At 40.0% G+C, this 144,179-nt stretch overlaps 2 protein-coding genes, 1 long non-coding RNA gene and 1 pseudogene across 6 annotated transcripts; 2 read left to right on the plus strand and 2 right to left on the minus strand.

Annotated features, from left to right (window-relative positions):
- Positions 1-13,051: 13,051 nt before the first annotated feature.
- On the minus strand, positions 13,052-18,794 carry LOC121028608 (uncharacterized). 3 transcript variants are annotated; one of them, XR_005789349.1, is made up of 3 exons: positions 18,254-18,794; positions 14,664-14,970; positions 13,052-13,201 (listed from the first exon to the last, which is right to left on the minus strand). It is a non-coding gene; the product is annotated as an uncharacterized LOC121028608 (long non-coding RNA). The 3 variants fall into 3 exon arrangements; XR_005789348.1 differs by having other exon boundaries at positions 17,866-18,794; XR_005789347.1 differs by lacking the exon at positions 18,254-18,794 and having other exon boundaries at positions 14,664-15,666.
- Positions 18,795-18,834: 40 nt separating this feature from the next.
- SPMIP4 (sperm microtubule inner protein 4) lies at positions 18,835-61,559 on the plus strand. The gene is made up of 10 exons (XM_040472409.1): positions 18,835-18,945; positions 19,610-19,762; positions 29,998-30,174; positions 40,767-40,838; positions 42,886-42,915; positions 45,960-46,141; positions 49,119-49,207; positions 56,727-56,901; positions 57,194-57,285; positions 60,674-61,559. The coding sequence occupies exons 2-10, from the start codon at positions 19,629-19,631 to the stop codon at positions 61,493-61,495; spliced, it is 1,773 nt and encodes a 590-aa protein (XP_040328343.1). The 5' UTR covers positions 18,835-18,945; positions 19,610-19,628; the 3' UTR covers positions 61,496-61,559.
- A 7,524-nt stretch (positions 61,560-69,083) lies between these two features.
- On the plus strand, positions 69,084-71,470 carry CYCS (cytochrome c, somatic). Of its 2 annotated transcripts, none has more exons than XM_040472411.1 (3): positions 69,084-69,197; positions 70,283-70,459; positions 70,571-71,470. In XM_040472411.1, exons 2-3 carry the CDS (start codon positions 70,291-70,293, stop codon positions 70,717-70,719), a joined length of 318 nt encoding a protein of 105 aa, XP_040328345.1. In that variant the 5' UTR covers positions 69,084-69,197; positions 70,283-70,290; the 3' UTR covers positions 70,720-71,470. The 2 variants fall into 2 exon arrangements, with proteins under 2 accessions (XP_040328345.1, XP_040328344.1); XM_040472410.1 differs by having other exon boundaries at positions 69,131-69,263.
- Positions 71,471-88,815: 17,345 nt separating this feature from the next.
- LOC121028016 (homeobox protein NANOG-like) lies at positions 88,816-89,855 on the minus strand (annotated as a pseudogene).
- Between the last annotated feature and the right edge of the window lie 54,324 nt (positions 89,856-144,179).

The following is a 144,179-nucleotide window of genomic DNA, read 5'->3' on the forward strand; positions in this document are numbered from 1 at the left end:
CATTTCAGTAACTAAAGTGTTACTTTGTTTGATTAGAAACCATAACCTCTTCACTTTTTCACTCTCATTAATTAAAATGCATCATGCTGAATTAAGTCATTTGGATTTCAGTCTGAGTGGGTGACATTTTAACAACTGCCCCTTCAACCTTCTCTCTCTGTCAATCTTGGCCATGTCCTACATCGTAGGACAGCGGGAGGGCAATGGTGGCAGCCTGATAGAGGATTGGGGCAGGCACGGAGCCAGGGATTATACATCACTCAAGTCAGTGATTTCTCTGATGCATGAGCCTTTCACTTGCCAATCAAACCGGATAAGGCTTTTACCTTGTAGGATTATGCATGACCTTACTCAAGACACTAAATCATTTCTCAAGTCTTGTTTCTTACCCTAAGCAAACCTGCTCTCCCCACCTTTCGGGTCTATGGGCACTGATCACTCTAACACTAATAAGCAGAGCACAGTGGTACAGAAAAGCTGAGGGGTAAGTCAGGGTATAGGTGTTACTTCTTTTAAACTAATGAAAGCAACACACTTCTAAAATCGAGGCTAGTCAGAGAAGAGAAAGGCTTCTGTATTGTTGCCTATTAGTGGAAGTTACAAACTGGTAAGTATGAAAGAAGCTTCTAACAAGTATAGCTGACAGTAATTGATCTGACTGATATGGGCCATGGAAAAGTGTGTAAGCAAAGACTGGATGATTAAACACCAGGAATATCACAGGCATCATTTCTGCATGGACTGTCAAGTTATACTAATTGGCTTCTAAATTTGATGAGTCTTCTTTTAAGATTAATTATATGTTTAGAAAGAAATAGGTGTACGAAGTTTAAGAAGTCAAAAGAATTCTACAGGATTTGTAATTAGGGTGACTGCATCCCCGTTTTCCAGGGATAATTCTAATTTAGGTTTATTATCCTTGTGTAATTTTAATAGTGCCCCCCCTTTCACTCATAAAAGGGCTCCACCTGGATGAAGAATAACTGTCCCAAGCCCAACCTCATCCACTTCCAATTTCTATTCCTCAAAAGCAACTACTTTCAATTTCTTTAGGACTTTTTCTATATGTTGTCAAATTTCCAAACAAACAAGCATGATTATAGTATTTGCATCAATTAAGAAGTACCTGTGGGGGCACCTGGGTGGCCCAGTCAGTTAAGCATCTGACTTCAACTCAGGTCATGATCTCCTGGTTCATGGGTTCGAGCCCCACATTGGGCTCTGTGCTGATAGCTCAGAGCCTGAAGCCTGCTTCGGATCCTGTGTCTCCCTCTCTCTGCCCCTCGCCTGCTCATGCTCTGTCTCTCTCTGTCTCCTAAAAATGAATAAGAATGAATGAATGAATGAATGAATGAATGAATGAATCATTTTTTTAAAAGTGCCTTTGACTTCAAAGATGGGTGAGGTGGGTGGTATCACTGACTTAAACAAATTGAAAGAGATTCTGGGGAGGTTTGAAGACTTATTAATCAAAGAATAACTTCTCTTCCTTCACACCGTTGGGATTTTATATCCATCCAAACCCTCAACAAAGTGCAGGGATAAGAAAAGTAATGACAGGCCATGTGCTCCATAGCTCCCCAGAGGGTTAGCCAAGGTTTTGTCAGGCTTGAGACATAGGCAGACTTCTCCCTCTGCCCAGTCCTGCTTCCTTTCCTCCCTTCCACAGGTTTTGATTTTTAACAGAAACCTTGTACCCCAAACTCCCTCTCAGCATCTGCTTCCAGAAAACCTAACCTACAGCAAATAGGTAATATGTTCAAAATTCAAAGGGTACAAAAAAGGAATATGGTAAAATACCTCCCTCCCTCCCTCCACTGAGTTTCAGTTACTAGTTCTCCTTCCCAAAGTCAACCAATGTAATGTTGCCCGGGTTCTTGTGCATATTTCTAGAAATACTTTGCATATGTAAGAAATGTTATGTGTATTTGCAACTACGTGGATGGAACTGGAGGGTATTATGCTAAGTGAAATTAGTCAGAGAGAGACAAAAATCCTATGACTTCACTCATATGAGGACTTTAAGAGACAAAACAGATGAACATAAGGGAAGGAAAACAAAAATAATATAAAAACAGGGAGGGGGACAAAACAGAAGAGACTCATAAATATGGAGAACAAACTGAGGGTTGCTGGAGGGGTTGTGGGAGGGGGGATGGGCTAAATGGGTAAGGGGCATTAAGGAATATACTCCTGAAATCATTGTTTCACTATATGCTAACTAATTTAGATGTAAATTATAAAAAATAAAAAATAAAATTAAAAAATAAACATTAAAAAAAGAAATGTTATGTGTATACATATATGTATATATACATGATTTATAAGAAAATACATAATTTTCTTTCATTGACTAACAAATAGCATATCCTGCAACTGTTCTACACTTAGATTTTTCCTCCCTTCAGATAGATCTCAGAGATTGCTTCAAGACAATAAATAAAAAGTATCATCACTCTAAGGGCGCCTGGGTGGCTTAGTCAGTTAAGTGTCTGACTTCAGCTCAGGTCATGATCTCACAGTTTGTGAGTTTGAGCCCCGTGTTGGGCTCTGTGCTGACAGCTCAGAACCTGGAGCCTGTTTTGGATTCTGTGTCTCCTTCTATCTCTGCCCTTCCCCCACTTGTGCTCTGTCTCTCTCCTCTCTCTCTCTCTCAAAAATAAATAAATGTAAAAACATTTTTTAAAAAGTATCATCACTGTTTTTAATGGCCGCATGGTATTACATTGTATGAATGTAATATAACTTGGTTGATGGACATTTAGGTCATAGCAAATCTTTTCCTGTTACATACAAGGCTGCACGGAATGCTCTGTGTGTGTGCTTGAGCCCTGTGTGTGTGTGCATGTATGCAGGAAAAATTCCTAGAAGAGGAATTCCTAGTCAAAATGCTATCAAATCACAATTTTGATAGATGTTGGTAAACTGCTTTCCATTTATGTTGTACCAATTTAACATCCTGCTAAAATAAATGAGAGGCTATTTCCCCCATACACTTCCTTTATGCACACCAATGAATTAATAAAGTCCTGTATAAAATATAAGCAAAAGTAGAAATTTTAAATGTTGGGATAAAAAATATAGAGGTTCTAATATTTTTTCCATGCCCTATTGGATCATCTGGTTCCATCTTGAAGATGCTTCACCCTTCTTTGGAATCTAAGTTACTAAACTGCAGATTTTCCGAGATCAAGGATCAGACATTTTCAGCTTTGCATCCCCTACAGTAAAAACACAGTAGTTGTTCAATTGACATTTACAGAATAACAGAAATAATAGAAAAAAGTGAAGTCTGGTAAGCAATAATCATATAAAACCTCTCATTTTAATGTGTATATTTTACCACCAATATGTGTTAAGAGTTGTGTACATACATATACAGTTCATTCTTGAACAACACAGGGGTTGGGGTACCAACCCCCGCGTGGTTAAAAATCCAAGTATAACTTTTGACCCCCCCAAAACTTAACTACTATTAGCCTACTGTTGACCAGAGCCTTACAAGTAATATAATCAATTAACAGGTACTTTGTTTGTCATATGTGTTATATACTGTATTCTTAAATAAAGTAAGCTAGAAAGAAGAAAATGTTATTAAGAAAATTGTAAGAAAGTACTGTGCTGTGAAACATTCTCATATAAGTGAACCAACAGTTCAAATCTGTGTTGTTCAAGGGTCAACAGATAGTAGATTGATATTGGTAGATGTAGTAGATATTGGGAAAGTGTATGTGTATGTGTGTGACATATGTGTATGACTAAAACACACGAGTTAATTCTCAAATTCTTTTTACTAATTCCATTTTACACACACCACATTTTCTTTATCCATTAGTCAATGAGCACTTACATTGTTTTCATGTCTTGGCTATTGTAAATACTACTGCATGAACATGGGGGTCTAGTATCTTTTTGAAATCATCATTTTATTTCCTTTGTATATATAATCAAAAGTGGAAATGCTGAGTCATATGGTGGTTCTATTTGTAATTTTTTGAGGAACCTCCATACCATTTTTTAGTGGCTGCACCAGTTTGCATTCCCACCAAAGTGCAGAAGTTTTCCCTTTTCTCTACATTCTCACCAGCATGTGTTATATCTCAAATCTTTGAAAATAGCCATTCTAACAGGTGTGAGGCCATTTCTCACTGTGGCTTTGATTTGCGTTTCTCTGATGATTAGTGATTTTAACCATTTTTTCATGTACCTGTTGTCCATTTGAAGGTCTCCCTTGGACATAAAGTCTATTCAGGCTCCTTGCCCATTTAATAAGATTATTTAGGGGGTTTGCTTTATTGTTGTTGGTTTTTGTTTTTGCTATTGAGTTTTATGAGTGCCTTATATATAGGAATATTAACCCCTTATCAGATATGAGGTTTGCAAATATTCTCTACCATTACGTAGGCTGCCATTTTGTTTTCTTTATCATTCCTTTTGCTGTGCAGAGCTTTTTAGTGTAATGTAGTGCCCTTATTTATTTTTACTTTTGTTGCTTGTGCTTTTGTGTCATATCCACAAAATTGTTGCCAAGACCAATGTCAGGGAGCGCTTTCCAGGTTTTCTTTTAGGAGTTTTATGGTTTCAGGTCTTAAGTCATTAATTCATTTCAAGTTAATTTTTGTGAATAGTATTTAAGGGTCCAGTTTCATTCTTTGTGAATATCCAGTTTTCCCAGCACCTTTTATTGAAGAGACTATCATTTCCCAATTGATTATTCTTGGCTCCTTTGTCAAACAGTAACTGATGTATATGCATGGGTTTAATTCTGAGCTTTCAATTCGATTCTGTTGGTCAATGTGTCCGTTTTTAGGCCTATACCACACTGTTTTGATTATATAGCTTTATAATATAGTTAGAAATCAAGACTTGTGATGCCTCTGGCTTTCTTCTTCTCAGACTTGCTATGGCTACTCAGGTTCTTTGGTCCTTCCATACAAATTTTAGCATTGTTTTTGCTATTTTTGTAAAAAATGCCATTGGAATATTGATAGAGATTGCATTGAATCTAGAGAATCTAGATCTACTTTGGGTAGTATGAATATTTTAACAATATTAGTTCTTCCAATCCATAAATATAGGATATCTTTCCATTTACTTGTGTCTTCTTCAATTTTTCATCATTGTCTAATAGTTTTCAGTATACAGATCTTTCCACCTGCTTGGTTAAATTTGTTCCTATGTATTTTATTTCTGATGCTATTGTAAATTGGATTGCTTTCTTTATTTCTTTTTAGATAATTTATTTCTAATGCATAGAAATACAAACAATTGGGTATGTTGATTTTGCTTCCTGTAATTTTACTAAAGTCATTTATTAGTTCTAACAATTCTTTAGTGGAGTCTTTAACATTTTCCACACATAACATCATGTCATCTACAAACAGACAATTTTATTTCTTCCTTTCTGATCTGGATTCCTTTTACTTCTTTTCTGTGCCTAATTGCTCTGGCTACGACTTCCATTACTACATTAAATGGAAGTGGTGAGAGTGGGAATCTTGTCTTTTTCCAGATTTCAGAGGAAAAGTTTTCAGTCTTCCACCATTGACTGTAATGTTAGCGTTGGGCTTGTCTTCTATGGCCTTTATTATGTTGAGGTAAATTTCTTCTATATCTAATTTGTTGCATTTTTAATCACGGATAAAAGTTGAATTTTATCAAATGCTTTTTCTGCATGTACTAAAATTATGATATGATTTTAATCTTTTATTCTATTAATGCAATATACCACATTTATTGATTGGTATCTGTTGAACCATTCTTGCATCCCAAAGATGAATCTCACTTGATCATGGTATATGATATTTTACTAAGTTCCACAGCTTAGCTTTGTAGTATTTTGTTGAGAATTTTTGCAATTATATCTATGAGGGATATTGGCCTATAGTTTTCTTGTCGTGTCCTTATCAAGATTTGGTACTGAGGTAATGCTGGCCTGGTAAAATAAGTTTGAGAGTGTTACCTCTCTTCTATTTTTTGGAAGTTCAAAAAGGATTCGTGTTAGTTCTTATGTAAATGTTTGGTAGAATTCACCAGTGAAACCATCTGGTCCTGGGTTTTTCTGTGTTACAAGGTTTTTGATTACTGATTCAATCTTCTTACTTATTATTGATCTTTTCAGATATTTTACTTATTTCTGATTCAGTCTTGGTAGTTTGCATGTTTCTAGGAATTTATCCATTTCTTCTAGGTTTTCCAATTTGTGGTTGTACAATTATTCATTCTTCATTGTAGTTTCTTATGACCCTTTGTATTTCCGTTGCATCAGTTATAATACCTCCTTTTTCATTTATAATTTTATTAACTTGGGTGTTCTTTTTTCCTGGTTAGTCTAGCTGAAGGTTTGTCAATTTGGTTTATATTTTCAATGAACCAACTCTTAGTTTTGTTCATGTTTTCTATTGTTTTTCTATTCTCAATTTAGCCCATTTCTGCTCTAATGTTTATTATTTCCATTCTTCTGATTACTTTGGGCTTAGTTTGTTCTTCTATTAATAGTTCCTTGAGGAACTAGTTGGGTTGTTTATTGAGGTGTTTCTTTTTTCTTGATGTAGTCATTTATTGCCATAAACTCTTAGAACTGTTTTTGCTGCGTATCATACATTTTGCTAATGTTGTGTTTACATTTTCATTTGTCTCAAGATATTTTTTATTTCTTTTTTATTTCTTCTTTGACCCATTCATTGCTCAGAAGTGTACTTTTAATTTCCACACTTAGGAATTTTCAAATTTTCCTTCTACTATTGATTTCTAATTTCATACTATTGTCATCAGAAAAGATACTCAATATGATTCAACTCTTCTTAAAGACTTCTTTTGTGGCCTAACATATGATCCATTCTAGAGAATATTCCATGTGCACTTGGATGCAATGTTCTTTATATGTCTGTTAGATCCATTTGATCTACAGTATTGTTCAAATTGCTATTTCCTTATTGATTCTCTATCCATTGTTGAGAGAGGGATATTAAAATTCCCAGCTATTATTACATTGTTGTTCATTTCTCCTTTTAGTTCTGTTTGTATTTGCTATATGTATTCAGGGGCTCTGATGTTAGTTGCAAAAATATTTACACTTGTCTTATCTTCTTTTTTTTCCAGTCTTTTTTTTTAAATCTATACCAATCTATCAAAGCTCCCTCTTCCCAGATTATTTTGAAGCAAATCCCAGATGTTATATATTTCATCCAGAGATCTTTTAACATCTTTTCTCTGAAAAATAAAAACTCTTTTTAAAAATTAAACATAACCACCATATCATCATATTCAAAATTTAGAAATAATCCCTTAATATCAACTATTTACTAAATGTTCAACATTCTCCATGTTATATAAAATTTTTTATATACTTTCTTTATTCACCTGAGCATCCAAAAGGAGCTATATATTGCAATGAGTTGCTATTTCTTCTAAGTCACTTTTAATGTATGTTTCTCTCCCCTCTGTGCCTTCTTTTTCAAATTTTTTTCCTTATAATTTTCTGTAAAGAAAGTGGGTCTTTGCCCTACAGCATTTCCTAAGGCCTGGTTATTGCTGATTGTATCCCCATGGTGTTATGTAACATTTTCTTCTGTGTCATGCATTTTCTGTAAATTGGAAGTTGGATCTAGAGCAGTCATTCTCAAAAGTAGCCCATGGGAATCATCTGGAGGAGATCTTAAAAATCCTGAAGCCCAAGCAAGTTCCAGACCAACTACATCAAAGACTCTGGAAGTGAAACTGGGACTCTGGGATTCTTTAAAACTTCTCAGATGATCCCAATATGCATATACTTGTTATATCTTCTTGATGAATTGACACCTTTCTCATTTTTATAATGACCTTGTTTCTTTTGACCATTTTTGGCTTAAAGTCCATTTTGTCTAAGTAAAGCTATGCCTACTGTCTTTTGATTATCACTTGGTTAAAATATCTCCTTCTAGCCCTTCCCTCTCAGTCTATGTGTGTCCTTAAAGCGAAGTGAGTCTCTTGTGAGCAGCATATCACTGTATCTTTTTTTTTTATCCTTTCAGTCATTCTATACATTTAGATTGAAGAATTTAACCCATTTATTAAAAAAAATTTTTTTTAATGTTTATTTTTGAGGAGGGGGCACAGACAGAGAGGGAGACACAGAATCCAAAGCCTCCAGGCAGGCTCTGAGCTGTCAGCACAGAGCTTGACGTGGGGCTCAAACCCATGGAACCACGAGAACATGACCTGAGCCGAAGTCACATGCTTAACCCACTGAGCCACGTAGGTGCCCCTAATCCATTTATCTTAAAAGTAATTATTGGTAGGTAAGGACTTACTATTGAAATTTTGTTAATTTTTTTCTCTGACTGCTTTGTAGATTCTTTGTTTCTGCTTCCCCTCTTACTGTCTTCCTTTGTGACTTGATGATTTTTTTGTGGTAGTATGCTTTGACTCTTTTACCATAATCTTTTATGTATCTATTATAGGTTTCTCTTTGTGGTTACCATAATGCTTGCACAAAATATCTTTAAAGCATCCTATTTTAAGCTAATAACAACATAACTTTGATAGCATACAGAAACTATACTTTTACTTCCCCCACCAGCCTCACATTTTAGGTTACTGATGTTATAATGTACATCTTTTTATGTTGTGTACCCAGTAATATATTATTGTAGTTATGGTTATTTTTAATATATTTGTTTTTTTTAACCTTTAAAGTAGACTTATAAGTAAATTATGCACCACCATTACAATATTAGAAAATCTGACTTTGACTATGTATTTACCATTACCAGTGACTTTTACACATTCACTTGTTTTTATGATGTTATTAGCAACCTTTTAGTTCAGCTTGAAGAACACCCTTTGGCATTTCTTGTAAGTCAGTCTGATGTGATGAACTCCCTCAGCTTTCATTTATTAGGGGAAGTCTTTCTTTCTCTTCCCTTTATAAAGTATAGCTTTGCCAGGTATCGTATTCCTGGCTGGCAGTTTTTTCTTTGAATATTTTAAATATATCATACCACTCTCTCCTAGACTGCAAAGTTTCTGTTCAGAAATCTGCTTATAGTTGTATGGAGCCTCCCAGGTACATGGCAAGTCATTTTTCTCTTGTTGCTGTCAACATACTCCATCTTAAATTTTGACAATTTAATTATAAGGTCTTAGTGTAGCCCTTTTTGGGTTCAACCTATTTGGGGTTGTTTGGACCTCACGAATCTGGATGTCCATTTCTCTCCTCAAGTTTGGTAAGTTTTCAGCCATTATTGCTTTAGAGAGACTTTCTGTCCCTATCACTTTCCTTTCTCCTTCTGAGATTTCCATTTTACTGTTTGTTTTGATGTCATCCTGTAAGTCACATAGGCTTTCTTCACTTTTTTTCATTTTCTTTTTCTCCTCTGACTGGATAATCTCAAATGCCCTACCTTTAGTTCACCAACTCTTTCTTCTGCTTAGTCAATTCTGCATTGAAGCTCTCTATTGAATTCTTCAGTGCAGTCATTATATTCTGGTTCTAGGATTTCTGTTTGGATTTTTTATGGTTTCTATTTCTTTGTTAAACTTTTCATTTTGTTCATGCATTGTTTTCCTAATTTTGTTTAACTGTTTGTTCTTATATTTCACTGAATTTCTTTAGAGGGTTATTCTGAATTCCTTGTCAGATAGTTCATTGATACCCATTCCTTTAGGGTCAGTTATTGTTTCCTTTAGTTATGTTGCCCTGATTCTTTGTGATCCTTGATTTCTTGCATTAGTATCTATACATTTGAATAAGTAGCCTCTTCTCTATACTTTACAGGTTCAATTCAGCAGAGAAAGACCTTCAACAGTCAGCTCAGCTTGGACTGAATGGATCAGCTGGTACAGACTGTGAGCAGATGGGCTTGCTATCAGGGTCTCTAGTTAAGCGAGGCCACTTCTCATGCTCTGAGGTTGGCTGGCAGGAGGGTGCCACTGGTTGAGTTCTAGGCTCGGGTAGGCTTCCTTGCTGGGCTACATATTAAGCAAGGTAGTTGGGTGGGCTCTCTTATTGGGTGGGGCTGTTGGCTGTGCTTCAGTCAGATGTGGTCACTAGCTGGGCTCTACAATCATCTCTGGTAAGGTGAGGTCACAGGTTATATTCCATGGCAGGGTGATGCCACTGGTTGAACTCCACAGTCAGGCAGGGCTATGGGCTGAGCTCTACAATTGCATGTAGATTGTAGATTAGATCTCAGACTGTTCTCTCCAACTGGATGATGCTACTGACTAGACTCTGTGCTCAGGTGGGAATGCAGGCAGAGCTAAATAGTTGGTCAGGTTTCAGGCTGGTTCCTGTGATCAGGCAAGGCCATAGGCTGTGCCCTTAAGTTGGGCAGGACAACAGGTTATGCTTCATGATTAGGTAGACTGCTGGCTATGCTCTCTGATCAGGAGAGGCCTTGGCTGTATCCTGCAGTAGGGTGGGTCCAGATAGTGAACTCTGAGGTCTGGCAGGTTCACTGGCTCAGTTCCCTGCTGGGCAAGGCCATGGACTTGGTTCAGCAATTGGGTTGGGCTGTAGGCTGGGCTCTGCAGCTGGATAGTAATGTAGGGTTGGCTCCAAGCCTTGCCAGGGTCACTGTTCATGCTCCCTGGTTATGGGAGCAGATCTATACTTACTTACTCCCTGCCTGGGAGCCTCCATCTCTGCATGGCTGTAGGATAGACTCTGTGGCTGCCTGGATTTCCTGATCAGGCAGGAGGCTATACTCAGCAATTGGGACTGCAATGCTGCTTCCCTGCCTGGGGATTAAGGGGCATAGAACAGGCTCAACAGCCAGTAAAGCCCGTTAGCTCAGGACCCAAACCAAGTAGAACTGCCAACAAAGTTCCCTGTCTAGACTGGTTTGGCTCTGCAGATGGACAGAGCCACTGACTGGGATCTTCGCAAGCAGGAATAGGGTTTGCCAAGTTCTGAGCTTTGGCTGCTGTAAGCCCCACCATCTTCTCCATCTCTAGCTTATCCTCAGTGGTTAAGCCCCACAGATTCCCCCACTGATCTCTGTGAGGTAAGACCCAAGTGGGCTTTCTGGGAAGCATCCCACAATGCTCAGAAGCTGGATGTCCACCTTGGGTTCTATATTTTTCCCCACTGGAGAAACTATAGGCCCTGGGGGGACATCAGTGCAGCACTATGCCAGTGAGAGAAGGACAATACAGTCAAAGTGCAGTCACTCCTACTCTCCTAATGTGGTTTTTCTCAATCTTTATGGACATGGGAGGTACTTCAGCCTTACCCCTGGGTTCTGCAATTTTTACAATGGTGTCTTGTCTATGGATAGTTGCTAGTTGGTCTTCTTATATGGGGACTGAGGTTTAAAATGGCCTATTGATTATGTCACTCTGTCTGTATTTAAATAAATGGTATGGTGCTTTGGATCTCACTGTGTTTCTTACTTTTTTATTCAACAGTTTTTTCTTTTCTATGTGTGACACAATATGAATAGTTAGGAAAACAGAAACCAAACTAGGCATTTCAGCAGAGGGAATTTAATATAGAAAAGTGATTACACAGATGATAGAGGCCTGAAGGAGCAAAAAAGAATAGAAAAATAAAAAGAAATAATAATGACAATAAGCTAGGGAAGCAGAGGAAAAATCAAGGGTTATCAAATCCTGGAAGCTCATGAATCTTAGACTCAGATCTATGAGGGATCTCAAACACACAGCAAAACTCCAGGAGCACTAGCAGAGAACAGCTGCTGAGGACACAAGAACTGAACAAGGATTCTGGACACTGAACAGTGCCAGGAGCACACCGGAATTCAGGCTAAGCAAGAGTGGAGACTTTGGTGAACACTCTGGCCATTCAGCTAAGGCCATTTCATAAAGGGGGGGGGGGGGGATTGAAATAGACCCACCCTAAAAAAGCACTCTACAAAAGCATAAAACCAAGCCTCATATGTGCTGGTAATTTAACTCCTGCTAGAACAAAACTCAAAACTCTTTAAATACCAATAACATAATCCACAGGATGATCCCAAAGTTTCTTACTTGAAAGACTAACAGAAGTAGGAGCACCTAAGTGGCTGAATCGGTTAAGCATCCAACTCTTGGTTCCAGCTCAGGTCACGATCTCACAGTTTTGTGGGTTCAAGCCTTGCATCAGGTTCTGCACTGGCAGCACAGAGCGTGCTTGAGATTCTCTCTCACCCTCTCTCTCTGCTCCTCCCCCACTCAACATTGTCTCTGTTTCTCTCAAAATAAATAAGTAAACTTAAAAAAAAGAAAGAAAAACTGACAGAGGTAGAATCTGAACCTAAAGGAGATTTAACGGAATGGCCAACAGCAGAACCTATCCATGACTGTGAACTAAAATTGTACCATTTTATGATGGGCTAAATGTTTTTTAGGAATCAAACCTTTCCTATGCACAAACATATAAAAGAGATTTTAAATTGACAGTTTCCTATCACATTATGGTGTTAATAAATAAACCAAATTATAAAATAAAATAAAAACAAAAAAGGCTTTCCCTATTCCCAATATTCAACAAGACCTTACTAGCTTATCCAATAGTAAATACTCAACCCAACTCAAGAGATTTACTTAGCACCTACCTATATGTTTCCAGAGTTATCTAGCTCACTGACATTGGTTTCAAGGAGGGGACATCCAAATAATTATTCTTTTCATGAGTATTTAAGTACTAAGTACTAAAGGTAGGCACTGGGAACCCAAAATGAAACAAAAAATACGATTCCTGCTTTTCAAGGTCTCCTACATTACCGAGAGAGGTAGATACACAAACCAAAAGGTACTGCGACATAAGTGCTGTAATACAGAGGCAAGTAGTAAGGGGGAAGATAAGAGGGCACATTTAACTTTCCTCATAGAAGAAAAGAGTATCAGGATGGCAGAGAAGAGCATAGCTTTAATGTCCAGACAAAAGTGAATCATTTTTTGTATATGTCAAATGAGGATATCTACTTCACAGGGCTGCTGTGGGTTTTAAAATTATGTACACCTACAAATACACACACACACACACACACACACACACACACACACACTCTTCTATCACAGCATCTGGTACACAGTGTATGTTAAATAAATTACCATTACTAGGGTGTGCAAGTTATCAATTTATTGGCTCTCCATTCCAAATCCACTCTTCTTTGCCCTGCACTTTGTGATACTGGACTTGGATCCTGCAAAAAGTTCTCCGTCATCAGGTGGCAGAATTTTAAGTTTCATCAATAGAAAGCACTGGAATGACCCCCTGCAAGGCAATGATAACAGTAAGACACTTCTGTTTCAGTTACTGATCCCTTATTATTACTATTCATCACTAGAGCCTGGCATCCACCTAGAAGCGTTCCAACTGGCCATTAGACCACTCTCTCTCTCTCTACCAGCAGCCATATCCAGCACATACCCTCCAGCAATGGCAGGCCACTTCCAGAGGCCAGTCCTGGCCAACTCACATCCTCTAACACGAGACCACTTCTAGAGAACAGTGCTAACCTACACCTCTAACAGGTTTCTTCTCCATCCGAAAGCTGTGTGTACCTATGACAGACACTCTGTCTTCTAAGAAGTTTAAATCTCCCTCTTTTCATAGTTAACCAGCCTCTACTAGCTAATAATCCTTTATATTAAGTTTACCCTGCTCAAATAATAAGCATGGTTTCTGCTCCTTACTGCAAGTAAGGTCAATATAATTGAAGGATGGGCTGCTGTGGGACAGGATTGAGAAAGATTAGATTAGGAAAATTTTTTTTCAAAACCAGAAGTCAGCCTTCATGCTGTGAATAACAGGGGTCCATGGTGGATTTCAAGCAAGACACATGTCAGATTTGCATTTTACAAAAATCTCCCAGGTGGTAGTATAGAGAATGATAGGGTGAAGGTAAAACTGGAGGGAGGCAAAGTACTAGAAGAACACTGTGAGTGACGTTACTAGAATTCATTAACATTTCCCATTCCCTAGACACACAGGAACATGACATATCGCAGGCCATGCCCTGCAATTTCCTTGGCCATAGGAATGTTTATCAACTGCTGTGAATCACTTGTGAGTAGAAACAGCTAAGAGCTGGTGCTTAATTACCTACACTGCCTTCTGCTGCTGCAAACCCTGAGGCCCCACATTGAAATGGCAGAGTTAGGAGACAGCAGCCCTTGAATGACAAGGTGCAGGGTCCCCTGCAGTAATGGTTTATGGAACACAAGGAGAAACAAGCCACTGAGATTTTAGGCCACTTAGATTTGGTGGTTATGTGTTACTGTGGCATCAACTAGCCTACGTTCTACTCCTTTGACCCTAAGGTATCCACAGACACATTTCTACCCATATTTAAATGTCGATGCAACAATTATATGGCATGCTTCCACCTAGATGATGAAATTATTCTTCATACAAATGAATATCCCATCACTCACTCCCCCACTCCCCAGATGACCCTAACAGTCACTATTTCTATTTTTGGATGATGTTATTTTGTCTCCTAGTTTAGTTACAATGCCATCAAAATATTCTGCATCCTAAATACTACATTGTAAAGTCAACCACCAACATTCTAGCTAACATTAAAATATTAAAACATTCTAATATTTAGAAAGGTAAGAAAGAAAACAAATTATGTAGTATGGTACAAACATTATACAATAAGTGGTTATCTATCACTGCACAGGAAACCATACCAGGACTTGGTGGTTTTAAAGAACAACTATTTTATTACCTCTTGTGATTCTGTAGGTTGTCTGAGATCATGTAGGCAGTTCTTCCACTGGTCTCACCTGGGGCTTCTCATCTGGTTGCAGTCGGGTGACACGTGAGACTGGAGTCATCTCTTCAGATAATGGGGACATTATGACAACAGGGTCCCTCTCCCTCTTCATATAATCTTCCTACAGGGTCCTTCTGGTAAGGTAGTTAGACTTATTTCATGGTGGTTCAAGTCTCTCAAAAGTAAGTGTCCGAAGAGCGAGAAAGTGGAAGCGACCAGTCCTCTTAAAGACTAGGTCTAGCATTGGCAGAGCATACTTCTGCATTCAAGTGGTTAACACGAGTCACAGAGCAGCTCATACAGATGTAGGTGGGAACTACACATAAGCATTAATAGCAGGAGCTGTGGTTCATTAAGGGCCATCTTTAGAGCCTAGTCAACCAGAGGCCAGGAAGAAAATATCCAATATTACTATAGTCCTTATTTCCATAATTCTTGAGGCTAGAAGTGCAATGGGTGCCATCTTTAGAGGCTAGTCTACCAGAGGCCAGGAATAAAATATCCAGTATTACTGATTTCCATAATTCTTGAGGCTAGAAGTACAAGGGTATTTGCTTCCCAAGGTAGCACCTACCTCATTGGATCGTAACTGTTTCCTGTTCCATATCTCCAGAGATTGCAGGCACTGGGGCAATCCCTGACACACTCTGGGCAATTGGGGATTATTTACCAAATAAGGACATTTTATAAATATCTGCACCTATGTCATTGCAATGAGTACACAGTTCCTTAGCTACTCAAGGCAAAAAAAAAAAAAAAAACCCTCAATTTAATATTAAAGTGTCATTAAACTCATTTGTAATCAGTTTAATTTTAAAGCCAGAAGAATATGTAGTTTTAATTATCATCCTAGTAAGTAGGATACATACATTGGAATCAACGAGGTTTTAAGTTTTACAGCTGTTTTTTAATGTATGTTTTAAAGTCACTGAAAAAGACTTCCCAACCCATCTTCTAGGCAAGGAATAACACTCAAACTTTTTCCATTTAAAAAATACTCATGAAGTATGCCTGAGTGGCTGGGTCAGTTAAGCGCCTGACTCTTAGTTTCAGCTCAGGTCATGATCTTGTGGCTTCATGGGTTTGAGCCCCACCTAGGGCTCTGTGCTGACAGCGTGGCAACAGCTTGTGATTCTCTCTCTCTCTCTCTCTCTCTCTCTCTCTCTCTCTCCCTCTCTCTCTGCCCCTCCCCTACTCGTGCTGTCGCTGTCTCTTCCAAAATAAATAAACTTTTAAAAAATATATTTAAAAAAACTTAAATATTCATAAAATCACCATGTCAAAGAGAGATCTACACCCCATGTTCACTGCAGCATTATTTATAATAGCCAGACATGGAAACAACCTAAGTGTCCATCTACAGATGAGTGGATAAAGAAAATGTGGTACACGTGTGCTCACGGAAAAACTATTCAGCCATAAAAAAGAAAGAAATCTTGCATTCCTGACATGTATGGATCTCGAGGGCATTATGCTAAGTAAGACAGAGAAAGATAAACACAGTATGATCTCACTTATATGTGGAATCTAAAAAAACAAACTCATAGAAAAAGAGATCAGATTTGTGGTTGCCAGAGGCAGGGGGTGAGAGGTAAGGGAATCAAGCGAAGGTGGTCAAAAAGTACAAACTTCCAGTTTATGAGATAAGTAAGTACTGGGATATAATGCACAACAGGATGACTATAGTGAACAATGCTGTTTGGTATATTTGAAGTTGCTAAGAGAACAAATCCTAAAAGATTTCATCACAAGGGGAAAAATTCTTTTTTGAAACAATATGAGGTGATAGATGCTAATAAATAAAATTTCTGTGACAGCCATTTCATAATATATACACATATGAAGTCATTGTGTTGTACCCCTTAAACTTCTACAATTTTACACGTCAATTATATCAGTGAAACTGCGAGGGGTGGATTAAATACCCATATCTGCCAAGAAGTACGAGATCCCTCAAAACTTTATTTGGTTCATTATCAAATACCACTTTAATTAAAAGTCTTTATAACAGATTTAAAATAAAGGTTATAGAGTATAGCTTACATTATTATATACTTCCTGTATATTATCTCCTTGAAGGCGAAAGGTCTAACTTTAGCGGTTTGGAATTTTTGTCAACCCAGACACAGTATTCTATGCATACATTTTTTTCATTCCCAAATTTCATCTTCTCTGCTGGCGGGATTACTAGTGACTCAAAGAATACATTAAGGTAAATGAAGTGGTGACGGAGAGAACAGTATGTCAGGAGAGATAGAAAGGTGATCTGACTCCACAGGAAGTGGTGACACACCTAAGAAATCAGTTATTTTGAGCATCCCAAGGCAGGTGCTTACTTTTGGTTGGGGTCACATATACATGATCTGATGGCTGAGGAGCGCGGTCAAGTAGACCCAATTCTGACATCCTCAAGAACCTTTCAGATGGGGAAGCATTTCCAAAGAGAACACTTGTTTTACAAAGATCTGACAATGAATTTTTTTTCTTGCCTATAAATTTTATTTGGAGATAACAAAGTTAAAAATAAGTAATGCTATTTTCCTACTCTTTACACCCGTTTGACAGAAAATAAAATTTCAAACCCACTAGAACCTGGAGACTCTCACCACATATCCTGGGTCCCGTTGTGGCCCTAACTTCCCTGGTCTCACAACCATCCGCATACATACGAGCCCATGGCTTATGATGCAGCTTCAGCAGATATCCCTGATTAAACCTATTGTGTTCAATTATTACCACCCAGGAAGAATCAAGCCATGAGGAAATGGAACAAAGGTCAAGCACAAGAGAAAGGTGGGATACAGAAATTACTGGAAGGCTGGGCACATGAAATAGGCTAAGTTGACAGGGAATTCAATGGAAGGAATTTAAAAGGAAATCCTGAAAACCCTAAAGCAGCAAAAAGGCAAAAAAAGATTAGGATGGACTTCCATGAGAAGTTATTTGGGGGGGGGGGGGGGATGAAATGTATAAAGGGGAAAGATGAGGGCAAACTTCACCTAATTCACAATTCTGTCTCCAGCAGTATTTACTCTTGCAAGCTTAGTGGAATTGGGGGAGAGGTGCAGAAACTATGAAGTTGACCAAGAATATAAAATCCCGACCTTGCCGACTCCAATGCACCTTTCTTTCTCGCATGTCACTTAACACTCACCTAGAAAGCACAGCACAAAATGAATATCCACTGGTCAGCTGATTAAAAAGCTGTTTTAAGAGTCAGAGAACAACTCCCTTCTCAGAGGTGATCTCTCTACCTCCGCATCCTTCTGTGTTCCTACAGGCTCAGTTCTAGCCTCTCTCAAAATGTAAGCTTCCCACATCCCGGTCCTTCGGGGGTGGGGGGGGGCGGTGTCTCAGTCATCACAGAAACTCAGGGCTCTGTAGGTGCGGAACCGTGTTCACATTAGCTTCTGGGGGGAAAGGGGATGGAGGTGGGAGGGCAGGGGTTGCGCGTAACTGAGGTCATCAAGGTGGGGCTAGGTCCTTGGGAACTGGGTAGTAAGCCGCAGCCAGACCTGCCCGTTTGCCATGTCCGCACCCACCCGAGGAAAGAAGAGCCAAGTGTCCCACAGGGCACAACTCCGGAGCACGCGTGCAGAGTCCAGCGAAGCCACCTTCAAAGCGGCCGCAGCCCCCCATTCCAGCAATAGGAGGCGGAGGGGAAGATGGCAGGATGCTCTCGCCTCACCAGGGTGTCCTGCCCTCCATCCTGGCGCTGAGCCCGTCCTCCGCCCAGTCCACACTGGGAATGCGAGGGCCGGAGAAAAACCCTAGAACAAGCAGACCAAGTAGAACTCGATCTTCCACCAGAGGACGCCTGGGGGCGGGGCGAGATGTGGGGGCGGGGCCGAGGGCCTGGAGCCACGGAAGAGCCCCTTTCACCTCTAGACTGGGCGTCTTGTCCTCTCTCTACACTTCCAGTCCCGTTTCGGATTACTACCAGTCGCAAGGCTCCTAGGCTGGCTTCCTGAGAAAACTCTAATAGCCTCCTGCCCCTTCGCAAGAATGCATTACCTAGTGCCACGGTCACGGTTGCCGTCATAGGCACCCTCAACCCCACCCCTGGCCTGCCCGCGGTCCCTCTCTCTCCCCACCCGCACCTGCCCGTAACCAGCAAGCTCCCTGGGCCCGCAGGTGTGGACAACGGCGGGATTCCACGCCCCGCAGAGGCCCACCAGCTCTGGGGAGGGCAAGGGAGACGTGATCCAGGGCCGCCCCCAGGCTGATGTCCCAGGTGCGTCCGAACCCCTGAGTCACCGCTAGGCAGGACGCTAATGGCCTGGGAGGCCCGCGGTGCCAAGCCGGGGCGCCTCCTTGGCTTCCCCGTCCAAGTCCGAGGGAGGGAGCGGGATTCTAACCCTTTGGGGTCCTGCTGCACCACTGCTTCTGCACCTCTCTGCAAAGCTCTTCTCTCATTCCGGATCCCTGAAACCCTTAGAAGCACAGCTGCTGATTCTGCTGTGTGATTCTGCCTGCTTTTAAGAAATATTATGGGGATGGGGTGGGGGGTCAGCTGAGTTTTCTTGAATAGTTATGGTAAACTTTGAGGCAAAAATTTAATCTCAGTCGATGTCCATGGAGGAGTGGCCTTGTATGGATATGGAGCTGTCGTTCAGTAGTGTTTAGATTGTCCTTAAGAACGTCTTCCACTTCCACTTTCAATTTCCCTTGAAATTCACTTCCATAGAATTTAAGTTACTATTTATTACTGATGTGATATATGAAGGTCCACAGATGGTTTCTTGGTGAGAAAGGAAACCCCTGATTTCTATGCAATGTTGAGTTGAACAATTTAGCAGTATAAAGTATGTTTCCTGCCTGCCCTGAGGGAGGGTCAGTGTGATAGTGACCAAGTCAGTTGACTATTGGAACCAACTGTGCCCTTCTTTTCTTTCCAGTCTGTGCCTTTCAAGAAACATGGAGGTAATTCATGGCAGGCCCTACTGTTGCAGAGAGCTTGAAGGAGCTGACCTATTGTCAAACACCTTTTACTCTAATGAATTGCACACTCCATTACAAACAGCTACTCGCCCAACTGCCTCCGAGGACAGGTAAAACGTAATTACAAAACGTTACAAAACGTAAATAATTACAAAGGGCTTTAATATATTAGTTTATTTTTATATGTGAGAAAAAAAACACTCAGATAGAGGGCTCTTCTGTTTATCACAACTTAGGGATGGCATAACATGACAATTAACTAAACTGTAGTGTCCACATCTGTTAGAAACTTGATCAAAAGTAAGTTGGTGTGTATCTTTACAAGGCAGACATCAATTTCATTCACAACATTCTAAAATTCCAGAATGATCACTTCCTTCATTTGAAAATTAATCTGTTTTGATCAAAATTTTTATTTTATCAGGAGTAGTATAAGTGGTTCCCTATCAACCCCTGACACCATCTGTTCAAAAACACTCCCAGAATCCGTTGTTCAAGGTTGCCATTTAAATCTTTGCTTCACCAAATTTCCTGTAACACACTAATTACAAATTATTATTTAAATTGCACCTAACGTATGTTGATTGATTGCTGTTTATGGACACTGTACCAAATGCTTTGTATATAGCGATTCTTTTAATCCTCACAACAACCCTATGAGATAAGTACTATTATTTTCACCATTTTACATATGAAGCAACAGGTGCAAACAAGTAATTTTCTAAGATTTCAGTGCCAGCTCTCTGTATTGTATTTATTTGAATCATTTTGAGGAAAAAGAAAAAATCTCAAAACACTTTGATGGTTTAAAAACAAAACAAAAAAACAACAAAAAAAAAACGCCTGTATGGTTATTTTGTTCAGTTTGGTTTGGTTTCATTTATAATTTCACTTGATCAAATCTCTCGTTTAAGAATTCCTTCTTTAAGAAATCATTCAGAAAGCCACCCAGCCTCATTTTACACTTCCAAAATGGGACATCACTACCACACAGGCAGTCCATCCCAATTTTGAATGCTATTGGTTATCAGATAATTTATTTCTACTGAGGACATTTTTCCTCCTCATAATTTCTACCTGCTGACCCTGGTTCTTCTCTCCATGCAAAATAAGAATAATCTACCTATCATCTCCATGACAGCAGCCCTTCAAGAGTTCGAAGATCTTTTTGGCTCTGTAAGAGTTCTCTTTGCCAGGCTAAATACTGCTGCTCTGCAAACTTAACTCTTCCCTCTTGAATCTGGGCTTTCACCATCTTGATCAGACTTCCATGGATCTAATCCAGTTTGTAAACATGCTCTTTATATGAAAAAAGAAGCTTTTCTTTTCCTAATTATAAAACTAACACATTCCTCATAAATAGTTTAGAAATCCTGGAAATCCACAAAGAAAACAAGTTTTCCATTTTTCTAACAACAGGAAAAGCTGTGAAATTAAAACAAAAGGAAGAAAACCTCTGTACTTCCTTTATCCAGAATAACCACCGTTAACACCATGATATGTGTCTTCTCCATTTTTTTAACTTAAAGATCATATTTAACATATTTTGTAAACTGACATTTTCATTAAATGAAAAGGAATATTTTCGTATTTGTGGGAAAGAGGACTCAGCTCACTTCTACTAAGTCAGTCCTTGCTACACATGTTCTTCTGTTCCCTGATTCCCCAAAATGGCTGTCGGTCCTAAATTCCTACTCAGCTCCAAGAGTCATCAGAATCGGACGGGCTTCCCTTGAGTCAGAGGAAACTCTTAGCAGATTGTTCATGATCTGGGGATAGACAACTGTCCCTGGCTCAAAAACAGCAACATAAAATTTTATATTTGGTCAAAAGGAATCTGAGTAGGAATTTAAGGCTGTCCTATCTGACTGAATTCACTAACAGCATGTATATAAGGCTTCTCACTGAAATTTTTATCTCTTCTACCTAAATGGTCCTATGGTTGGTTAGTAATTGGCCCCAAAACCTTTTCAGTAGCATGAAATTTAAGAAAAGCATCTTTGAGGGGTGCCTGGATGGCTCAACTAGTTAAGCATCCGACTCTTAGTTTTTGCTCAGGTCCTAATGTCAGTGAGTCTGAGTTCTGAATTGCGATGACAGTGAAGAGTCTGCTTGGTATTCTCTTTCTCTCTTTCTCTGCCCCTCCCCTGCTCTCTCTCTCTTTCTCTCTCTCTCAAAATAAATAAACTTAAAAAAAAAAAGAGAAGCATCTCTGAGAAAATATTGCTTTTTATTAACTGCCTATAAAATTAAATACAATATATGTTCAGTTACCTGCAAACTACAATAAGGTACTCCTTGAAGCAGTAGGTAGGTACAACCATGTTCCTGACTCCTAATAACTAAAATTTGCTTTCCCTTTTATTCCATATGAATTCTTTCCTATCATAGTCCCCAAATGGGAAAGCCAGGATGATCATGCATTCTCAGAACCCCCTTTTTTAACCCCCTCTTAAAAAGCAGCTGGGCAGCATACAGAAGTTCCCTTTTTCTTCTGAACTGCTCTGAAAAGTGTCATCATGGTAACATTGGAACCTCTACTCTGTCAATGCTGAGGCTTACTTCTTCAGAGGAAGTTCAGGGTCTATGGCTCCCAACTCAAACCTCAAGGTATCTCAAAGCAAAACACAACAAAAGTTCCTGGCCTTTAGGGTTTACCCTTCATAATGATAAGGATGAACATGAGTCCTAGCATATGTTAGCTCTCAGCAGTTTAGTTTTCTAAACTTGGATGTACTTAAAGGGATGCCTTTTTAAAATATCATAGTGTATTCTGAACTCCGCAATTTTAACAGCAACACAAAATGACTTCCTCATGTCAGTGTACTTTTTCTTTTCAGAATAGGCAGCCTAGCTCCAGTGTTATCCAGCACTGGTATGCAGACAGAACACATCAGAACTACCTGAGCAGCTTTGTAAAAATAGAGAGTCCTGGGCTCTGATGTGAGTCTAGGAAATCTGCATTTTTAGAAGTTTTTCAGCTTACTTGGAGAACCAGTGGGCTAGCAGAAAGCACTGAAAACAGTAAGAAAACCAGGACTATGGTTGTAACTTCCCCACTGACCAAAAGCGAGTTACTCTTCATACTTTGGTTACTTTCTTCACTGGTGTATTTTAGAACAAGCATAGTAGTCACTAATATATATACTCTGACTTGATCTCTTTTAAAAATATTAATAAACAGATGGTATTCTTCTGTATTTCTTCCACTGAAAATTTAAGAATGGCTGATACTGCTATTTAGAATCATGACAGAGGTCTATCTCCTTTTTCCATTCAGTTGGCATCTCCTTATCTCTAGCAAGTTCTCTAGCTCATTAAGCAAACAAACATCAATTAGAGAAGTGCCTTGAGAATTGCTTAAGATTTCATCATTGGTTCTCATTTTGTTTCTGAATTCATTCCACTGCTTTTAGATTCTTTAACTTTTTTGTTATTGTTACTACTAGTTCTCTGCCAACTAAAAATGAGAAAATGTTTGTTCTGAGCTTCCTTTAATCATTCCTTCCAATAATTACTGGCTAAATTCAGCTCCCCCAAGTAGAATGTAATACTCAAAACTCCACAGTGACTCCAAAGCAAGATGCTGGTTCATCCTTAGGAAACACATCTTTCTCAAAAACAAGTAAACATTTAATTTTATGTGGTCACAGATTGCAGTACTAATCATTTATTATTATTTTCTTTGTTATGGAGACATGTATTATTTAAGCTTTCACATTACTTAATCCTAAAACTTCAATATTTATGTTCCTAGTTCCTTCTATACAATGCTGTCAATATTAAAGCTAAGGGGGGAAGTGTGAGACCCCAAAATAAAGGAGAAACGGACTTATTTTTGCATTTGCCTTCTATTTTAAATGGATTCCTACAACTTACTGGCTTTAGATGGATACCAACCCAAATGATTGATTAACATTTTCTACTGGCTCATCTTCCTAGGACAATGTAATATATGGAGGTCAGATATTGAGAAATTGACTCATCTAATTTAAATATAACTTTTAAAACTTAGATATTAAAGCTTAGGTTGTCATTAATCAAATGTATTTAAATATTTTTCACTTGTCATGTCCTCCAAACCATGTCTACTGATCATAGCCATAAAGCTGGTGAAAGCCTCAGAGGTCTGAGAGCTGAATATCGCCATCCCTTCGACAGCACCCTAAATCAATGGTCACCTAGATTCTCCTTGACTAGCAAGCGCAGAGATGGGCAAACGTATTCTGTAAAGGGCCAGACAGGAAATACAGGTGGCCTTTGAACAGCACAGATTTGAACTGCATGGATTCACTTACATGCTGATTTTTTTCCAACAAATACAGTATGGTAATATAAATGTATTTTCTTTTCCTTATGATTTTCTTAACACTTTCTCTAGTTCACTTTATTGTAAGAATACAATACATAATACATATAACATACAAAATATATGTGTCCACATGTGTGTACACTATTACAAAATAGTGTAATCAACTGTTTATGTTATCTGTAAGGTTTTTTGGTCAACAGTAGACTTAATAGTTAGGTTTGGGGGGAGTCAAAAGTCATACGCTGATTTTCAACTGCATGAGGGGTCAGCACCCCTAATTCCCATGTTATCCAAGGGTCAACTGTACTTTAGGCTTTAAAGTCTCTGTCGAACTACTCAACTCTGCTATGGCCAAAAAACCAGCCATAGACAATAGACAGTATATAATGAATGGTTGTGGCTGCATTCCAACAGAATTCTACTGACAAAAACAGGCAGCAGGTTGGATTTGGCCTATAAGCCATGGTTTGCCAACACCTATCTAGTGACTTTATGAGATAAAGCATTCCATTTATAAAAGACAGTGTTAGTTCTTCATTCCATTCAGCAGGTATTTACAGGGGATTACACTAAGCCAAGTGCTACACAGGTACAAAGAAGTTCCACAGTCCATACCCCTCTCTCTGAGCTCCTCTCCCATGTTTCTAATTGGATCCCGCCCCTCAGACAATACAGTCCAAAGGGCTTACAAGGCCCAGAGGCTCTGGTTCTTGTTTTCCTCTCTTGCTTTATCTCTTACCATAGCTCTTCTCTACTGTGCTTCAAATTCCTGAATTCTGTATTATCTCTACTGATTTGGCCCAAAATTCCACTCCCATTTGCTCAGCCCTTAAGATCTGGATAAGTTCCACTCAAATCTTTACACCTTCTGAAAGTCCAAAGCCTTCCTTAAAACTTTACAAATTCCCAGGGTGGGGTGGAGGTGATCATTACTGACTTTCTGACTTTGGTTTTTCCTTTGGTTCCACTTAATACTGCTTCTGTTCAACAACACTTTGACCCAGACGTGAAACACATTCTTCAGTTTCCTCCAAAGACCTCATCCACACAGAGCATTTGTGAGCCTGGTAAACTTCCCTGATCAGTTATAGGTCAAGAGGAAGAATCACATCACACCATACAACACATAACTTAAAGTCCCTTATTAGCTGTAACCTCTGTATTCTTAAAAGTCCCTGAACTCAGTTGTCACTAGGGTTCCTCACTGACTTTTCACCCAAGTGCAGTGTCCAGTCTCCTAATATCTTGATGGCGTCTCCCTTCATCTCCCTGTACTCCACTTACCTCTCATCTTCCTCTCACAAGAGCAAAACACCAAATCCCTCCCACGGCAGAGCAGCTTAGTCAGTCTTAGGTGGCTTGGTATCATACTGACACCCATACTCATAGAGTCTCTACCTCTATATCAAGTGGCCTAACAAAATATTTTATCAAACAAAACATATCCTTTCCTAAGAAGGGTTCTAGAGCCAAGGCTGTCAGAAATTTTCAATTCCATAATCTTTTTAACCTCTTAGCCTTTTGACATGTTATTCCCCCACCTAAATGTCTGACTCATTCTTTAGAACTCATTCCCCCAACAGTCTTTCCTCAAAAAAGGAATCTTGTTGGTCCTGCAAGGTACCTGGGGGTATGCTACCTATCCTGGACCACTGAAATCCAAGGTCAGGTGGTGGGCAGATGAAAATTTGGACAGAAGATAATAAGAGGGGTGGTTTACTTCTAATTTAGCTCTAATATGAGATAGTAATCTTTTGGAGCTTATTGTAGAGATTCTCTCCTTTAGATTTCTCCCCTGACTGATTTCTGTACTGCTCACCCCACAGCATCCCTAAAACAAAAATGAAATTGGAAACAATTGGCACTGCCTTAAGGGCAAAAGTGGCTCCTGTGCTTTTTTACCTCTCTGTAGCCTTATTTTCCCTTTTTTTTCTTTTTAATTTTTTATTTAAATTCCAGATAGTTAACATATAGTGAGTATTGGTTTCAGGAGTAGAATTCAGTGATTCACCACTTACACACAACATCCAGTGCTCATCACAAGTGCCCTCCTTAGTACCCATCACCTCACCTGTCTAGCCCATCCCTCACCCACCTCCCGCCATCAACCCTCAGTTTGTTCGCTATCTTTAAGAGTCTCTCATGGTTTATTTCCCTCTCTCTTTCCCCCCCTCCCATATGTTCATGTTTCTTAAATTCTACATGAGTGAAATCATATAGTATTTGTCTCTGACTGACTTATTTCACTTAGCGTAATATACTCTAGCTCCATCCATATCATTGCAAATGGTAAGATTTCATTCTTTTTGATGGCTGGGTAATATTCCATCATGTGTGTATTATGTATGTATATGTATATATGTATGTATATTTATAGATGTATATATATGTGTGTCTATATATGTGTGTGTATACACACACACACACACACACACACATACACACCATATGTTCTTTATCCATTCATCAGTCAATGGATATTTGGGCTCTCTCCATAGTTTAGCTATTGTTGATAGTGCCACTATAAACATCAGGGTACATGTACCCCTTCAAATCTGTATTTTTGTATCCTCTGGGTAAATACATAGTAGTACAATTGCTGGATCATAGGGTAGTTCTATTTTTGAGGGGCAGGGGCCTCCATATGTTCTCCAGAATGGCTGCACCAGTTTGTATTCCCACCAACAGTGCCAAAGTGTTCCCCTTTTTCCACATCCTCGCCAACATTTGTTGTTTCCTGAGTTGTTAATTTTAGCTATTCTGACAGGTGTGAGGTGGTATCTCACTGTGGTTTTGATTTGTATTTCCTTGATGATGAGTAATGTTGAGCATCTTTTCATGTGTCTGTTAGCCATCTGGATGTCTTCTTTGGAAAACCATGTCTTCTGCCCATTTCTTAACTGAATTATATGTTTTTGGTGTTGCATTTCATAAATTCTTTATAGATTTTGTAGACTAACCCTTTATTAGCTATGTCATTTGCAAATATCTTCTCTCGCTCTGCAGGCTGCCTTTTAGTTTTGTTGATTTCCTATTTTCCCTCTTATGGATCTCTGGTATTTCCTATCTTGTTAACAACTAGTCACTTTCAAAAAAGTATTTTTCTTCTTTTCTTTTCAGCATTTTGTTTTGTTTTAGTCTGTCTCCTCCAGGTAAATCAATAAGGTCAGACAGAAATAGATTTTAACTTCTCTAAGAAAATTTAACCCAAAAGTGTAATTGATTCCCTTTTTAAGATCTTCATGTCATTGTCTGCTCTCCAGGAAAACCACCTAGACAATAAATATCTGTAGCCCATCATATATTTGCATTATATATTTGCAAGACACTATGCTTTATCTTGGGGATTTTGTGGTGAGTATGGCAGAGTCCTTGTCTACAGTGACTTGTCCTTTTTGCTGTGCTATGGAAACTGTGATGAATCAGTGTTCTTTGTTCTCTACAACATTATACTGTTCATCTCTTGGCAACAGATTACCAGCTTATTATAAAAGGATAAAGCTTTGAAACAGCTAGGTGAAATACATGCATAGGACAAGCTATGTGGAAAGGTACCCAGAACTTCCACGCTCTCTGAGTGCACTACTCTCCCCACATTGCCATGTATTCATCAACCCAGAAGCTCCCTTCTCAGTACTTTTGGTTGTTTTCAGTGGGAAAGATATTCCAAATAATCTAGACAGCCATAACTGGAGACTTAAGTCATTAAATCCTTACTAATTAGGAAGCAGATTTTTTGTCACGTATTCTTAAGTGTTTTGTGAGGCCTTCTTCTAGGCAGAAGCTTCCATTCTTGTGTCAATGGCTACAGTCCAGGAAACAAATCCATCTCTCTGGCTTCACTCATGCATGCACTCATTCAAAAGACATCCACTGGATATGTTCTATAAAGCATGGTTACAAGAGTGAACTGGTTAGAGTCCTTGCCCTCCACTTCCTTGTTAAGAACGAGCAGGAAGAGCCATGTGAATTACCACTTTTTAAGATCAGAAAACCCTACCAGCCAACTTATGAAATTTCCACATCTCCAGCCCACTGAATGGCACAGTTATAAGGGATGAGAAAACTTTAGCATGCATAACAATCATCTAGAGGGCTTATTAAAACAGATTACAGGGGCCCACCTCCAGAAATTGTGATTCCTAGGTCTGAAGCAGAGCCTGAGAATTTGTATTTCTAGCAAGGTTTTAGAGAGATGCTGATGTTTGGTCCATGGTCCACACTTTGAGAACCACTATGAAAGGAGCTCTAGATAAAGCTTAGGAGCAAATGCTTCTGCTCCTTTGCAGGACTCTCCATTTTTAAAAATCAAAAGATAATCCATAGCCAAAACCATTCAATGGGGAAACAATATTCTTTTCAACAAATGGTGCTGGGACAACTGGATAGCCACATGCAAAAAAAAAAAAAAAAAAAAAAAAAATGAAGCTGTATCCTTATCTCACACCATGTATAAAAATTAACAACAAATCAACATGGATCAAAGACCTAAAGATAAGAGTTAAAACATAAAAACTATTAAAAGAAAACAGGGGTAAATCTTCACGATCTTGGATTTGGCAGCATATTCTTAGATATGACACAAAAGCACAAGAAATAAAAGAAAAATTGATAAGCTGGACTTTATGAATATTAAAAACTTTCGTGCCCCAAAGAACACTATCAAGAAAAGAAAAAGACAACATATAGAATAGTAGAAAATACTTGTAAGTCATATATCTGAGAAGGGACTTTATCTACAAGTTTTATACCTCAGTAATAAAAAGAAAGCTCAGGGCCCCTGGGTGGCTCAGTCGGTTAAGCATCCAACTTCGGCTCAGGTCATGATCTTGAGGTTTGTGAGTTCGAGCCCCCATTGGGCTCTGTGCTGACCGCTCGGAGCCTGGAGCTGCTTCAGATTCTGTGTCCCCCTCTCTCTCTGCCCCTCCCCTGCTTGTGTTCTGTGTGTGTCTCTCTCAAAAATAAATAAACGTTAAAAAAATTTAAAAAAAGAAAAAGAAAGCCCAATTTGAAAATGGCAAAGGACCTGAATAATACACATTTCTCCAAAGAACATACATGAAATGGCCAATAAGCACATGAAACGATGCTCAACATCATTAGTCATTAGGAAAACGCAAATCCAAACCATAAAGAGATACTACTTCACATGCCCTAGGAGGGCTATACAAGAACCTAGAGATGGACAGAAAGTAGATTAGTAGTTGCTTGGGGCTAGGGTGGGAATGGGCAAGTGTGGAAATAAACAATGGCTAAAGGGCACAAGGTTTCTTTTTGAGGTGATGAAAATGCTCTAAAATTATCGTGTGATGGTTGTACATATTTGTGAATATACTAAAAACCATTTAATTGTATACTTTAAATGGATGAATTGTATGGTATGTATATTATATCTCAATAAAGATATTTAAAAGAAAGAAGTACATGGAGTACAACTACAAATCACCATCATCATCATCATCATCATCATCATCATCTGTAGGCCCTCAAAAATTTAACCTCATTCCTTCAGCAATTCGAGGATGCCCAAATAACCAGTATCTATCATAACGTACCCAACACTGAGAATTCTGTGTTTTAAAAATGTAATCTAAAAATAATTTTAAAGCTGTAGGAATTTTAGTTGTTTGTCTTAGTGTGTTCAGGCTGCTATAACAAAGTCCTCCCGACTGGGCGGCTTCTTAGAAGCAACATTGATTTCTCACAGTTCTGGTGGCTTGAAGTCCAGGATCACTGTGCCAGCATGGTTGCATTCTGGTAAAAGCCTTCTTCCTGGTTTGTAGCTGGCACCTTTTTGCTGTGTCTTCACATGGAGGAAGGGGCTGGCAAGCTCTCTGAGGTCTCTCAAGAGCATGAGTCCCATTCATGAGGGCTCCGCTCTTGACCTAGTCACTGAGTAAAGGGCCCACCTTATACCGTCACACTGGGCATTGGGATTTCAACACATGAATTTGGGGGACACAAACATTCTGACCATAGCATTCCATAGTATTCCATGCTGAAGTGATTTCAAAAGTATCTCTTTTTTCACAGATATCAGGAATTAAGGGAGTCATTCCAACAATGTAGACTTCCATGGGGTGCTGACAGAGAATATGGTGGGGTAATACCCATTTCACTCCCTGAGGAGCACAGGCCAAAATGTGAACCTCCTCATGTCATGGGCAAAGGACATCAGCATTATGGATTTGGTGGAGAAACCTGGCCAAGGTAAATAAACTTCCTGCTCTTTACATAGAGATCTTTATTTTGCATTTTTCTTTGCTCTTTGTTTCCATTGTGAGTCTTGTTGTTAACTTAAATCTACCTCCAAATTTATTTCTTTTACTATTTATGAAAAGACACAGATGGAAAAACTAATTATATAATTTCTAATTGTGAAATCTGTAAAAAAGAAATCTGTTTATGGATGTCTTTGCTATCCTGAGAGATGTTCAATTATTGTGATCAGAAATTTTGATTAATTCCCTTGCTAATCACATTTTATCTAAAACTATATGAGAATATTCCAGAGAGATATTAAATTTAAAATCTTTTTGCTTGAGCAAATAGCTGGCCTCATTTGTATAGATGTTGTTGATTTTTGGAACTTTTGATTTCTAATTTGTTCATCAATCTGTAGTCATTAGAATCTACTGGGCATTGTTTTCAAGTAATAAAATATTTCAATAATCACTTGTAACTCTTAAAGTCACTCAGCGACTTTCTTCAAAACATATTAAAACTGAAGAGAAAGCAAAAAAAAAAATCTGAGCAGCAAATTAAATGTCACATTAACTATTTAGTAAAAATATGAAATTTTAAAAAACTATGAAATTTACTCAAAGCACAATCTATCAAACCTTCCCACAGAGCCTACCTACTCCTGCTTTATCCAACAATCCTGCTTACCTGGCTTACTAACAATCTAGCTAACTAGTTTTTTGTTCTAAAGCAGTTTCAAAAAATACATTAGGAAAGACAAGCTGCAGGTAGAAAGAGAAACAATAATGACACGTGGCAGCTAACGACCTTACTGAATAAAAAGCAGACAAATGAGAAGGCCTGTCAGTCCAATGGGAAAGCTGCAAATACTGACATATTACAGATAGCAAGGACCTCAAGATCATGAATTCATCCAACAGATTTCTTCAAGTCCCCACTCTCATGGAACTTACGTTCTAATATAATATAGAGAGATTTATAATATTGTTGTACAGTAGCCACATTGTTATCCTGGTTTTACAATAAATGGAGACCCAGAAGACTCAGTACCTTTCTCTGGATCACACAACTGTGAAGTTGTGCAACAGGGACTGGAGTCCAGATTTATTTGACCCCAAAGACCAAGTTCTTTTCATCTGTCCATTCTGTTCATCATTCACTCCAGCTATTCATTTATTCAGCAGTTTTGAGCATTGTTCTAGACTAGGGTTGTATGTATCTCTTTACGGATTCTGCATCTATTGTCCTCAAAATTTACATATTAAAAAAACACACAATATTCTAAAAGGATCAGAACTGTACTCACAGAATTCAAGAATGTAAAAGAAGAGCCAAAGACAGGTTTCTTAAGGGACATCCAGTTTGAAATGAGAGGTTTGTGTCTGGTGCCTCACTGAATGCAGCCCTAGGCCACTGGGAGATAAAGTACTTGTTCCAATTAGAATGCCCATCATCCCTGGCTCAGAAATGCAGGTTGCTATACTCTATTCTCTTCACAACTATGTTAAACATTATCACTTTGGCATATTTATCTCTTAAAAATATATTTAGGACAAAGTCCTATTTTCTGATACAATGCACATTACTTGGCAAACAACTACAGAATAGGTTTTACTTGTCTCCTAATAGGGAATAACTTCTGTCACAATATTTTCCTTTCTCCCCAAAAAGGGCCTTTTTGTTTAATAACAGAATATTTTCCAGCTCTCTGAGGGGTCAAGCCTCATCCCGGTCCATATAAAATCTTGCTCTAACAATCACACCCTACCACGTTCCCTAATGGGGATTTTCAGTGGGGTGCTGTGGTGCCACACATTCACCCCATCCTCATGGGGAACAGGATCACCCCTTTGCCTCACCAACCCTCCACTCATATGACTTTATAAATTGAAAGTACCTGCTTCTTTTTTTTTTTTTTAAGTTTATTTATTTATTTTGAGAGAGAAAAAGAGAAAGGGAGGGAAAGGGAAGGGGCAGACAAAGAGGGAGACAGACCCCAAGCAGGCTCTGCACTGTCAGCACAGAGTCTGACATGGGGCTCAATCTCACTTTGTGAAATCATGACCTGAACTGAAATCCAGAGTTGGACACACAACCCACTGAGCCACCCAGGCGCCAAGTACATACTGCTTAGGAAAATGTCCAGTGAGAGGTCCTATGGTATGTCGTGTGAGGTTAAGAAGTTAAAAGAACATGGCTTACTAATGGAAATATAATCATATGCATTTATATATGCATGTTCCAATGTAATGTCCCTGTCAACATCAGTATTCCTTGCGGCATTTCATGACATAACCTATATCTAATTAAAACACTTTTGGGGCGCCTGGGTGGCGCAGTCGGTTAAGCCTCCGACTTCAGCCAGGTCACGATCTCGCGGTCCGTGAGTTCGAGCCCCGCGTCAGGCTCTGGGCTGATGCCTCGGAGCCTGGAGCCTGTTTCCGATTCTGTGTCTCCCTCTCTCTCTGCCCCTCCCCCGTTCATGCTCTGTCTCTCTCTGTCCCAAAAATAAATAAACGTTGAAAAAAAAAATTTAAAACACTTTTAAAGGAACTTAAACAATTTCTACTTAACCAAGCTTTGGAAATTCAAAGTGAAGTTGTCATCACCTAACTCAGCATCCATTCGCTTAGAAGAATGAAGTTACAAAGTAATAACAATTTATAGCTTTGTTTTCACTTCCATAACCACTTCTTCTTATAAGTTTGATAAAGTAGCAAAGTTTTTACTTTAAGAAAAAGGAAATGAATCTTCCTCTAACAAACTGGCAAATGTTAAAAAGCTGTTCAACAGATACACAGTGCTCTGTGAACTAACGAATACTTTGAAACTCTTGCTAACCAGCACCCTTTAATGATGACACAAGTAGTAGTGGTGGTGATAATGCCTGCAGGTTAATGCTTATGAAACAAAATCACGGAATATCCCTCTCCTGTTACCTAACAGAGAAATAAACAGGAAATTCACCAGCAGCCCCCAAATAAGAAAAGAAGAACGACTTTATGCCATTAATTTTAATGTTATGTCAAGAAAAGAAAATTCCATGTCATTTATTACAGTTTGTAACTAAATGTTTCTCAAGAGGGCATCTGGAGCAGGACAGTTCTTTGTCCCGTACACTGCAAGACATATATCATCTCTGGCCCTCAACCTGTAAATACCAGTCTCATTCATTGTGACAACCAAAATAAAACCAGCCACACATATTTCCAGACCCCTGGAAGTGCTGCAGGTCCAGAGAGAAAACACACTATTGGTTGAGAGGCATTATACCTAACCCCATCCCTATATTCCAAATGCATACTGAGACGAGTCAACAAAATCCTGATAATTCTCCAATTTGAAGAGAAGATTAAGACTGAGCAATCCTAATAGGTAATCCTATTAGAACTGAAGAAAAGCCTCAAGAGTAGAAGCCTCTATTTTAAAAACAACAAGATCTCAGGGCGCCTGGGTGGCTCAGTTGGTTGAGCGTCCAACTTCAGACGCTCGGGAGATCATGATCTCACAGTTCATGAGTTTGAGCCCTGTGATGGGCTCTGTGCTGACAGCTCAGAGCCTGGAGCCTGCTTCAGATTCTGTGTCTCCCTCTCTCTCTGCCCCTTCCCTGCTCATACTCTGTCTCTGTCTCTCAAAAATAAATAAACGTTAAAAAAAATTTTTTTTTAAAATAAAAACAACAAGATCTCAAGAGAGATGAAGTTGTGCAGAATGTGTGCTCTTCCAGAACACTGTGTTGACCTAAGGGAATGAGTAGAAGCCATGGGTATGGCTCCTTCCCTAAATGAAAGGAATGAGCCTTACAGAGGACATTTAATAGGACCTTAGACAGCAGTACCAAGAGACTCGGATTCCATCTGACACAATCTCAGCACTTAACTCTCTGTCCCTTCCATCCCATCAGGCTAAAGAAATATGGAGAGAATAATATTCAGTCATCAAGCTTGTAGCACAGACAGAAAGGCAAACTTATTTCAGATGACAGGATCAAGAATTCACCCACACTAGATCAGAGCAAATAGCTGCATTTAAACAGAGCTGTTCAATTAAATACATGTAATATGAGAAGAAATGATGAGGCATCAGGAATATAAAATTATATCTATATCTATATCTATATCTATATCTATATCTATATCTATATAGCACATTAAGAAACTAGTCTGAGAAAAAACATAGCCCAGGAAACAAAAGTAGATTCTCTCTTTTTTTTTAAACTACATTCTTCATAAAGGGACTAAATAAGTATGTGAATCTCATAAAAGACAGGATGATTAGAAAATAGAATATTATAAAAGGGAAGACCACAAAGCTTAGGGAAAAAATAAGAAAAACACACAAAAGCACTCACAAATCTAGTAAAAAAAAAAAAAAGAAGCAGCAAGAAACAGAATGGATGTGACTGAAAACTGATATAATGGCATAAAGACAATAAATCACAGAGAAAGCAGAGAGAAAAGATAAGGATATTAAAGCAATAAAGGAAAAAGTTATGGCTATTAAGAACAAGCATAATTATCGTAAGGAAAACTGATGTCCCAAATGCAGAGGATCTAACAAGTAAAACAAATAATAAGTAAATCTAACAGAAAAAGGTACTCAGAGATACACAAGAAAATTCCCTTGAAATTAAGAACAGAATTAAGAACTAAATTCTGAAAATCAAAAGCATATACCATATAATGGCAAAAATAGAGTAGAAGTACTGACAATTGAGATACAACCTGGTTATTTTAACGAGAGAGAGAGAGAGAGGGAGAAAGAAAGGGAGAGAGAGAAAATGTGAGTGGGGGAAAAGAGCACAGAGAGAGAGAGAGAGAGAGAGAGAGAGAGAGAGAGGGAGAATCCTAAGCAGGCTCCATGCTCAGCATGGAGCCCAATGTGGAGCTCTATCCACAACCTTGGGATCATGAGTTGGGCCAAAATCAAGAGTCGGACACTCAACCACCTGAGTCACCAGGCACCCCAATATTATTTTATTCATAAAGAAAGAGTTCTCTCAACATTCAAGCAGGAAAAGCAAGGCACCTACAAGAAGGAAAGGAGGCTGGCCTCAAGCATCTACAGCAGCATTCAACTCCAGAAGACCTATCTTCAAAGGTTTGAGTAAAAGTAAACATAACCCAAAGATATTGCATAACAATTGTCAATCAAGCATAAAGACTACATACAGGCAGAATTTAGAGTAATAGCACCCAATGAGCCCTTCTTAAAAAACAAAAAAAAATCTGAAAATGAAATTTAACAAACCAAAAAATAAGTCAAAATAAAGAACTCAAGAACAGAGATACTGTGATAAAAGGGTTGATGATGAACATTGAATCCATTCAAGCATGAGATGTCTGGACACTAAATGGTGAGCCCTGAATCCATTCACATGGTTGGGAAAATTATCATCATACAATTAGGTAAATGTTATAAACCTTGGCAAACTACAGATTAACTAAACAACCAAAATGGAGAGATCAGAGAGAGAAAGCAGAAGCGAGTGAAATGGTCTCACGCCTGAGAGTCAAAATTACCTAAGAAATAATAATGACTCCCAACATCCTAAATGTTTCAAAAACGTTTTCTTACTTTTACATGAATCTTTTAGAAATTTATGTCTATGTAGTGAAGAGATATACTTATGGTTCAGGAATTCCTACAGTTTTACACTGCCATCTATTAAGTGCTAATTAATTTTTTTAATTTTAATTTTCTTTTAGAAATTGAATGAACATTCATCCTATTCTTGAAACGTTGATTCTGACTACAGCTGTCCATTCCCCCATTCTTATTTCCTTACATCTACTTTTTAAAGAGAGACAGATATCTAGAATCATGTTTTACATGGTAGTATTTATATGTACTTTTTTGTAATTACTTAAACCTTTAAAATGAGAATGATGCCATTTCCATAAAAACAGAAAACAATCTCTTTTTTAAAAAAACAACAGCATTAATCAAGTACTTGTACTTGGTTAGCCACACATTGTGCTAACTGCTTTATAGAGATTATCTCATTTAAATTAAATTATATTTGACTTTTTCACAGTAAAACCACTTTTGTTCTTTTTTAAATTAAATGTTAATTTCACAAGGTATCCATTTGTATGTGTCAGGAGTTTTAGTTGCAAAAACAGAATCGGTTCTGACTAGTTTAAGAAGAGAATCTACCAGAGGATATTAGGTTAACTCACAAAACTGTGGGAGGGCTAGAGAAATAGGCTAATTGCTAAGCTTCCGGGAATAATATCCAGACTCATTCTCGAGACTCGCCTCATCAGGGAAGAGCTTCTGCTAAAACTGGGCGGCTCTGCTGCTACCTTATTAGCAATATGGATGCCCCTCTTGAAGCCTGTGTTTTTAGGCTACTCACATTCAAATCAAAGTCTGGTTGCAGATATGGATGACTGGCTCGCTGGTTGCTCAAGGGGCTGGAAAGTTGATTCTTCCTGGGCAAGTGGGATATCCAAAATGTGAAAAACTAACAGAATACCGAGAGGGTACTGTAAAGATGTTAGCCACCTGTCCCAGTTGACTGTCACACTAAATAACAGCAGCAAAAACAGTATCATGCTTTCCTATTCAACATGTGGTCCATGCACCAGCAGCATTGAGTACCATCTAGAAAATGATAAATGCAAAATCTTGGACCCCACCCCAGATTGACTGAGACAGAATCTGCATTTTAATAAAATCCCTCAGGTAATTCTAACATGCAGTGAAGTTTGAGAACGGCTGCCAGTGTAAGAAAATGTAAGACGTTTTCATGAAAATGCACTCACCTCCCCCAACGGGGAAACCCAGAGTCTCATCAGTGCCTGCATCCAGCTCCAAGTCCAAGATCTCTGGGTGATGTTCTCCTCTAGTTCAGTCATAATCTTGCCCTGACAGTTCACAGCTACACACTTAATGAAGTAAACCGTCACCAACACCCTATATAGAATAATAAGGAAATAAGGGAGAAGGGTGAATGAAAAAATAAAATTAGTTAATATATAAACATATTATATATAAATATATTATAAACTTTGTAGTAATTATATGTTATGGTATATAAAAACATATAGAAAAATATATTAAGTGTGTGTGTGTATATATATATAGAATATATATATAGAATATATATACAATATATATATAGAATATATAGAGAATATATATAGAATATATATAGAATATAGAATATATTCTATAGAATATATATAGAATATATAAAATACATATAGAGATAATAACATAATTATATACACAGCCAAGTTCACTTGCCCTCAGCCAGCACCTGGGCTGGTACAAGTTCATTACAAGTGGGGTACCCCCCAATGTTGTTCCTGAGAGATCTAAGCAATTAGTGGTTTTACCTGTGTGAGGCTGCTCCAGTATTCCATTAAATTTATGCCACTAGAGGCAATACTAAGAGGTGTCCAAAAGATTCTTTAGGTTCTAAAAATATTTTTCCCCATGACTGCACAGCAATAGTCCTCTTGCCCTTGACATTCAGAATCAATCATCCCAATCTACTTCTTGCCTGTTTTCTCCAATCATAAGGAGCCTCCAATTACCACATCATCAATTCAGCTTCCAATTCAGTAGGACCATTGTGTCTTCTCATGGTAGCATTTCTCCCTTGACCTCAAACCCAGCAAAACTCAAGGGGGTTGGGAAGGAAGCAACATTTTTCTCAAGTGTAACAGTAAGTATAATAGTGAGAGGTTCCACTCCAACCCTTTGCTTTTTAGACCATCCGTTCTGGCTATGAGAGACACCACTTCTTGGCCACTGGTTCAGAGCATGTGCCACACTCTTTAGGACAAGCTGCAGCCACAAATGAATCTTCAATAAGCTATTCTACATTCTGTAAATAGGAGACCAGTAAATCCTTTAAATGTAATCATTGCCTTATTTCTTTTGTGATAAATTGAATTCCTTAATCGAACGTAGTATTTTTTAAGATAGCATGCAGTGAATAAGGCATTCAGGAAGTCCACTGGTGATGTAACTGGCAGAAGTATATAGAGAAAGAAAGGGAAATCTGTCTTTAGAAGTGTCTACTCCTGTGGGGATAAATCATCTCTTTCACGATGTAATCAACCTCCCATCAGGTGCTGACTAGTACACCCAGGGAGAGTTTTCTCTATGAAATACTTAGGGTTAGGGACACCTGGGTAGATCAGTCAATTAAGTGTCTGACTCTTGATTTTGGCTCAGATCATGACCTCACCGTTCATGAGTTCAAGCCCTGCACTGGGCTCTGTGCTGGTAGCACAGAGCCTGCTTGGGATTTTCTCTCTCCCTTTCTCTCTGCCCCACCCCTGCTTGTACTCTCTCACTTGCTCTCTTTCAAAACAAATAAATAAACATTTGAAATACTTGGAATTAGTAACCTCCACTGGCAAACTCAAATGTTGCCAGGTCAGTTTGATGAGAAGTACACGTTGTTGAATCTACCTATAACTTCTGTCCTGCCTCCATGGTAATTTAATTTATGAAGCCACCGAGCAAGCACTGTGATGACTGGAGAAAGCCTGACACTCACAGAGTTGGTCACTTTGTTTGCCTAATTACGAAGCACATCCTCAACTGTAGGACTCTCTTGGTTAGGACTCTCATGGGGTACAAATAACCCTCACTACTCTAGGGCCATTCTCAAAGACTGAGAAAGCAAGCTTTTTAGAACTTTGGGTAGATGAGATAAAAGACGGGTGTTTAAAAGATACCTAGAGCCACAAGTGACAGTTGAGCACTACAATGTATATTAAAACACTATAAGCACCAAGAGCAAAAGCTAATGTAAACCATGAACTTTAGGTGATAATGATGTGTTGATACAGGTTATCAATGGTAACAAATGTACCACTCTGGTGAGAAATAGTAAAATGGGGAGGCTAAGCCATGTGTGGGGATAAAGGGTATGTGGGAAATCTCTCTACCTTCTCTCAATCTTGCTGTGAACCTAAAACTGCTCTAAAAATACGAGTCTTTCTTAAAAAAAAAAAATAAAAAAAAAAAGTCAAAGACAAGGTCCAGTCTCCTTTGACCACTGTCCCACCAATTCCAGTTTCCTCCCTAGAAGGAAACATTGCTGTCACTTTGGTGTACATTCTTTCACACCTTCTGCACAATTATATAATTATACATGTACCCCTTGAAAATATATGTATTATACAGTTTAAGTGTGGAATCGCTGGATGTATAGTATTAGGCAACTCGGTTCTTTTTTCTCTCTCTGCAATCTAAAGACTGTAAACACAGATCGATCTAATTCATTTTAATTTCTCATTGTGTCTACAATACAGATGCATCAGAGATTATTTAGCCATTTTCATATTGTTTCCCTTTTTTTGACATTAACTATATGTAACAAATATCCTTCTTGTACAGTTGTACAGGCCTCCTTGAGCTCATGCACAAATGTTTCTCTAGGGAAAATCCTAAGTGAAAGTTATGAGTCACAATATATGAGTATTTTTAATTTTATTTTTTTAACTTTTTTTTATTTATTTTTTTATTTTTGAGACAGAGAGAGACAGAGCATGAATGGGGGAGGGGCAGACAGAGAGGGAGACACAGAATCGGAAGCAGGCTCCAGGCTCTGAGCCATCAGCCCAGAGCCCGACACAGGGCTCGAACTCACGGACCGCGAGATCCTGACCTGAGCTGAAGTCAGACGCTTAACCGACTGAGCCATCCAGGCGCCCTGAATATTTTTAATTTTAGAGATATGGCCCAAATGCTTTATATTTTCATGGTAGTGTGTAAAAGTATCTATTTACCCACACTCCTGGCCAACTGTGTTATATTATCAAACTACATAATTTTTGCCCATCTAGTAAGTATAAAGATTATCTGGTTATCAAAATTCATCTCTGGTTGAGTACTTATGTTCATGTTTTCTTATGTATTGTCATTTACATTCCCTTTTCTGTTCTTACTCTTTGCCCATTTGTACTGTCTTTTAGCTATAGGTTCTTACTAATTATATTCTAGATAGTAATCCTTTATATATCTTTATTGCAAAAATTTCTTCCAACCTTTGTTTTATTTGAGTTTTTGTGTTTTTTTTTTTTTTAAAGTAAGCTTCATGCCCAGCATAGAGCCCAATGTCGGGCTTGAACTCACAACCCTGAGAGCAAGACCTGAGCTGAAATCAAGAGTCAGACCCTTAACCAACTGAGCCACCCAGGCACCCCTATTTCAGTTTTATTCCATCCCGTATTCAAAGGTTTTCTTCTCATGTCATAAAATTTCCTTTTGGATTTTGAATTTAAAAGAAAAATCTCATTTAAAATGTTTTCCCCACCACAAAGAAAAAAATACATTCTTACATATTTTATTTTAATATTTGTATGTTTTCCCCCAAATATTTAGATTTTTAATCCATCTGAAATTATCTTTATGCATAATATGAAATGAAAATTTACTTTTTTCCAAATGGCTAGTGATTTTTCCTGCATTGTTTACTGAAAAGTAAATCCTTTGCCACTGACTTACAATGTCACCTTTTCATATACTGAATTTCCATAAATACATGGTTGTTAGTTTATTCATCTTTTTACTATCTGATAATCACTGTATTAATTTAAAAAGATGTTCTATTTAATCTTTCTTTTCAGAAAACTTCCTATTGAACAATTCTATTATTTGACACAGAACAAAAAAAGTGACATCTATGGAAATGATTCTTTGTAAGTTTGGGGTTTCTTTTCCTCATAATGGACCAAATAGCTTTTTTAAGTGAAAATATGTTATATGAGAAATAAAAAAGCTCCCAAATGGGAACTTTTAGAAAAAGAAAAGTGTTCTTTTATTTTTCCAACAGAGATCATTAATAATAGAAACAAAGACCAAAGAAATAAAAATTTAAAAAATAAACCAAAACCCACTTATAGTTTGTAGCAATTAAACAAAGAAAAAATACGAAATATGGAATAGTAATTTTCAAAAGAATTCAAACAAGTCATCTGGGTCCATTTCTCTGCCTTTGACCTAGTTAATCTAATAAGAATCTGTTAAATTTCTTAAAAGTTTCATAGGAAATGGCCCAGCACCCTCAGCAAAATTTTTCATCAGGATATTATGAGAGGAGAGGATTATCATGACAATTTACAAATAATTTGTAATAAAGTTAGTCCCTAAGTCTCCTTTTTGGATAAGGAATATTTTTTAATTTATCCTTTGCTTACAGGAATTACTTTCCAGCATATTAAATTATCTTTCCTCTCTGCAATAGTCCGTTATATATATTTAAAGAGCATACTTCTTAATTTTCAGATAAAAATAAAATACTGACAACACTGAAGCAACAAGGAAAATATCACTTCTTTACCTTTATTAGAATTGTGAGGAATTTGTGTAGATAAGAAGTTAATATAGAGTTCAGCCACAAGAGGGAGCCAAAAAGACGTGAAATCTGTGGTGCCTACTAGGTCCTATTCATTTATCCCTTTGAGATCAGTACACTTTGAAAAGTAAATGTAGAGTGCAGCAGTAAAATAATGGACTGGTTTAGGTCAAGGGCCTGGGTCTCTGAGCATTTTTAATTTTCATTTTATCCTTTCAAACTTGAACTTTTTAAAAAGTTTTCCTTTTTAAAAATGTTTTCAATTTTGAATCCAACTGATTTTAGATATACACTTGTCAATATCATAGCTAAATTTGTCACATGAGAAAAATTTTAGATGCTGATTTAACATTTCATATATTGTAGTCAATCTAGTAACTTGGAATTCCTTGGATTGTTAATATTCATTGCCCCCGCCTTCCCCAAATCAACCATAAATATAACTGGAAGACATGTTTTTTGGTTTTGTTTTTTAGTCCCAAGCCTGCAAACTTGGAGTCCAAATAAAGAAAGACATAAACCTGTTAAGATTCATCTGAATTACGTGTTGATAATACACTGTGGAATCAAAACGTAATATAGCTTACGTACCACTTTCTAAAGAAACATACAAAACTTAACCAGCACACTTCATTTTGTTGACCTCTGCTATCAACAGATAACATTCTATTCACTTTTTTATGCCTGAAATATTTCAGAAATATCTGCATAGGCTGAAACTAACTGTTGAATCCAATAGAAGTAGGTGACAGGCCTGTAGTGTGGACTTTGTTCCTGGGCTTCAGTATTATTTCTTGGCAGGCAGGGCTCAGGGTAAATAGTAAAGACGTAACTTTCAAATGAACTGATTCAGAAAAGACATGCCTCCAGAAACGTGTTCAGGTTTGTTCCAGCCTTTCTGTCAACGGGGCAACATTTATGATCGTGATAGATCAGCAATCCTGGGCAAAGGGACAAAGCACACACAGTACTTCTATATCTTGTCCCACCAGGCCACACTGAGGTCACTTGAGGTCATGTAATTGCACCATATGCATGGTGGCAGGCTGCCTGCAGCACTTTGGCTACTGCCTGATTATGAGGGTGAATGTCAAAATCAGAGCCGCATTATCATTGGAAGCAGTCAGTCCTGCACCTGCACTGCAAATAGGAAATGCAAAATGGGTGGTGAGTGGGACTGAAGTTAGATTGATCAACAGAACTGAGATATGAGGATATCATCCCTCTGACTGGTATTCAGTGTTCCAGAAAGTCAATCGAGAATGTTATCTTAAAGACACTGTAGTTTGAAAATGGGATACATCTTTATTTTTAAGCAAATTTCTAATAGGAATGTAAGCTTTAAAAAGTCCTTAATATAAATTAGGATTTGTTTCCTGTTTTTACTCTAGGATGCCCAAACCACCTAATGCAACAGTACAGTAAGTATATACTTAACATTTTCCTTCCATGTTATAGTCAAGTAAAAAATATTGGCAATCCATGTCTCAGTGTGAGTACAAATGTGACTTTTCATGAAAAACTTTAACAACTGGGAGAAGAGGATGGTATTATATACTCTGCTAATCCTTTCTTAATAAACTTTTTAATTTAGTACAGTTTAAATTTGCAGAATTATTTGAAAAACAGTACAGAGTTCCTATATACCTCATACCCAGTTTCCCTTATTAGCAATATCTTACATGTAGGGTGTATTTGTTACAAATTCATGAGCCAAAATTGATGTATTGTTATTAACGAAAACCCATACTTTATTCAGATTTTTAACAAAAATAGCCTTTGTACCATATATATAAAATATTGAACGAAATCTCATACATAGATTCAAGACAGAGTCCATAGCTTTTGAGTTTTAGAGTAAAATATGTTTTGCTAAATCATTACCAGATATAACTTAATATTATTAACTAGGAAATCGTTTCTAGAATCTGAGGGGGAAGAAAATTCTTCCTCAATCCCAAATGATCAGAATTAAGTGGGCCTCTCCCTGCCTTTGTAACTTCCACCTTTTACCCCTTCTTCTCAAAGCAAAACCCTGGCCACAGACAAAACCAGAAAGACCCAATAACTATGTATACACATTTTGCAAATTTACTTCCTATTAGGGGGACCAATCCCCAGGGAAAAAAATGTCTTACAAAATTCTTTTGGTTCTGTTTTTGTAATTTAACGTGATCTTGGCCTTTGGAATTTGTATTCTAAATTAAGAAGTCAATCTCTACTTTCTGGTCATGTCTTTGTGATGAACAAGATACAAGATACAATGAAAACCAAATGCCTTTGTTGGGCAGTCCTAGCCAACATCAGATTAGTACCAAATGGGGCCACCCTGCCCTGGCCTCTGGGTGCATGCTAGCATTTAGCCTGTTGAATGATTCTCTGATAAAGAGGAGAGATAAAGCAGTTAGCATAAAGCCAGGAACATAATTGCTTTATTGTTGTAGTTATTGTTGTGGTTAACAACATCTCAAGGCAATGTCCCCTGAGTCTAATTCCTGCTCCTGTAGTAGTTACAATGTCTCAGGACCTCCCACATTAACCACTGAGATATTTTCTAGGGACAGTGGACAGACATGACCATTTTATGAAATATTCATACCACATTTCCTTAAACTACATCATCAAGTCTAGGGGAAATGGCATTGAAAGTTCAAAAATTAATCCCACTGATTCGCCATTCCCACCAATTCTTACATCTTATCTCAATCTGACACATACTGGGAAAAATCCAAGAAAATCAAAATTAATCTTATTCCCAGGTAAGTTAATTAGCATAGACTGAGACAATCATTATACTGTATTTACTCAGCCATTCTTTCTAGTATGATTTGTGACTAAATGTCTCTGTTGGACAATATTTGAACCCTGGACTTTCTCATCTCATTCTTTACTGTCCCCAGGGTCTCTATATTTCTTACCTAGGTCCCCTGCTTTCTGACTACTACACCTGAAAGTGAATGAAGCAAACACTCAAGACTCTGAATGTACAAGAACTTCTCTTATAACATGGGCTTTTTACTAGACCTCAGTAAACTCCGTCCTTTCCTAACTTAAGTAGACTGGACATTCTCCCCATGAGGAAAAATGTGTTCATTCCTATTTTATTCACAGTTTGCTCAAACTATAAATGATCGTTTATTTTCAAGCAAATTTATAAGGGGAAGTTAATTTGAGGGAGATGGTTAACTATAATATCCACTGAATTAGACAATGGAAATGTTTATTTAGAATAAGTGGAAATCACTGTGTTGTATATAAAAGGAAGTATACCCAATATTGCTTCAATGAAAGCAGTTACTAGGCTAGTGTTTTTATGACTCTGAGGTACATCAGTGAGTTGGAATTCAGGAATGAATGTCTTGATTCTGTGTACTAATATCATCACGGAGTTGATGACCTCGTGCCTTGTACCAAGCCATGTAGCCATTGATGTGGTGCTTTTTAAGCAAAATAAATACATCAGAAAAGTTTACTGATTCACAATAAAATGATGCCATACCCAATGCAAAAATGTGTTCAACTGACAGAGTTTGTGACAAGGGCAAGAAAACCAAATCTTTCCACAAAAACAGAACGAGCTGGCCTTCATAAATGACTTTTGCTTGAAGTCTAGACACTTTCTCTTACAAATCAGCCTTAACTTCTTGCGGTATCTATGAGCAGATCAGGAACTTGTTAAGAATCTTGGACTGCTAGGTATTTCAGAGAGCCCGTCATGATGACAAGGCTGCTGAATTCAGTACAGATTTGCATTAGCGGGCCGAGTAAGCAGTAAGGGGCCGGGATCTGGGCCTGGGCCACCGCTGATGGCCAGCTATCAGCTCTCACAAATCTCTGCTAGTTCTTTCAAGAACTCTGCTAGTTTTTCAAATCATAGTAAAATTGTATCCCTGTGGTCTTTTTAACTTGTTGGCTTTTATTTTTCCCATCAGTTTATCAGCTATTTTTGGCTTTTTGATTTCTAAACAGTACTGTGTACATAAACAGGCAGTATATTTTGTTGATTGACTGCTTAAAAGAAACAGATGGCCTAGGTTGAAAGTTCAAGGCAAGATGGTCAGATATGACTTTGCATACTGAAGCTGAATGCCCAGAAATGATTCCATAAAATAAAGCACTGGGATCCTGTTAAAACAAGAGGCAGGAATTGAAAGCAACTAGAAAAACTACAGATTTCATGTATCTTCTGCATTAGTTGTGAAAATTATTCACAGATAAAGAATTCAGTTATGATTTATTTTAAAAAGTAACTTTTATTTGTCTAGCAAAATTAGGAAAATATGTTTCGTGGCACATATTCCACCAGAAAGCTAACTCCAGGAGTACAGGGGCCTTGGCTCACTGTCGTATCCTCAGAAATAGAACAGTACCAGTCACAAAGAAGGATCCCAATAAATATTTGATGATTAATTTTTTTCAATTGCATTTCTTTCTATTCTGTTTTGTTTGCTCAACTAAATCTCAGAGAAACCTGCTTCCCATATCCGATTGAACACCCCTACCACACACACATCTCACGTGGTGCCATGTTCCCGACCTTTACATCACCTAAGGATCCTTACACTGGGATTAAAGCCCGAAGCCAACGGCCGTTTCCTCCCACTGTGCCAACGAAGGCTTACGATACGACGATTTTGAAAACAAGAGGTAAAATGTGATTTGGTATCAGAACAGTATTAATTCTTCTCATATTTGAATTTTATTCAATTAATAAAATCAAAGAAAGGAGGGCAAAGGACTCAAGACACAAAAGTGTAACCCATCAGATTAGGAAAGTTGTTCCTAACTGTGGCTGTGCTTTAGAATCACCGGGAACCCTACCACAAACCAAGTAAATCAGATTTTCCACAAGTGCTCTTAACTTTTCTTCTTTATACAGCCTTCCATGCTAGAAGCAGAAACCAAACATTGTAGAATTAGTTGTTTTTATTCTACCTGTTTTTTTCTATTTTTATTTCCTTCCTGCTTTCTCTTATGGCTTAGCTTTTAAAAATTTTATCCTAGCTCAGGTAATTAGCACAAGGGACAATATTTGGTTCAGAGCATCAGGGTCTAGACATAGGTATAGCAGTTGTGATGAAACTGAGAGAATGTCATTGAAACAAGACTCAGAAAGTAACAGGAACAATTTGTTTAGGTCCTCTTAACACCTTGGGGTATCTTCTTGCAGAAGCAAACCCTGGGGTCTTTCCAGATGTGGAAACTCTAAATGATACACATCAACTCTAAATGATACACATACATACATATATACATGTAAATACATGGGAGGTTGGGGTGGGAAGAGCTGTGCAAAAGAACTACAAGATAGGATGCCAAGCAACTGAAATTTGTATGATCTTATTAGGCAAAGTGTTAAAGTTAATTTATTTTTTTCAATCCCTGAATTATATAATTTCTAAAATTACATGAAGGGCATAGAGTTAACAAGAAATCAGAGAAATGTGTGCAAAATTTATAAAAACACTTTTCAGCGCAGTTGTAGGTCACAGACTAAAGCAAGTTACCACCACCATTACCCACTCTTCCAAGCATCCACCTGTTCTGACCAGTTAGTCACTCTTAGAGGACCTTAAAAAGATGAGTATATTGGGGCGCCTGGGTGGCTCAGTCAGTTAAGCCTCCAACATCAACTTAGGTTATGATCTTGCAGTTGGTGAGTTCAAGTCCTGTGTTGGGCTCTGTGCTGACAGCTCAGAGCCTGGAAGCCTGTTTCAGATTCTGTGTCTCGCTCTCTCTCTGCCCCTCCCCCGCTCATGCTCTGTCTCTCTCTCTCTCTCTCTCAAAAATGAATAAACGTTAAAAAAATTTTTTTTTAAATAATAATTACAAGGCAGGCTAGCAAGTTGTGAAAAATATCTAGGACCAAAAATGCAAAATTTGTTCTGATATGTAAATATTTTATAGAAATCCGCAAGAAAACACTAACATGTTTATCAAACAATAAGCAAAAGACAAGGGATGACAATTTAATTACAAAAGACCGAAAGAAATGTTTTTAAAAAAGAAGCAAGTTCAGGGGTGCCTGGGTGGCTCAGTCGGTTAAGCGTACGACTTCAGTTTAGGTCAGGACCTCACAGTCTGTGACTTTGAACCCCATGTCGGGCTCTGTGCTGACAGCTCAGAGCCTGGAGCCTGTTTCAGATTCTGTGTCTCCCTCTCTCTCTGCCCTTCTCCCACTCACACCGTCTCTCCCTCTCTCCCAAAACTAAACATTAATTTTTTTTTTTTAAAGATGAGTATATTGTAATAACCCTTCTAAAAGACCTTTCTAGGGGCGCCTGGTAAAAGACCTTTCTAGGGGCGCCTGGGTGGCTCAGTTGGTTAAGCATCTGACGTCAGCTCAGGTCATAATCTCACGGCTTGTGGGTTCAAGTCCCACATCGGACTCTATGCTGACAGCTCAGGGCCTGGAGCCTGCTTCTTATTCTGTATCTCCTTCTCTCTCTGCGCACCCCCCCCCCCCATGCTCTTTCTCTCTTGTTCTCTCTCTCTCTCAAAAATAAATAAACATTAAAAAAATTTTTTTAAAAGACCTTTCCAAAAACTACTATACCACCACATTAGGTTTTCTACACTTATTTGAACTTTTCTTTAATAGAAAGACATAGAAGAGTGCCTTAGTACCAGATTGCCTGAGTTTGAATTATTCCGCTTACTAGCTGTGTGATCTTAGGCAAATTGCTTATTTTTGTTGTGCCTCAGTTTCCTCATCTGTTAAAGTGGAAGTAATTGTACCTTATTCATAGCAATGTGAGTGTATATATAAAACACTTAGTACAGTACTAGCACACAGTAAATGTTCAATATATGCCAGCCTTTGTTCTTATTACATATGAGGATGGATGTTCAGAACATTCTTTTTTTTTTTTTTTTAAGTTTATTTACTTTGAGACAGAGAGAGAAAGAAAGAGACAGAGAGAGAAAGAGAGACAGAGACAGAGAGTGAGCTGGGGAGGGGCACAGCAAGAGAGACAGAATCCCAAGCAGCCTCCACACTGCCAGCGTGGAACTCACAAACCTGACCCACAATCTATAGTCAGACACTTAACCGACTGAGCCACCCAGGCGCCCCAGAGCATTCTTTAATGTGGAACTTCTTACAGGACCAGAGGAGACCATGCTATATCTGATAAAGCTTATCAAACCACCACTAATACCTAAGAAGCCACATTCTTTAAAATGTTCTCTTTCAGTACCTTTTTGGTAAGCAAATACTAATTCTATTTCTTGATATTTAGGCAGGGAAAGCCCAAAACAAGTAGTACAGAAATGTATTTACTAAGCCTTCAGAGACCAAAAGAGGACGTAGGAAAACTTAAACTTAAAAGTTATAACTTACCTAAGAATCCCTTTCGTTAACAAGAAAAGTACATTTCCATTGCCCCCTCATATTGCTGGCAACACTCGGGTTAGAGACTCATTCTTGCTCTGTGTGGCCCACATGCTGCTCATTAAGGGGAGCAAGAATTCAAGCAATGCTCTAATACACTAGCTAAAATATGCACCCTCATTCCTCTCTATCTCCTATCATCTTGTTTCTGTTTATTGCACCCCAAAATCCCATTCATAGAAAACTGTTATTGCTTATTCAGAATAACAGCACTCTTCCTGAAAATTTCAGGTAACCCTTACAGATATGAACTGCTTGATTTTCCAATGGATTCAAAGAAGAAAGCCTTGAATTGGCCAGGTCAGGGTGTATATTATGATGTAAGTATCTTTTAAATATGTGTTTAAAACAAAGTAAAAATGTTTTTACTCTATACATTTATGAAAACCCAAAAGATGGACTGTTTTATTTTCTATCTGCTTAAAAAAGTTGAGATTTTGACCATGATTCACATTTTTTTGTGTGCGTTTCCTTAGCTGATTTCACATACTTTGGGCAGTAAAGTAACATTTCCACAATTACTAAAAAAAAGAAAAAATGCTCCCCACTGAAAGAAGGTGGAAGGCTGCATTTCACTCACTGTGTATCCCCCAACCCTATTCTTATAATTCACAGCGTATTAAGTAACTCCAAATATACATAGGATAAATGAAAAATTCTCAGAAAGGTTTACAATTATTATCCCAACCATTATATTTGTGTAGAATCAAAGATAAAAACAGCGGCCACTGTGTACTGAGAAACTGCTACACAATGACCATTCTGGATACAGTATATCACTTAGCCTTTATAATAACTTAAAACGGTTAGTATCATCATCCCCATTTTATAGATGAGGAAACTGGGTCTCAGAGAGTTTGTGGCTATCTCATAATCATTGAACTCAAGCTTGTCGGACTCTACTCTCTGCTCTTAAGCTCGGTACCACGACTCCACGTGGGCAGGGAGAGAAAATTTTTAATCATGAAGGAAAAGATCCGCACATTTGAAAACTATAATAGCCAACATTCATTGACCAATTAGTTTGCGAGAGGCAGTACCAAGTGTTTTCCATATATTATCTTCTTGCATTTAACAATCTATGAGGTAGGCAAGAAATAACTATGCAAGGCTAGAAACATTTGAATTTTAGTTGGGATAACCATTGTGGCAGGCCAGAGAGTGGTCACTGCGGTGTCACACAGTCATCTACAAAATACACAATTTCCTATTTGTTTTTTGTAAAGTTATACATCTGGAAAGATCCTTACAGAATCATCCATCATACTGGACCTCTTTAATTCTTTCAAGCAAGATCTATATCAGAGTATATGAAGAAATATGAGAAGTCATTCGAGAGACCATTCCGTCAATACACGTTCTTATGGCCGAAGTCTCCAGTTCAGTGGTTTAGTTTCTTCTTTTAATCTCCCTCACTTCCTCCTGTTCATGAAAATGCCACTGTCCTCATATCTCAGCCCTCTGCAACAATCTTGACTAGCTCTCCTTTACCTAAATGTAAATTCCAAGGGTTAACTGAGCTCCGAAGACCCTTCGGAGTCTGGCCTTCCTTCCTTCCTGCAGCCCGGCTCAGCTCGCTGGTCCTCGAACAGGTGGATGGCCATCTCCCACTCTTGGAATGCTCTCCTTTCACGGCCTCTCTGCCTATGCAAGACTTGTTCATTCTTCAAGGCTCAGCTCAACTCTGGTTGTTTCTGCTGCAGAGCAGAAAGTGAACCAAATAAGGAGACCCGCATTCTAGTTATTCTTATACCTGCCATTTGTTCTCTTGGTAATATTAGCAATACCATTTCTGTTCTTTGAGTTTACATTAATAAAATATACCTCTATAATTTCACTAAAATCTGTCCAACAGACTTCACAGGATATGAGGATTATATGAAGGCTATAAAAGCACTTTGAAAAATGGAAAGTGCTATAATTTATAAGCATTATTACTCCAACAGAAGTGATTTCCCCTCTTCTGAGTTTCTACAATTATTATAACCAATAAATTTTTACATGTATTTTATATCTTATCAACTCAATTACAAGCTCTCTGAAAGTGGAATATTTTATAATATCTATAGTCCCCACAGCACTTTGTACGTAAATATTTTTGACTGATTTATCTGACTCTTCATCCAATGATTAATTAATCCAACTTTCTTAATCTCTTCTAATCTTAATTTTCTTTTTTTTTTTAATTTTTTTTTCAACGTTTTTTATTTATTTTTGGGACAGAGAGAGACAGAGCATGAACGGGGGAGGGGCAGAGAGAGAGGGAGACACAGAATCGGAAACAGGCTCCAGGCTCCGAGCCATCAGCCCAGAGCCTGACGCGGGGCTCGAACTCACGGACCGCGAGATCGTGACCTGGCTGAAGTCGGACGCTTAACCGACTGCGCCACCCAGGCGCCCCTCTAATCTTAATTTTCAATCTTTCAGTTATTCTTCTGGTTTATCCCTAATCCTAATCAAGTTTTGTACTTCGCTGGACAGAAAAATAAAATAAAAATAAATTTGATACTGGGCTTGAAGGCAGTTATCTCATGACTCATCCATTTTTCCCCCTTTAGGAGAATACCTATTCTTGTCCTCCTTGTGTTTCACCACTTCACTGGGGAGAGTGGCCAAGGGGTCTTCAACTTTATCTGCAATGTTATATCTCTGTTAAAGGAGAATATTTTGTATAGTATTTACCTTTCCTGTTGCTAGAGCAGTGGTTCTCAACCTTGGCTGCACATTAGAATCACCTGGGTTGTTTTCAGAAATCCCAGTTCCCAGGCTGTACCCCACCCACATTATAATTGATTACATAATTATAATCAGCATTCTCTGAGGGTGGGAGGAGGCAGAGGGACACTAAGAACTTAAGTAATTCCAGGGGTGCCTCGGTGGCTCTGTCGGTTAAGCATCTGACTCTTGGTTTCAGCTCAGGTCATGATCTCCCGGCTTTGTGGGTTCAAGTCCCGCATCGGGCTCTGTGCCGCCAGCACAGAGCCTGCTTAGGATTCTGTCTCCCTCTCTCTACCCCTTCCTCACTTGTGTTGTCTCTGTCTCTCTCAAAATAAATAAATAAACTTACAAAAAATAACTTAACTAATTCCAGAAATATATCTCCTGGTTATAAAAAAGAAAACTTCCAGAAACCATATTTTAGTACTTTCTATCTAAGCTGATAAGACAACATGTATAACATTTCGTAAAGAGTACAAATTTTGGGGTATCTGGCTGGCTCAACTGGTTGGGTGTCCAACTCTTGGTTTCAGCTCAGGCCATGATTTCATGGTTTGTAAGTTCAAGCCCCAATTCAGGCTCCATGCTAACAGCATGGAGCCTGCTTGGGATTCTCTCTTTCCCTTTCTCTCTCTGCCCCTCCTCTGCTCTGTCAGTCTCTCTCTCAAAAATAAATAAACTTAAAACAAAAATTTTTTTTTAAAGTATAAATTTTAAAGTGGCTCAGCTCCTGGTTCTAAAAATGTGTCAACTGTAGGGGTGCCTGGGTGGCTCAGTCAGTTAAGCACCCGACTTTGGCTCAGATCATGATCTCACAGTTTCTGAGCTCGAGCCTTGCTTCCGGCTCTGTGCTGACAGCTCAGAGCCTGGTGCCTACTTCAGATCCTGTGTCTCCCTCTCTCTCTGCCCCTCCCCTGTTCACGTTCTGTCTCTCTTTCCCTCTCAAAAATAAATAAATAAATAAATAAATAAATAAATAAATAAATAATAAACATTTAAAAATAAAATAAAATTTTTAAAAAAGAAAAAGAAAAAATGAAATAATTTATCAATTGTATAACCCTTGATAATATATTTAATTCTTCAATACCCCAGTCACCTCATAGATAGAACAGGAATAATCATAAACTCTACCTCATAGGGTTGTCTTGAGAATGAAATGCATGTAAAAACACTCAGCACCATATTAGCAGAGAGTAAGCTTATAATAAGTGTAACCTTCTGTCAATGTTATTATTCCAATGATTACAAAACTTTGTTGACCTAGAACATTAAGAAATAGGTGGTCTTGGAAAGGGGAATATTCTAAATAAGAGTTTAACCTTTTAAAAATAAAGTTCTGGGCCTTAATTTTAACACTATTTTATTTATTTATTTATTTATTTTTTTATTTTTTTAACGTTCATTTATTTTTGAGACAGAGAGAGACAGAGCATGAATGGGGGAGGGTCAGAGAGAGAGGGAGACACAGAATCTGAAACAGGCTCCAGGCTCTGAGTTGTCAGCACAGAGCCTGATGCGGGGCTCGAACTCACGGACTGCGAGATCATGACCCGAGCCAAAGTCGGACACCCAACCGACTGAGCCACCCAGGCGCCCCAATTTTAACACTATTTTATTTTATTTTTTTTAATTTTTTTTTTTAACGTTTATTTATATTTGAGACAGAGAGAGACAGAGCATGAACAGGGGAGGGTCAGAGAGAGGGAGACACAGAATCCGAAACAGGCTTCAGGCTCCGAGCTGTCAGCACAGAGCCCGACGCGGGGCTTGAACTCACTGACCGTGAGATCATGACCTGAGCCGAAGTCGGCCGCTCAACCGACTGAGCCACCCAGGCGCCCCAACACTATTTTAAATGTCATTTTGCTTTCATCCTTTTACATTCCATATATATGAAGCCTGTGCCCTCAAGAGTCACAGAAATCTAGGTACCTCGTTCCCACCCACTCCCCAGAGCCACCCTACCTTTTTATCTCTTTGGCCTGACCCAGTTTTCCCCACCAGAGTCACTAATCATTGCACTGTCCTTACTCTAGCCATGGTCTCTCCTCCTACCATTCTCTTTCCTCGGTAACCTCTTCTCAATGGCCATTTCTAGACATTATGCCAATCAGAACGTTCATTTTCTTTTCATAAATGGCCAACAGATAGGTTCAAATATTTCACTCTTCTGGACTGATTTTGTCTCTTCCTCAAATGGCCAAAGACTTTTTGTTCTATTTCTCAAGAGCCAAAGCATCTGGTCTTAGCTTTTGCAATATGAAAATATTCTTTGGGATAAGATCTACCTTGTAATCATCTTTTGAGTAAGATAAAATATAATAACCACAGAGGTCAAGTGACATAAACTTCCCTAACTTTGGACTATCTGAAATATTTTAACGAACAATTTTAAAAGCCTAACCGAGCCTACTATCCATTATTCCTTATCTGTAAATATTTGGAAAGACCTTTGGCTTCTCTTGCAAAGAGGATCCACTTATATCATCCTTACAGAGGAATGTGGTTTCCTTCTTGAACCACCAGCCCTCTTTCTAATCTAAAGTGCCCATCCCCCTCCTAGAGATATATTTCTCATTCCTAGGACAGTTCCATCTCTATATTGAAAACTGGCCAACTCTTCACTTCAAATATCCCTGACTCTTTACACTCTTCCAAAACACCACAGGTTACAATACAATTTCCCATTCCCTATTTTCTTCCTCTGTGCCCTTGCCTGCATTTTAGTAGATCACTGCTGTTACTTAAACTAGATTAAGACACAAGATTAATCCAGCCCCTCAGAACAATATTTGAAAAAAGTCCTTATTTCTAAGCTTGCTTTGCAAATCATTGTAAAGATAAAGAGAACAGAAAGGGTTTTCTTTAGCCCTGAATAAGCAAACCACGTATTAGTTAAAGGTGTATAGAGGTGGTTATTGAATACTTGAGACAGTTTTCTAACAAGTGCCTTTTACCATGACTATTCTATATGTGGAAAATGGGGAGCACTCCAACCTCACAGAGTTGCTATAATCAGCATCACCCTTAGGTCCAGGAATTTTAGAAGGCCCCATGCCTTTAGGGCCCAGCTCTGGCCTTCCTCTGGCTATACCCCTCCCTATGGGACAGGATGTTTATGGGAACAAGACAATCTGTCCATCTAGAGCCCATGCTCCTCAGGCTCCCACCCCAGACTGAAGTTACACTGCAGAATTCCCTAAAAAAGTGGCTTTGAATGCAGTACTAGGGTCTTCATGAGGTCTCTTCCCCAGGTCCATCCTCCCAGGGGTTGACAGTGCTCCAAGCCAATATCTACCACAGGGCCAAAGCAGTTGCCAAGTGATGGCTGTTTGCTGGAAGTAGAGGTAATAGGTATAATGGAGCTTGAACTTGAGGGCCAGGGTACCCTTATATATAAGGCACTTCACCATTTGGGATGGAATTGGGGGTAGGAAGAAAGCAGCAAGTGATGTTGAGGCCAGGGGCCAGCAGCTAGCTCTTTTTGAACCAGTGTCCCCACTGCAGTCTAATAAGTCTAAATTTGAACTTGGTCTTCCAAGTTGTCATGAAGGTATTTTGTCAAGGTAGGAAAATGGAACATATTTATTTAACAGCTTATTTGCTTGATTTATAAATTAAACTATTTAGGAGCACCTGGGTGGCTCAATCAGTTAAGTGGCCAACCCTTGATCTTTGCTCAGGTTATGATCTTGAGGTTCATGGGACTGAGCCTTGCATTGGGCTCCATGCTGGCAGCATGGAGCCTGCTTGGGATTCTCTCTCTCCATCTCTCTCTACCCTCCCTCCTACATGCACACATGTACATGCTCACTCTCTCTCTCTCTCAAAATAAATAAACTTAAAAATAAAATAAAATAAAATAAAATAAAATAAAATAAAATAAAATAAAATAATAAAATAAAATAAAGTAAAATGAAATAAAGTAAAATGAAATAAAGTAAAATGAAATAAAGTAAAATAAAGTAAAGTAAAATAAAATAAAATGAAATGAAATAAAATAAAATAAAATAAAATAAAATGAAATGAAATAAAATAAAATAAAATAAAATAAAATAAAATAAAATAAAATAAAATAAAATAATTTAGGCCAATGGAATGCAGGGTCTCAATATAGCCCCAGGACCTGCAAACGTTAAGGACAGGCTTTGTTCAGGACAAGTGCATAGTGTTCATGAAAGTTAATTCCATACTTTCCACCACCATCCATACCTCTGCTCTTGCTGTTCCTTTGGCCTCCCTATCTCTGCATGTCCTTCAAGGCCTATTTTCTGTGGTATGACATAACATGGCCTCTTGTCTCCTCCATTCTTCTCTGCTCCCCACCTTACTTTCCTGTTCAGTTGGAATCAATCTCTCCCTCCTCAGAACTTACCAATACTTCTTTCTTGACCTCTTTTATAAGTTACTTTTCATCTTAGAGTCATTTATGTTCATTCCTTCTCTCCTCTTCTAGCCAATACATCCCTGGATGACTTGTTTCTGTTCCATCCTTGTTCCCTGCCACTACCTTGCATATATAGGTGCTCAGTAAATATTTACTGAGTACGCTCAATCTGAGAAAAAGGTGAATTTCTAAATACCCAAAGAGACTTCAATGAACCTCATTCATTCATTCACTTTTACGTACACCTCCTTTTGAAAATACAAAATAAACTCCATTGTAAAGTTATATTGATAGAAGGAAAAATTTTATTTGAATTTAAATGACTTAAACTTCATCAGAAATCCATAAAATATATCAAATGGTGCCATTTCTGACAAGGAAAGAGAAGTGGGAGACACACAATTTTGGCTGAATTTAGCCAAAGGAGTACCTCAGAACACTTATCTCTAATAAAATTTTACTGGAGGTAGAGTATTCTCAGGGACATTTCTCCAAGGTATGTTATCAGATAGAGTCCCTGCTAAAGCAAAAAACTCATCATTCATGTGATAAAATACTGTGTTTAACTCTAAATATGGTTAAGTTGCAGAATATTAGTGATTAATGAAGAAAAAAATCATATCTGACTTCAGCCTAGAATTTCCTTTATGCTCCTTCTTGCTAAAATAGTGAATCAGCCCTATTCTACTAGATGGCACTAATAACAATAAACTTTGATGTTCATATTCTAGTTTCCTAAATGTGTTGGAAAGAACAAGCCAGTGTTCTACCCAAAACCTCCTAAAACCTTCGCTCCTAACACTTCTTTAAATTCGTGGGACCCGATTAACTCTCTAAAAGAAGCCAATATACAAAGAAATCTTGAGAGGTCCCACTGGATCACTTCATATGCTCATGATTTTACAGGTATGGGTTTACTTTAATACAAGTAAAAAGAAGAAAATTAGAATATTTGACAAATGCTGTTCCCAGCTTGCATCTTCTAATATTTTCCCCTGTTTCTTAACCTGAATACTAATAGAAATTAGGGTGGGTAGTAAGCTTCTCTTAGCGGGAAACTGGGAGGTACAACTGTTTTCAATTTATTCATTCTAATTATATTACAAAGGGAAATGGGTAAGTTTTTCTATAAAATGTCATTTAAGAGCCATCCTTCATTTACTCTAACAAAGTAGTAAGATGTGATGTTTCCATTAAGGTCTGGGGCCCATGAACCCCCTTGAACTGGATGATTACCATGAAAAGGAGAGAGCAGAGTTAACTGGACAGATAGGATTTGACCCAGAGCCTGTAAGTAATTGCAGTCAACTCGCAGTTACTTAGGGGGAAAGTATCCGAGTGTTAGGGCCCTTCTTGCTTTACCCACTTTTTATTTGCTTCATGAGTACTGGTGACCAAGTTAACAAAAGGAAAATTTTACTCATTATAGAAGTTAGTTTTGAATTGATCTGAACTGCTTTAAATACCTTTGCCCACTATTTCAAAGAACAAGCGAGGTTTCTTTTCCTAGTCCCAGTGCTGGTGTTTTGAGGGTTTGTTTTTTTGTTTTTTTGTTTTAAGTTTATTTATTTTGAGAGAGAGAAAGAGCATGAGAGCGAATGAACAGGGGAGGGACAGAGAGAGAGGAGAGAGAGAGAATCCCAAGCAGGCCTGCAGTGTCAGTGCAACCAATGCAGGCCTCAAACTCATGAACTGTGAGATCATAACCTGAGCCGAAATCAAGAGTTGAGAGGCTTAACCAACTGAGCCATCCAGGCGCCCACTGAAATTGTTTAAAAAACAGATTTTCTACTATGCTACTGTTGCTAAAATTTACAAAGGAATAGGTTTACAAATGCTTACCCTCTAATGAGATTCTTAGTAATTCTATGAATGTTTATATATTCACATTGATTCATTGATATTTACAATTGAGAGTTGGCTAAATTGCAATCGAAAGCCAGTAAATTCTCTGCAAATATCAATACAAATTTCTTAATTGATTATGTGAAATGGCCTGAAAGAAATGATCAAGCCCGTTAGTGACAGAAATTATAGTCTGTTGGATTACTTATATATACATGAAATAAAATAATTTAACAATAGACATATATGCATTTTATCTGGGGCCTAGATTTTATCCTCTAAAGCTACACAGTTTTTAAAACAAAATTAGTATTTCCAAAGATATAAACCGTAGAATTTAGACTGAGCTGAACACATTTATTTTACATTAGCTTTGGTATTTCCCAAGGTGATAAAAAAATCATAACACCTGAAATAGTTATACAGACTGTGCTTTATCATTCACTGAAGGGTTTTTTTACTTTTCACTTGCAACAAATATTCTCTAAGGCTAGAAAGCACTATACATGTATTCCAACATTGTCAAGTGTGTTCATCAGCTATCCAGATTTCCACAGATTTGACCCTGTAGAGTCCAGCCCTTCAGGAAGCAGCTTTATCATTTTTACAAAGAAATACATGTACAGTTATATAAAGAATGTTTGCCAAGTATATTATATGCAAAATTATTGTGCAAGTAAACCATCAACTAAATTTTTATTAATAATAAGATAAAATATGCCTAAAATAAAGTTTAAAAGTTTTAGGGGTGCCTGGGTGGCTCACTTAGTCGGTTGTTTCCAGCTTGGTTTCAGCTCGGGTCACGATCTCACAGTTCATGGGTTCGATCTTCGCATCAGGTTCCAAACTAACAGCACAGAGCCTGTTTGAGATTCCCTCTCCCTGTCTCACTCTCTGTCTCTCTCTCCCCCCATCCACTCTCTGCCCCTCCCCCACTTGTGCACGCATGCATGTTCTCTCTCTCTCAAAATAACTTTAAAAAAATAAATGAAAGTAAGTTTTAGTGCCTCTTTCTGGTTTCTGACTAAGACATGAATAACAGACTCTGGGAAGGCATGTTTTAGTGGTAATAAGTGTATGAAGTATTTTGTTACAGTAGAATGAAATAAAGATACTAAAAACTGCTTCTTGCATAAAGGGGTCCTGTCCAAGGAGGATATGATATACCCCACACTTTTTTGTTCATGACAAATTTAACAAAGTATTTTAAAGAGCTGGGGTTTCTTCTAGTATCTACTGAAACCTAACTAGCTAAAGGTTATAACAGATTTGTTAATAGTAGATGGAAATTCCCCCAACTCTGAGAAAATTAGGATCCAAGAAGACACTCCTAACTCCGTTTCGTTTTCTATATCCAAACTCGAGTTACTGTTTTCTCACCATTCTCATTTTTATTGCCTCTGCTATCAATTCCATTATCACCATCCATCCATTCTGTTAGTTTTTCTTCAACATACTATCTTAAAAATCTTGACAGTTATGGAACGTTGAAATAATTTTACAACTAACATCCATGCACCCGCCACCGAGATTCTACCATCGGCATTTTGCTATACTTATTTTATCACATAATCTATCCATCTTTCCATCTCTTCAGCCACCCATCAATACACTTTATTATGTTTTATGCATTTGAGAGAAATTGCAGACACTAGGATACTTCATCCTTAAACAATCAGCATGCATATCATTAAACAGAGTTCAATCTGTTGCAGCTTTTCTTTTAAGGCAAAATACACATTCAATGAAATTGGCACATATTTTAAAGTGCATGTTCACTGAGTTCTGACAAACGCGTACACCTTTGTAACCCAAACACCTATCAATACATTAAATATTACCATCATTCCAGAAAGTTTCCTCATGCCCCTTTCTAATCAACTCCTCCCTCTTATTCCTATACCCCCACCGACATATATCTATTAGTAAACTTGTAAATACACTACTTTTGCAGTTACCAGACATGATTCATAATATCTGTAAAATATCTCAAAAAGCACAGATAGAAGAAGCCCCCTGCAGACTGCTGTTTAAGCACAGCACATCACTGGTCTCAGCATCACTCAAGATGTTTGTTACAAAAGCAGATTCCTGGAGCACCTAGGTGGCTCAGTCAGTGAAGCGTCCGACTCTTGGTTTCCGCTCAGGTCATGATCTCACAGTTCATGAGTTCAAGCCCCACATCCTGCAGTGTGAAGCCTGCTTAGGATACTCTCTCTCTCCTTTTCTCTCTGCCCCTCACCCTGCTTGTGCTCTCTTGTTCTCTCTCTCTCAATAAATAAATAAACTTAAAAAAAAAAAAAAAAGCAGATTCCTGAGCTCCACTGCAGAATCACAGTCTCTGAATCACAGTCTCAAGTGGATCAAGCTTAGGAATCTCATTTTCTACAGCTCCAAAGCTGATTCTGATTCAACTGAGGTTTAAGAACCCTTGCATTGGAAAGCTTTCACTGAGATTTAAATAACCACACATAACCTTCAACATCATCTGTTGGGGATGGCAGAAATTCTGCTCAAGTGATTCTTTTATATCTTTGAACATTTGAAAGCAAAGAGTTCCTACACAGAGGAATTTTTCCGTAGCCAAGTGAAAACATCCCCTTTCCCTATCAGCAAAAACCAGAAGAGAAAAACATGTGTTTATTAGGACCCAAATGTCAATGTCTGTAAATAAATAAATAAATAAGCAAGCAAACATTGCAATGTGCACTCCTACACCCATTCTACATTTACTCAGTGAAAACGGGTACAAATTTGACCTGCCGTTTGTGGTGATACCCTTATGATGCCAGATTTATTAACTGATTTTCTCCTTTTTATCCCACCACTACAGCAAGAAAAATTCCATCCTGTCTTAAAACCTCCAAGACCCCTAGCAGGACGAATTGCTCGACTGATGCAGAACCGACGGCCTCTGGAGGCTGTTGTCCAGCAGAGACCACACTCCTGTCCAGATTGTACCCCTAGAGTTTTGTGTAATTTTCATACCTTTGTACCCAGTTCTACAGAAATGATGGCACTTAGTGATAACACACTGGCAGGTGTCACCCATAAAAAACAGGAAATTGAAGACAAGATTAAGGAAGAACAAAGTTTGCTATCTACCTATGCATCCCCACCTTGTTACCCAACAAGAGATCTGACTAACGTTTGCGACATAAAAATATCTCCAAAAATCACAGATACTAAGAAGATAAAAGATTTGTACTGGAGACAGCTGGCATTAAAACCCCAACCTATACCTTGCTATAGCCCAAACCATTACATTCAGTATGAGCATCTAAAACCTGCCATACGTGACCCGTGTACTATGTGTCAAAACTCTGTTAGCTTTAGTAAGCCTACTATTTTAGAAAGTAAACCAGACTTGGAAGCTTTTGATTTTGAACATTTTTTAAGTAAGCCAGAAGAAAGGCTGACCTTGAACACAGAAAACAATGAGGAGACAAGACCCATTCTGGGTTGGATTCCTAGAGCTGGAGTGGCCAAGCCTCAGACTGACCTGCTAGGGCTTAAGAACTCTTTTTCAAAAACTGGTGCACAAAAACGTTTCCATAAATCAATTCTAGAAGACCATAAAGACCTCAGGGATAAGGAGCATTCAGGGATGAAACACCAATTCTATGGCTATAATTCCTATTATTTCTATAATTGAGATTTTCATCCTTTCCTTCAAAACCCAGCCTCTTGCAAGAAAAGTAAAAATTTAACAGAATTTCTTCCATGTTGTTGGATTCTGTTTTCTAGAAAAGCCATAATGACCTTGTTATGAAGTTTATGTTTTCAGGAATTTTAAGTTAGGATCTAGTCAGAGGAGCCCATAAAAAGGGGATGTTCTTACTTCCTGAAAAGTTTAACAATTCGGCAATAAAATATTAGAACCAGAAAATTTTATAGTCTTTAATCTCATTTTCAAATTATACTCCAAGGTAATTTTCCAAAATCATGAAAAACAATGTGTATGACAAAGTTTACATCATTGTTTTCCAGAAATGAGTATTTCAAATTCATATGCCCAGTAATTGACAGATGTCTATACAAAATATAGTACCTTAATAAAATAAATATGTGAACATTGTCCCCTTTTGTAAATGTTTGTACAAACTAACATCAAATACAAAAGACAAAATTCAAATGCCCAGTGAAATGAGAGATGGGCAGCTCTATAAACTACATTACCTTAATAAATTAAATATATGGGCCCTTTTTTTTTTACGTAAACGTGGACAAATTAAGTCAGTAGAAAAAACGAAAACCAAAATGCCTTGCATGCACACATTCAAAGTTGGATGTTTCTTTTCCATTAGCCTTCTGATAGAGAAACATAACCAATTTTTTTACGCAGGAAAAAAATTTTATTGTGAAGGTCTAGCAGTGGCTTTAATTAGTAACTGGTGAGTTAATTGTGGCAAGAAAGGAAGGCATCTTAGTCTACTTGGGCTGCTAAAACAAAACACCATAAACTAGGTGGCTTATAAACAACACTTATTACAGTGCTAGAGGCTAGAAGTCTGAGGTTATATAGCACTGGTAGATTTGGTGAATGGGAAGGGTCTGTTTCTTCCCTGCAGCCATCTTCTCACTATAACCTCACATGGTGTAAGGGGCAGGGGATCTCTCCGGGGCCTCCTTTATGAGGGCACTAATCCCATTCATGAGGGCTGTCTTCATGAACTAATCACCTCCTAAAGGTCCCATCCATCTTCTAATAAACCTTAGGCTTTCAACACATGAAATTTGGGGGGACATAAACATGGACACCATAGCAAATGGCTTGATATCAATTATTCTAAAGCCAAATATCATTTTTGGAAGGTGTCTACCAAGAGGCTAGCTAACTGTCAAATGCAAGCCAATTCATTTAATGTGCCAACAGGCACATTTTAGACATTGTTTATCATGAAAGTTCATAAGGAATTTCTATGAGTGTTTCGTTGAGATGTCTTAATTTTTATATTTCATGATCATGTCATTTAATTACACCTCCTTTCAAACTATTCTGGACTAGGGGTGCCTGGGTGGGTCATTTGGTTAAATGTCTGACTCTCTTTTTTTTTTTTTTTTTTTTTTTTTTTACTGTTTGAGAGAAAGAGAGAGCGCGCATGCATGCAAGTGTGCACAGACAGGGGAGGGGAAGAGGGAGAGGGAGAGAAAGAATCCCAAGCAGGCTCCAGCATGGAGCATGGAGCCCAACTCTAGGCTCAATCCCATGACTGTGAGATCATGACCTGAGCTGAAATCAAGAGTCAGATGCCCAACTGACTGAGCCACCCAGGTACCCCTGAACAATGTTCCTTTATATTCAACCACATATTTATCTATTTTGTTGTTCTTTATTTTTTCTCTTCATCTTTGATCTCTTTATCTGTAATCCTTCTCCTTTTGTACAAAGAACACCCTTTAGAATTTCCTTCATTGTGGATATGCTGGTGACAAACTCAGTTTTTGTTTGAAATGTCTTTCTTTCCTAAGAGATATTTTGCCAGATGAAGAATTTAATTTGACAGCTACTTTCTTCCAGTATATTGAAGATATCCGTATACAGTTCCCTGACTTCCACTGTAGCTGTAGAGAACTCAGTGGTCAGTCTAAGAGTTCTTAGAATGTCAGTGTTTTTCTCATTTTGCTTTTACACTGTTATTGTATTTCTTTTCTTCTTACTGTATTAGTAATCCCTGAAATTCTTGAACTATGGATTGATATCTTTCACTCAAATATAGTTTCTACCCCATTTTCTCTTCTCTCCTTCTGGGACTCCACTTAAAAGTACATTATACAGGGGCACCTGGGTGGCTCAGTCAGTTAAACGTCTGACTTCACCTCAGGTCATGGTTCATGGGTTCAAGCCCTGTGTTTGGCTCTGTGCTGACAGCTCAAAGCCTGGAGCCTGCTTCAGATTCTGTGTCTCCCTCTCTGTCTGCCACTTCCCTGCTCCTGTTCTATCTCACTCTCAAAATAAATATTAAAATTCTTTTTAAACAGTACATTATATGTTATCTTGGTATCTTCTTCATTTTGATTATTTTTCAGTTCTAAAGTTTCTATTTGACAGGTTGTTCAAATCTGCCATTTTATTTTATATATATACTTTCCAGTTCCCTTCTAAAATATTCAAGCCTGGCTTTTATGTTTAGAACACAAATATTTTACAGTCTGATAATTTTAAAATCTGGAATCCCTATGACCTTGTTCTTGCTTCTGCTAGTTCTCACTCATATCATGGAGTTAAAAATTATCTTTCTTTCTTTGCCGAACACTTTAAAAACTTTATTTGTAAGGGTGCCTAGGTGGCTCAGCCAGTTAAGCTTCTGACTCTTGGTTTCAGCTCAGGTCATGATCTCACAGTTCGTACATTCAAGCCCCACATCAGCCTCTGGAGAGCCTGCTTGGGATTCTCTCTCTGCCCTCTCCTCTCTCTCTCCCTCCCCTCCCTCTCTCTCAAAAATAAACATACATCAAAAATAAATAATTTGAGATTTAGGGTGACATTATAATCTTCCTGAATTTTCATTTGGTTCTGCCAGGTGCCTGAAGGCAACAGAATTCCTTATTCCAACTTCAAAATTTGAGGTATCCTTGGCCAACCACTAAAGTCGGGCTGCAGACCTTGTAGGATCAGTGTTTCTTCCAGTTCACCTTCATTTCCAGGCTTCAGGCCTTTGAAATGCTGACCTACAGCTAGGGTTGTTTACCAGGTACCAGGTTCGACAACCTCTGCAAGCCCTGAATTGATACTGTAGATATCAATTTTTTTTTTTTTTTTTGAGAGAGAGAGAGAGAGAGAGTGCATGCAGGAGCAGGGAAGGGGCAGAGGGAAAGGGAAATAGAGAACCTTAGGCAGGCTCCATGCCCAGTACATAGCCCTACACAGGGCTCCATCTCACAACTGTGAGATCATGACCTAAGCCAAAACCAAGAGTTGGACACTTAACCAACGGAGCCACCCAGATGCCCCAAGATACATACATTTTCTATATACAGATACAGATAGCGATATATCTAACAATAGTGTGTCCAATGATCCCTGCAGCCTAGTATTTACACCCTTTTGAAGGCTCCTTTTACATTGTACCACAATCAATGACCAATAAAACAAGTATGTCACTTCTAAGATTTACAAAAGGTTATAAAGGACTGGCATCTATCTTAGCTTCTCTATCTCAGTTTCTGGGAAGCAAGCTTCCATGGGGTAAGCGGTCCCATCCATAGGCCTCTACCCAAGAGCCAACAAGGAACTGAGGTCTGACAACCATATGAAATGAATTGGAATTGAATTCTCCAGCCCTATTTGAGCCCTCAGATAACTGTATCTCTGTTCAACAGTGTGACTACAAATTCAAACTCTGAGCCATAGCCAAAACCCAAATAAGCTGCTTCCAGAGAAGCTGTAAGATAATAAATGTTTTGCTTATCATATTGTATGTAGTTTATTTCAATGACTATTATTTTTATTTCTACAAATCAGCTTTGGCTCTTTTTAAAATCGGCCTGGTTGTTTTGGATAGTCTCTTATTCATTGCAAATGCTTTTGTTCCCTGCTTTTGTCTAAATATTTTAAATGTCATTTCATATTACACATTGTAAAGGTAAATAAAAATTATTTTCTGTTTTTAAAAGAAAATAAGACCATTTCTCTTCTTTCCCCCTTCTAGGAGTGTTTCCTATGAAAATCTAAAGGGCCAGAGTCCTCATTCTAGCCTTTAAGAGCATAAAAGAGTCTCTCAGAGGTCTGGGTTTTATGCTTTTTGGTAGGTAAACATGAAGGAAGGTAGAGCATCACCTTGAAGCTTAATGTAAGTGTAACTATTTGATTCTCAGGAAAATAAGTTTTATTATTCTTTTGGATGAGGACAACTAATTAAATAAATGGCTACCCCAATTCCTGAGTGAACTTAAGGTAAAAGAATGTGAAAAAAAACCCTCAACCAAGAAGGATCTGATCACAAACTGTGATAAGTTCTCCTATGGAAAAAGGGTCACCATTAATACAAATAATAAACAATAATTGTGCTGCCCAAAGGGAAATAGGCTACTATTGATCCTAAAGCCTCATGTTCTATGCTAGCTAAAAACAGCATGGTATAAAAGGATTATAATTAATTTAGCTTAATTGTGTGAGATTTTATTCTGATTTGGTAGTTTCTTGTGGACTACATACGTACAACCACTTTATTGTGTTTACTCAACAGTGAACGAGTTTTCTTTCCTCATACAGTGATGTGAGGAGATATCTTTCTCAGTAAGATTTTTACTTCCCCAGTGACATCTAATAGTTCCAACACCTATGGTCATCTGTGGTGTAACTTTGCTCTTTGTTGTTTTTTCATAATGATCTCATGCTTGGCACTTCTTAAGAGTACGGAATCCTGAGGGCCTGGGTTAAAATATTCCTCTGCATATTTATGTTTTCTTCTGTGAGACACCAGAACATACTGCTCATCCACGACTACTGTATTAATTTTTCAGCAAGAGTTTCTCAGACCATGCAGGTAGAGTAAAATCAAACCCGCATGAGGGCTGACCCGTGGTTATGAATGCACAGAGGATACTTCTTCTTCTCACTCAGTACTTAAGGCCAAGCCGGACAAGACTAACCTGGTTCTTCCCTTTTCCAGGGAGATTGTATTTTATCCTTTAGGTTCAAGTGTTTCAGCATTATGCAGGGGTCTCAGCCAACCTTAGCTCTCCATCCCCCCTACTGTCACATTTTATGAGCTTTACTCTCATTCTGCTGAGCTGCTCCTAAAGCCTAAAGCTCTTTTGCTTCAGCAAAAGTCCCTAAGGTGGTCCTAAAGTGAGCTTAAGCTTATCACATTCCTTTTCAGTGCTCGTTCCCCACCTCAGCCCTGCCTCCAACCAGGAGATTTCCCTTTCTTTCTTGCGACCTCGTATATGTTTCGATTTGGGGGAGGGTGGTATCTTATTAGATCTTTTTCATCAGGAGGGATTTTAAAAGTATGCCATCCATTCTATTGCTGGAAGGAAAAAGCTACAGCATTTGCTTTGTAATAGTTATACTCCTTACCAGCCACTATCCTACGGGATAAGAGGGAGATAGACTGAACAGATATAACATATGAATATAACAGAGAACAAGTGCAAAATATTGTCGTTCCCAACTAATTCTCTCAGGTATCCTGAGTAAACTGTAAATACTATGAGTCTCTTCCAAACCTAAATACATAAATATTGTAACGCATAATTTACGGTATCTGCTTTACTACAGCAATGTGCCAAGTGTTTACTTTTGTTCTTTCTTTTTCCTCATCTTCCCATTACATTCAAAAACAAGGCTCTTTATCTATAATGTCCTTAATTAAAAGTACTAAGAAACTTTGCTTTCCATTCTTCCCTTCATAGGAATTAATTTTAAATGACATCAATTCATTTAGCCAACTGATTTAATGCTACATCTATATGATCTGTGGTAGCAGCACAATATGCTCCATGAGTCAACTCTTCTACAAACAAAGACTAATAACTTCTGATGCCATGAACAAAACAGATTTTGATAGGACTATACCTATTTAAGGACCACACATTCCTTGGAGGAATATGGGTGACGCTATCAGTACTTGGCTTCAAAAGAACAGGAGTTCTAAATTTGCAAGGTGTTGTTAAGTTTGGTCTTTTAAAAACTTGGTTAGCCATGGGGTGCCTGGCTGGCTCAACTGGTAGAGCATGCAGCTCTTGATCTCAAGGTTGTGAGTTCAAGCCCTGTGTTGGGTGTAGACATTACTTAATAATAAAATCTTAAAAAAAAAAAAAGATTATTTAAAATAAGTAAATAAATACTTGGTTAGCCAAATGACCCTACTTCAGGAGTAAACCTAAATGATCACTATCTTGGTCCCTTCCAAAAGCCACAAATGATCTTGAGTAAGTGTGATTTCTGCTGTTTCACAGCACACTTCTGGAGCAGTAGTGTGTGCAATTAGAGAGAGGGGGAACTGGAAGTAAGGACACAGAAAACAAAACAAAAAAAAAAAATCCAGTTCTACAGGGAGATGCGTGCTCTGGAGCAGGAATCACAGTATCAGTGGTTTGGAAGGAGTGTAAGGTAATCTAGCACCTATTGCTTAAATTGGGAGCAGGAAGAAGATTGCTAGAATGTAAGCTCCACCAGAGAGTCCTCAATGATTTACACCAGGTACATAATATGCACTCAACAAACACATGACTGAATGAACATGGCAGTGCTAGAATATGAGAAAGTTGGAAAAAATCATTCAGAACTCGGGGGCTGAATTAGAGGGCCACGGGAGTCCAGAAGAAATTTCCCATTGATATAATTGAGCATGACAGGAAGGGGAGCTAGTTCGAAAGGAAAAGTATGATAACTGGAAACTGGGTTATCAAACCTGCATTTCTAATGTGACTCCAGCCCCATATCTTATTTGAACATGACATTCAACCCTAGGTTAAATGAGATGCAAATCCGCCGTACATTTCCAAGAATTCTCTAACCATGTAAAAATTGTTACTTCCTAATGTTGTCTGAACATCCTCCTTGTTCTGCACATGGACGCGAGGGAGAGACGGGTGTTGGCAGAGAGCAAACAGGCAGGTGAGGGGCCAGAGCTACAATCTAGTTTTTGCCGCAGCTGCTGCACCTGCCCCATTCCTCAGTCTTGGGGCATCCATCAAGGGGGTATCTGAAAGATGACTCAAAGAATCAGAATGGAGGCGAAACAAGAACACGTCAGGAGCTCGGGTCCAACTCTCATTAACTCCGGTTCCAGGGTATTCTTTGTGGGTGCGGCTGGCGCCAGCCGTGGAACCACGACAGACGCTGGGTAAAGGTCGCCAGCTGAAAAGATGGTAGCCAGGAGACCTCTACGTACAACAGATTTGGGGCGTTCCCCTCTGGGCAGGCAAAACGCCCCCCTCAAGGCGCATTACGTCAACGAGCACAAGAGCAGTTACCTTAGCAGGATAACGCCCTCAGTCCACCACGCGACTCCGCTCCACCCTCCCCGGGGCACCCGCAGGCACACACAGGCCGAACGGTGACGTCAGCCCTTCCTGGCACCGCCTCGATGTCGTACTTCCAGTGGCCTGTCGTAATTGCCGGCAAGAAAGGCCTCGAGCAGAAGGGCACGCTCGCGGTACACCTTACCCTGCTAGCCGGCATACGCGCAGGTCGTTGGCGCAGGCCCCGGAGACCGAAGCCAATGAGGCGCGGAGACATCACTGCGTATCACGCGGCGCAGCCGCACTCGGGCCGCGAGGGGGCAGAGCGAGTTCGGTTGCACCAACACCGGTACTTAGGCGCGGACCGGCGTGTCCTTGGACTGAGAGAGCTGGACGTCCGGCTTGAGAGCGGGCACCTTCTTTTCGCGCGCAACCAAAGAACGGTGAGCGCAAAGCGGGGAGGCCGAAGCGGGCGGGAAGCGCAGCCGTGGGAGCACGCAGTTGCGTTGGTAGGTATGCGGGCGGGGCCGAGGTCAGTGCCCGGGTTCTGCGAGTGGGGCCCACGCGGGATCAGTAGGCCCAGAAGTGAAGACCCCGGACTTTGGCCAGCCAGACCCCGGTGGGCTACGGCTTGAAATAGGATGGAATCCCAGCTAAGTGAGGGAATGGGCTCAGTCAGGACTCTGAAAGCCCAAGGCGACTTGGTTGCGGATCCGACGGAGACCCCAGCTCTCGTAGTCGGGGCTGAGGGTTGTAGACGCGACCGACGGGACTTCCCGGGATGAGGGCGGGACGGTGCGCAGCGCCTCACGTTCTTCATGGAGAGGAAAAAACTCCTCCAAAAAGGGGTCATTTTTCTTCTTGGTTACCTGTCGCTTCTCCCCTTAACCTGCCTAAGCATCTCGGGAAGTTAAGTTTCATCAGTCTCCTTGAAACCTGCCTGATTGGGTGACCTCGTGGTCGCTTCCAGAGATCCCAGAGCGGGGTTCCTTGCGAGACCTCAGCCCCCTGCTGCTCTCCCACTCAAAACAGCAGGGCAGTTTATAGTGACCTGAGCAGGCCGAATCAACCATGATTTCTATTTTTTTTAATATATTTTGATCTCTCCTGAGACGTGGCTTCAAACTGTAGTATGAATAAATAGGCTTTCTTAAAAGTTGAAATTTCGGTAGTTTGGGTTTAATGTAATCATGGTTTTCAACGTATTCAGATTTGTGACTTTTTGTGACCTTGACCTCAACTTTTGAAATGGTTTTGAACTAGGTTCCCTCTTTGCTTACTTGGGTTTTAATTCTGTCACTTAGACACACATAGATGTGTTTTTAAGGAAGTTCTCCTTCCACCTAGTGTTTTTGGTACTAAAGAGGATGTTGCAAGTGTACCAGTAAGTAAAATGGGATTTACCCTGGTGCTCAAAATCATATCATAGATTCAGATTCGCACTGGATGAGTAAGTGTCCAGAGTGATCACTGATTTCCATGGGACTTTTACTTGAAGGAAATAAGTAATTGAGTCTCTCGTTTTTAGATTTAAAAATGGGTGATGTTGAGAAGGGCAAGAAGATTTTTGTTCAGAAGTGTGCCCAGTGCCATACTGTGGAAAAGGGAGGCAAGCACAAGACTGGGCCAAATCTCCACGGTTTATTTGGGCGAAAGACAGGCCAAGCCCCTGGGTTTTCTTACACGGATGCCAACAAGAACAAAGGTAAGGCGGGACAGTTGTAAAATTACAGAAGCACAAATTGCATGAATATAACCAACGGTAAGACCTTCATCAGGAGTGTAAAATACTTAACATGCATTCCTCCTTGTTTAGGCATCACCTGGGGAGAGGAGACACTGATGGAGTATTTGGAGAATCCCAAGAAGTACATCCCTGGAACAAAAATGATCTTCGCTGGCATTAAGAAGGCAGGGGAAAGAGCAGACTTGATAGCTTATCTCAAAAAAGCTACTAAGGAGTAATAGTTGGCTCTTGCCTTATTTATTACAAAACAAAAATGTCTCATGACTTTTTTTATGTGTACCATATTTAAATTGATCACATACACCAGAATTCAGATCATGAATGGCTGATAGAATATTTCTTTTGGACAGTCCTGATTTAAATAAGATTGGCTTGTGGTTAAAGGAATATGATTCACTTTTTGACCTTTGATAGTAATTCTGGTTCAGCAAGTGCTGTCACTCTTTTCCCCTTTGAATATGATTGGAATTGATTCGATTGTTGAGCTTTTCACAGAGATGGTAAATGCCATCTCTAAACTTACAGGAGATTGGTTTTATATTTAGATTTATATAACTGGTTATATTAATATATTTAAATACTGAGGAAATCCCTTCACTGTATCAGAACAGCAAGACTCAGCTGTGTTTCAAAAGTTGTGTTAGCCTGTTAAAGGCAAGGGCTGAAGATAAGCTGGCAATGTCCACTTTATCTTTTTAGTCTTAACTATGCCAATTTAATTAAAATTCCCTGCATTTAAAATGTTGCCTTTTGCTTAATGAAAGGCATTTTAGTGTGGTTTATGTATAATATTAAATAAACAATAGTAACACTTCTCACGTTTTATAGATGATCTGTAAGGTCAGATGCTTTTAAAATTCAGTGTGATAAGTTATAGCAGCAGATTTGGCCTGTGAATTCTTTACTAAGTTATAATTCAGGATTGTCTTCTAAATGGCTATTCAAAAATACAACTGTGGAATTACCATATATGTATGATTGGTAATGGTGCTTTTGCTAACTCGTTAGAAGGGTTAAAATAGAGGAGATATATCATCAGCACAAATTTGTAAATTGTGTGATAAGGCTTAAGATAATTAAAAACAAAATCACAGATCATGATTTTTCTAATGTGCTTGATTTAATGACTGATGCCAGAATTTAAGTACAACAGCCCTAAGTGCTGATGGAGCAGTGTTACTCATAGTATTAGATTGTGTACTTATTCCTCTAGGACAGTCTGAACTAGAACAACACTTCAGTGATTCATCCTTAGAGTTTCTTTGGCCAGAATGAACCCTCAGACTTTCATAGGTGGATAAAACAACATGCTTCTGGTCACAGTTTTGTGGTGTGTGACTATAATTTTTGTACAAGTTATTTCATACATGGTCCATGCCCTAACAATTAGAGAGACCCTGGCCATTTTATGGAGGTGGTGAAATTCTCAGTGAAAGAAACTGGGAAGAGGCCTTGTCTGTCAATGGTTTCAAAGATGATGGGGATGATTAGATAGCTTGTTAAGGCCTGGCAAAGCAATTTGTCATTTAATCTTACTTTCAATCATTGGAGAAATGTAAGTAAGCAAAGAAGTCAGGAAACAATTTGGGAAAGCAAAAGAAGGCCTACTGTAATCAGAGGTAACACCTTTGTAACAACCTTGATAACTGCAGAAGTTAGTGGTATTCAGAAACAGTCTAGCCATTTAGCTTATAAGAATTCTAGATCAATATGGGAAGACATGGAGTCCAGGGGGCTGATTTACTTCTGTGCCTCCTACATCAACAGAAGCCTATGTTGACAGAGATACTTGAGTACCTGCTGTCTTCTAGGACAGTTATACTCAATAAGTGCATCTGGTGATTCATACATAATGTAAATGATGCTAAAACTAATTCAAAAGAAATTCCCAGTTATGAGGTATACATGCTCTTTTAGAAATCAATAGGATAAAAACACTTTATTTTGAGAGACAGAGGGAGAGAGAATCTCAAGTAGGCTCCATGCTATCAGCACAGAACCCAACACAAGGCTGCATCCCAGGAACCATGAAATCATGATAAAGCCAGTATCAAGTCATGCTCAACCAACTGAGCCACCAGGTACCCTGAGAGCCAGATGGTTTTAAGTTTTTCTTCCAAGTTCCATCTACACCATGGATTTCGTCTAGAACAGCACTGTCCTATAGAATTTTCTGTGATGATGGATTGTACTTGTGCTATCCAATATAGTGCCAGTAATAAGCCCTTGAAAAATGGCTAGATTTATATAGCTATAAATGGCTACCTTATATGACTGTTGTTGAGCATTGACATCTGTGAAAGCTCTGGACTGGTGAGCACCAGAATACTTTACATTCATGTCAAATTCCTTGAAAGTCACAGTGAAAAGTTAACCTCTTCCAAGGTTAGCAGTGACCTAATTGTCATGTCTAGTTCTTTTCCGTTCTCAATAGTTATGATGATCTCTAGGACTTTTGACACACTTCTCTTTTACTCTCCCTTGGTTTAGGTTTCACACTCAACATGGAATAAAATACAGGCATCATGAATCTTTATGCACATGTAGCTTTAATATGTTGGTAACTCATATACATTGTTTTGCATGACATTTTACCCAAATTCTAGCCCTATGATTCAGATTGCTTTATAAAGTCCATTCACTTTTCAGTTTAGCTTCAGTACCTCGTAAGGTGTAGTACTTAAGTAGTAGCCTCTTTACAGCACTCACACTTCCTTTTCTTACTAAAGACCACATTCTCCAGGCCTCTAAACCTCTGCAGCCCTCACAGGTGGAGCCTGCTTGTTCTTTCACACTGTCCACAGCAGAGATCATTGTGGTCTTGGCAACTTCCAGACTCTTCTTACTCTCACAGAACTACCTGTGTGAGATTGAGGACATCTTTGTGGACCCTTTCCTGTTTTCTGTACTTCAGGACCTTCACTACATTTGCTAAGAATTTACATGCTCCATTCTCACTCTTTTGAAGAAATAAAATTATACTGGTAAGAGCTACATAAAAGTGAATGAATGAAAAAAAAAGTGAATGAATGATCTGTCTTTAATGCCACTATAACCTCAAAACTTTTTTACTTGATTTTAACTCTTCTCTGCTGCTCTCCCATAGCTGCAACTTAGACTTGTCGTTGCTCCAGAACTTCTCCACTTCTGAATTTTGAAATCCCATTATACAACCTCATACTACATGTCTCTCTTCTTCGTGTCTCTCTATTGTTTCCTTTTACTCATCGAAATCCCAGTCCCTACTCGTTCCCTTGTGGTTTCCTTCCATAGCCAACTTTTCAGCATATCTTTTCAGCCTACATCCAATACCATTGTCACCGGTTGCTTTCTGTAGCATCTCTGCACACACCCAGCCTGGAAGCAGCCCAGCCATCTGCTTTCTCCACTTCCACATCTGATCAGAGCATTATTGAAGAAAATCACATACATCTGCCAATTGGCACCACTGTAACATACCTCTGATTCAACGGAACTAGCAGAAACTCTGTGCAACTGTTTTTTTATGTAACCATTCTTTCCCAGTCTTCCTCATGGTTAATTTACAAAATCATGCTCCTCAAGCTTCTCTCACCTCTCTTCTCCTGTTCTCAGAGTAGATGGCCTTGCCTCCCATTTCAGATATGAATTCTTTACCCCTGGCTACAAGGAAGGGTTTTGTTCCCCACCCCCCACCTTCAGCCATGTTCTTTTTTTTTTTAATTTTTTTTTTTCAACGTTTATTTATTTTTGGGACAGAGAGAGAGAGAGCATGAACAGGCGAGGGGCAGAGAGAGAGGGAGACACAGAATCGGAAACAGGCTCCAGGCTCTGAGCCATCAGCCCAGAGCCTGACGCAGGGCTCGAACTCACGGACCGTGAGATCGTGACCTGGTTGAAGTCGGACGCTTAACCGACTGCGCCACCCAGGCGCCCCAGCCATGTTCTTAATTCAGATATGTTTCAGAATGTTCAGTTACATCAAGAGGAGCTCCAGATGTTACACTTACTCCAGCATGGTCCGTGTAACACCCATTCCCAACCCTCTTGTCTTCTGCTTCTCTCTCCCATAGAAGTTTGAAGAGCTAACTGCTTGCTTTCTGTTCAGTGCAGGAACTTCACAGTACAGCGAGCCACAATTCAACATAACAAATATCACTAAGTTCTGGAAATTACAGCTTTCCTTACTCAGTTTAATGAAAGTGTAACTGGGCATGGGCAATACATCTGGACCGAGAAATTAAAAAAAAAAAATCTTTACAATTTGGAAATATGCAGGTTTTCTAAGTCACCAGCCCGAGTTAGGGCATATCATATTATCAGATTAAATTTTTTATACTTTTTACTGCTGAGAGTTGGAAGAAGACAGCCCAGGGATCTGAGCCCTCTGTGGACCCTGCTTGATGGAATTCTGTACAGTAACATTTGTGCCTTAAGTTAACTCATCTGTAAACTGTCATTAATTACATTAGCCCTGAGGGTTGTAAGGATTAAACAAGAGAATGTGCTTGGCATATTGCCTAGCACTCAAACACTCAAATGTTAGCTAATTTTGAACTGGGTGGGCAGTATAGTTTGTCAAATTAACAGTTGGGCAGATTGCATGGAAGGGAGGCCAAGATGAGGCTTCTAAAAGAAGTGATATAATGGAAGAGAAGTGCCTGGAATTAGAGATTTGTATCCTTGACTCTGGCCCATAATTCTAATAACTGACCAGGTGATACCTCATTCCCTTTTAGTGACCAGGACCAAGAATGCATGAAGTGCAATATCCAACTCCATTTAGCTTTTCCAGAGAGGTCAGAGACATGTGGTCAAAAGGTTAAATGGGCACCTAATTTTCATACACTCATCTTGTGTGTCTAGTTTTTCTAGTAACCTAACAAAGACATAGTTGTTAATACTCTATTTACTGGGATTATGCTGGCTCTAGTCAACTTCCGAAGCTTTAAAAGTAATCTCAACAAGGAAGGAGACATTAAGATGGGACCATGTGCATTAAAGGCAGTTTAGAGGGTAATGTTTAGTAGACTGACTCCAGCCCTCCATGGTTGCACCTCCCAGGATTTATCTGGAGGCCTAATCCAGGTCGTAGTAGGGTACCACCTGCAAGGCCCCTGTCTAAAGAACTAGTGCTTCTGTTTCCTGTCTTGGCACAGTGGTTGCTAACTTGTCTTGAGCGATATTCCATAGTTGTATTTTTAAAGAATGTTGATAATGGAAACCAGCGCCTTGTATAATTCTTGGATGGGGCATGTGTGATGTAACAACACTATTCTAACAAACACTTATGTGCCTAGAGATAGTATGGGAAGAGATCTGTGGGGACAGTTTCTAATTTGTGAGTCTCCTGAATCAGAGTAGGTTAAGATATTTAGTTTCTTGGTATGTACATAAGGGGGAAAGGGATTTTAAAGAATGAATGCTTGGTGGAAAAAACAGGAAGGGCTTGCCTGTTTTGCCCCTTCCCAATGCAGGTATCTCTCAAGATAAAGTAAGGAAGGAGGAAGGAGGGCCTTTTTTATTGTAAATCAAGGTCAGGTAAAGACTCCAGTACTGTTTTATAGCATAATAAAACAAAATGAAGCTTGCATATGCCAGATATGTAGATAACCTGTCTGAAAATTCTGGTAGCTCTCTTTCTATTCCACCCTGAAGTTGATCAAGCTGTTCACAACCAAGGCCTCTGTTAGAAGATCCGAGAGAATTCAGACAAGGTGTAAGATTTTCTAATAGACCTCAGCTGGAGAAGTCCCCTTTACCCATGCTGGTTTTCCAGCAGAATCTATTTTGAAAGTGGACAGCCAACCTATACCCTTGGCCTTCATGCAGGTACAATTTCTGAATCCAACAATTTTTTGACAGGGAACTGTCCTTCAAGACACAGCTCCAAACTCCCCACCCTTGGTTCCTTTGCTCTTGTACTGATCATTCCTTCTCAGTTGCATTTATAGAGTCTTTTGGGTTTTATGGTTTTTGTTTTTGTTTTTGTTCATTCTCAAAGAGACTACTCTTTATGTATTTGATACCCATTCTCTCCTACATTTTTAGGACCAGAACCTTGATTTTTTTTTTGTTTTGTTTTTAGGGCGGTAATATACTTATAAAAGATTACACTCCAACTTCCCTAGGTGCGGTCAGTGGGTCAAATGGAAGTCAGTTGGGTGGGTCTTACAGGAAATCTTTTTTTAGAAAGATCTGACTCAGCTAGGAGGACTGCCCTTTTACCCCTTCTCTTCCTGCGGAGAAACTAGATGAGATGGTAAAACCCCGGCAGCCATTTTGGACTACATTGCATCATCGAAGATGGAAGCCATACACCTTAGGATGGTGGAGTGGAAAGATAGAAGGAACTAGCACAGTGATGATGTGGTCAAGCTGCCATACCAGCCCAGACTTCTTTAATAGTTTGATAAACTTCCTTCTTATTTAAGCCATTGTTATTTTCAGTTTCTGTTATATGCAGCTGATTCTCATCCTAAGTGATGCCCACCCCTTCTGTGATATTGGTGCTCCCACAGTTATTCCTTTCATAATATCTTTCTTCACGTTCCCCTCCCCCCCCACCCCACCCCGCATATCCACACACATCCCAGTGACTTCTTATCTTTATCTACAGTCCAAATCCCTCGAGCTCAAAAGCCATATACTCAACTGCCTTTAAGACATCTTCATTTGTGTTACCCCCTAGGCACAGTAGTAGTATGAATAAAGGCCACCTAAATATGTCCATGCCCTAATCCGTGGAACCTATGAATGCTACCTTATATGGCAAAGGGGACTTTGCAAATGTAGTCAAGTTAAGAATCTTAAGATGAAGAATTTATCCTGAATTATTTGGGTAGGCTTGATGAGTTAGAGAAGAAGGCACTATGACAATGGAAACACAGATTGGAGTGATGTGGCCACAAACCAGGGAATGCTGGCAGCCTCTAGAAGCTGGAAGAAACAGAATGGATTCGCGTTTGGAATCTCTAGAAGGAAACAGCCCTTTCAACACTTTGATTTTAGCCTGCTGAGACTCATTTTGGAATTTTGACCTCCAGGACTGTAAGATAATAAAGTTTGAGATAACTTATTACAATAGCAATAGGAAACTGATACAGGCACCTCACACCTGACATATCTCAAAATAAATTCATTAACTTTCCCCCCAAACCTGGTCCTTTTCTATTTCCTATCATGATTATTATACAATCCAAAATATGAAATATATGAAATCAGTCATATATTCTCGATTTGTCACACTCTACCATCCTTCACTTATCACTTTGTATTTTCATTTCTATACATTAATTGTCACTCAAATCAATACCTAATTTGTCTGCATTATCTTCCATCTGTACTGTTAGAGTATAGTACAATGGTTCTCGACTGGGGGTGAATTTGCCACCTTGGGCAGGGGAGGAAGACATTTTTGTCTCCAAAAATGGAGACATCTTTGGTTGTTACCACTGTGTAGGGGTGTTGTTGGCTGGCATCTAGTGGGTACAGGCCAACGATGCTACTGAACACCTACAATACACAGAACAGCCCCACAACAAAATTTCCTGGTCTAAAACGTAAAGCCAAGATTGAAAAAGCCTGCTGTAGTCTTAAAACTAGTCTCCCTGCTTCACATATTAAACCACTCCAGTCATGGTCATTATAATTTCCAATCCCCTAGGGAAATGTACAGGTGTATCTTATTGCACTTTGGAAATACTACATTTTTTTTTTTTTTTTACAAATTGAAGGTTTGTGGGGCGCCTGGGTGGCTCAGTCAGTTGAGCCATAGACTTCAGCTCAGGTCATCATCTCAGGGTCCATGAGCTTGAGCCCCATGTCCAGCTCTGTGCTGACAGCTCGGAGCCTGGAGCCTGCTTGGGATTCTGTCTCTCTCTCTCTCTCTGCTCCTCCCCCACTTGTGTTCTCTCTCTCTCTCCCTCCCTCTCTCTCTCTCAAAAATAATAAACATTAAAAAAAAGAATTGAAGGTTTGTGGCAACCCTGCATCAAGCGAGCCTATTGACACAATCTTTGCAACAGCATTTGCTCACTTTGTGTCTCTATCACATTTTGGTATATCATGCAATATTGCAAACTCTTACTATATTATTACATTTGTTACAGTGATCTGTGATCAGTGATCTTTGATGTGTAATTGTTTTGGGGTCCCAGAAACCACACCCATATAAGAGAGAACTTAACTGATCCATGTGTATTCTGACTGCTCCACCCGTTGTTCCCCTGCCTCTCTCCCTCTTCGGCCCCTTATTCCTTGATACAACAGTATTGAAATTAGGCCAATTAATAACCCTACAATGGACTCTTAAGTTTTCTTTTTTTTTTTTAATTTTTTTTCCCAACGTTTATTCATTTTTGGGACAGAGAGAGACAGAGCATGAATGGGGTAGGGGCAGAGAGAGAGGGAGACACAGAATCGGAAACAGGCTCCAGGCTCTGAGCCATCAGCCCAGAGCCTGACGCGGGGCTCGAACTCACGGACCGCGAGATCGTGACCTGGCTGAAGTTGGACGCTTAACCGACTGCGCTACCCAGGCGCCCCTTAAATTTTCAAGTGAAAGGAAGCAGCTCATGTCTCTCACTTTAAATCAAAAGCTAGAAATGACTGAGCTTAGTGAGGAAGGCGAGTCTCAAGAACTAAGCTAGGTCTCTTACAGCAAATAGCCAAGTTGTGAATGCAAAGGAAAAGACAAGGAGTTGCTCCTTACGGATTAACAAAGAAAGTAGTTACTTGAGATGGAATCTACTCCTGGTGAAGATGCTGTGAAGATTGTTGAAATGACAACAAAGGGTTTAGAATGTTACATGAACTTAAGTTGATAAGCAGTGGGAGGTTTGAGAGGATTGACTCCAATTTTGAAAGTTCTACAATTTTACAGTGGGTAAAATGCCATCAAGCAGCATCGAATGCTACAGAGAAATCATTCCTGAAAGGAAGAGTCTGTGCAGCAAACCTCACTGTTGTCTTATTTTAAGAAATTGATATAGTGGGGCACCTGGGTCGCTCAGTTGGTTAAGCATCCGACTTTTGATTTTGGCTCAGGTCATGGTCTCACTGTTCCTAGATTCAAGCCCCATGTCAGGCCCCATGCTGACAGCCCAGCACCTGCTTGGGATTCTCTCCCTCTCTCTCTGCCCCTCCCCCGCTCATTCTCTCTCTCTCTCTCTCTCTCTCTCTCTCTCTCTCTCAAATAACTTTTTTTTAAAAAAGAAAAAGAAATTGCCACAGCCATCTGACCTTCAGCAACCACTACCCCCTCAGACAGCAGCCATCAGCAGCAAAAGGATTATGACTCACTGAGAGCTCAGATGATGGTTAAGTGTTTTTTAGCAACAGAGTATTTTTTAAGATTTTTTTAAATTTTGTAATGTTTATTTTTGAGAGAGAGAGATAGTGCAAGCAGGGAAGGGGCATAGAGAAAGGGAGACAGAATCCAAAGCAGGCTCCAGGCTCTGAGCTGTCAGCACAGTGCACAATGCAGGGCTCGAACACACGGACTGCAAGATCATGACCTGAGCTGAAGTCAGACACTTAACCAACTGAGCCAGCCAGGCACCCCAGCAATAAAGTATTTTTAATTAAAGAGTGCACATATTTTTTAGACCTACTGCTATTTCACACTTGATAGACTACAGTATAATGTAAACATAACTTTATATGTACTGGGAAACCAAAACACTCATTTGACTTGCTTTATTGTAAATTGAACTTTATTGGGATGTTCACTTTATATTTTCAAGTTATGCCTTTTTGTTGTTGTTGTTAATTGTGAGACTTACATAGTCCTTGACCAATAGTGTCAATATCTGGGTCACTTATAGATCTATTGTTTTTTTTCTCCTCTCAGTTTTCAATCCTTTTGACCTTTCTCTTGGCATGCCAAGTAATTTTTAATTGAATACTAACATGGAGTATTAAAAATTATAGTGGCTCTGGATAATATCTTCCTCCAGAAGAAGTTCACCTTTTCTGTGCAAGGAGGCTGATTATCTCAAGCCATTTAGAAACTGAGCTGATTCGAGGCTAGGTTGAAACTCTGGAAAGGCTTTATCTACATCTGGTTCAACCCTGCTGTTAAAGTGTAGCCTTTTAGGGTTCCAGGAGATCACATCTCAGCCTTTTGGCTGAGATTGAGAGTAGAGTTGGTTCCAGCAGAGCCTGGGGAGTTGACTGGGCTCATCCCAAGGTGAGTCTTGAACTGACACAAACTCCATCATGCTCTTTGTTGTCTGCTTGGCTTCTTAGCTTTGGTCAGCTTGAAAACTTGGAAGATGTCTTAAGGGCAGGATGTTGGGTACACATTTTGCCCCTTCTTGCTGAGATATTCACCCTTCTGTTCTCTACTTTTTGTTTCTTCATCTCTGCAGAGTTTCTTTACCTTTTAGTAGAGACCCTCTGCCCAAGCCCTTCCCCTGGATTCTTTGGCTTTTGACCCAAAATGAGTAAGTGCCCAGAAGGAAAATACAGCTACACCCTGTGGTTTTACCTCTGTCTCAAATTTTCCTTTCTCCCAGATTCTATCTTTCCAAGACCTGATTGCTTCTGCATTATCTTTAAACAGTAACTGCAATCTACTTAATTGCAGCTCTACCTGTGAGAGAGAGGTGACTCCCAGGCTTCCTCAGCTGCTTCCCCGGGCTCTATTCTGACCTGCCCCTGTAAAGAACTTGCCTGGCATCCAAGCCCTGCTTTAATGACAGGCTGACATTCTTTTTCTTTCCCAACAATCTAACAGTATTTCTCCCTGGTTTAGTTCCCTACCCCAAGCCCCAGGTGCTTCAAGCTGCATCCCAGGCCAGAGTGAATAACACTAGGGCTTTCGTTGTTTTTTTTCTGAAAAGCAGGATTGCCTGCTTTCTAAATCCTCCTCTCTCCTTGTTGATAATTCTGGAGTAAGTGCATTGCCAGCTCCAAATCAGGCATGAAAGAAGGCTCACTTTGACATTCATAGATATGTTGCCTTCTGTTCTTCAAATTATTCCTGAAATAAAAACTTTAATAATAGCCCTCTTGTAGGTTGTATTCTCTTCTATTAAGTTATAAATGAGTCAATATGTGACTATTTTGGTAAGCAGGGTCAGAGATATTTATTAAAAATAATAACTAGCTATTTTATAGTTCTGATATTTTGTTCTCAGGTTGCATGGGTGTGGGTGTTTTCTATGCCTGGTCTCATTTAGCACAACAATCCTATGCAGGGTGGGGGATTAGTGAGTACTCTTTATCAGGAAATGAAGCTGAGAGATGTTACATTGCTCATCAGTAAATGGTAGAACTAAGATTCAAAGTCAAGTCTCTCTGAGTGCAAAGCCCTTACTCTTTCCAATACATTCTGCTCCTGCCCCCTAATTCTCACTGTCTGATGCCACATGCAATTTGTAACCTCAACCCAGTCTAGTAATCATGATCACCCCCCCAGTGAGACTGTGGGTGACTCAGAACAGTCCATCACCTTGACTGAACAGTTAAAATGCAATGACACACAGAACACTTTTAGATACTGATAACAAAATTGAAGAATATTATGCCTAAGTACTAGTCAGTGGCTGAGAACACACAAAGAAGATAGAAAGCTTTTAAATACCTTGTTATATCTGAAAAAAAAAAAAAATCCAGATTCTTGGCACAACCATTGGTGACTTGCCCCTCCCCATGCCGTTTGTGTGCTGGGTATCCCCAGCACACCGTCCCTTTCCTGCCAGAGTCTCAGCCTCTGGAGCAGAGGGTCTCTGTTCTACTTACCTTTTTTTCCCTAGCACTTAATATACTACTCGACAGGGGCACCTTGGTGGCTCAGTCAGTTAAGCGTCTGACTTCGGCTCAGGTCATGATCTCACTGTTTGTGGGTTGGTGCCCCGGGTCCGGCTCTATCTGGCTCTGTGCTGACAGTTCAGAGCCCAGACCCCACTTCGTATTCTGTGTCTCCCTCTCCTCTGCCCCTCCCTCACTCCCTCACTCTCTCTCTCTCACATTGAATAAACAACAACAAAAAATATATATATATACACACTACTTGACAGTAGGAAACGAATGTTCCATGAATTAATATGCATGATCTTCCCAACTACAATTTAAGTTCTATGACGGCAGAAACCGTCTCCTCTAATTTTCATCCCCATGCTGCTGTTAATTACTCTTATTTGATTGCATGAACCAGAGGTCTCACGCTATTTCAGGTAATGGGGGTTTATTGGAAACAAACTCACTGTGACAAGGGAGGCCGCGATCATACAGGCTTCTAAGAACAGCACCGTTCACAGTCTAAGGCAGTTTAGAGGCCAGATTAACATGTTTGCTCCTCCAGCAGGAGTTGTTGTATTTTTAACCCAGCATGCTGCCATTAATATGACTCCTGTTTTCGACTGCTTCTCTTTTATGTCTTGTCTACACCTGTTATCAACCAGCTGACTCTTTCCCGTTCAACTACCTGAGGGAGAAAATCCGATTACTTTATTAATTATCCCTGATAAGAAGAGCTTTTTAAACCAAGCCACTTAATAGGTTTCCAGGTGCCCACTTCTATGCTAATTGGTGGTCTTTTCTTAATCCAAAAACAGCCTAGCAAGGACCCTCTTTAGTTAGCTTGAGATTCTCGAGGTGGACGGGGCTAATGGGCCTGTCAGGCCCTGTGACTGGCTTGTCCGTTCAGGGTTCAAAATAAATGCTTTTTTAAGTTATCTGAAGGGAGAACCAGAAGAATTCCATGATTGTGTATAATTTAATCCTGTTTAGTGTATCCTGGATATTTTGGGGGGCCTTAACATTGAGCTACAGTATGAATGTCCATTGATTTGTAGCTGTCATTGCCATTTTGAGATTCTGGAAGAGTTGTGAATCTTTCCCATTCTTCACAGTTCCATGCCTTTGACTAAAAAGCCAGCTCATGTCTGAGGTTAAATGCTTTTCCCATTGGAGCCTAGAGCTATGGCACTTATTTTTTAAATAATCACTTATCTCTTTGGTTCCATCTATACAACATAGTTTGATGCCCAATATATGAAAATATTTATTGGAAGCATGAAAAAATATATAAATTTAGATGACTTAATAAGTTACAGGATCAGATATGATCTGGGAGCTCTGGAGGCCATAAAATGGGGGAAAGGAAAGTGTTGGAGAGAGAATAGGATGAACGAGAAAATAAAGGAGCTAAAGAATTTTACGTCCTCAGTTTTTCCTACAGCTGGCTCTGTGCACATATGCTTCTCAGGGCGACAGATCCTTTTCACAACCGATAGGGACGTCTGGGTGACTATCCAGCGTCCCTTCAGCGTCTGACTCTTGATCTCAGTCAAGTAGTGATCTCAGGGTTGTGAGTTCAAGCCCCGCATTAAAAATAAATAAATAAATAAATAAATAAATAAATAAATAAATAAAAATTTAAAAAAAATTTTTTTTGTTTGACATCTATTCATTTTTGAAAGGCAGAGAGAGACAGAGCACGAATGGGGTAGGGGCAAAGAGAGAGGGAGACACAGAAACAGAAGCAGGCTCCAGGCTCCCAGCTATCAGCACAGAGCCCGATGCGGGGCTCGAACTCACGGACCCCAAGATCATGACCTGAGCCAAAGTCGGCCACTCAACCAACTGAGCCACCCAGGCGCCCCCCCCCCAAAAAAATTTTTTTTAAACCAACAAACAAAAAAACTGATAGCCAAATTCACACATTCCCCATGAACTTAAGAGATGCGGTTCAACATATGATTGGCAAATCCTGGAGAGCCGCTGTGCTTGGCTTCATAGTGAACACAAGAGGGCGCTGAACTCCACAATGATGCACAGGCCACTAAGGTCCATATCATGGCATACATACAACTAGTAATTTTCAAGTGTTATTTCTTAGAGGTTATACCAAATGTTAAACAGAGACTTACAGCTATGTCGACTTCTAGTTTAGTAGATACCCATCTCAGTTAATTTGGTGATTTTTATATGCCTGAAAGATTTGTCTGCCACCAAATTGAAGACACCAGTATTTCTAAGGAAATCAAAAGAAGGTTGGTCAGGCATGGGGTATAGAAAGGATGCAGAAGCATTGGCAGAGATCCCCTAAGCTTTTTCAGTGAAGAGGGATGCTTAGCAAAGACTTCAAATGTTGTAATTCCATGAGAAGACCCACATTACTCACACCATTGTAGCTGGACACCATTAACTCTTCCAATCCCTGTGCTCTAGTTCCCTGCTCACAAAGCAATCTCTGATGGTTATTTGGATTCTCATGGGGGGAGGGAGGAGGGTCTTTGTCCATAAACAGACACTCAAGGACAAAATAAACTTTAAAAATTCTTATTTCTTATGGCATAACAAAACAAAAGTGAAAATATTATAATTAGTTGGCGGTAGTTATATTTCTAATTTTAGGAGGGTCGTAGGACAAGGAAGATTTTAAAATAGCACCCTGAGTTTGAATCTGAGTGCCAGAGAGAACCATTAGCAGAACTAGAAAAGAGATGGCAGGCAATGATAGTAAAGGTTTTGCCGTGAATTTGAGGTGCCAGCTGTTTGTATAGGTGACTGCTATCAACAACAAGCAGTTGGAAATGAGGTCCTGTATTGGTACCAGGAGAGATGAGGTAGAGAAATACAGTTTTAGGACCCACCGGCATGGGGGGGGGGGCAGGGTGTAGGCAGAGATTACTGTATGGATGAGATTACTAAGCACCAGTGTGGAGAAAGAAGAAATGAGGCCTGAGGACAGCCTTCGGGAGTTAGGAAGTAAGACCCAAAAAGAGCATGGAACAAGATTCTGTGGTGGTATTATAGGGGAGGATAGATGTCTTTTGGAAAGAAATGAATAGTGTCAAGTTCTGCAGAGAAGACACAAATGGTAAGGACTGGATTTTCCTATTGAAAATCCCTGATTACAGTCAAGGGAATACGATAAATTTAAATAGAAGTCAAATTCCAAGAGCTTAGCAGTAGGTGGGCCAGGAACATCTTGTCATACCAGAAAGCAAGAAAACTCAAGGATTTAGAAGCCAGTTTGAAAAGGATCACACTGGCCAAAGACGAATCCATATGAACATCAGTAAGGATGGTAACTGTACTAGTTCTCTATTGTCCCTATAACAAGTTACCACAACTTAGTGGCTTAAAACAACATAAAGTTGCAGTTCTGTAGGTTAGAAGGCCAACATGGTCTCACTGAGCTAAAATCAAGGTGTCAGCAGGTCTGCACTCCTTTCTGGAAGCTTTGGGGGAAAATCTCTTTCTTGCCTTTTCCAGCATGACTTCCCAAGGAATGCAAGGGGACTGACTGCGGGCAGTCCTTGACTCATGACCACATTCCTCCATCTGCAAAACTAGCAACAGTCCAAACATCCCATGGCCCTTAACCTCGTCTTTCTGCCTCCCTCTTCTGCTTTTAAGTACCCTTGTGAGTACATTGGGCCCACCCAAGTCATCCAGGATATCTCCCTATTTTAAGGTCAACTGGTTAGCATCCTTGATTCTATTTGCTACTTTAAGTTATCTTTGCCATGTAATGGAACATGTTCACAGGTTCCTGGGATAGGGACGTGGACAGGGGACATGGCCTACCACGGTAACTACAACAGATTGAAACACATCAAATATGTTTAAGTACATAAGCTCAAAATAATGTTCAGACAAAGCTCACTGTCAGGAAACTGACACAGTTTTGTGTGTGTGTGTGTTTTTATTTTTAATTTTTTAAAATTTACATCCAAATTAGCATATAGTACAGCAATGATTTCAGGAGTAGATTCCTTAGTGCCCCTTACCCATTTAGCCCATCCCCCCTCCCACACCCCCTCCAGTAACCCTGTTTGTTCTCCCTATTTATGAGTCTTTATGGTTTGTCCCCCTCCCTGTTTTTATATTATTTTTGTTTCCCTTCCCTTACGTTCATCTGTTTAGTTTCTTAAAGTCCTCATATGAGTGAAGTCATTTGATATTTGTCTTTCTCTGACTGATTCTTTTCACTTAGCATAATATCCTCCAGTTCCATCCACGTAGTAGCAAATGGCAAGATTTCGTTCTTTTTGATTGCCGAGTAATACTCCATTTCATATATATATATATATATATATATATATATATATATATATATACCACATTTTCTTTATCCATTCATCCATCGATGGACATTTGGGCTCTTTCCATACTTTGGTTATTGTCAATAGTGCTGCTATAAACATGGGGGTGCATGTGTCCCTTCAAAACAGCACACCTGTATCCCGGGGATAAATGCCTAGTAGTGCAATTGCTGGGTCGTAGGGTAGTTCTATTTTTAGTTTTTTGAGGAACCTCTGTACTGTTTTCCAGAGTGGCTGCATTCCCACTGACACAGTATTTGAAAGACTGGTATAAAGGGAAATGATCAAGTATTCAGCCTGCCGTTCCCATACAAACTGTACCTTGTCAACCAAAAAGTTGATAAAGGAAAATTTTTCTTTATTTTTTTAAATGTTTTTAATTATTTATTTTGAGAGAGAGAGAGAGAGAATGAGTGGGGAGGGGCAGAAAGAGAGAGAACTCCAAGCAGGCTCCGCACTTGCCAGCACAGAGCGCAATGTGGGGCTTGAACTCAGAAACCATGAGATCATGACCTGAGCCAAAACCAAGAGCCGGACACTAAACCGACTGAGCCACCCAGGTGCCCCGGAAAATTTTTCTTTATAAAAGTATTCCAGCTAATACGTTAAGAGAGAACACCATCATTTCCCAATATTCAGTGAATTAATGGTCTGAACAATAATTATTAGTGACAGCTAACATCACAAAAGTGCAACAGATATCTGGATATTCTGTGCCTCCTGGTGAGAGTGCAGAGCACCACCTGTGACTTCTTGCCAAAACAGCAGGTCCTAAAACTGATGAAGCCTCCAGATCCAACCAGCAGTTTATGGGAAGTACAGGGGACAAAGGAACACATTCGGTGACTCCAAAAGATGTCATGAGCAAAATCCAAACCGTGGGATATTCCACAGAACAAATGACACACCTCATAGACAAAACAACAACCAACCAACCAACAACAAAATCCTGTAAGAACAACGACAAAAGAAGGAGGGGAACTCACTGTTACCATTAGAAAACTTAGAAACGTCAACCAATTACGATGTGTGGGTCTTATTTGGGTCCTAATTTATAAGGCAATTGGAGAGGCACCTGGGTTGGTTAAGCATCTGACTTCAACTCAGATCATGATGTCACAGTTCGTGAGTTCAAGCCCTGCATCGGGTTCTGTGCTGACAGCTCAGAGCCTGGAGCCTGCTTTGGATGCTGTGTCTCCCTCTCTCTCTCCCCCACCCAGGTTCTCTCTCTCTTTCTCTCTCTCTCTTTCTCTCTCGAAAATAAACATTTAAAAAAAAAATATATATAAGGCAATTGGGGAAATGTGAACAATAATAGCATACCCAATATGAAACAATTGTTGGGGGGCTTTAGATTATACAGCACTGTTTTTAAAAATTAGTCATTTAGGAGTGCCTGGGTGTCTCAGTTGGCTAAGCATCTGACTTCCGCTCAGGTCATGATCTTGCTGTTCATGAATTCGAGCCCCACATAGGGCTCTGTGCTGACAGCTCGGAGCCTGGAGCCAGCTTCAGATTCTGTGTCCCCTTCTCTCTCTGCCCCTCCCCTGCTCTCTCTCAAAAATAAATAAACTTTTAAAAAAAGAATTCAAATTAAATAAAATATGAAATTAAAAAATAAATAACATCAAATAAAATTATTCTTTTACAGGTATACACTGAAGTATTTGCAGATTAAATGATATGATATCTGGACGTGCATCAACATAGCCTAGGGGTAGGACTGGGAGTGGGAGGGGGAACAGAGCAAACAAGATTGGCCATAAGCAGGAAACTGTTGAAGCAAGATGAGGTATATACAGAGGTTTCTTTATACTGTTCTCTCTCTCTCTTTTTATTTTTTTTTTAAAGATAAAGTGGGTATTTATTTGTACTTAAATCTATCATAAACCACCAGCCAAACTGGTCCTATCATCACAACACATTAAAATATAAAAACAGCTTTCTACAAATCCTGGAATAACGAACACATCAGGAGTTGTAGTTAAACCAGCACAGGGGGCAGAGGAAATCAACGACGCACATTATAACTTAACCCTCCACCGTTAACAACTGAGGTTGTTAAGCCTCACTGTCTCAGAAAATACAAATAATCCTTCATCACATCTTTGTATTTTTACTTCCTATTCTTGTGGTTAAATTCTGGAGCCTAAAGATATACAAATTAGTATTATATCTAGTTATCTAGAGCCAGAAACGTATTTCCGCATGTTGTTCAAAGCAGCCAAAGCTACGGAATCCTCTTTGATGAGACTCCTGCCGTTCCCCCTTGATGGACAGAATAAACATAATTAAAAACAGAATATCAAGGCAGAGATACAGGACCCTAACAAACAAATCCTAGAAGTAATACAGCCATCGCCCAAATGGAGACGGATTAATACACTGATGGTCACATGACTTCAGGCTGTATGTTCAGAGTAGTTTGGAAATAAATCCATTATTTGCTGGGCACTAAAATACTTAGCCGTTTGCTGTATTACACTGTGGCTTTCCCCAGTCATTTCTAAGATGGACTGCAAATCGCTGACAGAATTTTGCTGTAACTGTATCTGGGGCTGCGGGGATTCCTCTCCACAGTCGTGCAGCTGACTGTTCCAGGCCAGGCCATTCCAGGCTTGGGGGCACCAGGTCTGACTGTTCCAGGTCTGGTTGCTCCACGACTGACTGTTCCAGGTCTGGTTGCTACACGACTGGCTGTTCCAGGTCTGGTTGCTCCATATTGGTTTCCAGAAGTGTTCATCAGGTATCCCTGGTGATAGGAATAGAAGCCTGGGTATTCTGGATTTGCAGAGCTGTTCTGAGTCACAGTGTTGTTATTCTTTGGCCAGTTGTTTTTTTGCCACCTCTTACATTTCATTCTATGGTTCTGGAACCAGGTCTTAACCTGCTTATAGCTAAGGTTCAGAATGTTGGAAAGTTCTTGCATCTGCTGGAGACCGAGGTATTTCTGTCTCTGAAATCTATCATTGAGTACATATAGCTGGGTCTGAGAGAGGACGGTTCTGATCTTCTGTTTCTTGCCCTGAGCTGGATCGTCCTTCTTCGCGGTGATCTCCTCTGCAGAAGTGGGCAGCACTTTTACTCTGGGACTGGTGGAAGAATCGGGGCTGTCCTGAACAAGTAGATCCATTGGAGGAAGGAAGAGGAGAGATGGTCTCCGTGTGGGGGGTCTCAGCAGATGACATTTGCAAGGATGCATAATTTTCTTCAGGCCCATCAATCTCAGGCACTGGAGAAGAGTCCCTAGAATCCGGCGCTTCGGGGCAAGGCAGGCAGTGGAGCTGAGCTGGATCCGTAGTCACGATGCAAGGCCATTGTCATGCAAAAGGTAGCTGCTGGGTAGTCCAGAATGGGTGGGGAACGGGAAAACCGGGGCCACAGGACCTGTTTGCAGGAGAACTTCTTCGTGATGAAAGTAAGAACTCCGATTCACGGGATGGTGTACTCACTGAAAAGTGCATTAAAGATGAAAATACTGTTGGGCACCTGGGTGAAGTCGGTTAAGGTCCGACGTCAGCTCAGGTCATGATCTCACGGTTCGTGGGTTCATGTTTCTCTTCGGGCTCTGTGCTGATGTCTCAGAGCCTGGAGCCTGCTTCAGATTCTGTGCCTCCCTCTCTGCCTCTCCCTCTCTCTCTCTTTTTAAAAATATGGGAAAATAACCTGGGATCTATAGTCAGATTGCTTGGGTCAAATCCATCTATTGTATAACTTATAGGATTATCAGGAGATTTGAATGAGAACTTATTTTTGTGGTTAAATACACACAACATAAAATTTACCCTTTAATTATTTTTAAACGATTGAGTGACACTAAGCACATTCACAGTATTGTGTGGTCATCACCATTACCTGTTTCCAAAACTATTTTATTGTTCCAAACAGAAACCTCTCCCCCAGCCCCTGGCAACCTCTATTCTACTTCCTGTCTCTGTGAATTTGCCTGTTCCAGGAAACTCACATAAATGGAATCATTCGATCATTTATCCTTTTGTGTCTGCTTATGTCACTTAGCATAGTGTTTTCAGGGTCCATATATGTTATAGCATGTGTCAGAATTTCTTTCCTTTTTAAGGCTGAGTAATATTCCATTGTCTGTATACGCCACAGTTTATTATTCGTTCATCTGTTGAGAGAATATTTTTAAAGTATTTTAAAATGTATTTGGCATACAACATGAGCTTGCTAAATGTCACCTAGTAATTTTTTAAGTTTGCTTATTTATTTTGAGAGAGAGAGCAAGCACATGAGCAGGGAGGGGCAGAGAGAGAGAATTTCAGGTACTGTCCACACAACCCCATGGCTTGAACCAATGAACCGTGAGATCATGACCTGCCTGAGCCAAAATCAAGAGTCAGACAACCGACTGAGCCACCCAGGCTCTCTCGTAATTGTTTTTAAGATTTTATTTTTAAGTAACCTCCACACTCAATGTGGGGCTTGAACTCTCAAACCCCGAGATCAAGAATCATATGTTCTACAGACTGAGCCAGCCAGGCGCCCCTACCTAGTAATTATTGTTACAGGAAAAATATTAAAAGAAAATACACCAACATTTTAACCATATTTGTTTTAGCGTGGAGGGATTCTGTTTTCTTCTCTTTTTTTTCTATATATTTTGCATTTCTTGGTAATGTGGTTTGATCATTGAAGATTGTGGTAAATATACATATGTACATTTTAGCTACTTTTTATTCTCTCTCCATCTTTTTACTAAACTATTTTTAAAAGGTGTATACATGTTGCCTCAACCTCTTTCTTTAATGGTCTTTCTTAAAAGCATAGACTATTGTTCAGTTTGGTCTGAGAAAGTGCTGCATTACATTCTTTGCCCAGCTGGTGGCAGTATCAACACTTGATCCTTCCTGCCACCTGTATCCTCCTAACCATAGCCCGGATTAACATACGCTCCGATTTGTTACAATCTTAGAAATGTAGGCTGTAGTTATCTACTTTTTACAGACAGTATTCTATACTGCCAACATCAAAGACTCCAGCGCCAGATTACATCTGTGCCTGTGAATTTGCACCTTTCCTGGCTCTCTCCTCAGTTGTCTCCCCGGCCTCCCAGCCCTGTCACCCATGGAGTTGCCAGAGTCATCCTGGCGCCTGGAAAAGAGGGAAGCAGAAAGTATGGGCAAGGAAAGAGAGAAGATGATTTTTCCTTTCTTTCTTCACCTAGGGTAGAGGAAAGTCTTTAATATTAAAATTAAATTTAGCATTATGGCTAATATATGAGATGAAATTTTTGGTTGGTTGTTTGGTTTTTGTTTTAATTAAGTAGGCCCCATGCCCAACGTGGGGCTTGGGCTTATGACCCATAGATCAAGAGTCACATGCTCTACCAACTGAGCCAGCCAGGCACCCCTATATGAGATAAAATTTTAATCAAGGACTTGGCATTGGACATGACTAGTTGATTTTTTTATTACTTAAGAATAAGGCTGAATCCAAGCCAATCTACACCAGTAGGGCTGAACCAATCATCAAAATATGTAAGTAGTCCTATACCAGAAGGTAAATGTTCCAGCCTATTCTCCCTGAGGTGTGTGTGCGCATGCACACACACACACACACACACACACACACACACAGAAAACATGACCCTTCTGGGACCTTCCATCAGCTGCAAGATGCAGAAATTAAAGAAGTCTCACCTGGCCCAACAGAGGGGCTTCCAGAAGCCTGCTCCTGCACTTGGGCCAGCCTGAGTTTTGATATTTGGAGCCAAACCCAAACAACTGTTAAGGACTTTTACTATTGAAGGGTTTGTAAAAACTGAAGACTGAGCTGAGAAATCATGAGACCTACCACAGATTTTGTCCAGAGGCAGAAAGAAAGAGTGATTTAACAGGTAGTGGGAGAAAGAATAAAGTCGTTTTCTGATTGTGCTTGTTTTCAGCTAATGTACCTGTTACACAACTATTTGTATACTTAAGCAAGTCAACAAACACAATGACAAAATGAAGGAAATGAAAATTAGTGAGAGTTGCAGAATATAAGAGAAAACCACGTAAGTCAATTGCATTGCTACACGAAGAAATGCAAATTATAAAATTTATAAAAATTCCACTCATAACAGAAGGGAAAAAACCTTAATAACTGACACAGGAGATTTTGTCAAGGAAGTACTTTTAAAATTTTGGTAGTGATAGAAAAATAAAAGCAAGAGCCATCATTGTGAATAAGTTTATGTCCTGTTTAAGGAAACACAATATAGTAAGATGATAGTACGCGCTAGGCTCTGGTTCTCAAAGTGTGTTCCTCGGACCAGCCACTCCACCAAGAACTTGAATATGGTATCACTTTCACTCCTCCGTAGCTGGGTAGCATCTCCCATATTTTCTAATGAGGAACAGAGGTTAGAGGGGTAAAGTGTTCCCCTCTGGAGGTCCCAGAGTTGCTGAGTAGGAGCCCCAGAGTTAAAATACAGCTGTGCTTTGCTCGAAAACATGTGTTCCCCACCAAGCTGCCTGCAAATTAATAGGATGCTGGTAAAAATTATTTAACATATGTACGGCCAAAGCAAGCACACACACAAAGAACAACAATGTTGTAAATAGTGCAGAGCTACATAATAACAACCTGATGATGAAGTAGGGTATGACTTGCTCCTCTGCTTCTGAATGCCAGGAAGTCCTAGAGACTCACATGTTCTATTAGCATAACCTGACATCACAGTATTTTTGGAGCAGGTAAATGGGCTGATTTGCCTGCATTTGAGCAGTAAATGCAGAATGAATAGCTACCCCATGGCCAGTTGGATGGCTGTCACTGGAAAAAGGGAGAAAACCAAGATGCATCCCTGGATGTCCTGGACCTGAGGAGGAAGACAAGCCTAATAAGTAACTCAGAGGAGGCTTCTGTGTGAGTTCACATGCTGGCTCCATGCAGACAAGCCCTTTCACGCATAGCTCCTGCCACGGCCCTAACACGGGTATCTCCCGCTGTTGGAAGTGCACGCGACACCACTTTTACGAAAGAGCTACAGAAGTACGGGTTTTCGCTAACCGAAAGTAATCTCAAGAGGATTTTTGCTTTTAGGAAAAAAGGGTGAAAGTGAAAATAGTATTTGGCATTGGTTTTGCAGTGAGGCTTGTAGAGGCAGTGAGAGTGACCCCACCAAACTCCTTCTCTGGGAGCTACATTTCAGCAGCAAGCCGCCTGGCTTTGAACTGTGTCCAGTGAGTATCTGTGCTTTATCTTGATTTATGCTGTGCATCTGTTAGCAAGATGCGTCCTAAGGTATTAGAGAAACCTAAGAGAGGTTCTGGTTTTGGTCTGGGGATGCTCAATAAAGTTTCCATATAGATTAATGGTAATTGCTTCAATTTATGCCATTCCCGCTTTCGGAAGTTTTCGTAAGAACACTCCAATTTCAGATAACTGGGGAAAACCACTCCAATTTCAGATAACTGGGGAAAACTACTCTTATTGGGTCTTCTCTGCCCCTGGTGAAGCACAGAGGTAGTACAAGTTTCTCTGGTGGCTACACTTGGTGATAGTAAGCATTTAATCCCCTGGGGAAAATCCTGGAGACCAATGTGGCCAGTTCACTGACAACACTGAATACCTCACCCTTGAATTTTTCTCATTGATCAGGCATTAATCAGCATGATGTGGACCAGTGACATGTGGCTCTGGTAATTTCCAGAATAAAAGTTCATGCCTACCAATATATATATGTATTTTAAGGGGAATTTTCTCTTACATTATAACATTTATTTTTAAAAATTACCTTATGTAGAACCCTATGAGTTTAGCAGCTAATGTATGACATTCTGTATTTCAACTCTCTAAATTCCTGTGTCTTTTGCAAAATTTATCAAGATTTGCCACAGTTAGGGCGCCTACATGGCTCAGTTGGTCAAGCATCCAACTCGATCTCAGCTCAGGTTGACTCTTGATCTCAGCTCAGGTCTTGATCTCATGGTCGTGAGTTGAAGCCCCGCATTGGGCTCCACGCTGGGTGTGAAGCCTATTTTAAAAAAAAAGAAAAAAAGATTTGCCACTCTTGCCTTTGTTCAGGACTGATATTCCCCAAAGCCCCTGTTTTCACTACCACTAATTATAAATAGGCTTTTGATGATTCTGCTCTTCCCCATGGAGTGAAGACAGAAAGGGCTTCCAGGGAGAAAGCACATCTTCTCAGATTATTCATCCTTTTATCCTTTGTCTTCTCTCTCAAATGTTTTTGCCTGACATCTCAAGAGTTGGAGACTGATAACCAGTAGTAAAAGTAACACCCACCACCAGACTAACGATTCAGAACCACCCACTGAGTGAATCATAGGATTCCTAGCAGTTTTGCTCAATAGGGTCTCACCTCTGGCTTTAGCTAATAGCTGGAAGGGAGTCCAGGAACAGAATGAAGAAAGGAAAGGAAGTCTTCCTTGCAAGAACTGTCAAGCAGGTTAAATGCATCCTTAAAATTCCACGTTTAAAAATTACACGAGAAAAATGTCTGATTCTTCCCCTTCTTTACAATTCTGAAATTTTTAGTCTACGCTTTTTATTCTTTTCCATTTAGATCCACGAAAAACCACACATTTATCCAGAGAAGCCTGGGACACGGGTCAAAGGCTGATGGCCCACTTTGGGGATACAAAATAGCAGCTCACGGTCAGATATGTCATCAGCAAGAGCAGCTTAAGCTTAAGTGAGAGGCGCATCTTCCAAATCAGAACTTCCCTAGGGCCCATAAGAAACCAAGGGTAAAGATAGTCCATGTCTCAGGGCCTCTTTCTGAGCACATTAGAAATGTTGAAAATGGGGACAGGCTCTGATTTTATTAGATTTAAGGCCCGGGTGCCATCTCTGGTCTCCAGGAGATCCTTAAAAATAGGCCATTAGCGGAGAGCACTTGCAAGGCTCCAGGGGAAAAGGCACTCCAAGTAAAAAGGATTATGATACTTAACAGGCACATTTTGCACATTCCAAGAGGCTGGGGGTGAGGAGGGAGCATTGCTGAGTGCATCGGTTGCGTATATTATAGCATATAAATGTCATTGTAGTCGGGTTTCAGCCAGCAAAGCCTGAATTAGACCCACAAGCATCAGCCATTGGAAATGTCTGGAGTCTCTTCACAGAAAATGAAGTGCTGCCTGTGCATATGGATGTTGGAAATGGTGATGGGTGAAATCCATCAAAGCTAGGGAGTTGGTGGGTGCAAAGGGTCCTTGAACACTGTGGCAGGTAGTTAGGCTACAGGGCCCACTTGGGAGGTTGTGTTATATCACCCCGTGAAAGGTAAGGGCTGACTATTGTATTTATAATCAACTCTAGGATCTCTTCCCTTCCTATTGCTGCAATTTTCTGTACATGGTGTCTGGAGCTAGACTGCCTGTGTTTGAACGGAGATTTCATTATGACAGCTTTTCTATCTCTGATAATGGAACAATCTCGCTTCTTCGTGTTGGTTTTGATAGTGTGCTGCTTGAACTTGTTCTGGACTCATTCAGAAGCTTGCTTGCTGTCCTCTAGAAGCACACTGAAATGCAACATTCAACTTAATAGCTTTGCCAAAGACTTGATCAAAAAGACACAATGCTCTGTGAACTTGGCAAGTCTTCTGGCCTGTATAAGAACCGTATTCATAATACTGTGATTATTGTGAGAATACAACACGACTGTATTTTTTTAAGCTAGAAAAAAAATGTCTTCTAAAAGTTCCTGGAAGTCTACTGTCTAGAAGGAGAAGAGCCGTCAATTCACCTTTGGAGGAGATTCCCTTTGTTTGGAGAAAAACACCAGAATGGACAACTTGAGTAATAAAAGGTAAGTATCCAGTATAAATGCATATAAACATTACATATACCAATGCATTTAATCTTCCTAACATTTGGAATGTAAGTTCTATTCAACAAATATTTATATGGCACTTACTATGTACCAGGTATCGATCTACATGCTTTGCAAATATTAACCCATTTCAAACTGTAACTACTCAGGACAGGCATACACTAAAATTACTCGCTCAAAGTCATGCAGCTAATAAAGAGTAGAGCAAGGATTCATAGTCAGGTAGTCTGGCATCACAGTCTGTGCGCTTAATCCCTATGCCAGGCCCCAGACCCTGAGTGTGGCATCTGCACCATAGCCTAGCATCTAGGAAAGTGCCTGGACCACAGCAGGCACTCAGATATACCAAAAGGATGGATGGATATGAGCCTGATTGCCTGCACCATTCTAAAATGCTATGCATCATTACAAACTCAATCCTCGCAACAACTCAGTGATATATAGGTACTATTATTATAGTGAGCATATAATTTACTCCCAACACCAGGACATTGTTACTAATTATAGCCAAATAACAAACATAAGGGAACTGTCCCAGACAAACCAGGACATGCACTGACCTGAATTATTATTATTATTATTATTGTTATTATTATTACACAGGTGGTGAAACTGAAGCACGGGGAAATTAATTAATTTGCCCAAGATCACACATGAGTAAGTGATGGCATCAGGACTGGAAGCCCAATACTCACACTCGAGTTCCATAGTGACTCTGCTATAGGGAAGCGAGACAGAGGTAGAGTGTTTTTCCTGATGTCACACAATTAGCCCCAGACGCCATGCTATTTCTATTAATATACTCCCTCTTCTAACGTGTTTGTACCAGAGATTAGTCCTGAATCTTATTTGTCCTCTAAACCACCTTTGAAGAAAGAAGTTCTCTCCAGGGAACAAACACTCTCATACATGGGGATTTGCTTTGCTAAAACTTTGGGAAAACATTCAGCCGATATTTATTAAATTTTAATTTACAGATATTTGGACTCCCAGACATCTTTCTGTTATTGATTTCTAGTTTAATTCCATGTTGCTCAGAGACCACACTTTGTATGATTTCAACTGTTTTAAAAGTTTATGTATTTATTTATTTATTTTGAGAGGGCAGGGAGGGACAGAGAGAGGGAAAGAGAGAATCCCAAGCAGGCTCCACACATCAGTGCAGACGCCAACACTGGGCTTGATCTCACAAACCGTGAGATCACGACCTGAGCTGAAATCAAGAGTTGGAAGCTTAACCTACTGAGCCACCCAGGTGCCCCCACAGTTTTTTCAGAGTAGGGCTGCTAGAGACAAATTCCATTCATTCTCCTCTTTCAAGAATGTCTTTTATTTCATCTTCATTCTGGAAGGTAATTTTGTCAGGCTATGCAATTCTAGGTTGACAATTCTTTTCTGTTATTACTTTAAATATGTTCCCCTATTATTGTCTGTGGTTTCTGATGAGAAAAACTTTGTGGTTTCTGATGAGAATTCCATAGTGATCCCCGAACCACACTGCCCCCCCATCCCCGTAAATAATGTATACTTTTTCTCTAGCTGCTCTTAAGATTTTTTTTTTTTCTTTTTTTGTGGCAATTTGACTATGAAGTGTCCAGGAATGGTCCTGTTTGGGGATGGCTGAACTTGTTGCACTTCTAAATTTATGTCTTTCACCAATTCTGAGAAGTTTTCAGCCATGTTTTTACTTAAAATTTTTGTCTAATCCCAATTTTTTACCTCTTCTTCTGGGACTTCAATGAAATATATTGTTCAACCTTTTGACAGGTTTCTGAACCTGTTTTTTTTTTTCCCCATCTTTTTTTTCTTTGCTCTGTAGAGTAGATAATTTCTATTGATGTACTTTCAAGTTCACTGGTTCTTTTCTCAATGCTGACATTAAACATATCCAGTAAATTTTTCATTTCAGATACTATATTTTTTTAGTTCTAAAGTTTATATAGCTTATATATCTTTGCTGAGGACTTTTACCATTCCATTCATTTCAAATGTGTTTACCTTTACCTCATGTTTATGCTTATGGAGCATAGTTATAATAGCTGTGTTAGCCCAGTCAGATTGATACATAAAATTAACCATCACAGATATATAAACCTTTGTCTCATTTAAGTTTCTGTACTTTGTAATTCGTTTGATATAATAAGTTAACTTATATGCAAATATATCCGTTGACCTGAAGAGATATATATGAAATATTATTATTAAGTAAAAAAACAAATTGCTGAACAACATGTACACTATAATCCAATATTTGTAAATATCAAACCATGAAGTCACCTATACTTGTTTGTGGGTATTTATAAGGCTATTCATAAGCTATTAACTTCAGTTACCTCAGATATGAAGAATGGAGAAAAGTTGGAGAGGATTTATATGTGTTTTTATACATTTGGCTTGTGCACTTTTTTTTAAAGCTATTTTTTTAATTTTATTTTAAAAAAATTTTTAATTTAATTTTTTTTAAATTTACATCCAAATTAGTTAGCATATAGTGCAACAATGATTTCAGTAGATTCCTTAGTGCCCCTTACCCATTTAGCCCATCCCCCCTTCCCACAACGCCTCCTGTAACCCTCAGTTTGTTCTCCATATTTATGAGTCTCTTCTGTTTTGTCCCCCTCCCTGTTTTTATATTATTTTTGTTTCCCTTCCCTTATGTTCATCTGTTTTGTCTCTTAAATTCCTCATATGAGTTGAAGTCATATGATTTTTGTCTTTCTCTGACTGACTCATTTCACTTAGCATAATACCCTCCAGTTCCATCCACGTAGTTGCAAATGGCAAGATTTCATTCTTTTTGATTGCCAAGTAATACTCCATTATTACTCTTCTTTATCCATTCATCCATCAATGGACATTTGGGCTCTTTCCATACTTTGGCTATTGTTGATAATGCTGCTACAAACATGGGGGTGCATGTATGCCTTCAAAACAGCACACTGTATCCCTTGGATAAATACCTAGTAGTGTAATTGCTGGGTCATAGGGTAGTTGTATTTTTAGTTTTTTGAGGAACCTCCATATTGTTTTCCAGAGTGGCTACACCAGTTTGCATTCCCACCAACAATGCCAAAGAGATCCTCTTTCTTCATATCCTCGCCAACATCTCTTGTTGCCTGAGTTCTTAATGTTAGCGATTCTGACAGGTGTCAGGTGGTATCTCATTGTGGTTTTGATTTCCCTGATGAGGAGTGATGTTGAGCATTTTTTCATGTGTCAGTTGGTCATCTGGATGTCTTCTTTGGAGAAGTGTCTATTCATGTCTTTTGCCCACTTCTTCACTGGATTATTTGTTTTTTGGATGTTGAGTTTGGTAAGTTCTTTATAGATTTTGGATACTAACCCTTTACCTGATATGTCATTTGCAAATGTCTTCTCCCATTCTGTAAGTTGCCTTTTAGTCTCATTGATTATTTACTTCTCTGTGCAGAAGCTATTTATTCTGATGAAGGTTCAGTAGTTCACTTTTATTTTGTTTCCCTTGCTTCCAGAGACATGTTGAGTAAGGAGTTGCTGTGGCCAAGATCAAAGAGGTTTTTGCCTGCTTTCTCATTGAGGATTTTGATGGCTTCCTGTCTTACATTTAGGTCTTTCATCCATTTTGACTTTATTTTTGTTTATGGTGTAAGAAAGTGGGCAAGGGTCATTCTTCTGCATGTCGCTGTCCAGTTTTCCCAGTACCACTTGCTGAAGAGACTGTCTTTATTCCATTGGAATAAATCTTTGTCAAAGATGAGTTGCCCATACGTTTGTGGGTCCATTTCTGGGTTCTCTATTCTGTTGCATTGATCTGAGTGTCTGCTCTTGTGCCAGTACCATACTGTCCTGATGATTACAGCTTTGTAGTATAGCTTGAAGACCAGGACTGTGATGCCTCCTGCTTTGATTTTCTTTTTCAAGATTGCTTTGGCTATTCGGGGTCTTTTCTGGTTCCATAAAAATTTTAGGATTATTTGTTCTAGCTCTGTGAAGAATACTGGTGTTATGTTGATAGGGATTGCATTGCATATGTAGATTGCTTTGGGTAGTATTGACATTTTCACAATATTTGTTCTTCCTATCCAGGAGCATGGAATCTTTTTCTATTTTTTTTTTGTGTGTGTGTGTGTGTGTCTTCTTCAATTTATGTCATAAGCTTTCTATAGTTTTCAGTGGATAGATTTTTCACCTTTTTGGTTAGATTTATTCCTAGGTATTTTATGGTTTTTGGTGCAATTGTAAAAGGGGTTGATTCCTTGATTTTTCTTTCTGTCGCTTCATTGTTGGTGTATAGGAACGCAACTGATTTCTGTGCATTGATTTTATATCCTCCCACTTTGCTGAATTCATGAATCAGTTCTAGCAGTTTTTTGGTGGAATCTTTAGGGTTTTCCATATAGAGTATTATGTCATCTGCGAAGAGTGAAAGTTTGACCTCCTTCTGGCCGATTTGAATGCCTTTTATTTCTTTGTGTTGTCTGATTGCAAAGGCTAAGACTTCCAATACTATGTTGCATAACAGTGGCGACAGTAGACATCCTGTCTTGTTCCTGACCTTAGGGGGAAGGTCTCAGTTTTTCCCCATTGAGGATTATATTAACATTGGATCATTCATATATGGCTTTTATGATCTTGAGGTATGATCCTTCTATCCCTACTTTCTTGAGGGTTTTTATCAAGAAAGGATGCTGTCTTTTGTCAAATGCTTTCTCTGCATCTATTGAGAGGATCATATGGTTCTTATCCTTTTATTGATGTGATGAATCATGTTAATTGTTTTGCATATATTGGACCAGCCCTGCATCCCAGGTATAAATCTCACCTGGTCGTGGTGAATAATTTTTTTAATGTATTGTTGGAGCCGGTTGGCTAATATCTTGTTGAGGACTTTTGCATCCATGTTCATCAGGGAAACTGGTCCATAGTTCTCCTTTTTAGTGGGGTCTCTGTCTGGTTTTGGAATCAAGGTAATGCTGGGTTCATAGAATGAGTTTGGAAGTTTTCCTTCCATTTCTATTTTTTGGTTCAGCTTCAAGAAATAGGTGTTAACTCTTCCTTGAATGTTTGGTAGAATTCCCTGGAAAGCCATCCAGCCCTGGAATCTTGTTTTTTTTGGGAGATTTTTGATTACTAATTCGATTTCCTTACTGGTTATGGGTGTGTTCAAATTTTCTATTTCTTCCTGTTTCAGTTTTGGTAGTGTATATGTTTCTAGGAATTTGTCCATTTCTTCCAGACCGCCCATTTTATTGTCATATAATTGCTTATAATATTCTCTTATTATTATTTTTATTTCTGCTGTGTTGGTTGTCATCTCTCCTCTTTCATTCTTGATTTTATTTATTTGGGTCCTTTCCTTTTTCTTTTTGATCAAACTGGCTAGTGGTTTATCAATTTTGTTAATTCTTTCAAAGAACCAGCTTCTGGTTTCATTGATCTGTTCTACTGGTTTTTGTTTGTTTGTTTGTTTGTTTGTTGTTTTTGTTTTGATAGCATTAATTTCTGCTCTAATCTTTATTATTTCCTGTCTTCTGCTGGTTTTGGGTTTTATTTGCTGTTCTTTTTCCAGCTCCTTAAGGTATAAGGTTAGGTTGTGTATCTGAGATCTTTCTTCCTTCTTTAGGAAGGCCTGGATTGCTATATACTTTCCTCTTATGACCGCTTTTGCTGCATCCCAAAGGTTTTGGGTTGTGGTGTTATCATTTTCATTGGCTCCCATATACTTTTTCATTTCCTCTTTAACTTCTTGGTTAGCCCATTCATTCTTTAGTAGGATGTTCTTCAGTCTCCAAGTATTTGTTACCTTTCCAAATTTTTTCTTGTTGATTTCGAGTTTCATAGCATTGTGGTCTGAAAATATGCACGGTATGATCTCGATCTTTTTGTACTTGCTAAGGGTTGATTTGTGTCCCAGTGTGTGGTCTATTCTGGAGAATGTTCCCTGTGCACTGGAGAAGAATGTATGTTCTGCTGCTTTAGAATGAAATGTTCTGAATGTATCTGTTAAATCCATCCGGTCCAGCGTGTCATTTAAAGCCATTGTTTCCTTGTTGATTTTTTGATTACATGATCTGTCCATTGCTGTGAGTGGAGTGTTGAAGTCTCCTACTATTATGGTATTACTATCGATGAGTTTCTTCATGTTTGTGATTAATTGATTTATATATTTGGGTGCTTTCACATTTGGCACATAAATGTTTACAATTGTTAGGTCTTCTTGGTGGATAGACCCCTTGATTATGATATAATGCCCTTCTGCATCTCTTGATACAGTCTTTATTTTAAAGTCTAGATTGTCTGATATAAGTATGGCTACTCTGGCTTTCTTTCGTTGGCCATTAGCATGATCGATGGTTTTCCATCCCCTTACTTTCAATCTGAAGGTGTCTTTAGGTCTAAAGTGGGTCTCTTGTAAATAGCATATAGATGGATTTTGGCTTCTTATCCATTCTGTTACCCTATGTCTTTTGACTGGAGCACTGAGTCCATTGACATTTAGAGTGAGTACTGAAAGATATGAATTTATTGCCATTATGTTGCTTGTAGAGTTGGAGTTTCTCGTGGTGTTCTCTGGTCCCTTCTAATCTTTGTTGCTTTTTGTCCTTATTTATTTATTTGTTTATTTATTTATATTTTCATCTTTTCTCCCCTCAGAGAGTCCCCCTTAAAATTTCTTGCAGGGCTGGTTTAGTGGTCACAAACTCCTTTAATTTTTGTTTGGGAAACTTTTTATCTCTCCTTCTATTTTTTTTTTTTTTAAAGAGGATTTTTTAAAAAATGTTTATTTATTTTTGAAGGAGAGAGAGACCGAGTGTGAGTGGGGGAGGGGCAGAGAGAGAGGGAGACACAGAATCCAAAGCAGGCTCCAGGCTCAGAGTTGTCAGTACAGAGCCCGATGCAGGGCTCAAACCCACGAGCTGTGAGATTACGACCTGAGCCAAAGTCAGACGCTTAACCAAATGTGCCACTCAGGCGCCCCTCTCTCCTTCTATTTTGAATGACAGACTTGCGGGATAAAGAATTCTTGGCTGCATATTTTTCTGATTCAGCACATTGGCTATATCCTGCCACTACTTTCTGGCCCGCCAAGGTTCTATGGATAGGTCTGCTGCAAACCTGATCTGTCTTCCCTTGTAGGTTAAGGACTTTTTTCCCCTTGCTGCTTTCATGATTCTCTCCTGAGTATTTTGTGAATTTGACTGTGATATACCTTGTTGAAGGTCAGTTTTTGTGGAATCTAATGGGTTCCTCTATGCTTCCTGGATTTTGATGTCTGTGTCTTTCCCTAGGTTAGGAAAATTGTCTGCTATGATTTGCTCACAAAACCCTTCTACCCTTATTTCTCTCTCTTCCTATTCTGGGACCCCTATGATTCTGATGTTCTTTTTTAATGAGTCACTGATTTCTCTAATTCTTAAATCATGCTCTTTTGCTTTAATCTCCCTCTTTTTTTCTGCCTCATTATTCTCCATAAGTTTGTCCTCTATGTCACTGATTCTCTGTTCTGCTTCATCTATTCTTGCCACTGCGGCATCCATTCGTGATTGCAGCTCAGTTATAGCATTTTTTTTATTTCATCCTGACTAGTTTTTACTTCTTTTATCTCCACAGAAAGGGATTCTAATCTATTTTCGACTCCAGCTAGTATTCTTATTATCGTGATTCTAAATTCTGGTTCAGACATCTTGCTTGTATCTGTGTTGGTTAAATCCCTGGCTGTCATTTCTTCCTGCTCTTTCTTTTGAGGTGAATTCCTCCATTTCATCGTTTTGAAGGGAGAAAAGGAATTAATGAGGTAGAAAAAATTAAAATTAAAAAATATTAAAATTAAAAAATTATTAAAATTAAAAAATTAAACACACACACACAAATCGAATAAGTGATGCTAGATCCTAGGTGTGTTTGGTCTGGGTTGTGAAAGTGGCTTGATAGAATAGAGAAAAAAGGGGTGGGGGAAGAGAATAGTTTGAAAATTTGAAAAAATGAATACACTTAAGGAGACTATAATGAAATGATGGAAGTAAAATAGAATTTGTTAAAGTGTACACAAAAGTAAAGAATATAGTAAAAAAATTTAAAGAAAAATATTTTTAATAAAAATGGAAAATAAAAATTAATTTTTTCTTTCTGTATTCAAGAAAAAGAAAACAAATGAACAAGAGAAAGAAGGACAAAAAGGAAATCATTTGAAAATTTGAAAAAGTGAATACACTGAAGTAGACTAAAATAAGATGATGGAAGTAAAATAGAATTTGAAAAAATTTACTTTTTTTTTAATGTTTATTTATGCCATACAGAGAGACAGAGCATGAGTCGGGGAGGGGCAGAGAGAGAGGGATACACAGAATCAGAAGTGGGCTCCAGGCTCTGAGCCGTCAGCACAGAGCCTGACGCGGGGCTCGAACTCACAAACCATGAGATCATGACCTGAGCCGATGTCGGTCGCTCAACCGACTGAGCCACCCAGGCACTCCTGAAAAAATTTACTTTTACAAAAGTAAAAAATGTGGTTAAAAAAAATTAAATAAAAATATTTTTAATAAAAATTGAAAATAAAAATGACTTTTTTTTTCTGTATTCAAGAAAAAGAAAAGAAATGAAAAAGAGAAAAAAAGAAAATTGAATAGATGGACCTGCTAACAGCCTGTAATACTACTGAAATTACTTCGTTTTCCCCTAGAAGTCAGAATATGAAGCACTTTATAGTCCATAAACTAATCAGGTGGTGAGACGTCTGTTCTTGAAGAGCAAGGTTGGCCCAGTTGGGTGGGACTCAGTGTAACAGCTCTGTTCTCCACTGGATGGTGCTGCTAGCCTCCTGGGGTGGAGTGTTGCCCTCGTAGGTGGGTATGCACATGCGCGGGAGCGGTGAAAATGGCGTCACCCAGCTACCCAGTCTCTGGTATCGGAACTCTGTTCTCCCTGATCAGCAATTGCACACTTGTCCTCTGTCTTCAGCTCTCATCCACTCCCTGCTTCTTCATTGTCCGTGACCAGGCCCCAGGCAGTACCTCTCTCCCGAGTTTTGTCTCTGATACAACTCGGCTGTTTTCCCCGGCCCCTTACTTCTGAGGGACTGCGGCTTTGACCCGATCCGCCCCTCTGCAGAGGCTCTCATTGAGCAATGGCCGGGTGCTGCACCCAGGAAAGTTCATGGGACTGTGCTGCTGCCGGTGCCCCAAGACTGCGACCAGGTACCAGCCCACCGCAGATAAAGTTCACGAGACAGTGTAGCAACAGCGTTTCAGGGATTGTGGAAAATCACAACACATGTGGCACCAGGCTTCACCCTTAATGACCTTGTTCCAGCACCAGCGAATGTCGCCATTCTCTTGGATCTGCTGGGCCCAGGTTGCCTCACAGCCTCTTACAAATGTCCTTCCAACAGTGGACCTGCCTCTCTCCATGTGACCTGAAGAACCCCGGACTCCACTCTGTTCCTGGAAATTTGGCCTTCCTACCAGAGCACTGCCAGGTATCGAGCTGCGGAGTTGCAGACTCTGCACTCCCCCTGTTTACAGTCTTAATGGAATTTAAACTGTCTCCTTTCTCCTTTCTCCCTTTTTTAGTTTAGTCCCTGTGGCTGTTTCCAATTTTCCACTTTCTCTCCAGCTGATTTGGGGGGGAGGGGTGCTTTTCCTGAAACCTACCCCCCCACCCCGTCTCCATCCTCTCTCTGCATGTAAAAGTGGCTCCTGCCCTCCGCGCCTTCTCTCTCCCCAAGTTCATCTCTCCACACCGTGTACCTGCTGAATTCTGTGGTTCAGGTTGTGCAGATTGTTGTGTTAATCCTCAGATTAGTTTCCTAGGTGTGCAGGATGGTTTAGTGTTGGTCTGGCTGTATTTCACGGATGCAAGACACACAAAAAACTTCCATGCTGTTCCGCCATCTTGGCTCCCTCTCGGCTTGTGCACTTTTAATGAGCAAATATTAGTTTTTATAACTAAATTACACTTTGCTATTTCGTATTCAATTACAAATTAGTAATTAGCAATGATTCTTTATTATTTATTACTACTTACTAATTTTTTAATAATTAAAACATATTAAAAATTCTTTTTTTTAAGTCTTGATATGCTCTAGAAGTGAGGCCCTCAGTGGAGAAGGTCATGGATAGTAAAGAGATAATGAGTAGATTCTCTAAAGGGCCTGGTAGCATGAGAAAGGCTGTAGCAGTTCTTGGAGTCACTAGTTCAGGTCCTCAAGCCCCGCCCCAAAGAGGTCAGCAGGAAATGCTAGTCACACTCTTCTCAATCTGTATTTTCCCAGTGTCAGAACCATCCTGGGCACTGAGTCCACCTTAGTGATATGGGGAATCATCCTTAGTAGAAAGCAATAAAGCTGGATAATGGAAAGCCACATGCTAGTACTTTGGAAGAAGAGAGGAGAGGATATGGTATATTATTTTTCAATATACAGTATGTTTTCAAAATAATTTTAATCATACTCCATTTATAATTTTATATCCTTTTCACTTGTTTTATAATAAAAATTTCTATGACATTATATATAATTGTAAACTTTTCTAATAAGATTTTAGTATTTTCTTGGATAGGCAAATGCTACTTTTTATTTAGGCTACATTAATTTTTCTTTCATTAATATGGATGGTGACAGAGAGATCACCTTAGTGCATACACTTTCTCATTTTTTAAAATTATTTCTTTGGGATAGAATTCTTATCCTACAGTGATAAAACTGAGCCACTAAAAAATATCATATTGGCCATGTTACAGAGCCTGCTCAGCTCGGCCCCTATTTCAAGAAAGGAAACCCAAAATCACAAATAATGCTTTATAGAAGTGATTTATGTACGAAAAATGAAAGTATACAAATACATTATGTACATATTGTTTTATAATAGGTCAAATGAGAAGTTTCTTCAGTATTACCTATTTTTCTCAAGGGAAGTATAATCAACATCTGTGTGTACCTTCCCAAAACACAGAGTATGACTTTGTTCTTCAGAAGGGTATTTGTGATGTTTGCAATTTTCCTATGAAGAACATCTCTATAAAAATATTATGCTGGTTATTTAAAAAGTATTTCCATTAAGGAAAAAATTTTTCATCCATCATTGTCTCTGAGAGTTATGACTGTCTCTTCTAGTTTACATTTTATGTCACAAAGAAAGAAAAGAAAGCCTTCAGAACACCTCTTTTTGGAACAGTCTCCTGCTCACCTTGGCAGAGATTCAATGGCCTGGGGTGGGGACAGCCACATCCCTGCATGACCCACCCCATTTTCCGGGGTCCTGGTGCTCTGGACTATTTGGATAGTTAAGACATGCTCCTTCAGGCAGAGGTGCAATAACAGTGCAGATGAGCTCAGGGCAATAACGTCTGGTCTCGTATTTCATCAAGGACAAGAGGGATAGTAGCATCCTTTTGTCCATCCTGTGTCTTCAGTTTCTTCATCAATAATAATGCCAATGATGACAACAATGATGAAAGGTCTGTCCCAGGCAATGAAAGCACCTTCAATTTTGACAGATCATAAAATGGAGTCTTTTCTAAAACCACTAAGACATTTTTTTCTGTCTTGAGCTATACAGATGATTAAAAACCCTGGCCAATTGCAAACTAGTCCTTCCCTCATTTTTTCCAACTTCCTGAAGCAAAACCAACAGTCAGCATATATCACAAGTGTCCTGAATGAAGCTGAGTACTCTGATTGCTTTTTCCCTGCCTAACTATTGCCACAGGAAGCATGGTCATTACAAGAAACTTCATAGCTGAATTTTGTCTTCAAAAACTTATTTAAATCAAGCATTTGTGGTTTCCAACAGTGACAGTAGGAAGTGGGGTAACCCACGCTCTGTCTACCCAACCACAACATGTTATTAATGCCCTTTGTTCTAAATCATGAAAATGGACTGGTGGAGCACCCCAATGGCAGATTGGGGGGGGGGTCAAATTTTGAACTTGGGACATGGCTAAGACATCGCTGTTTCCTGGATTAATTGTATATTCTCGGGGAACTCTCATACCCTCCTTTTTTTTTAAAGCATATGACTTAAGGGGTGCCTGAGTGGCTCGGTTGGTTAAGCAGCTCTTAGTTTCCAAGCAGGTCATGATCTCATGATCTTGAGATCAAACCCTGCCCCCAGGCTCTGCACTATGCATGGAGGCTGCTTAAGATTCTCTCTCCTCTCCCTCTGCCCCTCCCCAGCGCTCGCTGGCTCTCTCTCTCAAAAGCATATGGCTTAAAAGATGATTAAAATGGTAAATTGTATGTTATACATATATTTTACCACAACAAAAGAAAAGTTGTATCAGAAAAAAAAGGTTTACTCTGAACTTCCTGTTCCCAGATGAATAGACTATCAAAGAAGGAACTTTAGAGATCACCTAAACATTTTGATTGTCAAGTGCTTACTCTTTATTCATTTATACCCCAACTTATTTCAGAAAGGATTTAAGGCAACTTAAAAACTATATAAAATATAGTAAGGCAATAGAAAATCAAAGTAACATAAGATTTTTTTAGAAAAAGATAGAAACAATGACAATTTTCAAAAATATTGTTTTCAAAATAATTTCATAACTTCAGAAGTGATCATTTCAAAATATAATTTTCAAAATAAGGCAGAACCATGACATAAAATATAGATATACAGTGAAAATGTGTTGAAAGATTTTTTTCATGAAACTGGTAAGGGTCTTACAATGAGTTTAAGGAAGAAGTTAAAAAAAATTAAATATTTAGGAATGTCTTGGTGGCTCAGTCAGTTAAGTGTTGGACTTTGGCTTGGGTCATGATCTCACAGTTTGTGAGTTCGAGACCCATGTCAGGCTCTGCTTCAGATTCTGTGTCTCCCTCTCTCTCTGCCCCTCCCCTGCTCATGCTCTATCTCTGTCTCTCTCTGAAAAATAAATAAACATTAAAAATATTTTTTTAATGAAATATTTAAAGAGCAGAAATATTGAATGTACAAATAGAGGCAAAACTGACCCCTTTCACTGTAGGAGTAGGAAGTCCATTGAGCCTCTCCTAGACAGGATTTGCATGTCTATTCACAAGAATTATTCTGCATCCCTCCTGCATTATTACTATCAATAATCTACAGTTTGCAAAGTTACAAAATGGCTTCCATGTCATCAGAATCCTGTAACAGCCAGAGGGGTATCCTCTAGAGTATAAACAGCATACAATTTCCAACGAAACACAAATTTTTCCCTACATATTAAAAGTGCCAAGAATGAAGCTAATATAAAAATACACACCAGGCTGGAATAGAATGGGAAGCAACCTGTTTTCACAAAGTACTTGAAAACCAAACTACTGCAAATCTAGAGAGTTACCAGCACTTTGCCTTGTGTTTTTCTTTTGCCTCAGAATCCAAATGAGAAGTTGATTTCCAAGCTCAACCCGTGAATTTTATTCATCTCCTAATCCCTGTAATACTCCCATATGTGTCATGATCTTTTATGGTATTATTATGGTAAATACTTCAGGGTAGAAACATTTTTTCAGCTGTGTGAGTCTCTTCCTTTATCATTTTGGATGTTTTCATTTATTTGCACAATTTATTCGTTTCATTATTTAAAATAAAGACTCAGAATATGATGTGCCTGTGACGCTAATAAAATTGCAGGAGCTCTCGCATCTGGGGAATCGTAGATTGTTGAGGACATTCTGCAGCATCAAGCAAATGGCAAAAAAGATGAAATTTAACCCTGCCTTTAAAATTGTGGTGCTTCTCTATGTTCTTGAGCGAAGCTGTAAATGAAGAGCCAACCAAAATTCATCGGAAACGAACACCTGCTATGCCCCTACTCCATAGTTCGAAGTCGTAAGGTGAGACCTTCTGTAGACCAGTCTATTCCAACCCTCCGCTCAGTTTATTTAGCATACGAATTGTAGGTAACAGCCCAAATTATTTCTCAGAAAATTCAGGTCAGGGGAGAACCTAACCCCCCAAATTACTCAAAGAGCATTTAAGCTCAGAAGAATTTTTTCCTATTACTCAAATTAAATTATGACTCTCAACCGCACGCCACCGCCGCCCCGCACCCCCGCCCCGGTCCTATCCACCAAGTAAGTGGCTTTTTCCCTTCTCTGGGGACTTCCCTCCTCAGACGACTTCAAGAAACTTTATGGATGTTTATTCAATACAAAGGGTCGGTCTCAGTTACTATTGCCTGAGGAAGAAAAAAATGGAAAATTGGCTCAGTCAGGAATTCAATTCTTTTCAGCTAGAGGTACTTACTACCACTAGGTGTCGCTATTGAAACCTGAGTTATCCGCCCTACAAGGGTCCAATTAACTCTTTTTCTTGTTTTAAGAGATTTTTTTTTTAAAGGAACAGATTGAAGAATGTAAACATAAATGTATAATCCTGTTGTTAAATGTCAAGATATAATAAGATTATAATTTACAAGAGAAATTTGAACATTTGAGTACATGTGTTACCTATGATTACCATCTACCTGCTCTAGATCTGGGACCCTTACCAATTTATACTCTTGATGTTAGTGAAGCAGGTGGGGAAGGAAGGGAGCATACATCCTGGGATCCAAAAGCTTTGAGTAACTGGGTTATTTGTTTTGGGATTCATTTGGACTCTTGCGTCATCACATTTTTTCTGTTTTACTGAATCATTCCAACCAGCCAACAAACATGCTACAATGTCTCCCATTTTTAAAAAAGTTCTCCCCTGGCCCCACACCACCTCCAGTTTCTGTCTGATTTCTCTGCTCCGATTCAGAGGAAAATTCAAGAGTTTATTACACTCAGGGTGTCTACTTCCTCTTCTCCCATTTTCTTCCCCCATCAGGTTTTATGCCCACTATGTACCCTGAAAACCCCTCTTTTCTCTCTGTTGCCCAATCCAATGGTCAGTTGACTCATAGTCCTCATCGATCGTGATTGTAATTGTCAGGGTTGATCACATTCCAGTTCCTGCTGAAACCCTCTCATCTCCAGGTTGCACTCTCCTGACTTGCCTATGACTTCCCTGGCTTCTCCTTCTTAGTCTTGGCTAACTCCCCCTCACCTTCATGATCCTTCACTGAGGAGTGCTGGGCCATGAACATCTTCACTAGCTGTGCCTCTCCCTGGGTGATCTCATCCAGCCCAGCGACTTTGGATATCATCTATACTCTATAATTCCCAAATTAATATGTTATTCCTGACCTCTCCCTCTGCCCCAGCCTCCGTATCTAGCTGCCTGTTTGACATCTCCACTTTGTCACTGAACAGGTGTTGCAAGCTTAGCCTATCAATAACTAACTCTTACCTTTCCCTTCAAAGCCTGTTCTTCCTCAAGTCTTACCCATTTCAGTGAAGAGCATCTCTATTTACCCAGGTGCTCAGGTCAAACGGTGGAGTCATCCTATGCTCTTTTCTCTCAGATTCCATCATCCAATCCAATCCAACCCAACAGGAACTCCTATGGCTTCAGCTTCAAAACAGATCACTTCTCACCATCTCCACTATCACACCTCCACAAGACACGTCACCACTGTCTTACAACTAGGACTGGCCCAGCTGTCCTGAACTTACCCACCACCTACAAGCCAATTTTTGCATGGCAAACAGGGAACATCTTCCCGAAAACTGATTTAACAAAGTAAATTTGATCAGGTCGCTCCCCTGATCAAAATGTTCCAGTGGCTTCCATTCCACTGAAGACGACATCCAAATGTCTTACCAGGGCCTGCCTAGGTCTACCTGACCTCACTCCTGGTTCTCTCTTCCACTGTAGCTCCTAGGGCTCTTTCATGTACTCACCTCCCTCATGTCACGGGAGTTTTCTGACAGCCTCAGGAGCCATTAGGGGCCTTTCACTGGCCACGTATGTTCAAAGTCCTCTTCCCCCTTCAGGACCTGGCTCCCAGGTGGCCTCATGAGGGAGGCCTCCCCTTATCATGCTATCTAAGATGACATGCCCCTCCCCACTGCCCTGCTTTATTTCTTGTCAGAGCACCCATCACCTCCTGACATTAGGTTATATGTTAACATATTTGTTTATTGTTTGTTTTCTTCTGCTACAAATGGAAGGTACATGAGGTCAGGACTTTGCTGAGTGCTCTCTCTCCAGCACCCAGACTAATAGCTGAGCTAGAAAGGCCAATCAGTAGATATTTACTACAACAATGGACGGAAGGGAAGCCGGCTATAAGTGGGGGCAGTCTGCTGGAATTGGCTCCACCAGGATATATTGATCTGGGGCGTTAACCAGAACATTACCTGGTGCTGACCTGTATTGTGCCTGGGCCTCAGAAGCCAGCCAGTCAAATTATGTATTCCCCACATACTCGCAGTGCCACACATAAATGCTTCCAACTATTTATTTGTTTGTTTGTTTGTTTGTTTGTTTGTTTTTAATGTTTGTTTTTTTTAAGTAATCTCTATACCCAACACGGAGCTCAAACTCACAATCCCTAAATCAAGAGTCACATGCTCTACCTACTGAGCCTGCCAGGCACCCCTAATGCTTCCAACATTTAAATCCTCTCACACGCTGACACTTCCAACAGCCAATCAGCCATCCACAATTCTGACATCATCTTAGCAAACATCCTCATAAAATCAATGAAATTTATTGCATTTAAATATTTAGTTATTGTTAATAGTCAATAGAAAACAATTGTAATTGATTTTCTTATAAATTCACAACCGTTTTTGGTATGATTTACAAACTCACTAATAATATCCCTAAACTGTCACTGCAAACATTTTCAAAGCGTCCTGTCCAGGGTAAAAATGATCCCTATAAATGAGCCAGCCGGGGATGCCTGGGTGGCTCAGCTGGGTAAGCGTCAACTTTGGCTCAGGTCATGATCTCACAGTTTATGAGTCCAAGCCCCACATCGGCCATCAGGCTCTGTGCTGACAGCTCAGAGCCTGGAGCCTGCTTCAGATTCTGTGTCTCCCTCTCTCTGCCCCTCTCCCACTCACGCTCTGTCTCTCTCTCTTCTCAAAAATAAATGAAGATTTAAAAAAGTAAAAAAATAAACGGGGCCAGCCAGTCACCTGATACCCTCTTTCCAGTCACCGTGTGATCATCTGTGGTGATTTAGGCAGATTTCACCACCGATACCTGTTGATAGTATAGTCTGATATGATCCCTGTTCACCCAAGTGAAGGCTTTGATGAGTTAGAACCACTGATGAGCTCATGATTGCTGGTCTACCATCATGCCTCTGAGTCCTGGGTCACTATGGGTGCTTCAGGCCAACACTATAGCCCTTTAATGACATATCTCTTTAGGTGTAAACACACACATTTTTCCCCAGAGACATCCCATCAGCACCAAGGTGGCTGGGTCCACAGAAGGTTACTGACTGCAGCCCCAGAATGTCCTGGGGAATCCCCTCTACCCTGACCTGTGCATCTTGGGGCCCACAGTCGGAGGAATCTTTTCTCTCTTTTCATCCTCAAGCCTCAGACCATTTCATATATGTAACATTCCTGGGGGGTAAGGGAATTTGCCCATTATTATGTAATCATCAGTGGTTTTCAGGCAAATATCAAATAAGCCAAAAAAGCAAAATGACAAAAAGTACAAACTACCTTTACTTGTTTAAAGACAGGGGGTCATCACTAACCTGCAAATGTGTAACTTTGAAGTAAGGTAGTATTACCTCAGAGCCAGAAGGCAAGCAACAAAAATTAACTATTATACCTGGCTTGTTCTTTTGGAAAACAAGTAAATCAAAATGTAGGTGGTTCTTAACCTTTTAGATTATATGCTAATTACACCGTTGTTAAAAGGGTAATGGAAAAAAATATCTCCTGGGTAACGTTTCCTACCAGGGGGTGAGATGGTCTGAGGTGGGGTGGGGGTGGGTCCCCCCAGGAGAAGCATGACTCTGTGTATTGGCTAAAAGGTCAAGGAAAAAAAAAAGTCATAAAATGACTTTGTGAAGGGGTTGGTGCAATTAAATGTTAATCTTGCACTCTGTTCCTGGCTAAGGAGCCTGTTTGAAGCCATCCTATCCACTTGCTTTGAAACCTTTGCTCTCCTCCTTTTGGTTTAGCACAGCAACATTTTTAAAAGACAGAAGGACAATTTAAAAGGGGGACTGCTGTTAACAGATTTTATGGTGGCTTATTTATGGTGAAAGCCCCTAACATGGCCTAAGGCTCCTTTCCCCTTCGGGATGAAATGCACTCGCCCCCAAAAAGCACAATCTCCAGAACTGTAGCTTGACATTATGGCTTCAAATCAGAACATCTGAGTTCTTCAACCTTTTTTTTTTCTCAAAGTTGTTTTTTTGTTTTTCTAGATCCTGTGCAGTTTCATATAACTTTTGGAATCAATTTGTAGATTTTGCTTGGGATTCAATTGAAACTCTTGATTGATGCATAGATAAATGGTATGTTAGGGTTGATGAGTATTCCAGGGCACAGATATGACATCTTCATTTATTTAGCTTTTATCAGTTTATCTTAACAATATTATAATTTCGGAGTGTAAGTCTTGCACGTAATTTGTGAGATTTACACCTAAGCATTTCATGGTATTTTTTTAAATGTAAAAAGTATTGTTAAAAAAAATACTACTGGGATGAAGGACAGATATTTAATTATTTACAAAGTACTTTGCAACACTTTTATTTACTTTTCTTCACAGCACCCTAATACTGATAGCTTCAGATAGGGTAATGCATAGGAAAGATTTTAAAGTAGAGTCAGATGATATTATTATATCATTATTACTACTATTATACTTCATTATATCCCTGTTAGAACTATTCATCTTTCCAGAAAGCAGTGGTTGGAAAGCGGCAGCTAGCTGAGACTTGCTCCATTTCAGAGAAGAAGCTCGGAAATGGAGAACACAGCTATCTTCCTAAAACTGCTCTCTGACCACAGTGTAGACGACATAAGGAGACTGAAGAATCCCTCCCCCCCCAACCCTCACCTTCACTGAGCATGCGCATGCATGTGCATTGTGTGCACATGTGCCCCTTCATCCACTCCTAGTCTTGGGAAGAAAGGATGAAGAGGGTCTGGAAAGTTTTTCCATTGTAGAAATCTCTTTGCTGATGTTTGCTGACTTGCCACTCATGGCCAGTTCATCATTAATTTCACCCTTAACTTCATCACTAATTTCTTTATCAGTCACTAACCAGCTCGTTCCCCACACAGACTGGGTCCTTCGCAGAAATCATCTTCCTCTGGTGTCACCTGTTCCACCAACCCACGCAACCACTAATTGACATAATGGGCAACTGACAACTTGTTTTCTCTGTGGTGACAGTCTGCTTGGCCCTGGTCACCTAAGCCTCAGTGTCTGCGACTTCCTGCCACCCCACGCAGCGCAGCCCTGCTTCCTGGGGCAGTGACTGGCATTTAAACTATCAGAGTGCTCTGGGCTGAACTGTTTAATATTTCACACCCTCTGCTCAGTGTGACTCATTCTATCCAAACAGACAGCCTGAGCTTTCTCACGCCTCTGGTTTCACTCTGAGCACATTCAAGACCACCTAAGGGACCCTTGAATGTCACTCTTTAAGACGTGTACAGGCACCCCCTTATTTGCAATGCCTTATGGAGTCACAGAGCAGGAAAGGAGAAACTTTTGCTACCCAGGCAAAGGAAACCAACCCGCCACCCCCCCCCCCCCCCCCACCATACATCTGAGAGGTAGCACCTGCAGCAGCTGGGGGCAGGGCAGAAAGGGAGAGTACTAGGCTTCATCCTGCCCACATTTCAGACAGAGGCCTTCTTCTCCAGGGACAGAAAGTGGTTGAAGGTCCTTGGCGGGCAGCACAGCAGGGGCACTCCTCTCCTTTAACCTGGGTGGGAGGGCATGCTGGGCACTTTCATGCTTAGTGATGCTAGCACTTGCTCTCCCAATCCTTTGGGCTGATATCAGCAGTTGAAAGCACAGGATCCACAGGGCTGAATCTGCCTCACATGTTTCAGGAGGGGGATAGTAAGCTCTCGAAGCCCCTCTGTGTCAGGGACACTGCGGCTAGTCCTTTCGGTACCTTTTTGTGAAATAGAAAGGATGTCCCTAGTTGATGGTATTGTGATAGAGCTGTATGGTGATAGATGGTAGCTACACTCGTAAGTATAGAGTGATGTATAAAGTTGAGTGAGTACCGGGGCGCCTGGGTGGCTCAGTTGGTTAAGCGTCCGACTTCGCTCAGGTCATGATCTCGCAGTCTGTGGGTTTGAGCCCCGCGTCGGGCTCTGTGCTGACCACTCAGAGCCTGGAACCTGCTTCAGATTCTGTGTCTCCCTCTCTCTCTGACCCTCCCCTGTTCATGCTCTGTCTCTCTCTGTCTCAAAAATAAATAAACATTAAAAAAAATTTTTAAAGTTGAGTCAGTATGTTGTACCCCTGCACTATACTCAAAAACAAAAAGCGTCCCTTCCTGAAGGCTCCAGACTACCATCTGTTGGAGTGTTTTTATAATTGACATGCACATGTACAGCCTCGGGCGTGTGAATGGTGCTGTAGAGATTTACAATGTGTGGTCAGAGGAGTGGGTGAGGGGACGGTAATGAGGCCTGGCTTCGGGGACCTCATTGGACACCAGGCCTGGGTGGGCACACAGTCCTGCCGAACTGGCCTGTGGGTGGTAACAGCAACAGTGTAAACCCTGTCATGGGGCCCCCACCAGGTAACAGGTGGAGACCTGGAGAAGGTAGGTGTTCATGGGTCTGGCTGTGACTTGGCTCAGGACGTGGCCCTAATCTCATCAGTTTCGCTGAGGCTGCCGGCACATCAGCAGAGGACGGAGGGGGGTGCTGCATACAAGGGAGCACAGGCAGGGTCCACTGCTAGGGAGTAGTGGTTAGAAATGTAATCTGCAAAAGGGATAGCTTGTGTACTTCCCCATGTCTCCATTGGGACTGAAAGGCTCTTGTGGGGATGGGAGCGTAGTTTGGAGGTCCTATAATTCTGCAGGCCGGGGCTTCCCCAGAAAAACGCCCTTTGGTTGCTATTATGGTAGCCAGTTTTGCTCCCAGGACCCTGACCTGGGAAAACACATGTTAAGCCATGAGTGAAAATGGAAGAGGCCACCAGCCAAGGAGTGCAGGCAGCCTCTAGAAGCTGGAAAAGGCAAGGAGACACAGGGGGATGGCAGCCCTGCTGCCATCTTGATTTTAACTCAGTGAGACCCACTCGCGACTTCCGCCCTCCAGATACGTACATTTGTTTAAGCCACCACATTTGTGTAAGTTGTTAGAGCATCAGTAAAAAACTAATATGGTAGGTATTCTTGTCTCCATTTTACAGGTGAGAAAAACAAAACCTGAGTCAGGATCAAAATCTAGTTCTCTATGACTTCAAAGGCCACACGTTCCCTATACTCCTCTGATGCCTTCTTAAATTTTTGTAACTAATTTCCTTACTGAAATCATCAAATATTTAATTGCTAGAACAACCACTTTAGAAAGAATCACTAATGGCATACCCCTGAATATATCTGCTTGCTACAAATAATTTGTTCGACAGCAAAGAAATTGTCAGTTGAATCTTGCCTGGAGAGTTCATGCGAAGAAAACCAGAATATCCACACTTTACTGCGGAAGCCCTTAAGTCTAAGGATACTAACAAAATTATCACTCTTTAGCTTGTTTGTTCATTTGGTTGGATTTATAAATTATTCTGTATATGCTTAATAGTACATTGGTCATAATAAGATGAATTTTATTAATCATCAGCTAAATAGAAATTAAAACTGTAATAAGAGAGCACTATACAGTCGCTAGATTGGTTAAAATTTAGAATACCGAGCGTACAAGTGTTGGTGAGGATGTGGAGAAGCTGGAGCTCTCAAAATTATGTATCTACCTATTACCCATTATTTGACTCCAAGATACAACTTTTAAGGTGATTTTATTTGTCAAGATTCATCAATCTATTTGCTTAAAACCTCTGTGTATAATTTATATCTCAAGATTCGAAAAAAGAACCAGAAATTGAAACAAGAACCCCACCCCCACCCCCACCCCTCACACAGGGATTTTTCGAATAATCAGTGTGGCAAAATTAGGACTTTTAAAAGGGAGACCGCTAAGTGGAGTGGTAGAAAGAGCACCAGGTAAGAACCAGAAGCTTCCTTCTGGTCTCAGTCCCTTCCCTGACTTAGATATATACTTGACCTTGTGGGGTTCATTTTGCCTCTCTGGGTCTCAGGGTCCTTATCTGCAAAATAAATGAACTGCGTTAGATGACCTCACAGTTCCTTCTAACTCTAAAATTCTATTATTTACCACTTTAAGCGGTAAATCAGATAGCTTTAGAAGTTTCTACTTGATATAAAACACTGCTTTTCCAACACACTCTGATTCTAATCTGTGATTCAGTTGATACTGGGTCATTGGCAACGTAATTCTCAGAGATTACATTTTTCTACGGGAAACTTGGATCGGCTTTATCAGATAGTTTCCAGGAATATATCTTTGAGCAAAGCAACCATGGGCAACATACATTCAGATCATGGGCATTTTCCATATTTAGATATAGCACATACGTGTATATTAATAGAGATATGGGGATTACTAAAGAACATGTTTTTTTTTAAAGCTTTAAGCAAAAGGGTAATGTGACCACAGTAATGATAACACTGGACTGAAAGGCTCTGTGGCCTCAGACAAGCCATTTTCATGTTCAGAGGACATGTCGATATCTGCACTGTCTGCTTCCCCAGGGTTGTTTAAAGATGAAGTGACGCTTTGTCAGATAGGTAAAGCACGTTTTAACTTGCAAAATGTTGTGCAGTTATAAAGTGACTTGTTCTTATAGAGAATGAGGAGAGGGCAGGAAAAAGTGTCCAGGAGAGACCACTCTATTAACAAGCTGAGGTCTGGTCAGTACCAATCACTGCTCTGATGTGATGCAGGAGATAATGAGAACATTTTCCTAATGTTTATTCATTGCTGAGAAGGGGGTGAGGGGCAGAGAGAGAGGGAGACAGAGGGTCCAAAGCAGGCTCTGCACTGACAACGGTGAGCCTGATGCAGGGCTCAAACTGACGAACAGTAAGATCATGACCTGAGCCGAAGTTGGCTCCTCAGCCGACTGAGCTACCCAGGCACCCAGAGAGAGGCGGACTTTTTAAGGACACAGAGATAAAGGTATTTTAGGTAGTTTAGGATTCCCTTGGTTTCATGAACGCATGGTGATTTCAGCTGCTTCCTGCAGTCTCTCAGTTCATCCCTCAGATTGTGTCTGAAGAAGACCCAGCCTTGCGTCATCTGCAAGATGACCAGTCTTTGGTTTGCCAGGCTAGATTGGGAAGACTCACGAGAGCCGAGTGACCATAGCTGGAGGTAGGGGAAGGAAAATAGAGCGTCTTGGGGAAACTGACTGCATAAGCCCTCTGAGGCTCTGCCCAGGGTGGAGTGAGGATGGAGGCGGAAAGGTTGGATAGGAGGGTGGATTGGTGGAGGGATGACCCAAAGAAAGCACAGTGGGGAGGTTGTAAGGAAGAGGGAAGAGAAGGGAGGGATGGCGAATAACTCTCCCACAGAGCACAAACTCTCCCAACAAACTGTTGATATTTGATGGTGTTATTTCCCTCCTGCTGTAGTCCCAAGACCTAAAACAGTGTTAGCCATGCAGGAAGTGCTTAATAAATACCGGTTGAATGGGTTGAATGGATGCACAGTGAAAGAGGATCAGAAGGCAGCACTAGGCAGTGCCCCATCACCTCTCCTGTGCCTGGAGAATGACAGTCCTGGCTCATCTCTCTGGTCTTGGAGGCAGGCAAAAAGAAGAATTCAGAGGGATAATACAGCCAGATATCAAAACATGCACCATTAATACCCTTTGTCTGACTATCCAAACCCAGGAGGCCTATTTGATTCTTTCCTTTCCTACACATCCAGTCAAGGAGCCCCATCAGCAGCACCCCCAAAATGTTTTTCGAATCTTCCGGTCTTCACCGTGGCTCTTTCCCACACCCCATCATCTCCCACTGGGACTGCTACAGTGGCCTCCTAACTGGTCTCCCTGCTTCCTCTCTGCCCTCTCATCTGTTGTCCACCCAGCTGCCCTACAGTCGTTTATAAAGTTAGTCCTCTGCCTGAAGTCATCTAGTTGCTTCCAACGGCACAAAGAACAGTGCTCTAACTCCTCATCGTAGCCCTTGAAGCCCTGTGAGGACTGACCTCCACTTTCCTTCTCTCCTTGGTCACCCACCACTCTGCCCCTCGCTCACTTTCCTATAGCCACACTGGCCTTCCCTCTGTTCCTCAAATTTGCCAACTCTGTCTGCGTCAGGACCTTTGCACCTATTTCCCTGGCCCCAGCTCATGTGGCTGGCTTTTTCTTGTCATACTTTCCCAACTAACACGCCTTCCCCTCGACACCCAGTACACCTTATCTCCTCATCTTGTTTTATTTTCTTTATAGGACTTATCTCTATCTGGAGATAGTTTTAATTGTTGTTTGCTTGTTTCTTGGCTCCTCATCCTTAGGAATGTGCCCCCTCCATGGCAGGGATTTGTAAATATTGTTGCCGGTTGTAACCTCTGTTCCCAAAGGTTTCTAGTACCCCTAATAGGCACTAAGTAAATTTTTCAGAATGAATGCTTGCTCACCAAGTGACCTTCTGACTCCAGTATTGTTTTCCAAATAGACTGCTTATAGAGAATGTGCCAGCCAGAGGACACGAATATCTCCTGTTCCCTGCATTTTTCATATAAATACAGGCATGCTTGTGTTTGTGTACTTTAGCTTCTGTGAGTTTAGTTAATGTGAACCTGTCCCTAAAAGATGGATTCTCTTTTGAGGAACTAACAAATCAGGTATCTGAGCTTGTGGACCTGAGAGCAGTGTTCCACAGTGAGAGAGGCATTAACAGGAAAGGCACACTGCCTGAATGAGCCCTGACCTTCCACTCATGACCTTTATGGCCTTACCATGAGTGTTCCCTGGGCTTCTTTTTGGAACTCCTCTAGGAACAAGAGAAGAGCTCCTGATAGAGAAAAATCTCCAAAAAGGAAAGGAAGGCTGTATAGATATTCAACAGGTCTTCATGTCGAGTGTTTGTATTTGTGAAATCTTTCAACTCTATCCCACAGGCCACTACCACATCGTGCCCTCTCCTGTTTTCCAACAGCATAACTGAGACAAGCCTACACATCTGAAGAACAAGAAAGAGGATAAACTAATAATATTGAGTGCTGTACTATGTATCAGGCACAAGGATTTTACAAATATCTCACCTAAAGCGATATTTCTAAAAAAATAAGGGAAATAAAGAAAATATAAACTATGTATAAGACTTGGATATTCAAGATAAGATAGCACAAAGGGTCAGATTGTCAAATCAGACTCACAGGAGATACGATCTTGCCCAGTAATAAGAGTTACTAATAATTTCAAGAGTAAAGGTAATTATGGGGTACAGGTGAATTCTGGAAACCCTGGGTCTGTGAAAACTGCCCTGTGGGTCCTTTCTTGCTATGTTAGAATTTGCTCTGGCCCAGATTTAACATAGGAGATCTTCAAGTGATACATGTTGTCATTACTAAAGCAAAAAGAACCACACGGGTCATGAAATACCTCAGTGTTATACTCACATAGTTACATAGTTTCCATGTCATTTTCCAGAGAGCTCTGCCCTATAAATCCTTAGATTCCAGGCGTGTTTATCATAAACCACCCTAGATTGACCAGGTACATCCTGCTAAAAAGTTTTCATAGATAAGGGCTCTCTCATTAATAAGTACCTATTAGTTTCCTTTCTAGGAAGCATATCATTAGAATTTCACAAGGAGATTTGATAGTCAACTGCCTTTACTTTCCTTCTTTCCTTTGTTTCTTTCCAGTGGCTTCTCAAGGAAAAAGGGAATAGCCAGCTGCTAATCCTTTCCTTCCCCCAAGGAATAGATTTCTGATCCTAAGAATTCTGTTGAAAGCAGCGCAGTGATTATTTTCCTATGCCCCTAAAGCCTTTCACCCCAAATTAACTCTGTCCCCGTCTTCTTAACCAGCCTCTTGTCCTCTGTGGCTTCCAGACCTTTGCTGCTGCAGGGTTTCTATGTCTCATCACTAACTATATTTCTACCACTAAGTTCACATTTGGTTATTTTTCCACATAGTTATTAGTTTTTTGTTGTTTTTTGGTTTTTGGTTTTTTTTGTTTTGTTTTGTTTTGTTTTTAAGTAAGGCTTCATCTCATGCGGAGCCAACAGCACGGCTTGGACTCATGACCCTGAGATCAAGACTTGAGCTGCAATCAAGAGTCAGACACTTCACTGACTGAGCCACCCAGGCGCCCCTAAAGAGCTCTTAATAGTAATGTTTTGTTTCTGTTGTTCCACTGACAGACATATACCACCACTAACCAGTAGGACCGGGGTGATGGAAGCAGTGTTAGCACGCTGAGTCCAAGTTCTAGTAAAATGTTACCGAAAGCTCACCACGTGCCTACTAGCGGATAAGAAAGACGCGATCTCTGTCTTCGGGAAACTAACAGTCCCCTGGGAAATGAAAATACGTCTATCCCCAAAGCTTGCAATGTTGTGGAGTCACCTTACTTTTAATATCTAAGTAAAAATGGCTTGTGCCCTCAAAGAGGACACAAAGACAATTCTGTCCCCAATGGTATTATGAAACCAATTTAAAGCAAACATTTGTTCTTTAAAAAAAAATTTTTTTTTCAACGTTTATTTATTTTTGGGACAGAGAGAGACAGAGCATGAACGGGGGAGGGGCAGAGAGAGAGGGAGACACAGAATCGGAAACAGGCTCCAGGCTCTGAGCCATCAGCCCAGAGCCCGACGCGGGGCTCGAACTCCCGGACCGCGAGATCGTGACCTGGCTGAAGTCGGACGCTTAACCGACTGCGCCACCCAGGCGCCCCACAAACATTTGTTCTTAATACACCGATAAATAAATAGTAGCAATGGAGTGTGTTTGGAAGGAGGAAGCAAATAGTAAATCCTAATTGGAGATGTAAAAGAAGGCTCAGAGAGGTGATGGTTCAGCTGGGGCGGATGAATGACTAGGAATTTATCAAGTGGGGGAAGAGCCTTCCAAGCAGCAGGCTTACCATATACACCAGACAGAGGTATGAAAAGGAGAAGAATATTTGGGACCTTCCGAGGGTTTAGTAGGACGAAAGCATTCTGTAAAAGAGGAGACTGAAGAGTGGCAAGGATGGTGTCATAGACAAAAGATAGCTTGCTGTCCTCAGGTAAACCTAAAAGCAAGTTGGCGATAGTATCTTAAACAATCCAGGAGTATCCCAGCCAGGGCCAGGGCTAGGGTAAGGCAGGTGAGGGTGAGGCAGAATTTAAGGGGGTGCCAAAGCCTCAGTCATCAAGATAATATTTTAACACAAAATTTTTAAAATAAAGATAAGATCAGAGTTACTGAGTTTTCCTTTTGCCTCAGGCTCTAATATGGCTCAGCAAGGCACTTCTTTATTTAAAACTTTGGCATTTGCTCATCATTTCGCACTGATTTTTATTTTTAAAAGATATTGCATTAGGAGCACCTGGGTGGCTCAGTCAGTTAAGTGTCTGACTTTGGCTCAGGTCAGGATCTCATGGTTCCTGGGTTCAGGCACCCGTCGTGTTCCCCCCATCGGGTTCTGTGCTGACAGCTCAGAGCCTGGAGCCTGCTTCAGATCCTATGTCTCCCTCTCTCTCTCTCTGCCCCTCCCTCCCCTCACAGTCTGTCTCTCTCTCTCTCAAAAATAAGTAAACATTAAAAACAGTAAAAGAATTGCTGAATCACTGTGTCGCATACCCGAAACTAACATAGCCATTATATGTCAACTATACTTCAGTAAAAAATTAAAAACAGGGGCGCCTGGGTGGCGCAGTCGGTTAAGCGTCCGACTTCAGCCAGGTCACGATCTTGCGGTCCGGGAGTTCGAGCCCCGCGTCGGGCTCTGGGCGGATGGCTCAGAGCCTAGAGCCTGTTTCCGATTCTGTGTCTCCCTCTCTCTCTGCCCCTCCCCTGTTCATGCTCTGCCTCTCTCTGTCCCAAAAATAAATAAAAAACGTTGAAAAAAAATTTAAAAAAAATTAAAAACAAAAACAAAAACACCTTAGCACTCAGATCTCAGTTTCTCGATAATGATTTTCCAGGAATCAAGGTTTCTTGGAGAAGTGGTTGATTCCAGAGTTTTGGTAGGAAAAATTCAAAATGAGCTTGGAACATTTTATGGTACCAAAAAATAAAGAAGTGCCTGAAAAAGTTTGGGGGCTTCTCAAAAAAACTACAAAACCAACTGAAAGTGGGCTCCCAGAGGGCAACGATGGAACAATTTAACCAACAAAGTAAATGATGCCACATTGATTATAATCCATAAAATAAAATGAATCCGTGATTTTAATTAATTAACATTTAAAAGGAAAAGAAGGGATGAATCTTTCTTATAGAAAAATTCTCATTTAAAAATGTTGAACAGGGGCGCCTGGGTGGCGCAGTCGGTTAAGCGTCCGACTTCAGCCAGGTCACGATCTCGCGGTCCGTGAGTTCGAGCCCCGCGTCGGGCTCTGGGCTGATGGCTCAGAGCCTGGAGCCTGTTTCCGATTCTGTGTCTCCCTCTCTCTCTGCCCCTCCCCCGTTCATGCTCTGTCTCTCTCTGTCCCCAAAAAATAAATAAACGTTAAAAAAAAATTAAAAAAAAAATGTTGAACAAAGGAAGAAAAGAGCAAATCACCATTGCAGGAAAGATCAACCTGGATGTTAAAATCAGTGGGTGAAAGCTTGAAAAAAACAGTATGTAAGCACAGTCTCAAAGCCTCTCCTCTAGGATATGAGGTAACTTTACAGTAAAAAAAAAAAAAAAAAAAAAAAAAAAAATCCAGCAGACTTCGCCTTAACCAAGCAATCAAAGGTTTAATATCACTAGTCGCGAGACATCTGGACATCATGTGCCCCCGATACTATGCACTCAGAAAGTCCCAACATCATTTCTGGGGGATTCCTCCCCCAAGTGTAGGATCTCAATCTATTAAACATCAGACAAACCCCAAATGAGGACCATTCCACAAAATCACTGACCAGTACTCTTCAAAAGTGTAAAGGTCATGAAAGTCTCTGGAATGATCACAGATCAGAGGAAAGTCAGGAAACATGACAACTAAATATGACGTGGATCATGGATTGGGTCCTGGGACAGAAAGAAGACATTAGGGAGGAAATGGGTGGAATTCAAACACTGTGCTAATTTAATTAGCAGTACTCTACTAATGATAATTTCCTGATTTTTATACAAGTACTAAGGTTATGTTAGATGGTAACATTGGGGGAAGCGGTTTGAATGCTATACGTGAACTCTGTACTTTTGGGAGCATCTTTGAATTTTTTTTTCTTAACGTTTATTTCTGAGAGAGTGAGAGAGCATGAGCAGGGGAGGGGCAGAGAGAGAGGGAGACACAGAATCTGAAACAGGCTCCAGGCCCTGAGCTGTCAGCACAGAGCCCAACATGGGGCTCAAACCCACAAACCGTGGGATCATGACCTGAGCCAAAGTCAGACCCTTAAACCGACTGAGCCACCCAGGTGCCCCCTTGTTGAGCAACTTTGTGTGTTTAAAGTTATTCAAGAAAAAGTGTTTTTTCTTTTTTTCTTTTTTTTAAGTTTACTTATTTTGAAAGAGAGTGAGCAGGGAAGAGGGAGAGAGAGATAGGGAAACAGAATTCCAAGCAGACTCCACGCTGTCAGCACAGAGCCTGACATAGAACTCCAACTCACAAACCGTGAGATCACAGCCTAAGCCAAAACCAAGAGTCAGGGCCATTAACTGACTGAGCCACCCAGGTCCTCCTCAAAAGAAAAAAGTTTTTAAAATTCGTAATGGACATAACTTTATGAGGGAAACCTCCACAATACATTTCGTTATTTTATGAATTAACTACAAATGCTCTTCTGATATTTTGCTAAAGACACATTTCTCAATATATAGTTATAGCCAATGTTTACATACTGGTGTGGTTTTTTTTCTTCCCTTAAATACATTTCACACATTCTTTAAATAATTTGACTAAACAGTGGTATTTTCTCACTATAAGTGGCCCTGTGCTAGGCACTGAGAACATAAGGATGCTCTTGGAAAATGTACAGAATAGTGGGGATGATAAACATGAAAAGAAGAGAACTCGGTATCATATGTTAAGCTTTATAAAGGGTAGATAAGCAACAGACCATGAGATATAGAGAAGCTACTGTCTTTCCCTTTTTAAAAAGAATTCAGAGTTGAGGCACCTGGCTGCCTCAGTTGGAAGAGCATGTGACTCTTAATCCCGAGGTCGTGAGTCTGAGCCCCATGCTGGGAGTAGAGATTACTTCAAAAATAAAATCTTTAAAAAAAAAAAATTCAGGGTCTAACATGTTGATAGCATCTGCATAATTATGTGTGAAGAACATATAATCGTCTGCAATGTAATATACTGACGTTGGCAGAGCTGTTCTTTCCTGGGAACAGAAGTGTTGGGGATCTGGTTCTCTTCCCACTGTTTGAAGAAAGAGAACATCACCACAGGCCGTCCTTGGGATCAGAGGGTAGAGGAGGTAGAAAGACTGTCTTCTGCAGCGGGGAGAGGGTTCCCCACCTCCCAGCTCTGTACTTAAGGGCTGTGCCTATGCTATTGAGAGCCATCAACTGCAACCGAAATCAATTTTCCTAAAAGGAGACAAGGGATGGCCAGAGTTCCGCTAAATGAAGGGAGAGGTCAGTGAGATTCTCATCAAGGAGCTCAGCTAATGTATCTCAGTTTTGAATTACAGCTTCCCTTGAGCTGCCTCTTGCAGGTACCAACTATCATGCCAATTTTTATAAGTGCAAGTAATTGAATAATTGGCACAATTCATTTCTGTGAGAAGACTTTCCCACCAATTCTGTCCCTAGAAGCCTGTAAGGACCTGAGGCATCACTGAGGATTGCTGCTCTCAGTCTCCCATCCAGCAGACGCCCCGTGAGTCCCCTCGCTCCTGTGTCTGCAGCATCCTCCTCTTTTCTGGTTCCTCTCCTCCTACTGGAAACATGCTGTCTCTATCTCCCAGCTGTCAGGCACCCATCTGAGTTTGACTGCACTCTCCTTGGACAAAAGGCAGGTGGCTGGGAGCAGAAAGGAAATACAGGAAAACCTTGGTTTGCGAGCATAATTCATTCTGGAAACATGCTTGTAATCCAAAGCACTTGCATATCAAAGCAAATTTCCCCGTAAGAGATAATGGAAACCCAGATGATTCGTTCCACAACCCAAAAATATTCATATAAAAATGAATATAATATGAAATAAAGAAAATACAAAATGTAAAGAAAAATAAATTAACCTGCACTTACCTTTGAAAACCTTCGTGGCTGGTGTGAGGGAGACAAGAAAGAGGAGAATTATTGTGTAGGATGATTTCACTATCACTAACGGAATCACTGCAATCTTTTAGCTCAATGGAATCTTTTTCTGAATGGGGGCCATTGGATATGCTCACACAGATGTTGACTACAATACAGTATTCATAAACTTTTGTTATTTACTGTATGTAATGTAACTGGCAATAAGGCAGCAGAGAAAAATGGTCTATATCTGCAGGCAGCCTGACGTAGAAGGAAGCAAAGCATTCCTAAGCTTACTCTTGTGTGGAAAAGCAAAGGACCGTCCATAGGTGCTTTGAAGTGACAAAAAATACACTAGTGCCAGCTGTGGGCACCTTCCAACATTCTGAAACATCACTGATTTCTGCTAAACACCATGGCCTGAGACCGAGCATCCGAGTATGGGAGATGATCACCCACAATCCCACAGGGAGAGATAAAGGAGAGAGACAGAGAAGAACCATGGGCTCAGTTGTGATCACATGACGTTTGGCATCACAAACTACGTGTATTGCAAGACATTGCTCATTTATCAAGTTAGAATTTATTAGAAATGCTTGTTCATCTTGTGGGACACTCGCAGAACAAGTTACTTACAATCCATGGTTTTACTGTATCTTGCTCCACTCGAGTAAATAAATAAAGGTAGCAAATAAATGTACAAATATAAAAATCCCTTCCTTGATCCTTTACCCATCTATAGCCACTCCCCTATCTCCTTCCCATCTCATAGGTAGCATTTGGTGCCTCTAAGTCATTGGGTCAAACACTGAATCTGTGGTTTATCTCCACGTTGGCAAACAATCTCACCAAACTGCTCTGCCCTGGCTTCACCAGGCTTTTGGTTGCAGGACTCAACATGCCTTTCTCTCCCTTGAGAACTATGCCCATGAGGGTCTTCTACCCAGAACGTTCACCCTGTCCCTGCTGCCCTCTGTGCCCTGTTGCCTCCTGCTTGCTCTTTGGGTTATAGCTTAAATCCTTGATCCTTCAGGGGATCTTTCCTGGCTCTTCAGGCTTTCAGTGCCCCCCGACTGCACTTCTGTGCCACATTGAACTCATCCGTGAGGATTTGTTCAATATCCGGCATCCCCTCTAAATAGTATGCTTCATGAGGATGGGGCTGTGACTGGCTGTTCACTGCTATCTCCCCACCACTTAGCCCAGTGCCTGGTATGGGAAGGGATTAACAAATATTTGTTTAATACTTGTTTGTTAAAACCCACCTAAGGATTTTAAGTAGGTTTAAGAGAGATGATCTTATGTAGGATTTTTTTTTTTAATTTTTTTTTTTAACGTTCTTATTTATTTTTGGGACAGAGAGAGACAGAGCATGAACGAGGGAGGGGCAGAGAGAGAGGGAGACACAGAATCGGAAACAGGCTCCAGGCTCCGAGCCATCAGCCCGGAGCCTGACGCGGGGCTCGAACTCATGGACCGCGAGATCGTGACCTGGCTGAAGTCGGACGCTTAACCGACTGCGCCACCCAGGCGCCCCATTATGTAGGATTTTTAACAGAGGTTCTCAACGCTGATGTCCGAACATGTCTGGGGGCATTTCCTTTCTCACAGTGACTGAGGGGTGCCTCTGCTAACAGTGGTCCAAGGCCAGGCCTGCCAGACATCCTCGATGCTCAGGACAGCTCCCTGGAGAAACACTGTTTACAAAAATCACTCTACCTGTGCCGGGGAAACATGTCAAGTGTGGAGGGAGAGGAAGTAGAGGAAGTCAGAGCGACTGGTAGGAACACTATTGCAATCATCCCAAATCAGGAGCTGGCCAGGTGGCTGGGGAGGAAGCCTGAACTGACTTGAAAGGAGACAGGTGGAGAGGTAACTGAAAAATAGAAACAACAAACTCTGTCATCAGTGGGATGAATCACCCTTCAAGGAACGAGAAGGGATGTAAACACAAAGGAAGGTAGACAGATAGATAGGAATTGTGTGACCTTGGGCAAGTGACTTAATCTCTCTGTGTCTAATTTCCTCATCTGTAAAATGGAGACAAAAACAATGCATCACAGGGTCACCTGGGTGGCTCAGTTGGCTAAGCAACCGACTCCTGATGTCGGCTCAGGTCATGATCTCATGGTTTGTGAGTTCAAGCCCTGCATCAGGCTCTGCGCTGACAGCGCAAAGCCTGCTTAGAAATGTCTGTCTGTCTGTCTGTCTCTCTCTCTCTGCCCTTCCCCAACTCATTCTCTCTCAAAATAAGTAAATTTATAAAAAAAAAACAATACATCACAGGGATGTGAAGATTACAGGAACTGAGTTCATTCACATAAAGTGCACTGCCTGACATAGGGGAAGCACTAGGTGAGGATTTGACATTTTATAGCTGTAGATACATGAATAAATAGATACATAGAAATATTAGCAGATAAGTGGTGAGAAGGATAGGTGGGTGGATAAATGAAGGGATGGAAGGATGGACAGTTGGACAGATGGATGGGTGGATGGATGGATGTTGAAGAGACTGATAAATGATTTTTGGATGTGGAGGATGAAGGGGAGAGCATAATCCCCACAATTTTTTCCAAAAGCAGCTTTGAGCACAGATCTGAGTGATTCTACCGACCGAGAGTCTCTCTCGTCTTCTTCCTTTATGTCCAGTGATCAGGATACCAAGGCGTCTTTGGTTTACAGAACAGCCATGACGACTGACCTACATGGACCACTGGAAGCATACATTAGGCAAAGGGCTGATGGACAGGAATGTGCCACAGGAGTCTGCTACACAGAAGAGCGAAGTCAGAGAGTTCTTGCCACTTTGGCTCAGGGTACTCACAGGGGCTCCTAAACAGCCTCGCCCTTCTCAGCTCTTTGAACATTTTGTCACTCACCCACTTTCTCTATTCTGTTGTTTATAACATTCACCACTGCACGATACATTTAGGAATCAACACATAATACCTAGAAGGACACTGACCTGGGAGTCGGAAGATCTGTGCTCTAGCATGGACATGGAAGCTAGTTTTTTGGTCTTGACCTGGTCAATGTCACCTCTCTGGCTTCAGTTTTTGGATATGTAAGATAAATGGATTGCGCTAGAACTGGTCCAAACTTTCTTGTAGCTCTAACACACACACACCTGCAACCTGACCAGCCTCTTCTCTCGTTGTCCTTGCCCCTCAACTCAACTCTCTAGCTCGACCCTCTCATCTGTATCTTTGCCATTTCCTTGGTGAGCAATGCTGTCCTTTTCTTGCGCTTCTGCTAACCTCCTCCGTGTTTCAGATTTCAATGCTGCCTTCAGTGAATCATTCCTTTGCACCTTCAAGTTTAGATATTTGCGTTCAGGGTGCTCTGTATGCACCTGAATTACAGCAACATCCTCAGGGACGTGTTCACATGCCTCTCTTCCCAAAAGGCTGCAATGCCTTTAATGCAGAAATTACATTTCTATCAGTCAGGGCTCAATTTCAGAGAACAGAATCCACTCCAACCAGTTCAAGCAGGAAAGGATTTACTTCGGATATATTACGTGGCTTATCAAGTCATTGGGAGGGGAAAAGTAAGCTCAAGACTAGGCTTTCAGGAACCACTCACAAAGCCACACTGCAGATAATAAGCCACTGAGAGAATTGCTACCTCTCTTGGCATCAGGAAATCTCCACCTTCACAACAGTACTACCACTAGAACAATCGGAAACTAAATTCTCTCCACATATATCTCATAGTCAAATTCTCAAAAAGAGTGAGAGGCCGCGGAGCCATCGCCATCCCTGTTTAGACAATGTTTGTTGCACCAGGGCCGACCCTGAACTTCTGACCAACTTGGACACTGATTACAAGGGGGTCAAGTGATGCATGTGGTCCAAAGAACTGCAGCCAAAGGAAGTTATGTTCATCTGGCACAAACATGGTGAAGGGGTCTGCAGGGGATGAGGGTGTGGCCGCTACGTTTCCTCTTTCCTTTGAGGAGAGCAATTTTCCTGCTGCCAATAGTGGTGATGGATGGCGAGTGAATCACCTGGCAAGATATCAATTAAATATAAATCTGCTCTTAACTCTAGGAATCTGTTCAGCTTGTGCCTTCTACAGAAAACAAGCTGTGTTAACAAAATAGGGCAGGATCACAGAATCTTGGGAATAGGAAGAGGTTCAGGGGTCATAAAATCCGGTAGTTACCAAACAGCTTTGTAGCAAAAGGAGAAAAATCAGACAACATAGTGTTATTTTATCTAAATGTATTCAATCTAAAGGCCTGGCCTTATTCTAAGATTTTTCTTATCTTACTTTTTTTTAGTGATATACAGTATTTGTAGTTCATAGGTTGTTTGTTTGTTTGTTTGTTTGTTTGTTTGTTTAGGCTTTTCTTGGCCAAATAACAATTAGGATATCACTGTTAGTCCTCCCTTTGAGTTGCCTGCCAATTTTTAATCATTCTGATCACATCCCTAGAGGTCTATACCCCAACTTCATCATGACCTCTTGTGTTACTGTCGCTTTGCCCATTTCATCCTTTATTTCTGATCATTTATCAGGATATAAAGTCCAGAGTCTCCAGATACTGAACATGTGCCTGGACATGCAGTTAAGACTTCAAGATAGAGAATCATACCTTCTATGATTCTTTGTCACTGGCCCCAATCACGTCATAACGCAGGGAATTACTTTGACACTCTACTGTTATGAATAAGGCCCAGCTCATTTGTGAGAAAGTAAACCGTAGTGTGTAGTTTGCCTTGGCTTGTTTTCTCTGTTTCAGCCAGGGTTATTCCCCTCTCTGTCTCTTATTACTTACAAATATGTATTCTACTTTCATCTATCTGAACTCTAGCTTTTATTCCACATATATTTGTTACATTTCCGGGACCTCTTTTCCTGGAGTGCTTCTGATGATCTCGTTTCTCTTAAATCTAAACTCTTTGTAAGAAGGGACAGGCATCTATGACCTCACCTACCCATTTGCAAGCAATTTACTTATCAAAATACATATTGTTTCACTCTAGGTTGCTTTCCTGGGCCTGTGAGCCCTCAGAGCCACTTCTTGCCCTCCCTGAGGACTCTGTGTCCCTGGCAGTGGGAAGACCCTGCAGGCTGGCCTCCTCAGATTCCTGTGTCCGTCCATTTCCAGGGGACTTGTCCGGTGGGAGGTAAGAATGGGAGAGGGTGGAGGGGTCTTGGGCTCCTGCACTGAGTCTTTCTCTCCTCAGTGGTCCCACCACTGCCCGGCAGGTGCATTGAGGTCCTCGCTTCCATCAGGTGACTCTAGACCCTGGTCCTCTCACCTACTTCCTCTCCGGCTAGGGAGCTGGAGAGGCTTCTTGATGGTGCTCCTCTCTGGACAGCCCTGATGTAACCACTCAGAGAGATTGCTCTTTTTAAGGTTAGACCCCCACTGATGGAAGGATAAATTCTCAGAAGTGGAATTGCTGGGTAGAAGACTAGGATTTTTAGAGTGAAGTTTAGGGGGCCTGGGTGGTTCGGTCGGTTGATCATCTAACTCTTGATCTCTGTTCAGGTCATGATCCCAGGATTGTGGGATCGAGCCCCATATTGGGCTCTGCTCTGAGCATGAAGCCTGCTTAAGATCCTCTCTCCTTTCTCCTTCTCTCTAAACTAAAAAAAAAAAAAAAAAGAAAAAAGAAAAACATTGAAAAAAATAAAGGCAAAGTGTAAGGACATTTATTCCTGCTGTCTTTCTTTCGTGTAAGTCCTGTCTCCCACCTGTAGATCTCCATATACAGTCAGGGCCCTTCTCCTTCTGCCATCCCAATCTGTTTACATGTCTCAGCCTCTGGGCACTGGAACTATCCGTCTGATCACATTACACTTTTAAAAAAATGATAAAACAAAGACGTAAGGGGGAAAACCACTTCCTGGTGGTAATTGATATCTATGCTTTTAGAACATGCTCAGGCAAGTGGAAAGAATAAGCAATTATCTGGATAGTTCAAACAAACATTGACTCCCCTTTGTCTGGCATGAGTGAGTGGTGGAAGGGAGGGAAAATTGGAATTAATTATTAACATCTTTACAGTTGCTGGAATTAGGTAGAGAGTTACTGAATTCACCACTTTATTTTCTATGAGGAGTCTGGTAAAAGAAAGACATCTGCTCGGCCATTCCAACGCCAGGTTTTTAATTTTGGTAGGAGTCAGTTAAGGAGCGAAGTGTCCTTTGCTATCTGTGGAACTGAACCAGTTGGTGACTTTGACTCCGGCTGCTAGTTAGGAAGTCTCCAGGCACTGCATCCGGGGCAGTGGTGATGGGTGCTGTAAATCTTTTCATTGCATCAGTCTCAGCTCTCAGGAGAAATGAGTCTATCACCCAAACTTGGGGAAATGTCTGCTTTGTGTTGTAATTTACCAAATAAAAGCTACCAAGTGTCTTTTACAGGCTGTTGATTTATCTTTAGCTTTCCCTGAATTTGTGGCCCTCAAAGATTCTGCATATTTAGCAACACAACATAGTTATGAAAAATAATTATTATAGCAAAACCATCCTTTGAATGTAAAGATAGAGAGTCAGGTGCAGTGGGAAGAGCCCTGATCTTGGAGCCTAGAGGTCTGAGTTTGAATTCTGGCCTTGCCACACTAACTAGCTGAAGAACCCAATCCAGCCATTTATTTCATCATGGTGACTTTCTTACTTACTAGGTGCTGTGAAAGTGAAGACATTAGGGTCATTAAAAGTAATGTGCAGGCATGAACTAATCAATAGATGAAACAACACATGTGTAGGGTAACAAGTTAGGAGCCATCATTAACATTGGTATATGCATTAGGGGTGGGGGACAGGATCTACAAGCCATAACCAAAGTTACTCCCTGTTTGATAGTGTGGTTTCAGAATGACACAGTGAAAGAGCCTGGAGAGGCTCCGATGAGAGCATGGGCTATTTTGTCTGCCTCCTCCCTCAGCTTCCAACTGAGTCTCCAGGAGGTTTCCTCCTGGAGGGACAGGGTACCCTCAGCAAGCCAGAACCTGCCTCAGGCTGACACGTGAGCTCAGGGACAGTGAGAATGACAAACGTGAGCATCCTTATGGAACGGACCCAGAAAATAATATTAACCCAAGAGCAAAGTAGATGTCGTTTGCAATTTAACGTGTGGCACCATGGGAACAAGAGTACTTTTACTGTCATTGGAGCTCTGTTTGCCCAGGCCAGGGAACTAACTAGGAGACAACAGCTAGAGATGAATTTACCAACTTTCAGTTCGGTTCATATAATGGCTGGGCCACAGCATGCTGCCTCAACTTCCCTCATGCCTTCAGTCCCTGCGAATAGCCAGCACGTCCCTTTGTGAAGATGAGCCAACTTTCCCCATGCCTTTCAGACATGAATTTCATCCTTAATCCAGTGGTTCTAGAATTGTATCATGCACTGTGAGACCATGAAAATAGCATGGAAGTCAGAAGCAGATCAGAGTTGTTGTTGTTTTTTTTCAATGTTTATTTATTTATTTTTGAGAGAGAGAGTGGGGTGGGGGAGGGGCAGAGAGAGAGAGAGAGACAGAGAGACAGAGAATCCCAAGCAGGCTCCACACTGTCAGCGCAGAGCCCAACATGGGGCTTGATCCCATGAACCGTGAGGTCATGACCTTAGCTGAAATCAAGAGTTGGACACTTAACTGATACCCAGGTGCCCCAAACAGATTGGACTTTAATGAAGTGGTTAAACAAATATCTGTTGGGTGCCTTCTGTAAGTCAAATACTATTCCAGCCAGCATACTGAAAATATGACGATGAACAAGAGTTGATCCCAGCCCCCAAGGAGCTTATATTCTGGTGGGAGCAGATAGAGAAATAACTATGTAACATAAATTCAGGTAGTGATAAGCGTTGGGGAAAAAAATCATAATAAAACAGAAAGAGGCTGGAGAGTGACTATTTTAGGTGAGGTTGTTAGGGTAGGTATCTCTGAATGACAATTGAATTGAGACCTAAATGCGATGAAGGAATGGCCTTTAAGCCTGTTCTGGGCAGGGGGAAGGGACCCCACTAGGCTGGGCATTAGCTTGTGTTTGTGGGATAAACAGTCTGGCCAGTGTCACTCAGCAGAGCATGAGGGGGAGAGTGCACCAGGGTCTGAACCCCATCTCCTACCACTAAGTAGCCACAGAACTTTTCTCAACCAATTTAATCTCTAGCAACCGTAGATTCCTTGTAATTATGAAGATTTTCAGCCACAACCCAACTTTGAGCTAGGCTGAACTAAAAAAGAGAATTTATAGTAAGTACACAGTACGTCATCCAGAAAGCAAGGGCAGGAAAGAACGTGAACCAAGACCTGGGAATAACAAAACACCACCCACAAAACAAGACTTTTACTCTGTTACTCACCTTTTTTTCTCTTTTCATGTCAGATTTCCTCGCTCTCTGTTATCCAGCTTTACCCATTCCCTCTCCACATGGACCTTCCACAGCCCCTGAGTTTACCCACTCAGCCCAAATAATGCAGGTTGTCCCCATATTCACTCCCTGTTCTTGTCCCACCCCTGACACCTGACTCAGCACCACTCTGGAAACAACCTGCTCTCTGGAGTCTCTCATGAGCAACTCAGCCACTTGTACTGTGGAGTTCAAGGGAAGGACAGAGAAGGGGTCACCCTGCACACTGCCCAGGGTATTTTCCAAATCTCTCCAGTGTTCCCAAAGTTTCCCAGCAACACGCCAATCAAGGGCTCCTCTCTTTTGTCCCTACACATCATCAAGTTTGCCCCGGAGTTTCCCCTTCCCCACCCACTTCACCTCCACCAGGTTTATCCATCTCTCACCCTTTGTAAGCAGGGGCATGAACTTCTCCCAGCCTCTAGAGTTGACTGAATTCTCAACACACGACCCGACCCACCATGGCAATCCTCCAACAACGATTCTCCAGACATCAGGACCCACTCTCGGAGAGGGTTAATTGTCTTACAAGTTCTGGTTCCCTCTCTGAATTGCAATTCCAAATTTCTGCGAGAGAATATCTGATTGGCCCACTTTGTGTCACATGCTCACACCTCTGGTCCAGTCAGAGCTGGTCAGAGAAGCCAGTCCCTTTGTGGACCAGGAATTTGACAGGACAATCCCTGGAGAACGCAGGGCTCCTTAGGAGATGGATGGACAGATACACCAAAAGTGTCTGTTACATTTCTCACATATAAAATGTTCTTCTCAGGGTTGTTGTGCCAGTTGAACAAAATCACATGTGAATGGGTCATTCCACAGTATCTTACACTCAATACATGTCACTTTCTTCCTCTTCTTAAGAAACAAACAGACCACAAAAAACCTCTCCCTTGATTTTCCAAAATAATCTGAGCTTCAATATGTTGCCCTGTTGTCAACTGTGCATATAAATTGTTCATCTGAAAAATATAGTCATGGTAGGTTTAGTTAACATGCACAAAAAATATATTAAGCAGAACTATCTAGATTTTGTCCCATCTCTCATGCCTTCTCCCCTCCTGCTAGGTTTATTTTGGTGTTGTCTGATGGGATTGTGCCCTTCCTTGTCTGCCTCCTACTCCATGGTTCCAAAGAATGCATCGGGGACAATTCATTGGGAAGAACAGAGAAGCGGGGATGGGGATTGGCTTTGGAAAGGGAGACACTAGAGAGAGCTACAGGAAGAAAGGCATTTAGCCAGACTTTTGAGAAAGATAGGTAATGCAGATGACTAGGGAAAGAGCATTTGGAGAACTGTCACCATAGGCTATGATTTGGATCCACTTTAATGATATTTGAGAGATGCCAGTAAGATTGGAATTACTCCTAATTACTCTTGACTGCTGGAATCAGTCTGCAACTCCCTGTTGAGACAGAGCCATGTGGGTGCCTGGGTTTTATTTTGTCTACATAGAGATTCAAGAATCCTTTTCTCCAAGAAATTACCATATTTGGGGGATTCAGGGCTTAAATATTTAAATGAAATGATTGGAATATATAATATAAGACAGTATGCAGAAATGTATGGAACTGAGTATAATCAAAGATTTAAGCTATATCTAGAATGACAGAGGCAATTGTGAATCACAAAATATTCAACCAACTGTTTTCTGGGCATGAGAAATATTTACAAAAATTATAGAGAGTCCTTTGACATTTAGACAAATAATCCATTCTGTGCAAAAAGCAAGTTTCCTCAAGGGAGTTTCTAAATAATAATTTGGCTTTTCCACTGTGCAAACAGGAGTCTTTCTTGATGTAGCATTCAGTATAAGAATGCCTTCCAGATCACTGATGCACCCTTTCACAAACCATCTTTGATGAAAAATTAAACAGGGACTAAAAGACTTCCTGCTTCATACCTAATGAGCTATGTGAGACAAGAACACATTCTGGAAACTTGAATCAAATTGAAAATTTGCATCTAAACTCCTTTAAAATAAAATATGTGCTTTCCAAAATCTTGATTATAAAAATAATGGGTACTATGGAATGCTAAGTGGAAAAGAATGAGGCAGATATACTGATATGCAAACATATTTATTATTTGGTGTTTTGTGGGGGGGTTTTGTGTTTTTTTTTAATTTTACAAAGCAATATGTTAAAGAGATGAGCGTGACAAAGACAAAAACCTAGGTAGGTCAGGCACGTATTAAAACTGTGAAGGGCCCGGTACATGACAACATGTGCCAAGCTGTTTATGTTGTAGAAGAGTACTATTTGTGTAGCTATGCAACCTTTTAAATCATTATGTCTGTCAAACAAAACACTATACTGGGAGTAGCCAGTTTCCTGAAGGCTGTTCGTAAGTAATAATTTAAAAAACACTAACTAAAGAGGTAAAAGATCTATACTCTGAAAACTGTAGAGCACTTACAAAAGAAATTGAAAAGCATTCCATGCTCCTGGATTGAAAGCACACATTTTGTTAAAACGTCCATACTGTCCAAAGCAATTTACACATTTTATGCAATCCCTATCAAAATAGCACCAGAATTTTTCACAGAGCTAGAACAAACAATCCTGAAATTTGTGTGGAACCACAAAAGACCCCAAAGAGCCAAAGCAATCCTGAAAAAGAAAAACCAAACTGGAGGCATCACCATTCTGGATTTCAAGCTATATTACAAAGCTGTAATGATCAAGACAGCATGGTACTGTGCAAAAACAGACACGGAGATTGATGGAACAGAATAGAAAATCCAGAAATGGACCCACAACTATATGGTCAACCAATCTTCAACGAAGCAGGAGAGAATAGCCAACGGGAAAAAGACAGTCTTCAACAAATGGCGTTGGGAAAACTGGACAGCAACATGCAGAAGAATGAAGCTGGACCACTTTCTTACACTACACAAAAATGAATTCAATATGAATCAAAGACCTAAACGTGAGACAGGAAACCACCAAAATCCTAGAGGAGAACACAGGCAGAAACCTCTTTGACCTTGGCTGCCTCAAGTTCTTACTAACCACATTGCTGAAGGCAAGGGAAACAAAAGCAAAAATGAACTAATGGGACCTCATTAAGATAAAAAGCTTCTGCACAGAGAAGTAAATAATCAACGAGACTAAAAGGCAGCCTACAGACTGGGAGAAGATATTTGCAAATGACGTATCTGATAAAGGGTTAGTATCCAAAATCTATAAAGGACTTCTCAAACTCAACACCCAAAAAACAACCCAGTTAAGAAATGGGCAGAAGGCAGGAATAGACACATTTCTAAAGAAGACATCCAGATGGCTAAAAGACACATGAAAAGATGCGCAACATCACTCATCAGCAGGGAAATACAAATCAAAACCACGATGAGATACTACCTCACACCTGTCAGAATGGCTAAAATTAATAACTCAGGAAACAACACATGTTGGTGAGGATGCAGAGAAAGGGGAACCCTCTTGCACTGCTGGTGGGAATGCAGACTGGTACAGCCACTCTGGAAAACAATATGGAGGTTCCTCAAAAAACTAAAAATAGAATTACCCTGTGATCCAGCAATTGCATGACTGGGTATTTATCCAAAGGATACAAAAATGCAGATTCGAAGGGGTACATGCATCCCGCTGTTTATAGCAGCATTATCAACAATAGCCAAACTATGGAGATAGCCCAAATGTCCATTGACTGATGAATGGATAAAGATGGGGTATGTATACACACACATACACACACACACTTTGGAATATTACTTAGCCATCAAAAAGAATGAAATCTTGCTATTTGCAATGACACGGATGGAGCTAGAATGTATTATGCTAAGCGAAATAAATCAGGGAAAGACAATTACCATACGATTTCACTCATATGTGGAATTTAAGAGAACAAAATCGATGAATATATGCTAAGTAGAGGGAAAACAAGAAGAGAGGGCAACAAACCACAGAGACTCTTGACAGAGAACAAACTGAAAGTTGATGGAGGGAGGGAGGTGGGTGAGAGTTGGCTAGATGGCTGATGGGTATCAAAGAGGGCACTTGTGATGAGCACTGGGTGTTGCATGTGAGTGATGAATCACTGAATTCTACTCCCATATGCTAACTAAAATTTAAATAAAAGTAAATAAATAAAATAAAAAACTCTGATATGCATATTTACTTATATATGTATGCATGTTTACAAATACAAAATAAAATACCTGGAAAGATACATATAAATTTTTCTTGGTCCTTATCTTTAAGAAACCAAACTTGGGGAAGGGGGATTGGTGAGAATATGTTAAAGGGGACTTATTATGTTTTACTTTATCTTTCTCTTGTTTGACTTGTGCAATGGGGTTTAGTCACTCATGTGTGAATGAATAATTATGCTTTATAGAAATAAAAACTTAGGGGCGCCTGGCTGGCTCAGTCAGTGGAGCATGTGACTCTTGATCTCAGGGTTCTGAGTTTGAGCCCCACTTAAATGTATAGATTACTTAAATAAAGAAATATATCTTAAAAATAAATTAATAAGTAATTCATAAAGATTGTAGAAATTTTGAAAAAAATGAAAAGAATAGATTAAAAAAAATTATTCATAATCTCATAAACCCAAATCTGACTATTGATCACTGCCTTAATTTGCTCTGTTAATTTGGCTGTAATAGCAAAATACCATAGACTGGAGTGGCTCCAGCAACAAATATTTATTTCTCACCATTCTAGAAGCCAGGGGGTCCAAGATCAGGGTGCCCGCATGGTCTGGTTCTGGTGAGATCTCTCTTCTTGGCTTGTCGATGGCTGTTTTCTTACTGTATCCTCACATGATGGAGAGAGCGAGAGAGAGAGAGAGAGAGAGAGCGAGTGAGCGAGTGAGAGAGAGAATGAGCGAGTGAACAAGCTCACACATCTCCTCTTCTTAAAAGGGTACTCTTGGGGCACTTGGGTGGCTCAGTCAATTAAGCATCTGACTTCAGCTCAGGTCATGATCTTATGGTTTGTGGGTTCAGGCCTTGCTTTGGGTCCTCTGTGCCCCTCTTTCTCTGCCCCTCCTTTGTTCATTCTCTCTCTCTCAAAATAAATAAACTTTAAAAAAAGGGGGGGTATTACTTTCATCATGAGAGCCTCACCCTCATGATCTCATCTAAACCTAAATACCTCCCAAAGGCCCCACCTCCAAATACCATGACATTGGGGATTAGGATTTGACACATGAATGTGTGTGTGCAGGTGGGGGACACAAACATTCAACACATAACAATCGTATTTGGGCATGGTTCCTTCCAGTGTTTTCTTTTTGTTCTAAATGTATTTAAAATAGTTGGGATTGTGTTGTGTGTACGTCGTTTTAGGCATAGTTTTACATCCTGTCATAAATCTTTTTCCTTGTCAGTTTTTTGAGTGGATAATCACCTTAAGATAGATTCATGTAGATGGAATTAATCGGTCAAAGAGCATAGACTTTAGAAAAATTTATGCATATTTTTAATGTGTTTTCCAGGAAGGTAGAATCAATTTGTAGTTCTGCCAACAGTATATGAAAGTACCCATTTTCTGTTCCCTTGCCAACCTTGAGAACTATCAATTTAGAAATAACAAAAAATGCTATTTGATTATTATTTTTAACCCTTTTATTGAAGCATATAGAAAAGTGTCTGATTATCACAAGGCAAACACACCTAAGTAATCAGCATCCACAACACTCACCATCTTCAGAAGCCCCCTCATCCCCCAATCCTGTTATTACTGACAAAGGGATAACCGCCATTCTGATTTCTAACAACAGATTAGTCCCATTTGGTTTCTCATTCATGTGCAGCGTTCCATTTTATAACTACAGTCTATCACAATGTACATAACTGTTCTGCTGTTAATGGACATCTGGGAGTTTTCAGTTTGGGATTAAGAACAATTCTGTACATTTCCTTTGGTGACTATATGTATGCATTTTTGATAGGCATGACCCGGGGAGTAGAATTCCTGGGCCATAGATTATGCCTATATTCTGTTTCAATACATACCACCAGAAAGCAATTTCCAGAATGGTTGTGTCAGTTTATATTTCTACCAGGAGTATATAAGAGCTCTAGCTTCTCCAAATTTTGGTTAACACTCAATACTATTAATCTTGGGGCACCTGGGTGGCTCAGTGGGTTAAGTGACCGACTGGATTTTGGCTCAGGTCATGATCTCACAGTCATGAGATTGAGCCCCATGCAGGCTGGGAGTGGAGCCTGCTTGGGATCCCCTCTCTCTATCAAAATAAGTAAATAAATTTTAAAAAAAGAAACAGTATCAGTTTCTGACTGCTGTATCTGACTGACACAGCATCTGACTCTTGATCTTGGCTCATGATCTTATGGTTCCTGGGTTTGAGCCCCATATCGGGCTCTGTGCTGACACTGGAGCCTGCTTGGGATTCTCTCTCTCTCTCTCTCTCTCTCTCTCTCTACCCCTCCCCTGCTTGCACACATTCTCTCTCTCTCAAATAAACATTTTAAAAGTAGTATCAGTCTTTTTTCACTTTAGCTTCTTGGCTGGGCTATGTAGGGGTTTATCATTGTGGCTTTAATTTGCATTTCTTGGTGATTTGTAAAGTTGAACTATTTTTCATGTGTTTAGTGACCATTTGGAAATACCCTCTTTTGTAAATAGTCTATTTGAGTATTTTGTCCTTTTAAAAAAAATGTTTTTTTTTAAGTAGCCTTCATGCCCAGTGTGGAGCTCAATGGCTCAACTCAGAACACTGAGATCAACACCTGAGTGAGATCTAGGGCCAGATGCTCAACTGGCTGAGCGACCCAGGTGCCACCCAGGAGCCCTTATTTTGCCCATTTTTAAATTAAATTGTCTGTTTCATTGACTTGTATAAGCAATTTTAATATTTTATTTATTTTAAATGTTCATTTATTTTTCAGAGAGAGAGAGAGAGCATGACCTGGGGAGGGGAAGAGAGAGGGGGAGACAGGATCTGAAGCAGGCTCTGCACTGAGAGAGGAGAGCCTGATGTGGAGCTCGAACTCATGAACTGTGAGATCATGACCTGAGCAGAAGTCAAACACTTAACTGACTGACCCACCCCACAATATTAATATTTTAGATTAAAATCCTTTGTAAGGTATCAAGTATCTTCTACCTTTTGGGTTGCTGCCTTCTTCTTTGAGTGGTATTTTGATGAACAAAAGATACGCTTTTTTTTCTTTTTTTTAATTAAAATTTTTTTCCTTTTCTGAGATTGGGCAGCAGCATGTATTCAGTGTTGTTTTTTTAATTCCAATATAGGTAACATATAACATAATTCGGGTGCACAAACAGTGATTCAACAGTTCTATACATCATTACTTAGTGCCCATCATGGTAAGTGTACTCTTAATCCCCTCGATTTATTTCACCCTGTCCCTCACCCACCTCCCCTCTGTTCTCTACAGTTAAGAGTCTGGTTTTGGTTACTTTTTTTTTTTTTCCTCTGTCAATTTTTTCTTTTTTTAATTGAAATATATTTGACATATGAAATTATGTGAATTTAAGCTGTGCAATATATTGATTTGAAACATTTATATATTGTACTATGATTGCCATTGTAGTGATAATTAGCACCCCTATAGTGTCACATAATTATCCTTTCTATCCATATCTATCCTTAATGGTTGGAATAAGTATGGTCTAGTTTCTTAACATGTTTGATGATTACAATACAGTATTGTTATCTATATTCACTATACTTTGCATTAGCAAAAGATGCCCATTTCAATAGACTCGTTTATCCATGTTTTCCCTTTATAGTTAATACTTGTGTCCTTTTAAAGAAAATTTGTACACCTCAAGGTCCTGAACATATTCTCCTCGTATTAAATTTGCATCCTCTGATGCTCAATGAGACTGAACTTTTTTTTTTTATTTTTAAAGAATGTTTCTTTTTGACAGAGAGACAGAGCATGAGTGGGGAGGGGCAGAGAGAGAGGGAGACACAGAATCTGAAACAGGCTCCACCCTCTGAGCTGTCAGCACAGGGCCCTACGTGGAGCTCGAACTCACGGACCGCGAGATCATGACCTGAGCTGAAGTCGGACGCTTAACCGACTGAGCCACCCAGGCGCCCCTGCCTGGTAATTATTTTTAAAAGATTTTAATATAATTATATCATTTCTTCTTTTGTAACTATTTTCCATTTATTTTAGGTTTAAAAAGTCTTAGGAGGGGCACCTGGGTGGCTCAGTTGGTTAGGCATCCGACTTCAGCTCAGATCACGATCTCATGGTTCTTGTGTTTGAGCCCCACGTTGGGCTCTGTGC

The sequence above is a fragment of the Herpailurus yagouaroundi genome, unplaced genomic scaffold (assembly GCF_014898765.1).
Source record: "Herpailurus yagouaroundi ecotype Mexico unplaced genomic scaffold, PumYag 100, whole genome shotgun sequence".
Classification (NCBI taxonomy): domain Eukaryota; kingdom Metazoa; phylum Chordata; class Mammalia; order Carnivora; family Felidae; genus Herpailurus; species Herpailurus yagouaroundi.

Excerpts from the sequence above, each read along its gene's own strand:
- CYCS (XM_040472411.1), top strand. The coding sequence starts at position 70,291 with ATGGGTGATGTTGAGAAGGGCAAGAAGATTTTTGTTCAGAAGTGTGCC. Across the intron at positions 70,460-70,570 it reads GGATGCCAACAAGAACAAAG|GCATCACCTGGGGAGAGGAG; the intron begins GTAAGGCGGGAC and ends CTCCTTGTTTAG.
- SPMIP4 (XM_040472409.1), top strand. The coding sequence starts at position 19,629 with ATGGAGGTAATTCATGGCAGGCCCTACTGTTGCAGAGAGCTTGAAGGA. Across the intron at positions 42,916-45,959 it reads CCACCTAATGCAACAGTACA|AGAAACCTGCTTCCCATATC; the intron begins GTAAGTATATAC and ends ACTAAATCTCAG. Across the intron at positions 57,286-60,673 it reads TAGGATTTGACCCAGAGCCT|CAAGAAAAATTCCATCCTGT; the intron begins GTAAGTAATTGC and ends CCACCACTACAG.